General features: G+C 53.4%; 2 protein-coding genes across 4 annotated transcripts in view; one reads left to right on the forward strand and one right to left on the reverse strand.

The window, feature by feature from the left end:
• Positions 1–6,415: 6,415 nt before the first annotated feature.
• On the forward strand, positions 6,416–80,256 carry SHF (Src homology 2 domain containing F). 3 transcript variants are annotated; one of them, XM_073363257.1, is made up of 7 exons: positions 6,416–7,001; positions 35,506–35,635; positions 49,099–49,317; positions 52,763–52,900; positions 63,915–63,988; positions 65,480–65,664; positions 79,154–80,256. In XM_073363257.1, the coding sequence occupies exons 1-7, from the start codon at positions 6,579–6,581 to the stop codon at positions 79,338–79,340; spliced, it is 1,356 nt and encodes a 451-aa protein (XP_073219358.1). In that variant the 5' UTR covers positions 6,416–6,578; the 3' UTR covers positions 79,341–80,256. The 3 variants fall into 3 exon arrangements, with proteins under 3 accessions (XP_073219358.1, XP_073219359.1, XP_073219357.1); XM_073363256.1 differs by having other exon boundaries at positions 6,429–7,001; positions 63,915–64,068; positions 65,545–65,664; XM_073363258.1 differs by lacking the exon at positions 52,763–52,900 and having other exon boundaries at positions 6,425–7,001; positions 63,915–64,068; positions 65,545–65,664.
• Positions 80,257–132,993: 52,737 nt separating this feature from the next.
• Positions 132,994–141,279, reverse strand: part of COMMD4 (COMM domain containing 4) — an 8,607-nt gene continuing 321 nt past the window's right edge. The window contains exons 2-8 of the mRNA XM_073363259.1: positions 139,719–139,790; positions 138,976–139,041; positions 137,981–138,020; positions 135,940–136,059; positions 135,393–135,473; positions 134,417–134,593; positions 132,994–134,141 (exon numbers count right to left, since the gene is read on the reverse strand). Coding sequence (XP_073219360.1) covers positions 134,101–134,141; positions 134,417–134,593; positions 135,393–135,473; positions 135,940–136,059; positions 137,981–138,020; positions 138,976–139,041; positions 139,719–139,790 — 597 coding nt within the window. The 3' untranslated portion in view covers positions 132,994–134,100. The remainder of the gene's footprint in view (positions 134,142–134,416; positions 134,594–135,392; positions 135,474–135,939; positions 136,060–137,980; positions 138,021–138,975; positions 139,042–139,718; positions 139,791–141,279) is intronic.

Raw genomic sequence — 141,279 nt, forward strand, 5'->3', positions numbered from 1 at the left:
AGAGGACATCAATTCTGGCCCCCTCACTGCCTTCTCCTGGCTCATGGCCACACACCAGGTCCTGTGCTGGAGCAGGCTGTGCCCATGTGGAGCCGGCTGACTCAGGGCTTCTCTCTGCTCAGGCTGTGGAGGTGCTAGCTTCATCAATGCATAAGCACAGTCCCTGACCATAACCATGCAGGGCTGGGTGGTGCGTGGCAGGTCCCAGGGGAAAGTCTCTGCACCAAGCTGCCCTCTGCCTGGGCTGGGGCAGGTGCAAATAAGGATGCCTGGACCTGGCAGAGAATGGAAGTAGGTTCTGCAGTCAGTGCAGTCTGGTCCCTCCATCTGATTGGGGCATTAGTGCTCCTCAGTCAGGCAGGGAGCACAGGCAGCCTCCTCCTAGTCCCTGATTACCCGGCCCATACCGCTCCACCTTGCCCCACAGGCCCTTCCGGATTCCCTTCTGCTCCAAGCCTGGTGCGGAGACTGTCTCCCCCCAGCCAAGTCTGTTAGTGGGAGCTATTGCAGCCTATCCCAGATGCCTGAGAGCTGAGCCCCCTCCAGGGGAATGAACCACTGCCAGCAGCACCTCCCCCTTCTGGTGAAATTGTACTGCCCTGGCATTGGGAATCGTGCCCCTGAGTATCCAGCCAGGTGGGGAGGGCATTGGAATCCAGGCTATCAAACCCGTTATCAAACGGGGAAACCTGTTATCAACCCCGCACCAACCCCAGCTCCACCAGTCTCACTGAGCAGCGATGCCTACTGCTTGGTGCCAACGGTCACCCTCCCCAGCAAAAGGTGGCCACTGTGGGGCCCCTCGGACTCCCCACAGGGGCTCAGATATCCAGTCACCCTCTCCCCATAGGCTCAGATACCCGGCTGTCCCCGCCCCTTCTGTGGGCTCACCCAGCTGTCCCCCTGAGGGGGAGGCAGGCTCAGATACCCAGCCGTCCCCATGAGTGGGAGGGGGGCTCGGATACCCAGCTGGGAAAGAGGGAGGGAAAAGCAAAGCAGAGAGGGAATTCGGGAGTAGGATGACGTGGGGTTTGTGCCATATCAACTCTCCTGGGACCGCCTCAGCCAGAGCTGCACGCATCCCCTCCACCGCAAAGTTCCCACCAGGGGATCAGAAACTGAGTGACCCATTCCTGTATCATCGCTGATTGCTTCCTGTGTCCCACAGGCCCCAGCCAGGATGCAAGCAAGCAACACCAAAAGGCGCCTGCCAGGCCAGGCCAGGCCAGGCCAAGCCAGTACCTCAACCATCCACGCAGGAGTCACTCAGGACAAATCCAAAGCAGTGACCGGCACCAGGTCACTACTCAGAGCTGTCACCTTGCCCCAGTGATGGGCAGAACGGAGGATGGCACTCACCAGATAGAGACTCAGGGATACCCCAGAGGTGGGAGAGGGAGACACAAAGTGCAGCACAGGCCCGGGGAGCCACTGCGCAGGCAGGGCCACTGAGACCGAGACAGCATCCCAACGCAAGGCACTGCAAGATGTCTCAGTAAAGAGGGAGCAGGAAAAGCTGCATCCAGCCTTGGCATGTGGTGCTGCACTAGGGGTCACCTGCTGCCAGGTGAAGGACAGAGGCCAGTGACACCTGGGCTGGGGATCAGCCTCCAAGGGCAGCAAATGACCAAATGGGGATAGCGGAGGCTGACAGAGGGTCTCTTGCTTTGGCGGCACTTGTCTAGTTTGCTTTGCAGTCAATACAGTCCCTCTGGGCTGAGTGAAATTGGCCAAAAGGTGGCAGTGTGACAATGTCACCTGCACACGGGGTTTCCTTGCACCTCTTGGGTCTGTCTCAGGGTGGGCTAGTTACTCTTGAAATGCTTCAGTGTAGACAGTATCTTGGCTGACAGGAGGGGCTCTCCCATTGGCATAGGTAAGGCACTTCACTGAGAGACCGTAGCTAGGTGGATGGAAGAACTCTTCTGTTGACTAGCGCTGTCTACACTAGGGATTAGGTTGGTTTAATTAACTCAGGGGTGTGGATTTTTCACATTCCAGTGACATAGTTTCATTCAATTTTCTAGTGCAGACCAGGCCAGTATGGTTAGGCTTCAAGGTGGAGGTGTAATTTCCAGCTCAAGTAGATATACCCACTAGCTTTGATCAGTACCAGGTTTACCGTGGCTCCATGGCGCCAGGCCCACACTCAGAAGTGGCCCCAGTGTCCGGACTTTGGTCCCACCTCTCCAACCCGCTCTGCCTGGGTTCTGCCCAGACAAGGCCCCACCCACCACTCACTCCTCTTCATCCCTCTCTCTCCCACGTAACCCCTGGGGTGTGAGTGGTGGGCTGGGCCTGGGCCAGGCCCCTCCAGGCATGTGGGTCCTGAGGGAGCCTGGCTGGGGCAGGCCGGGCTCCCGCTCTGTCCTGGTTCGTTGAGCCGCTTCTGAGGGGCCAGAGGGATCCGTGACCGGCCCTAGCAGTGCTGCAGGCTCAAGTAGTCGCTTCCAGCAGGCCAGTGAGTGTGGCTGGGTGGCAGGAAGGGTGTGGGGGAGCGGGTCTCTGGAGGGTCTGTGGGGGAGGAAGGGGCACTGCGTAGTGGGGTACTCCTGGGGGAATGAAAACAGATCCCCTGCAGATTTCTTTGCTTCCCTTTCAAAAGTGACGGAGAAGCAAAGGGATGGGGATGGCAGCTGAGAACGCCCGTGAGCTTAGTTTGGGGGGCAGTGCCCTCGAACAGAAGCAAGGCATGGGGGCACATGGAGTCACATGCCACTGCCTCCCCCGCTTTCTGCAAGCAGCTGAAAGAAAGAGGGTGCTGCTCAGAAAATGCCACTTTCTGGGTCCTAGTGCTGGTTGAGCTCCCCTTCTGTGTGCTGGGAACCATCCTGTTTTCTGTACAACAGTGAGTGCCTATGGTGGGGAAGGGCTGGGGCTCAGGGGAAAGAGGCAGTGGGGAAGGAAGAGGGTGGGATGGGGAGGAGATGGAGGGTGGGGAACGGGCATGGGATGGGGAAGAGAAGGGGACAGGGGAAGCACGGGCAGGGGGGAAGGAAGAGGATGGGATGGGGAAGAGATGGAGCAGTGGGGAAGGGGCATAGGATGGGGAAGAGCAGGGGATAGGGGAAGCAGGGGCAGGGGGGACACTGGAGCCCAGCATGCAGCATCTCCTTGGCAGAAGCTGGGGCTCCCCTGTTAAGCAGGCCCATCGAACCCTCACCCTGACAAGCCCCACCACCCCTGCATCTGTACGATCCTGATGAGACCCCCCCAGACACCCTCCCCACTGAGCCCTAACCACCTGCACCTGGACCCCCACCCAAATGAACCCCACCTCCCCTGCCTCTTGACCCCCTCCCCCCCACTGAGCCCCAAACACCTTAACCTGGATCCCCTGCAGAGTCCCATTGCCCCTGCACCTGGAACCCCGCAATGAGCTTCTGTGCATCCAGATCTCCCACTGAGCCGCCCGCACCCAGATTGCCCCACAGAGAACTCTCTTACCCCCACCTGGATCCCCCCACATGAAGTCCCTCTGCACTTGGATCCTGCTCCCGGGCTGAGCCTGCTCACCCACACCTGGTGCGCCTGGCATAGGGGGGCAGGGCCCCAGGGTGTTTCTGGGGCAGGCCTGGCCCTTGCACTGTGTCAGGGTCGAGTGCAGCCTCACTGCCGAGTCCCTGTCCCAGGGTAGGGTTGGGGGAAGCTGCAGGGTGATCTCCCACCTCCATGCAACCAGTGGCCTGTGCTCCCCACTGCCATGGGGGAGCCTCCACATTTATTTATTGACAAATAAAATGTGCAGAATTTTAAAATATTGTGCACAGTATTTTTAATTTTTTGGTGCAGAATCCCCTCAGGAATATGGGGTATTGTGCAGCTGTGATGGCGGGACTGTGAGGAAGGTGGTGGGAAGGTCTATGGGTGGGGGGCTCTGGGCGAGCGGTGTGGTGTGCAGGGTGCTGAGCAGTTGTGGTGGGAGGCCAGCGGGGGAGGTCTCTGGGAGGGGTGGGGGCTGGGCATAGAGATCTGTGGTGGAGGTCTCTGGGCGAGGAGGCACTAGGCTAAGGGTGGGGCACTGGGCACAGGGGAGGTGTGGTGCGGGCCTGCCCTCAAGGGGAAGGGGCTTGCTGGTAGCACAGGGCTGGGCAGACCAGTGTGCCTCTGGCAGCTGCAGATTTGTAAACCGTGCCCTCCTGCTGGGCTGCGCAGAGCGGGGCTGCTCCCGCTGCGCTGTGCTTCATTGCCCCCAGCCCGCCCTTCACTCTGGAGACCGACCATCCCACCCCCCCTGCACCTTGCCCCATGAAGGCCCACAAATATGTTTGGCACCGGGCCCACAAAAAGTTAATCCGGCCCTGGCTTTGATGGAGGGGGCACACTAAAAATAGAAGCGTAGCTGCTGCGGCACAGCTGGTGGGAGGGACTAGCCACCTCCAGTATGATCCTGACTCGAGCTGCGAGCCCCTCTCCTGAGAATCAGGGGGCTCTGGCTGTGCAAACTACCCCGGAATAGCTCTACTCAGTCCAGCTCCTCCACTGGGACAGTGACCAGGGAAGGGGACTCAAAGGAGGAGTTTCCCTGGAGGGTCTGTAATAGCAGCGCCTCACTCCTGAGCCAATTCTTTTAATCTCTGCCCTGTATGCATTGCCTGCCCTCCTACTCCAGCCCTAGGCTCCCATCCATCCAGCTCTGCCAGTGCTCCTCAATCCAGATCCACACCCCCTCTATTATTCCAGCCCTGGGCTCCCCCTCAGCTCCGCCAATGCCCCTCAAACCTCCCCCACAGCCCTTGCAACCCTAAAATGCTGCTGATGCCCCATCTTCTGCAACATCTGCTGTTTCAGTTCTGGGTTTCCCTTGTGGGAAGACGCCATGTGCCACTGGTGGCAAACAATGGTATTCTTGCAGACACCAAGCAGAAGGATGCCATCAAACTGATTTTCAATTGCGTCTCGAGAAGCACTTTTAAGGCAGCTCTCCGGAGAGGCACACCCAAGGGAGTTCTGCTGCAAGCCAGTGCTTCTGCAGAGCCCCACCGCAAGACTGTGTGCCTTGGCAGGTGGCCACAGAACCCATTTCAAAGCAGTTAGCTATTGTGTCTGTGTGTGTGCATGCATGCTCCATAACTCCTGCATTCTAGAACTGAAGGAGAGACAGGGACCCTGTACTCTGTGGCCAATGTGACTTCTGTAGTGGGACCCTTGGAGTCTATATTCTGTGGTGCTCCCGAGCAGCAAATGGCATGCAGCTTTGGGCAAGTCCACAGCTGCACGTTGTGGTCGAACTAAATATGCAAGTGACTGATGCAGTCATGAGACTTCCCTGGTGTAATCTGATATGCAAGGCCAATTATTTTGATGCTGCTCCCACATTTTCAATGTGTGGCAGATTTATACATTGAGGTGCAGCATGGTACAGGGGGCGGCCCTGGGAGGCTGTTTGGGGTTGTGGGAGAAGCATGTTCTGCTGTAGTGTTCAGCAGCGAACTGCTAGTTAACTCGGTTGACATCTCCATCATTAGGTTTCAGAATAAACACCCATCAAGGTGACTGACAGCGCTTGCTAGGCTGTTGGCAGACTCAGGTAGGCATCACTGGAGCAGTTACAGAAGCCCTTCCAAGTGAAAACTGAGTGTGATTCAGAGACCTACATTCTTGGTCCCTCACTCACCAGCATGTTGGGCAAGTTAGGTGTTTTCCCAAGGATTAGGGAACAGCGTCATGTCTTGTCTGAGTCACCAGCCCTGCCAGCTCCCCAAGGCAACAGCACCTGGAGTAACAGTGACCACCTCCGGGGCAGGGGACAGAGGAGTGGCCCAGCCAGAACCAGGACCCTTAGATAGCAGCTCCGGTGCCAGCTGCCCTGCATGGGGCACACAGTGGGAGGGCTGTTGTGGCGGAGGGAGCATTTCTAACACTGTGAGTGATTGCACCCCACCCCCTAGCACTGTCCTTGACCCTGTGTGGCCCTGGGTAGCCAGTGACCCTTGTGCCAGGGCTGCACCAATCATTGTTTAGATGGGGTGCTTTGGGTTGAGGGGAGATGTGGAGGGGGCGCCAGGGTGCCCAGTGTACTTGGATTCAGGCAGGGGGCACACAGAGCAGTATTTGAGTACAGAGCATGTAGGGGGGTACAAGAAGCCGGGTGTTGGCGGGTGCAAGGATGGGGCACAGCAGGGTACACGGGGACGAGAGGGTTATAGGTCAGAGGTGGTAGTGCGAGAAATGGGTGTTGTATAGATAGGACACACCCAGAAACTTGGGGAGGGGGCAGGAGAGTGCATTGGGGTGTATGGCATGCAGGGACCAGTGTGGGGCACAGGTGAGCCTGGGGGTACAGTACGGAGGTGCAGGGAAGTACCGGGGTGTGGGAGCACAGGAGAGGGGGGGTGTTAAGGGTGCAGCAGAGGAGCGCGCGGGAGGCACTGGGGGGCGCAGGAGCCTGGGGACGCAGGAAGGGCTGTGCGGGATACGAGGGCGCAGCGCAGGTCGGTGCAGCAGGCGCCACGGCTCCGGCAGGTGGCACTGGCCGCCTCCCCTTGGCCGCCTCCCCCGCTCTTCCCCCTCCCCGGCCGGCGCCGGGCTCCGGGCTCCGCCGCCACCGCCTCGGCGCTCTCAGTCCGCCCGTCCCGATGCTGCTGAGCGGAGCCGCGGCCGGCTCGGAGCGCGCCGGGCCCGGGCCCGGACACGGACCGGGACCCGGGGGGGCCCCGCAGTGCGTGGGCAGCATGGCCCGCTGGCTCCGGGAGCACCTGGGCTTCCGCAGCGCCAAGCCCGCGCCGCCCGCGCCGCCCAAGCCCGACTACCGGGCGGGCCTGCCCCAGCCGCCGCCGCCGCCGCCGGGGGGCGCCCCCGCCGCCCCGCTCTGCCCGGCCGCGGCCCAGCCCGACATCCTGGCCGCCTACAAGCTGCAGCGGGACCGGGACTTCGAGGACCCCTACACGGGGGCTGGCCCGGGGGGCCTCGCGCCCGACGCCCGCTACGGCTCGCCCAAGCACCGGCTCATCAAGGTGGACGCGGCGGAGAAGGCGCCGGAGGAGCCCGCCCCGGAGCAGGTGAGAGCCCCGCGCCCTGCCCAGGATCGTCCCGTCCCCGGCTGGCTCGCCGCTGAGTGCGGGAGCGGGGCTCGCTGGCTCGGAGCCCCTGGCCAGGGGCCAGGCTCGTGGGGGCGCGGCGCCCGTGGCTTCCCGCAGCCAGCCTGCGGTGCCGGGGGAGTGAGCCCCTCGCGGCGCCCTGCCCAGGGACGGAGAGTCCCTGCAGCGGGATCCGGCCCGAGCGAGCGCCCTTGGGTGACCCCGCTGCGGTGCGCGGCCGGCGGGGAGCTGCGGGAAGGAGGCCGAGCGGGGGGCACGGGCTAGGCCACATGTTGCTCTGCGCGTTTGTTTACTCCGCTCCTGCTCCGGCACTGCCGGGCGGCGGGGTCCCGTCAGAGACTGCAGCAGCGGCAGGATTGCTTAACCCTTTGCTCGCCAGGCAGAGCCGCTCTGAAGCAAAGACCTAGGAGCTCCACCGACCTGCCAGGTGCTCCTAGCGTGCCCGCCCAGGGCGCTGGAGCAGTTTGTCTAGTGGGGGTGCTGAGAGCCATTGACCCAAACTGTGAACCCTGTATATGCTGGAAACCACTTCAAGCCAGGGTGTGTGGCTGCACCCCCAGTTCCAGCACCTATGTGCCCGTCCTGGAGCCAGGCTCCGCCAGGGACTCAGGTCTTCTGGCAGGGGCAGAGTGGGATAGGTGCCACACATGGGTAAGCCATTAATGGCTACTTGATACCGCAGCCTGCAGCTGATCTTGCACAGAGGGGCTTTGCCAAATAGGGGCTGAGAGTGAGTCATTGCTTGATGACATGTGGGCTTGGTGGTTGGAAGTGATGCACGGGTCTGCCCGTGGAGGTGGGTCCGAGAAGGGATTGCAACAGCCCCTCCTTATCAGCTTAACTCCATAGTTGCTGACCAGTCACACCTCTTCATTTTCTTTGAGGTCAGCCCTGTTTTCTCATGGGCACTCTGTGAAAGTAACTTTTCGAGCTGCCAGAGCCCCCTGTGCCTGCTGGATGCTGCTGAGCGCAGCCTGGAGTACAGGAAGGTGGTGGAAGGGGGCATGGCTTTGTCTCTTTCAGCTGCTGACCTGAGGGCTGTTGCCCTGGCAGAGAGCCTTCTCCTGGCCAAGTGGGGTTCCTTTTGGCAAGCTGAGAGCTGCCTTTCCACAGAGGGATACTACCTCCCATTGTTTGAGATCTCATTAAGAGCTGCACTTGTGCCGAAATAGCTCACAGATTATGTGTGAGCTAGGGCTGGAAGTGTCACGCCTTCCATCCATTGTCCTGACAGCAAGAACATGCCACTCAAATGTCAAACAGCAGCTCCCTGTATGAGGCAGAAGCGGCTCTGGCAGCCTCCACCACCTCCTCGCCTTAAACGGGTAGATTCCCCAGAAGGGTAAGTGTGCTGGATGAAATGCAAGTGCCTTGGGCCCGTGGCCCCCTTGCTTAGTGCGGTGGCAGACGAAGCCTCGATTTTTGCATGTGCTGGTCCCCTTTACCAGCCCCACTGTATTCTTGTTTGTTTCCGGCAGTGTGCTCAGTGTAAGGACAGGCACTGTCCCTGCCTGAGTGTTGGTTTCCACCCTAAGCAGGCTCAGCGCCGCATGGTTCGCTCTGTTAGCATTGTCCCATGCAGCGAGCCAAGTGGCCTGTCACACTTTGGTTTTCCTTTAATCTCTGCTCGGTAGCACAAGAGCTTCCCTGTTATGTCTGTGTCATGCCCCATCTGCCGGTGCTGTGGGGCCATGTTTGATCCTGACCGGGAGGGTGCGTTAGTGCTCTGTCCAGGCAGGGTGTCAGGGGCGCGAAGCAATGGACAGCCTCATTCGCTACATTGTCCTGTGTTGTACTTCATGGCATTTGTGCTGGTTCCTCAGGGACTGGAATTAGGCAGGACGTCACCACTATCCCACCCTCTTCACTCTGCCTCCTTCTACATACGCTCCCCAGCAGTGTGTTGCCACTGCCCAGAGGGCAGCCTCATCTATTTCTGATCTTGCAGGGACTGCCCAGGCTTCCATCATTTTCACCCTGCTCTGCACCATGGTGCTCAGCAGGAGCTTAGTGCAGAGCCATCTGATGCCACAGCAGGAGCAACAGAATAACTCTTGGGGTAACATGGGAGGGAGCAGAGAGGCTGGGTGTGGGAGAAATAATCCCAGGCTGGGGAAGAGAGAGCCTCAAACTCCTGGGAGAGCACGGGAGGAGACTTGCTGAGACTGGCCACAGTCATGCCAGTATTTAAGAAGGGTAAATGGGACAGGAGCTGGGCCAGCCTGCCACCAGTCCTGGGCTACAGAGTGGAACCGCTCACACGGGATTTCCCCCACTAAACGGAACTAAAGCCAATCAGCACAGCTTCACGGGAGATAGCTTTTGTCAAATGAACTTGATATCTCCCTTTGACAGGATGACAAGTATGGTTGATAGAGGTAACTGTGTGGATGTAATAACATGCTTGGGTTTAGCACCACATGCCATTTGGATTAAACAAGCACTCTACGAAATCCAGAGGGTGTATTTTAAATGGAATAAAACTGGCTAATTGATAGATCTCTCTAATTGGTTGTTAACGAACAATCAGCAATGAGTGCGAAGTTTCTTGTGGGTCCCTGCAGGGGTGTGTTCTTGGCCTGGGGCTGTTCAATTTCTTTATCAATTATCATTGCTGGGGAAGTTTGCAGACACACAAAGTTTGGTTGGGTGGTAAATGACAAAGGGGACCAGTCCCTGTGACAGAACCATTTGGATTGCTTAGTAAAGCAGGGTGCAGTCAAACAGCATGCATTATAATCCAGCCTAATGCAAGATCGGGCTTCTAGGACAAAGGGGTGCAGGCCATATACCAACAGGATGGGGACTGTATCCTGGAAAGCAGGGACTCTGGAAAGGACTTAGGGGTCATTGCAGATAAACAACTGAACATGAGCTCGCCATGTGAATCTGTGGGGAGAGGGGTGGATTTTTTTAACAGAATACTGAGAAGAGATCGCCTCTGTATGTGGCACTAGTGAGACCATTACTGTATTCTGGTTCTAGGAGCTACACTTCACAAAGAAAGTTGAAAAATTGGAGAGCGTTCAGCAAAGAATATCTGCCTTATAAAGCAAGACTAAAGCGCAGTCTGTCTTCTCAAAGATAAGGGTATGAGATGATTAACTCATGGTCTATAAGCACCTGTGCGAGGAGGAGACTTTCACTAGCAAAGGGCTCTTTAATCTAGCAGCCAGAGGCAGAGCAAGGCTGGGAGTTGAAGCTGGACAATGTCAGACTGAAAATACAGTGCATATTTTTAGTGGTGAGTATAATTAACCATGGGAGCAGGGTTGTGGTGGATTCTCGATCACTTGGAGTCTTTACAGCAGGTTTGGGTGTCTCTTGCTAAAAGATCTACTGTCACTCACCCACCAGCTGTTGAGCTTGATACAGGGTTCACTGGGTGAGGTTGTCTGGCCTCTCGATGCAGGAAGTCAGAGTGAATGATCAGAGATGTTTCAGACTGCCGCTGTGGCTGTGCTCGAAGGCCAGCGCGTGCAGGACTGTATCACGTGACGGCATGGCTGCAGCGTTGCCCGGAGGCCAGCGCATGTAGGACTGTATCACGTGACGGCATGGCTGCAGTGTTGCCCGGAGGCCAGCGCGTGCAGGAGTGTATCACGTGACGGCATGGCTGCAGCGTTGCCCGGAGGCCAGCGCGTGCAGGACTGTATCACGTGACGGCATGGCTGCAGCGTTGCCCGGAGGCCAGCGCGTGCAGGACTGTATCACGTGACGGCATGGCTGCAGTGTTCCCCGGAGGCCAGCGCGTGCAGGAGTGTATCACGTGACGGCATGGCTGCAGCGTTGCCCGGAGGCCAGCGCGTGCAGGACTGTATCACGTGACGGCATGGCTGCAGTGTTGCCCGGAGGCCAGCGCGTGCAGGACTGTATCACGTGACGGCATGGCTGCAGCGTTGCCCGGAGGCCAGCGCGTGCAGGACTGTATCACGTGACGGCATGGCTGCAGCGTTGCCCGGAGGCCAGCGCGTGCAGGACTGTATCACGTGACGGCATGGCTGCAGCGTTGCCCGGAGGCCAGCGCGTGCAGGAGTGTATCACGTGACGGCATGGCTGCAGCGTTGCCCGGAGGCCAGCGCGTGCAGGAGTGTATCACGTGACGGCATGGCTGCAGCGTTGCCCGGAGGCCAGCGCGTGCAGGAGTGTATCACGTGACGGCATGGCTGCAGTGTTGCCCGGAGGCCAGCGCACGCAGGACTGTATCACGTGACGGCATGGCTGCAGTGTTGCCCGGAGGCCAGCGCACGCAGGACTGTATCACATGACGGCATGGCTGCAGTGTTGCTCGGACTGCAGGTATCACAGGTTGTTCTCCTGAATCTGAGCTTTCTTTTTAATAAACTAACCCTTTTTAGTCCTGGTTGTGAAGAGAACCTTGACAAGGTACCCTGAGTGCTACGTGTTCAGTAACATCTGCCTGACTTTGTAGAGAGCCTGACACAATCGCTCTGAGACGGGGGAGCTGCTTCATGTCTCTAGATAGTTTAAGTCTCTATCCTAAAGATGACAAATTAATTGTCAACATTAACTATTTTAGTGCTGGTCATTGTAGCAGAAACATTCAGCTAAATTTCCTCCCTGGTTACCCCATGACAATTGCTGCGGTGTAGTTAGGCTGTGCAGTATGAATGTGTGTGTGTGTTTGGAGGATGGGGAGACACAGGGTAAGAAGCATTCAATTTAATATCCAAATAACATGAGAGAGTGCTCTGCTGATTGCATTATTCACCCTCCTATTTAATTAAAACCTGGCACTTTGATTTAAATGAACCTGCCACAGGCTCCCTGGCCTGGTACCCCAGAGCGCTGCAGAGTCTTGCTGCAACATGTAGGGCTCCTCTGCTTGTGGGGATGAGAGGGGAGTCCCTGATGATAGGCTAGGACGAGGTCCATTTGTCTACGTTTCCTGGGTAGATAAACCCAGAAACCAGCTGGAAGATTGGAGTGGAAAAGTCTCCTCCATGCATTAATGAAAATGAAATCCCATCCTTCCCAGGCTGGTTCGTTTATTAAGGAGGAGCAGTGGCGACATGGCAGGAAAGGAGGCAGCAACGTTTCCGCTGAAAGCCCAATTTTCTCCCCACTTCCAATCTGATGTTGCATGTCAGCTTCAGTTAGCAAGTTGGTGTGGGAGCCCGAGGGCTGGGACAGGGAGCCATGTGAATTGGGGTTGTTTGGTCAAGGGGGTCCTGAAATGCAACATAGCCCCCTTCCCTCCTCCCCGATTTGTTTTCTAAGTTACAGCTGCCTGTGCGGCTTTCTTGGGGACACGTAGGGCAGCAGAAGGCAGTGCCCACGGAAGGCGCTGCCTTTGCTGAGATCCAGTGCCAGACACCAAGAACCAGCTCCAAGACCTTTACAGTGAAAAGCTGTTGACTCTGCAGGGCCAGCTGGGTTTGTAGCCACACAGAGCTCTGTGAGTGCCAGCAAGACCAGTCTTGCTCTACCAAACACCCGGGAAGGTGCTCCAGCCTGGGAGCCCGGAGAACATCAGGTCAAGTCTCCTCTTCCCCTCTTCTGTACAATCACAAGCTTTTATTAACCAGAGCCTCCCGTCCCTCTCTGTGTGCCACTCCTGGCTTTGAAATGCACGGCTGGTGCCAGCACTACGGGACTCGCGTGGGTCATTGCATATCGTGTCAGAAGCCCCAGATGAGAATTTCTAAGTAGAAGTCCTGTTTGAGGTGTGTTCTCGTTGTGACTCCTGGGCCACAGTCCATCACAGGAACCAGCAGGGGTTAGGAATGCAGGAAGACATTACCTGGATTTCAGAGACTGGGAAGCTGCAGGGTTAATGTGATGCGCCCCACAGCATCAATGCTGCCCCATCCACTCTGACGGATCACAGCACCCCCACTGGCTCTTTCACTGCAGATGAGGGCTGGGAGTTAGGACCTGTACTTAGGGCTGAGGAGAAATGGGAGATTCCTTCATGTCTTTGGGAGGAGGGGTCCTGCCTGAATCCTACTCTCTGGAGCACAGTGTTACCAGTCACAGGAATCCCTGGAGGGTCACTCCAGATCCTCTCACTAGACTTGGTCACTTGGGTACCTGTCCAGCACAGCAGCTTCTCACCAAGGCAAGACCACGGAATATGCTTTGGTGTGGGTCGATCCCCTGCACAGCTGAGCCCACTGCCCAGGGCTCTGACCCCAGCTCTCTCCTCTACAGGGAGAAGACGCTGTAAAGCCATGTGAGACACCAGGCAGACCAGCAGGAATAAGGGAAATGGGAAGCCAGCAGGGGATGGGGCCTTGGCATGGATCCTGGGACCACGTTCCTCCTCTCAGCTTCTCCCTGGACTGATAGGGCTTTGCCCTCTGGTCAGCAGGCAGGCTCAGATCAGTGTGACTGTAATCCTGGGTGGGGGTGGAGGCAGTGGCAGGATCTGTCTTGGAATTGATGTAGTGAAGGCTCTGGGCTTTCTGTTTCTGGAAGGTATTTATCTGCCCTCATTCTCAAAGTGTCTGAGCTGTGCACAGTCTTTATGCATTTACCATTGTATAACGCTGCCCTTCCTCCCAAGGCTGGAGTTCCCATTTCACAGATGGGAACTGAGCCCCAGAGAGACTAAGTGACTTGCCCCAGGTCATGCATGATGTCTGTGGCAGAGCTGTGAACTGAACCCAGGGCTCCTGTGTCCCAGGGCAGTGCACTGGTCCATCCTCCTTGTCTGCCAATGGAAGTGTTCCTTGGTGTCCTGAACGGTCAGTGCTGTGTCTGGCTCCAGGACTTTGGCTCAGAGGCGAGGGAGCAGGAACAGGCTGAGAAGAGCTGCTCTGGCAGATGGAGTCCAATCAGCTGGCCTGCAAGCTTAGAGGTGGGATGAAGCCAGCACGGTGCTAAAGGCAATGCTTGGCATTCACTTGGGGCGAGCTGCTGCAGAGGTCGCATGGAGCTCGCTTGGGGCGTGTTTGTTAAGGATTCGACAGCGCGAGCTGCTCGGTAATGAAATTCACAGGTCTGCTGAGCAGGGAGGACGGGAAGGGACCTGAGGAGGAAGCTGGGCTGCGTGTAGGGAGTGATAATCACAAGCACAGGTGGGAGCGGGGCTGAGAGGCCTGGCTAAGCATGGCCAGTGCAGCCGCTTGCAGTGCTGGGGCTGCAGGAAGAGGCCTACGTGGTCTGGGAGCTGTGCCTTGGGCAGGTTGGTGAGAGCACTTTGGCAGCACTGGCTCGGCTGTGATTGCATAGGGCGCACTGTGCCACCCTAGGGGCCATGAGCAGGAAGTGCTGGTGGGGAGGGACAGAACAGCTCAGGAGCGCCGTGTGTCGCTAGCTAGTGAGTCACTCTGTGGGTCACTAGTGATGGCGTGTGTGTGCATCAGCAACAGCTATGCCCATCAGCCCTTGGGGTCAGGCAGTGCTTAATTTGTAATGGAAGAGGTGCCGGGGCTCAAGCAGTTTTTTTACATGGATAATATGCAGCAAGCCCAGAGGTGCTGAGGCTCAGTGCTGGCACAAATTAAGCACTCGGGTTAGGGGCTTCCCAGGAGCCACAGGGCGAAGGGAAGAGAGGGAACTGGAAAAGTTACTGTTCGGGATGTGCGTGGGGCCAGGGGGTTGTGTCTGCAGGGCAGGGCTGGCACCCCCAGTGCTGGAGGTGGCAGAGATTTGGCTGGAAGGTGTGTAGTTGGTAGTGGTTATAGAGAGGCTTCTTGGGCCTTAAGGTATCTGCTTCCCTGTGGAGGTTGATGGGGAGAGGGCACCAGCGTGGCAGCCTCTCTGTGCCCAGCATGTGCTTTTCCAGGGAATGCGGTAGCTCGCCCACTCTGCCTGGTGAGCTGGGAGCAGGGTGCAGTTTCCTGTCCCCAGGCGAGCCGCCTCGCCTCCCTGCATAATGCAGAATTACCGGTAGGACTCTGTGCTTGTGTGGGATGCAGCCTGTCCTCTGAGCTGCAGGGCGGGCTTTGCAGGCTGCTTCCTGCTCTGCAGCTCGGAGCAGGCCCTCACCCTCCCTCAGCTCTGCATGGTCTGCCAGAGACACCTTCCATGCAATGGGGAGGGGGAGCAGGGGGCCTGGCTCGGCCCAGCTCCAGTAACAGAGGGGGAAATTTTTCTCAGAAACACATGAGGCCTTTGAGATGCTGGCTTCCTTGGGTGCTTGCTGGGCTGCTGACAGCAGCTGCCCTGGTAGGCTGTGAATAGCAGCTTGGCTTCTTGGTGCTGCCCACAGGGGACGACTCTGCCTGTCTGCAGGGACAGGTTTATTCTGCTTGTCTCTAGCCCCGCCCCACTGAGGATCTCAAAGTGCATTGCAAGCGTTCCTGCAATCTCATCGTGCTATGGGGCCAACGTCATGGGCCCCTTTGTACAGATGAGGAAACTGAGGCACAAAGGAGTGAAGTGCTGCACCCAGGGTTACACAGTGAGTCACTGGAACAAGTGGGGATAGCACCCAGGAGTCCTGACTCCTTCTCCTAGCATTGGTCTATTCTGTTTCCCTTGATGGCTTGTGGTCTGGTGGCTCTGTTGGAGAAGCTAAGTCTCGATACCCCGCTGAGCACTGGGGATGCCTGCCCTTGGGGAGCGGGGCCCTCCCAGGCTTGTCTCCACTAGACCTATTTCTGTGAGGTCTTCCCTGAGGGCAGCTCCCTGGAGGTAGCAAGGGTGGGAACGCTCTTGTAGACAAGGGGCTGGCATCTCTCACACTGCGTTGTGCAGACCGGTGCTGAGCAAGCTTAGAGAGTGCTCTGGCGGCTGCTAGAGCCCTGTCTGCATTAGGACTCTGGTGCTGGGGGGATGAGCACACATTCCCCTCTGTTCTTGGCTTGGAGCAGAGCTCACTACAGTGCTGCTCCCTTTCTGCCCCTGCTGGGGAACTTGGCTGGCTGGATTTGCCTTGGTCACCTCACTGAGCTCAGCCCCTAGCAGAGGGGCCAGGACTGGTCCTGGAGCCATGCAGAGAGGGAGGGGGATAAGGGCCTCTGGCTGTCCGGCCAGTCTCTCTTGTGTTGCCCCGGGGCCCATGGGTGCCACAGGTGAACAGCTGGAGTGAGGCCCAGCTGTGCAGGGATCCTTGTGACTGGGTATGCAGGGATGACAACAGTGTGCTGTGAAGGACCTGCTTGGGGAAGACCCAGGCCCAGTCATAGGGACCTGCCAGGTCATCACTCCCATTCCACCCGTACCCACTTCTGTGGTGGCTTCATTTTAACCGATAGGCTCATGTGACTTCATCGGCTGATAGCTGAGCCCCACCTGTGACTTGTGGTAATGGTACCAGGGCAATGCTCCTCTGCACCCTTCCGCTCTAGAAGCCGTGTTGTGTGGAAAAGCCGGTGTCAGGGTTACCTCCCCACTCTGAACTCTAGGGTACAGATGTGGGGACCTGCATGAAAGACCCCCTAAGCTTATTTCTACCAGCTTAGGTTAAAAACTTCCCAAAGGCACAAATTCTTCCTTGTCTTTGGAATGGTATCGCTGCTACCACCAAGTGAATTAGACAAAGATTTAGGAAAAGGACCACTTGGAGTTCCTGTTCCCAAAAATATCCCCCCAAGTCCCTTCACCCACTTTCCTGGGGAGGCTTGAGAGTAAACAAGGTGAGCACAGACCAGAACTTTGGGGTTTTAGGACACTAAAAACCCCGGTCAGATTCTTAAAAACAGAGCTTTTATTATAAAGAAAAAAAAGTAAAAGAAACACCTCTGTAAAATCAGGATGGAAGATAATTTTACAGGGTAATAAGATTTAAAACACAGAGGATTCCCCTCTTGGCAAAACTTTAAAGTTACAAAAAAACAGGAATAAACCTTCCTCTAAGCATAGGGAAAATTCACAAGCTAAAACAAAAGATACTGTAATGCATTTCCTTGCTATTACTTACTATTTCTGTAATTTTAGATGTATCATTCAGTAGGAGCTTGATTACTTGCTTGGTCTCTCTCTTTGTCTCCGGAGAAAACAACAAACGCCCAAACAACCCCCCCCCCCATTTCAAAGTATCTTCTTTCCCCATTGGTCCTTCTGGTCAGGTGCCAACTAGGTTAATGGAACTGATTAACCCTTTACAGGTAAAGGAGGGATTTTATGCTACCCTTAGCTGTAAATTTATGACAGCTGGCCTCTGGCCTCCTTCACAGCTGAGCTTTACCTGCCCCCAAAAGTGAAAAGCTGCAGTTCCTATGGCTCCCCTGCCCTAAGCGTGTGTTCACTATGTGATCGCATAGCACACGCAGGAACACTAACTGCTCCAGGGGGACCACTGCTAGAGACATGGCCTTTGGAGCAGACAGCAGCTTGGGCTTACGTTTCCCCAGCTCTGAAAAGCTCAGCGGCTTCTCTTCCGACTTGCCCCCGTGGTTCCCCTTTGGGCTAAGGCTGACAGTGACAAATGTCAGCCCCAAAAAGGAAGTGTCGGAGACAGTTCTGAAGAGCCCAGGGCACTCTTGCCCGTTCCCCAGGGATATAAAGCTGTGGGAGTTGCTTGGTGGTTAGTGCTGTGTGCTGATCCCCTGACATTACAAATCTGACTGCCCACCCTGCTGGCCAGTGTCCTTAAAACAAAATCCTGCTTTCCATGCGAAGCGTGACTGTATCCGGGGCTGCCTGGACTGGGCGCCAGGTGGGTGACTGTCTATCAGGGAACTGGCACGGACTTTTGGAGGTATCAATAATTCCTCAGAGAGCCGGCAGTTAGAACATTTGTAGTTCAGATTCTACAAGCAACCTTACCTCTGACCTCTGCCGCTAGGACACAAAGGCCCCTACTCAAGACAGCTGCAGTCCCGTGCACCCCTGCATGATCTGCAGCCACTGCACGCTGGCGCTCTTCAGCCCACTGCTCCGTATCCCCTCTGCAGGCCAGACTTTCACACAGACCACTTGTTCACAATTAATGAGATTCTTTTATTTGAGCGTTTGCATAAGTTTGTATGTCGGGGTATGTGCACAACCCTGGTGTGTGTTGAATGTAGTGTGTGTGTGTGTGTGCACACGCACATTAGGGTGCTACAGTATACATGTACCGGTGTGTTTGGGTTGGATTGTGCCTGTAACCGCCTGGTGAACGCGTGGTCCATATCTTGCTCTGTGCCGATCCACACAGGATGTGAGTTATTAAAGCCCCAGCTCAGGAGACCAGTTCTCCAGCTCAAGCTGTAGCAGCTCTGGAGGTTCCTAGTTCAATTCCCAGGTATTGATGAAAATAGTGCCCGTCACATGCACAAACCAGCCTGCTTGTGTGTGTTAGGGTGACGGGATGTCTGCGTTGTCATGTGCACCGGCCCAGTGTGTGTGTGTGGTAGTGTGAGCCTGTGCATTTGTGTCAGGGTGCATGTGTGTGTGTGAGATACACATTTAATGTTCAGTCTCGTCTCTCTCCATCTGGTTTGGTTTGTTCTTGCACACGGTGATCATAAAGTACCCCAGCAAGACGAGGCTGCCCGTTGTGCTAACGGAGCTGAGCACACGCACGTTTATACACCATAACATAGACTGTGTGTGTTGTTTAGAAAGTGCCCGAATGACATAGGAGCCCAGCTACTTGTCCTGTGGTACCCTGCGGGCTTGTCTGCACATGGGGCTGTCCTGGAAAAGCCAGTGTGCTTTAAGCGCACCCTCGGCCTTAATCCCAATAAACGTGCCAGTAAACAATCCTGAGACCCAAGGGGGCTCTGTGGAGAGCGGGCGTCACCTTCTTGGTCCTGTCTGCATCAGGGAGGGGCAAATCCTGCGCGCCGCCCAGAACCCGGTGTTCTCCCTGCTTGGCTGGGAGCCGGATTGGGTGTGAGGGCATCATGTTGCCCTTGTGCAGCTTTGAGCAGCTCCCATGTCCCTGCCGCTCAATGACTGTCTTAGCTCTGCCTGCAGCCGTGCCGTCCTGGGGCCAGCCCTGTCCCTTAGCCCAGGAGCTCCGTGGCCGGGCCAGCTCTGGGCATGCTCCCTGAATAGTGGCAGGGCTGGGCTCAAAGAGGAGCATGGGACTGTTCTAACCATGTGTTGTGTTGGGGAAGGGCTGGGGCTTTTGTGAACTCCCACAGAGCCTCCTCAGCGTACTCCAAATCATGGGAGCTTCTTGGGCCAAGACAGCATCCCAGCACCAACAGGAGCTGAGCCTCATGCCACCATGTACCAATAACAGGAGGTAGTCGAGTGTGGTGGCCACTTGGGAGCTGAGCTATCTGGACCTCTGCCATCCTGCGCGGCTGGTCAGTGGAGTGACAGCTCCGCTCCAGTTCTTCGTGTCTGCATGATGTCTTACACGCCAGCAGTGCCGCATGCAGGAAAGAACGCCCTGCCAGGCACAAAGCCCTAGGGAAAATGCCAGTTTTGCAGTTATCCAGGCAACCTTCCTTTGACCCCCTTGTGTGTCAGAGTTGTGATATGGTCTGTAACTGGTGGGACCCCTACCTCATCCAGCACACAGGATGGGCGGCTCTCAAGGAATGGGGCTGCAGCTCAGGATTTCTTTGGATCCTTGACATGTGACATAAGACCCCTGCTTTGTGTACTGCACCCCCTGTGAACCCTGCATAGAATGGGGGATTGTCATCCATTGTCTCCTGGGCTTCTCTGGGTTGCTGCTCATCTGTGAAGGATCGGAGGAGCTCAGGTGTTAGTGGATGTAACTTCTCAACACCCGTGTGCGCGTGTGTGGGTGCGTGCACGCGCACACAAAGGGGGGGTGGGTTTGGATTCCTCCAGATGGGACACTGGCAGAGGGAGATTCAGATGCACGTTTTCACTAAATTTGGGACCCTCAGTGACTGAGTACCCAATGGGTGGCATTGAGGGCCTGGTGTCAGAGCAGTGAGCAGTTCCACGCCCTATATAGGCAGAGACTAATTAACCCTCGCATCCCCAGAGGCAGGTGAGGAAGGGCCATCTTCATTTGAGAGAGGGGGTGCGGATAGATAGGCAAAGTCGAGTGCATGAGGCCACAGAACAGGCCAGTGAGAGGTAGGATTCGAACTTGGGGCCTCCTGACTCCAAGCTCTGTGCTTGTTCCTGCAGACCTCCCAGGTGTCTTGAGCTGGATGCCCATAAATGAGGCGCACACAACCAGGGGTGCTAAAACAGGGGGAACCAGGGGGTCATGGTCCCCACACACTTTTACTGGCCATAAGAGTGAGCGATGCTGGGGAGGGGACAGAGAGGAATGAGCGGGGAGCGGGGTCTTGAGGGGAAGAGGTGGCATGGGCGCAGGGCCCCGGGAGAAGGGGTGATGCTAGGGTAGGGGCTTAGGGAAAAGGGGCAGCACGTGGGCAGGGCCTCAGGGCAGTGTAAGCACGGGACCTCAGGGGAAGGGGCAATGTGGGGGCCAGGGCCACAGTTTGGATGCCAGTGCCCCCTCCACTTTTAGGGACCTTCTGCCACACCTGCACACAACTAGTGATCACCTGTGAAAAGTTTGGTGCAAGTGACTTGCCCAGCATCGCACAGGAGCTCTGTGGCAGAGGCAGGGATGTGGTCCAGTTCTCATTAGCATTCATCTGCCACAGCCATGAGGCCATCCTTTCTCTTCTTCAATCCCGCACTTGGTTCACTACATGCCTTGCAACTTCTGCAACAGATGTGGCAGGGGTCCTACAGGACACAGCCTCCTTCACGACACAGCCCTGATTCATCCCCACAGCAGCTCCAGCCTGCGTAGTGAATGAGGCAGGGGGCCTCTGCAAAGAATAGTCTGTGATCATGTAATTACAGGGTGTCATAATGCATGCAAGCAAGGCTTTTGAATTAAAGTTCAATGGGCAACCTACATTCTGGCATTTCCTAACTGCGAATGCTTGGCTTTGCAATTTAAATAACTTAACAGATTTTGTGAGTAATTTCCTAGTTTAAAAAAAAAATCCCCCCCAAAACCAAATCAGTTTCTGTTGCAGCTGTAATTCCTGCTCCCATCAGTAAGGCTGGTCCTTCTGGACCTTCAGCATAGACTTCTTACCACTGGAGATACAGCACGGACTCCAGTAGCTGGACGCAGGAGTAGACTGTTATCCTCTGTGGATCAGCCGCTTCAGGGGAGGTGCACAACACATTGACTGGGTTACATCTGCACAAGTAGCCCTCTTTTACCTGCAACATAGCCCCGCCCTTAGATTTGCTGTCTGAGACACAGGGTGGTTAAGCCGCAGAGAGTGGGCTGCTGTATTAGACTCCTGGACTCTCTTCCCAGCTTGGTAACTGCTCAGTGGCCTATGAAGACTTTGCTCAATTATAAGGGTTATGAAGAGCTCCGGAGGTGCTCTGTGCAGCTCAGTGACCGTGTGTGTGCACAGGTGTGCGTATGTGTGCGGGGTTATAGCGTCCAGGGGTTTTGGCCGCAAGCCAAGTCCAAGTTACAGTGGGCACAGTGCAGATGAGAAATGGTTATTTTCAGCAGCTGGTAACTCAGTCCAATCTGTTTGGATTTAGGTGGGCTCAGCAAATGGCACCTCCCTGACCCCAGGGCTATCCCTCTGCTGAATTTCATAGCCATGGAGGCATCAGAGGTGTTCAAAAATACTGCCTGAGGAGTATTTACAGTGAAAGTGTTAGACGGCCACTCCTCTAGTCACACTTAACTTCAGCAGTGACTTCGTGTGCTGTCCTGTCAATGATATCGACCGACTGCCCCACCGTCTGTGCGGTGGGGAAGTAATTCTTTCTCCTGCTGCTGAGGGCGCTGCTACAGTTTTACCTTGGAGTGACAGTGTGCAGAAGATGGGGTCCGGATTGCCATTGGGGATGAAGTGGAAGGGCTGGAGTGTGCCCTCAAAGGGGGTGAGGAAGCCACAGTCTTTCTCCTTATATTTATGTCTCCCTGCTGTTGAGGTTCTGGGGCGGATGGGGAGTATCATGCCACGGTTGCTGTGTCTGAAGATTCTGGAAGTGAATCGCTGGCCGGGTGAGTGGTGCAGGGTGAAGGACTTCGGGTGTGTGGGAATTGACCCACTTTCTAGGGGAAGGAGGCTGTATAGGTTGGATGGCCTCCACCTCAGTAGAAGCGGGACCAATCTCCTAAGAGGCAGGCTATCTAGAGTAGTCAGGTGTGGATTAAACTAATAGCAAAAGGGGAGGATAAAAGAGGGAAGAAATGGGCACTCAGCACAAAATCAAGATGTTGAGAACAAAATTAAGGAACCAAAGGACACAAAGAGAAGAAATTCTTGAATTGTGTGTATGCCAATGCCAGGAGCCTGGGTAACAAACAAGAGAAATTGGAATTGCTCATTTATGAGCATAAATTCAATCGAGTTGGTATTGCTGAAACCTGGCAGGATGATTCGCACAATTGGAATGGTCAAATCAATGCTTATAACCTATTTATGAAGGATCAAGTGGACAAAAGGGGAGGGGGAGTGGCACTCTGTGTCAAAAGTGGCATCACCGTTTCCAAGTCAGTGATAACTTGAAAAAAAAACGATCTTGAATGTCTATGGATCAATGCCCTGACAGGTAAAGCACAAGATGGTGTCCTGGAAGAAAGCTGATGATGTGCCAGGGTTTTAAAAGGGTAAACAGGATGACCCAGGTAACTGTTGGCCTATCAACCTGATGCTGATCCTGGGCAAGATAATGATGCGGTAGGGTCGATTAATGGTGAGCTAAAGGAGGGTGATGTAATTAATGCAAATCAACATGGGTTTATGGAAAATAAATTCTGTCAAACTAACTCAATATCTTTTTTTTTTTTTAATGAGGTTTGGTTGATAAAGATAACAGTGTTGACGTAATAGATTTAGACTTCTGTGAGGCGTTTGACTTGGTCCCACATGACGTTCTAATTAAAAGAGCTAGAACGATATAAAATTAACACGGCACACATTAAGTGGATTAAAAACTGGCTAATGGATAGGGTTCAAAACGTAACTGGAAATGGGGAATTGTCAACGAGCCTTTGTGTTTCTGGTGGGGTCCCACAGGATTGGTTCTTGGTCCTGTGCTATTTAACGTTTTTATCAATGACCTGGAAGAAAACTGGTAAAGTTTGCAGATAACACAAAAATTGGGGGAGTGGTAAATAATGAAGAGAACAGGTCTCTGATTCAGAGCGATCTGGATTGCTTGATCAACTAGGCACAAGCAACCAATGTGCGTTTTAATACAGCTAAATGTAAATGGATACATCTAGCAACAAAGAATGTTGGTCATACTTACAGGATGGAAGCTCTGTCCTGTTTCAGTGACTATGAAACAGACTTGAGGGTCGTGGTGGAGAATCAGCTGAACATGAGCTCCCAGTGTGACCCTGCGGCCAAAAGAGCTAAGGCATCCTGGGATGTATAAACAGGGGAATCTTGAGGTGGAGTAGTGCGGTTATTTTACCTCTGTATTTTGCACTGGTGGGACTGCTGCTGGAATGCTGAGTCCAGTTTTGGTGCCCACAATTCAAGAAGGATGTTGATAAATTGGAGAGAGGTTCAGAGAAGAGCCATGACTATGATTAGTGGATTAGAAAACCTGCCTTCTCGAGAGAGACTCCAGCAGCTCAATCTATTTAGCTTAACAAAGAGAAGGTTAAGGGGTGACTGGATCAAAGTCTATAAGTACCTCCAAGGGCAACAAATATTTACTAGTGGGCCCTTCAGTCTAGTAAGGAAAGGTCTAACACCATCCAATCACTGGAAGTTGACATTAGACTAATTTGGACTGGAAATAAGGTGTAAATTTTTAACAGGGAGAGTAATTCTGGCCTTTGAATCTGTGTACCTCCAAGTCTGCTGTGGTTTGCATTTGCCAGTGACACTCGATGCTCATGATGGGTTTGAGGCTGGTGGGCCTGTTCAGAGCAGCTGTCCAGGACATCCCTGAGGGGATGGGGGTTCTGAACCTTATTGCTTTTAGGTGGGCCTGGAGCCTGCCTGCCTAGACACTGCATCCCCTCCCCCACCCTGCTCACAGCTAAGCCCCTGGCCTGCCTTCCTGGCTTTCGCAGCCCAGCTCGTGGTGACCCAGCTCGTGGTGAAAGGAAAGGCTTTGAACTTTCAAGAAAACAGATGTGGCTCCTCTCCCTGCTAGGAAGCTGCCGTATTGGCTGTAACTTTACTGCCACCATAAAGAGCTCTGAGGTGCTGCTGTGGCCTGGGTGAGCCAGACAGCCTGAGCATCTCCCACAAAGCAAATGCAATGCCTGTGCTTCAGAGCCCCCAGGGCGCTGGGAAACCCCAGCCCTGCGCTTCCTCCCGAAGGCTGATCAGGGAAGATTCACTCTCTAGGAGCACAGGCAGAGTGCGGGTTGTGTGTAAACGCTTGCTTCTGGGCGTGTCTGTGTTTGTCCCTGGCCACCTGTGTGGTGTGCACATGTCTGTATGTCTGTTCATGTCCACACGTATGCCTGCCTGTTAGAGCGTGTGCGTGAGTGTGTGCACACTGCAATCGGGGTGCATGATTACAGCACGGGTAGACATCTCGTGTGTGTGTGTAACAGAGGGAGGGGGATTGTGTCTGGGTCTCTGTGTATTTGCACATCTGATTTGAACGGGATGCACGTTTATAAGATATAACTCCCCACCCCTGAATCTCAGCCCTGTTTCTAGGGCTACAGGAATTGCCAGACTGGATCCGACCCGAGGTCCATCTAGCTCAGTGGCCTGCGCCAGCAGCTGCAGAGGGAGTGCACCAGATGTGGGGTAACCTGCCCCCATGCTTGTCTCACTGGCCCCTGATGGTGAGAGGGTGGATCAGCCCCTGCGTGTTCTTTAAGGATCTGTGCTCACGCATCCTGTGTGGCTGGCAGGTCTCCCCACCTCATGCTAGTGACTTGGGCTTTGGCCTCCAGGGGTCAAAGTCTGACCAGCACCGGGCTTTGTCCTGCTGACTGCGAAAGAACCAGCACCACCTCAGGCCACCCCTTGTCTGTGGAGCAGAGGCAGGGACACGCAGGCTCCTCTGTCTGGACACAGTTCCCTTTGCCCTGGGTTCTAGGCACTGCTGAGTACCCATGGTGCTTCCTGTGCAGTGGCTGGAAGCTGCTTGACTCTAGCAGTTTCTAGTTTGGCTGGGGAATGCGCCCTACGGCCCATTTCTGCCCTGCCCCCATAAGCTAACAGTGGGCCCTACTCCAGCTCTGACTGTGGTGAGTCTGTGGCTATGGTCCCAGGGCCCAGCAGCTGTGGTAAACCCGGTGTCTTCTTAGTGGCAAGCTGAGCCATGGGTTTCCTCCCTATGTTGCTTTGAGCTGTGTGCTGCTCAGCTCTGTGGGCTGTGCTCAGCTCTGTGCTGGTTAGCCAGCTGGGAGCCCAGCGTTTAGGAAATGGCTGTAAATAGAGCGTGGCTGGGCAGGCGCTGTGCTAGGAAGCGCCGTACGCTGCTTGTTCCTAGGATGGCTTTGAGCTGCCAGAGAACAATGATAGCAAATTTCCTGCCTCCTGATGCAAGCCAGAGGCTGGCTGTTCTTGGAGAGCTAGCTCAGCTTGCTGGCAGAGGGCCAGGCTGGATTGATTTAAATCATTGTTTCCATTTGTGCATCAGTTACTTGAATAAAGTTATTTTCTAAAGAACGGTGCATGCTCAATGGTTGCTGTAACTCTCCAAATGTGTTGACTTACAGCAAAATAGAGCCTTTACGCTAGATTTGATACAGCTTTTTACTACGTAGGGGAGTACACTATAACTATATACATTTATTTAAGCAATTATATAGCTTCATATTTTCATTCTTATTAACTTTTTTAGTTATTTTTTAGTATGTTAGGAAATGGTATATTGCTTATTTACTAGATAATGAACTTTTTGCTCATGATATCACATCTAGCTGCATTAGCATGGTAACTGGAATTTAATTAAACACACAACACAGCATATAAAATGTATTTTTAAGTAAAACAACCTTCAGTGTTTTGGATACATGGACTTCTCTTATCAAAACATGTTTCACATTTACAACTAAATGATTTATGAAACAGAGGGGTTAACTGTAGTCAGTGAATTAAACTGATTAATTGAGGTCAGCCTGGGCAAATGTTCAAATATGCCAGAGTGAAAGTGACTGGAGCTTAAATTCCTAGTCTCATCAAAGTCTCTTGAAAATGAGACAGACTGCAAAGTTATGTAGGCTGACCTATGCGCCCTGTTTATGAAGCTTGACCTCAAAAGTGAGGTGTTTCCCCCCAATTCTTTCTTTATATAGAAAAGCAGCTTTCAACTCAGTGTTTTCATAGAGGCTCATGGATTCGTTTTTGGGTTTTTTTTAATTACATGTTTTAAGGGGTTATAAGAAGTTCAGGCCAAACCATATTTTGTATTAAATTCTGATTTCATTTTAAACAGGTTTATTTTTAAAAAGAAAAAATTATTAGCATTTAAATGACAAAATAAAAAAATCTGATTTAATTTTTTTTTAAATCATTGATTTTTATTCCCCCTGCAGAGGGCCCTGTGTGCTCAGGACCAGGAGGTGCAAGCTGCTGGAGATTTCCCCTTCCCCTCTCCTCCCAGCAAAGTTGCTCTCAGCCCCAGAACTGACTGACTGGCCTTGGTAGCTGTGTCTGCTTGTCTCTGTCACTGGGGGAGTGGGTGATGGGCCAGGCACAAAGGGGGCTGGGAAGTGCTGGTGTCTGAACATGGGGTGGCTCCCTGGGCAGGTGGAGTCCCTTCCCCTCGGGCTTGTGGCTGCTTTGCTCTGAGGACTGCTGGGTAGCTCCACCTGGACAGTCCAGCTCCCTCCTTGGGGGAGAGGCTGGGTGAGGCTCCATGGTAAGTTGCACCCCTACTGCTTTGTTTCCAGTCAGGCTCTTGGAGGGCTGCAGGGCCTGGGGGTCAGTCACTTCCACTTCCTGGCACCCGGGTGGCCTGTGCCAGGCAGGGTGTTTGCCTTGAGGCAGGGGGGCAGCTTTGAGATCAGCCTCAGCTCCTCAGGCACTCAACCTGCCCCTTCCCTCCTGGCCTGGTCCTGCCTGCTCGGCCTAGCTTCAGGCTCCCCAGTAGAGCAGCTGCTATGGTGCCCCCGCCCCAGGGACCCTTGGTGCATCTGGGGTTCATAGCCTGGCTTGTGCAGGCACTGCCCAGGGCAAATGGAGCCCCGTGGGCCTAGACAGGAGGCGCCCTGCAGTGGCGGGTGTGAGGATTGCTCTGCCTTTGGCTTGCCCCTCCGCTAGTGTTGAAGGCAACAGGCAACTGCCCTGCCGAGCACCTATAACCCTCTTTACTCTCATGCTGTCTCGGCTGTTGCTCCCAAGTGCGGTGGCCCTGATGCTGACGCAAAGCATCCCTTCACTGGATGCCTGCTCACACCCCACTCCCTGGCTTTGCTTGTGTAAGGGACTGGGGCATAGGCAGTCTGGCCTAGTAGGCACAGCTGGGCTGGTGTCCACAAGTCGAAGGCCATCACGAGGTGGCAGTAAACAAGCTGGTAATTGCTAGAGCCAGAATCAATAGGCAAGAGTCAGGCCAGGGTCAGAGCTGGATATCTGAAAGTGAGGTGAGGTCTGGCATTGCTGCAGACTAGAAGTCTGCATGGATGCCCAGACAAGTCGTTTCCTCCCCCTCCCTCTCCCCCCCCCCCCCGCGTTAAATAGTGAGTATGGGCCAATCGGAATGCCACATGGTGCTATCCCTCTGGATTCTTTGGGCAGTACTTCCTGCAGCGCCTAATATCACAGCACTCCTTGGATGCGGCTCTTCATGGCTTCCTCGTGGTGATGTGGGAACATCAGCTCTGCCAGGTTCGGAAGACCCGGGTTCTAGTCTCACAGATCCTTGCTTTACTCACTCCCTTCAGGGTTGCCTTTCCTCTGGGTTGGCCCCAGGCCTGGTTTCGCCAGATGGTCTTGATAAAACCTTTTTACCAGGTCCGGTGCATGGACATGGGCAGCAGGTTCCCAAGAGCACTCTTCACTCTTCATCCCTCCCAAGGGATGAGGTAGTAGTCTCCCTCTCTGCAGTTTAGAGTCTAGCATAGTATGGACTATGTTCCTCATGCCCTTGGACATAGTATGGCAGGGGTGGCTGTTGGAACCAGCTGGGAAAGGAATCCTCCATGTAAGGCTTCAGAAGGAATACATGAAAAGCAGGATGTAGCTTAAGGAACCGAAGGAGCTGCAGTTTGAAGGTGACAGTGTTGATTTGTTGACAGATCCAGAATGGTGTGAGGAACAGGTGGTCTAGTTTGCATGATGGCCTGTTTGTAGGCCAGTGTTTGGCTGCAAACAGCCCACTGTAAGGGCCTTCCCGGTGTTAACGGTTCACCTACTGCTTGTAGTCCTTTTTCGCATCTTCGAGGTTGTCCATAAGCACCTGAATATGATGAATTCATTGGATCCAGTTGGTGGCTGCTAGGTTTGGGGAGGCTTCTGGCAAGGCCGGGCGGAAGCCATAGTGGAATCTGTAATTTGCAAAATAAAATAAAAAGAAGATGACGACTGTTCTGCTCCTTGGAGGCCTTGTCAGCATTGTTGTATGAGAACTCGGTACAAAGCAGGAGGGAGAACCAGTTATCTTGATGGCAGTTGATAAAGCACGTTAGGTATTGCTCTAGTGCTGGTTTCTCTCTGTGTCCATCTGTTTGGAGGTGGTATGCAGAGGATTTTCATGCCAAAAAGCTTGAGACAAACTGGATCTCGGTCCAAGTTGTCATGGCAGAGAAGTGAACAAAGCCGAACTACTAGGTAATGGTGATCATAATGTAATTAAATTTAACATCTTTGGGCAAGGGAAAATACCAAAGAAGCCCACCACAAATGGCTAGTTAAATGGAAATTAAAAGGAACAGTCACAAGAGCGAAATGCCTGCAAGCTGCATGGAAACATTTTAAAAACACCATAATAGAGGCTTAAATTAAATGTTTACCTCAAATAAAAGAAAAAACAGTAAGAGGACTGAAAAAATGCCACCATGGCTAAATAACAGCATGAAAGAGATGGTTAGAGGCAAAAAGCCATGCTTTACAAATTGGAATGTGACATTCCTTATGTAAATATGGTTATGATATGAATGACATAACTGAGATATACTTCATGCAAGATGGCTCATGTAAGGTATCCTTGGAAAGGTTATGATTTACTGAATGTGATTATCCAATTATCCAGCCTGTATCATTTCTGTATCTGAACTTAGGAATATTAACTACATATCAGTATTTCAAATGTGTTACTTTGGGTGTCAACCCCAACCAGCCCTTCAGGTACAACAATGGAAAGCCAGACTGGGCTAATGTGCCATTAGCAGAGACAATGGACTGTGAAAGAGCTTAGTCTTCCTGTGGACGCTGGAGACAGTCTACGAGCAATGGCTGCCACGGCCATTCAGAGACCAGGGTCCAAGTCACCTGGTACTGGATACCCCTCCTCCCCTTTTGGAATGCCAGTGGTTTTCCACTAGAAGACAAGGGGTTCCCACCTTACACAAGAGTTATATAAGGCAGGGGAGTGACATCATCGTGGTTCTTCTCTGCTTCCTCATCCAAAAAGACACTGAAAAAGACCTGGAAGCAAAAACTGAACTGAGGGGTGAAGGGTTGAACCCAAGGTGGAAGGGCATCTAGCTTGTGAATAATAATATCTGAGGTCTCAAGAGGGAGACCAGTGCAGCTGCCTTTCAGGACCTTCTGTAATCTGCCTGCAACAATATCTAGGGTGAGAAAACCTGGATTTGTGCTGGAAATGGCCCACCTGTTGATCACTTTAGATAAGCTATTACCAGCAGGACAGTGGGGTGGGAGGAGGTATTGTTTCATGATTTCTGTGTGTATATAAAGTCTGCTGCAGTTTCCACGGTAAACATCTGATGAAGTGAGCTGTAGCTCACGAAAGCTCATGCTCAAATAAATTGGTTAGTCTCTAAGGTGCCACAAGTACTCCTTTTCTTTTTGCGAATACAGACTAACACGGCTGTTCCTCTGAAACCTATTTATAACCAATTTCTTTAGTGAAACTAGCTTAGTTTGTGGGTTTGGTTTCATTTGCTTAGTAATCTGCTTTATTCTGTTTTCTACCCCTTTTACCACTTAACATCTGCCTTTTATAGTTAATAAAATTTGTTTTGTTTATAATATAACCCAGTTTCTTTAATTTCTAACTGGGGGAGGGGGAGGAGGGGAAAAATTGTGCATACCCTTCCTTCACATTGAGGGAGGAGGCAGATTTCATAATATACCTTTGGGTCTGCACTCCAAGGGAGGTGGACACTTAGTAAGTCCCTTAAGCTGAGTCTTCCCGGAGCTGATCTGCAGCTGGGTTGCGTGTGTGTTAGAGGAGGCTTTAATAGCCTGGCTCAGCAAGACAGGTTAAAGGGGGTCCATGCTGGAAGAACAGGTAGACTCAGTGCTATCTCAGCACATCAGATGGCTTCCTAAGGGGCATAACCTGTCACATGGAAGTCAAATCCTACTGAGGAAAATAGGAAGGAACATAAACTGGCAAGTATAATTAGGCAGGCCAAAAAAGAATTTGAAGAGCAACTAGCAAAAGACAAAAACTAACAGCAAAATTTTTTAAGTACGTCAGAAGCAGAAAGCCTGCCAAACCAATCATGGGGGCCAATGGACAATCGAGATGCTAAAGAAACCCAAGGCCATTGCAGGGAAGCTAAATGGATTCTTCGCATTGGTCTTCACTGCAGAGGATATGAGGGAGATTCCTACACCTGAGCCATTCTATTTAGGTGACAAATCTGAGGAACTGTCCCAGATTGAGGTGTCATTAGAGGAGGTTTTGGAACAAATTGGTAAATTAAACAGTGATAAGTCACCAGGACCAGATGTTATTCACCCAAGAGTTTTGAAGTGAAATCGCCACTTCAGTCCACCAACAAACAATGGGGGTTCTTCCTGCCAATGTTGCTTCTCTGGATAGAGACAGAGTGAGTCACGGATGCTCTAGATCCAGAGCCTGTCGCAGCTGCAGTTCCATCCGACCACTTTTGGCCATGCGGCTGAGCCACAAGCTTCCATTCTGATGTACGTGTGGCCAATTATTCAGAAGTGTTGTGCGCTGCTAAAGAGTGGCTGTGCTCCTCCCCAGGCACGGCTGCATTGCAGCAATGATAGCTGCGAGTAGAATGATTCCTTACTGTTCTCTGTAAAGGGCTTTAGGATTGTCTGGCAGGGAAAACACTAGAGAAATGTAAGATATTGTTTATAATCATAGTTAATTGTCAGTCTTCTTTTTGTTGTGTTTTGCCACATCACGGACAGAACATGTTTGCATGTAAATATTCCTGCACTGACAGAAAACTCATTTCCTGCACTAATGCGGATGTCCCCATGCGCTCTGGGGCGGGTGAATCCCATGGTGAGCTGGGGGCCCTTTGTGAGGAGGGTAGGAGCTGCATGGCTCAGAATGGACAGCATGGGAGGTATTCCCATCTGCGGGGCCCTGCTCACTTTCCTGCTGTGTTCCTAGGCTCTGGCTATTGTTGCTTGGTTCACAGGACAGGAAGGAGGGAAAGGGTTTGTTTTAAACAGATTATAATGAATGGACTGTCATGCAGTAAGTGACCGTGGGATGGCGCTGTAGCACCCAGGGGCCTCATCCACATGCATCCTCTGAATGCAGCATTGGTCCCTAGGGAGAGAACTGTCTGAAGTCGAAATGCTGGAACAAATATGACACTGCACACAAGGGGCAGGGGTGACTGCACAGTGCTGATACTGCTGGAGATCCAGTGAGCACTGCGGGTCTGGGATGACAGCACAGAGCTTATACCGCAGAAGATCCAGTGAGCGCTGTGGGGCTGGGGTGACTGTGCAGTGGTGATACTGTAGGAGATCCAGTGTGTGCTGCACCTGGAGATGAAGATGAGAAGTGGAAATGAAGCACATCATGCTCGGGGGACCAGTGGAGGTGGCAAGGCAGGTCAGATACTGCTCTGCACAGCTCGCAGGGGACAATGGAGAATCAGGGAATCTGGAAGGATGGGGGCACAGTCCCTGAGGTGGGAGGCGATGGGGTTTGATCTTCTAGAGAGGGAGGACAAGTCGTATTCATGGTGTGGGAAGATGAGGCAGGTTTGGGTCAGGGTGGGGTTTCAAACTGATGTTGGGGCTATCTGGGCTCAGGATTGTGTGGCCCTTTGGCCCTGGGACTGGTCACTTTATGTTGGGCTCTTCAGAGGCATCTGGTCATGGGACAAAAGGGGCCATGGTCCTGACAGTGCTGAGCGTGGGCTTCTGACTGAAGGAAGGCTCTGCAGGAAATGGGACTCTGAGCACAGAGCCCTGGCCTGTGCTCAGCCCTGGAACGAGCCAATGCAGCATCGTGTGTGGACAGGTGTGACCCCTGTTTCCAGCCTCTGCCTGGGACGATGGAAGATCCCAGTGTCAGGTGTCTGAGGAGGGGGGACTGCGCGCCAAGTCTGGGGGCACTGGCTGGCACTGCCAGCCCAGGGTGGATACAGGCTGAAGAACCAGAGTTGGAATAGACCCATCAGCTCCCACCCTGGGTCCTGGGCAGGCCTGGTCCTTACAGTGTGTCACTGCAGGTCTCCTGTGCTGGGGACCTGGGTGGGGGCTTCAACCCTTTCCTGGGCGGCAGGGTGGTGGTGGTGGTGGTGATTCCACAGCCCAGCCCAGTTCATTGTCAGGGCTTGGCTTCAGCCTGGCTAGGCTAGAGTTTGGCGGAGGGGTGTAGTTGAGTTGCCTAACACCATTTTCAGTGCCAGTCTGGATGCGCCACAGATATTGGATTCTGCTCTGGGCTCAGCCACACCCACTGAGGCTATAGCCCAAGAGGGTGTGGCTGCTGCTCAGGCCCCATGTGCAGGGGCTAAGCGGATGAATCCGCCTTCCCATCCAGGGCTGCTCCAACTCGCTTCTTGGCTGTGCCTGCCCCTGTGGTCCTTAGGGCCCAGGGCCTGGGCCCTGCCCTCCACCCTGTAGCCCCCCCCTCTCCCCCCCAGTTCTGTCTCTTGGCAAAGGCCTCTGTGGCGGGGGAGTTCCCAGTGGGCCTGTTGCTCCATGCAGCAGTTTGCCGACAGACCTTGGCAGGGGGGATCCTGTCTTGTGTGCGCTGGGTGGCGGGTTCTGCCAGCCTGTGAGGAGAGGGAGATGGGGGGTCTGCAGCCTGCAGTGTCTGGAGCAGAACCGCATGTCTGCAGCCCCTCATTCAGCTCGGGGTTTCCCTGCCCCAACCCAGGCTGCATGTGCCAAGGCACGGATTCCTCTGTCTGCTCTGTGCAGCGTCCCTCCCATCAGGTGCAGTGTTCAGCGGAGCTCTGCGAGAGCCTCGCCTGTAGGAGAGCGGAGGGGACAGCCAGGGCTTTCAGCCCCAGCCAGGAATAATGCTGGGGCTCAGGCTCCTGTCCCCTTCCTCACACTAACATAGCATCTCCCCTGTCTCTGCATCCAGGAGCGAGGCTTGTGGCCCCCACGCCCTCAGCTCTGCCTGGGCTTGGCAGCTATTGGTTTTGTTGTGCAAGCGACAAGCGGTGGCTGGCCGTGTTCCACAGCTGCCTGAGGGGCTAGTGCGGTGGAGCCTGCTCTGAGTAGCAGGTGATGCCTGAGCTGGCCAGAGCCCAGGGCAGAATCCGGCCTCACAGCACACTGGCTTGTCTGAGTTTAAGAATCCCAAGCCTTGGGGCTTCCATTACTTGCCTAGAGCAGTTTGTCTGCAGCCTCCTGGCACAGAGCGCCCCTTGCTAATTAGTCTAAAGGTTCCCAGCTTCAGATCCATCCCATTAGTCCCAGTTAACCCCCTTGTAATTACCCTATCTCTTGGCTGTTTTTGCCCTTCAGGTACTGCTAGCAGTGCTCTTTGGCCAGGCTCTGTCTATCTGGTTCTTTGGCTCTGTCCCTGTAATTTGGCTCCTGGGTGTCTCGCCATCTCTTCTGTTGCTGATAAAACTCTCGGACTGTCTTTGTGAATACCTCCCCTTGTGGGCTCTCTGGTCTGTGTTATCCAGAACTCAGGGTCTGGGAGCTCCCACATCTCCCACCTTCTTGCTGCCCAGGGACGCAAATAAAAACACATTCATGGGCTCTGCTGCCTTTGTCATGAGGCCTATTCATACCTACTTGTCCCAAAATGGTGCAAATGCTGGGATATTCATAGCTGATCTGGAGGGAGCCCTAGAAAATACCCAGTGAGAACATTGTTGACCTGCCACCTCTCCTAACCGGTGTTTACAGTATTCTTGTTTTGGAGCTGCCTGTCCCACAGTGTGTGCAAGAGGAGTGTGCTCTGTGTCAGTTGTGGGGCAGCAGCAAGGTGCGTTTGCATATGATAAGTTGCACATAATAACTCTGGGTAGTCCCTGGGAAGCAACTTGCCCAGCTCCTGGTGCTGCAGCCCCCCATGGTAGGTCAGTCAGTAACCCAGCCTTGTGCACCCCCAGGCAGGTAAGCGCTGTAGCGAGTGTGCTCGGGAAAGCCCAGTGCTGGTGCTGTATGATTGACAGTTATATCATTAGTGAGCATCTGATTAATAAAAGTGCCTTAATCTGTTTGGACTCCCAAGTCCGAATGCTGAGGGACAAAGACTGGATGGTTCCCATGGGTGGGGCCTCTGGCTGGCATCTGGGAATGCAGTCTGGCTACAAGGTGTCCTGATCTGCCCTGCCGCTTGGTTCATGGAGCCAGCCCGGCTCCTGGCTCAGAGCCAGAGACAGGTGGGAGCGCCCCATTTGCCCAGATCAGTGGGTGATAGGCGTATTCTGCCCACAAATGTACCTGTGTTCTCAACAGTTCCTGATCTGTGACCTGTTAGCTCCCTGATGCGCTGAGCACTTTGCTGGCCATTCTCCAGGCCATGCATCCCTGCCCAGGCCCCCTACCACCTTTCATTCACCAGCTCACTCCTTGCTGGGCAGAGGTTCAGTCTGCTCCAAGTAGGGCTTAGGGACACTCTGGGCATTTGGCCAGTGACTTCCTTGGGGCCAGGATCGTGGCTAGTGGTGTGAGCCAGGGCCTCTTTCAAGCACGGCTCCCCACATCACTGGCACAGGGGCGGCAGAGCCAGTGGGAGCGACCCAAGCCCTTGGGTAGAAGCTCGCTGGATTTGCAGGGATGGAGAGAGACATACACATTAATGTTCATGAGACAGGATGTTCCAAGGCTTTTCCTCTGTCCCCATCCCCCTGTGGGCACTGAGATACTGCAGGGAGGAGGTTCACTCTGCTGGATACTGACCATTTAGAGGCCAGCCCCTATCCCTCCCCCTTCCCAGGGGCCCTCCCCCGGCAGCTAGCTGCCTGATCCCATGTACCGTCAGCAGGGCTGGTATGAACCACTGCTGGCAGCATCTTTCATCCTACACTGCACATACTGCCCCACCCTGCTCGGTTCCCATGGCGGTCAGGAGACCCTGTGGGCTTGAGGGGGAGGGGCAGGTTGCGATCTTCAACAGGGAAATGCCAGGCAGCTGGAATGGAGCAGGAGAGGGCAGCTGCCTAGCTGCCCGGAACTGACTTGGACATTTCAGCAGCTTGCTGACCAGTGGCCTATGAGTGTATTCTGTGACCTGTGCAGGCGTAGAGAGTTTACCCAGCCTGAGGGTAAACCCCACCTGGCCTCTCCTTGGGGAGTGTCCATGCTAGGTAGAGTGGAGCAGGCTGTTGCAGAGTCCTGGTCTCTAACCCTTCTTGTCTTCTCCCTGCTGGCAGGTGATTGTCCTCGAGGACTATGCGGATCCCTTCGATGCCAAGCAAGCAGCCAGCTGCCAGCCAGGGCAGGAGAAGGTGGCAGAAAACGATGGGTACATGGAGCCCTATGAGGCCCAGAAGATGATGGCCGGTAAGGGCAGTGTTTTGTAACACTGGAGCAGTGCTGCTGAGCTTTGCTGGCTGCAGGCTGTCCCCGCTGACCTCTCTTCACGCAGCCTGGGACAAGGGCCTGTGCTGGGCTGTAGGGGAGAAGGGTCCTTGGCATTGCATAGACTTTGGCCCTCGCTGCAGGGACGTAGGCCTGGCTGTGCAGCGAGGGCTGCACTGGTCTAGCGCACGGCTTTCCTATCATGGCTATATCTAGCCTGATGGGCAGAGCCCGTGCTGCCAGGCATGCCCTGCTCAGCTACTCTGCACAGGGACTGCTGTGTCCATGCAGTGCGGTGCTGGTTTGGTAGGGGCACAGGGCACTCGGAGTGGGGGGGGGGCGCGCAGGAGGCTGTTCCAGGCTGTGCGTTCTGGGTGGTTTTCACACGTTCGGGGGTGCTTGCCGGCGCTGTCTGGGACTCTGAGACAAACTCCCATTGTTCCTCCTGCTGCATCCCATCATTCTTCTGGTTCCCAGCAGCCCAGGCCATGTTCAAACAGCTGCAAGCAGCACACAGGAGTCTCTGCTGGGCACTGGGATGCTGACTCCTGCCAATCTGTAGCTGGGTGGCATAGGGTGAGATTGTCGATCACCATGACGGTGCCACCCCAGGCAGCTACCCCCAGGGGAGACACATGCACCCAGGCAGATGCTCCTTGATGTATTCCTAGACCAGCTGCAGTTGGTGGAGCAATGTTTCTTGGCCTGGGTGACAAGTAGGGGCGGGCTTGGCAGGCTCATGGGGCAGAGCTGGGATGAGCAGCAGGGGCGGGGCGGGCTCATGGGGGCAGAGCTGGGATGAGCAGCAGGAGCGGGGCGGGCTCATGGGGGCAGAGCTGGGATGAGCAGCAGGGGCGGGGCGGGGAGGGCTCATGGGGGCAGAGCTGGGATGAGCAGCAGGGGCAGGGTGGGGGGGCTCATGGGGCAGAGCTGGGATGAGCAGCAGGGGCTGCAGAAGGCCACTGCCCTGCACGGCTGTGCTGTGCAGTGTCCCTTGCCCCGCCCCACCCCACCCCACCCCGCCTCAGAGCTGCAGCTCCAGGCATCAACACAAGGGTCCTCCTCTGTGAGGGGCTGCGCATGGCTGTTACCGTGATGAAGCCCCAGCTCCCAGTTGCTCCTGGTCAGTAGCCAATTGCTTTGATGTTGGTAAAACAGGTATCGGGGCTGCTGGCGGGGAGCATGGGCTGCTGCCCAAGCAATGCACAGGAGGGTGGCAGCTGTGAGCTCTTGGGGTTCCCAACATGTGTAGGGGAGTGACACAGACCTGCCCAGGCGGGTATATTACCCCCGGATCTAGCTGTGTTTTCAGTGTGTGACTGAAGGGGCTGGATGGGGTCTCTGCTGAAAGCTACAACAATTTTAGAGGTATGTAACGTAGAATATCTCCCCAGTCGACCTCGGGTTGAAGGACAATGGTCCGTCACTGTGTCAGAGGAGACAAAGAGCACAAGGCGGTATCCATTGAGGTGACTGTGGCAGCGAGGGCCATCTCAGGAACGGTGGCTCCCAGCCTCCTCGCCGGACAAGCGCTGTTTAGAACCGGTTGGGGTGAGAAATCCCGGAGTATACAGGAAAGGAACTTGTTAATAAGAGGAGGCGCTAGTGTGTGTCTTACATTTTTCTTTTACTTGGAACCTGATTTGTCCAGATCTTTTCCTCGCCTTTATTTTGAATCTGCACTTGGAGCTCTCTTAAGCAAATGTCACTAGAGACATGTCTGAGTCCCTCATGCTGAGGAGACGTTGAACTGAGCTGAAGTTGGTGAAGTGGGGTGCACTGCTTCTGCGGAGACAGCGGGTCGGTGTACCTTGCGGGCGTCCAGAAGAAGGGGGACTGGCCACGCGAGTGTAACAGAGCGAGAGCAGGTGTATATTGCTAGCCTGCAGACAGAAAGAGTCGGGGTTAGCAGAGCCTGGAGAGAAGTGCCTGTGTTGACCACAGCCAATGGCTGGGGAGAGTTTCCTTGTGGGGGGCACAGACGGGCTCCCTCCTGCTATGAGCAGATGGTAGCAGTTCACCTCAGATCTGAAGTAACCCTGACAAGTGTCACACGGGGCCATTGCTGGGACCCAGATGCATGTTATTTTCTCCCCCTCCAGGCTTTGGAGTTCATTTACAGAAAGGGGTGTTGCTCCATGTCCTACCAGGCGTGGCAGGTTGCCTGGGCAGGGTCATTAACATGCATTTGGCCCCTGATGCCAGGAGCTCAAAAACTCACCTGCTTCATGCCATGAGAAAGGGCAGTGGACGTTCCCGTGGACATTAATGGTGTCGTGGTTCCAGCTGTGGTCGCTTCCACCGGATAGGGCCCCTCGTGTGGCCAGGAGAAGGCGCTGTGAAGGGACCTGCAGAGCTGCAGAATTGCTGGCGAGGGAGAGGTATCTGAAAGGAAAGTGAAGGTGTCTCGTCACAGCTGGAGACCTCCAAGAGTTCTGCCCTGTGTGACTGGCACTGGGTGTGTCCCACCCGATGCTGCCCCGCTGGCAGTGGCAGCATCTCCTTTGGACTGGCGAGGGACGGGTGCTCAGCAGAGACTGAAGGACGAGGTGCAGCAGGAGGAATAATGGCAGTTTGACCCTGAGTCCCACAGTCACGGGCCACTGCTGGCTGGGGTTGGAGGTGGATGGACCCTCCTGCTCCTTCTGAACAGCCAGAAGAGGGGCCACCAGACCCCCAGGAACAAGGTTCAGGGAGGCTTATAGTTTTGAGAGCAGGGTTCAGGAGAGGCCAGTGGGTGTGAGACCCCTTATGGACAGTGCTCATCACATGCTGGGCCTGCGCACCAGAGTATATTCCAGCCCTCCTCACTGCACTGCAGTCAGGTGGCTTCCTGGCCCCCCCCAGATTGGGAACAGTTGAGCTGCTCCTGGGAGGGGAAATTGTTTTGTACTAGTGCTGGCGAGATGCAGCGGGGGTGCAAGGATGGGACCTAGAGGGGGAATTCTCTTCTTGGCAAGCGCCCCAGCATATGTTCCTCCAGGGAAGCGCCGTCTGCTCGCGTTCTCTGTTTCCAAAGCGTTGGCCCTAGCTTTTCAGGAAATGGGACCGCATGCCAACACAGGCAGTGACTAGGGCTCCTCGAGCGGTCTCGTTTGCACAGATCGCCCTTGAGGTTCAGGCAGAGCGGGCGCCTCTTGAGTGGGAACCAAGCGGACGCAGGCTGAAAGAGCAGCATCGTCGGCTATTTCACTGGGTCAGATCCAAGCTGTGCAGAGAACCAGCGCTCTCCTGGTGCTCCCGTGATGCCTCCTGCACCGTTGGCGTGACCGATGCTCTGGCAAAAAGGAAGAAGAGAATTTGCTCTCTCCTGCCCTCCCAGCCAGCTCTGTTCAGCCAATGGCTGGGAGCGTGCCACCTTCAGAGCAGCAACATGCCACAACATGGGGGTGTTTGGGTTCTAATTGTCCTTGCAGCGTTGGATGGGGGGCACTGTCTGCCCTGTGTGGTTGTGGGAGTGACCAGGGGCACCTGGTACCCACTGCGCTTTGTAGCAGCTGGCTTGTTTTGGGGGCTGGGGCCAGATCAGAGAGCCCCGTGTCCTCCAGCAAACGGGTCTGTCTGGGTCACTTCCAATGTCCTTTCTGGCACGTCCCTGTTCACCCCTGCCTGGCCCTCCACCTTGGTCCCCCGTCCATCTGTCGCTCGTGCCTGTCTGGTCCCATGAGCCCTTTCCTCTAGTCTTCTGCCCTCTTTGCCATCTTCTGGGATTGTTCACTGCTTCGCTGCCTTCCCCACTCCGGGAACTGGCCAATAGGAGTGCGGAGCCGGTGCTCAGGGCAGGGACAGCCTCGTGGCTCCCACACCTATGAGCCGGACCTGCTGGACCCTTCCAGGGTGCAGCACAGAGCCGAAGCTGGAGGTTGGGACTGGCCTGCCTTCGCACCATAGCAGCACCAAACGGACTTTTAACAGCCCAGTTGGAGGTCCTCACCAGAGCTTCCCAGGTCCCTTTTGGACCAGGTGTTCCCAATGTCACAGTCAGCAGTGACACTCAGCCAGTGTTGTAAAACAGAAGGTTTATTAGTTGATGGGAACACAGCGTAGAACAGATCTTTTTAGCACAGAAATCAGACTGACCAGTTTCCACCAGCCCAGCCTCAGTCATGCCCCGCTGCCCCGCCTTCATCCTTTGTCTCTTTCCAGGGCAGCCAGGTGTCACGGAGTGTGGGGGAGTCCAGGCCCTGCACCCCTCTTCCCGGGATCCACTGAGACTCTCAGCCAGCCAGTAAAACAGAGGGTTTATTGGACAACAGGAACACAGTCCACAACAGAGCTTGTGGGTACAACCAGGACCCCTCAATCACGTCCTTCTGGGGGAGCAGGGAGCTTAGACCCCAGCCCTGGGGTTCCCTGTGTTCCTCTCCCCAGCCCCAAACTGAAACTAAACCCACCCAGCAGGTTCCCTGCTGCAGCCTCTGTTCACATTCCTGGGCAGAGGTGTTACCTCCCCCTCCCCCTCCTGGCTCAGGTGACAGGCTCTCAGGTCTCCCATCCCCAGGGCACATTCCCAGGTCAACACTCCCCCCTCCCTGCTGAGTCACATCGTCACATCTCTCCCCCCTTCGAGACTGAACTGAGCGGGGTCACGCTGACCAGTGACCTGGGGAAGTTCGGGGCCCCCTCTCCAGGACAGCGCATCCGCTATCAGGTTGGCACTTCCCTTCACGTGGACCACGTCCATGTCGTAATCCTGCAGGAGCAGGCTCCATCTCAGGAGTTTGGCGTTGGCTCCTTTCATCTGGTGCAGCCAGGTCAGGGGAGAGTGGTCGGTGTAGACGGTGAAGTGTCGCCCGAAGAGATAGGGCTCTAGTTTCTTGAGGGCCCACACCATGGCCAGGCACTCCTTCTCGATGGCCGCGTAGTGTTGCTCCCGGGGTAGCAACTTCTTGCTCAGGTACACGATGGGGTGTCTCTCCCCCTTTTCATCCTCCTGCATTAACACCGCCCCCAGTCCCGTGTCGGAGGTGTCGGTGAACACCACAAAGGGCTTGTCAAAGTCTGGCTTTGCCAGAACTGGGCCACTGACCAGAGCCTCCTTCAGCGCCCGGAAAGCCACCTGGCACTGCTCGGTCCAGACCACCTTGTCTGGCTTCCCCTTCTTGCATAGCTCAGTGATGGGGGTGGCTATGGCGCTAAAGTGGGGCACAAATCTTCGGTAGTATCCTGCCATCCCAATAAAGGCTTGGACCTGCTTTTTGGTGTGGGGAGCGGGCCAGTCTCTGATCACCTCCACCTTGGCTGGTTCCGGCTTTAGGCGGCCGCTCCCCACCCGATGGCCCAGGTAAGATACTTCCGCCATCCCCACCTTGCACTTCTCCGCTTTTACAGTCAGCCCAGCCCCCTGGAGTCGGTCCAGCACTTGTCTAACCTGAGACACGTGGTCCTCCCAGGTCTGGCTAAAGACACAGATGTCATCAATATACGCCACGGCAAAACTCTCCATCCCCCTCAGTAGCTGGTCCACCAGGCGCTGGAAGGTGGCCGGCGCTCCCTTGAGGCCAAAAGGCAGGGTCAGGAACTCATAGAGCCCCAGAGGGGTGATAAAGGCCGATTTCAGTCGGGCATCTGCATCCAGCGGCACTTGCCAGTAGCCCTTTGTAAGGTCCATGGTGGTAAGGTACCGAGCTCCTCCCAGCTTGTCTAGGAGCTCGTCCGGCCTGGGCATGGGGTAGGCATCAGATACAGTGATGGCATTGAGCTTCCGATAGTCCACACAGAACCGGACCGACCCGTCCTTTTTGGGGACCAGCACCACCGGCGAGGCCCAAGGGCTGGCAGATGGCTGGATCACCCCCAAAGCCAGCATGTCCCGGACCTCTCTTTCCAGGTCCTGAGCAGTTTTCCCTGTGACTCGGAAGGGGGAGCATCTTATCGGCGGGTGCGACCCTGTCTGCACCCGGTGGACAGTCAGATTAGTGCGTCCAGGCTGGTTGGAAAACAGCTGTCGGTACGGATGCAGCACCTCCCTGACCTCAGCTTGCTGGGCAGGGGTTAGCTGATCCGAGAGGGGAATTGTTTCCAGCGGGGAACCAGCTCTGGTCCCAGGGAATAGATCTACTAAAGGGTCATCTCCCTGCTCTTCCCACTGTCCACACACGGCCAACACCACATTCCCCCTGGCATAATATGGCTTCATCATATTCACATGGTACACCCGGCGGTGGTGCGCCCGGTTCAACAGCTCCACCACATAGTTTACCTCATTGAGCTGCTTGACGACCTTGAAAGGGCCCTCCCAGGCGGCCTGTAGTTTGTTCTTTCTCACTGGGATGAGAACCATCACCGGATCCCCGGTGGCGTAGGCACGGGCCCGCGCCGTGCGGTCATACCAGACCTTCTGCTTCCTCTGGGCTCTGGCCAGATTCTCCCTGGCCAGGCCCATGAGTTCAGCCAGTCTCTCTCGGAAGATCAGGACATACTCCACCACTGACTCTCCATCGGGAGTGGCCTTCCCCTCCCACTCGTCTCTTATCAGGTCCAGGGGGCCCCTCACCCTCCTTCCATACAACAGTTCGAAAGGCGAAAATCCGGTAGACTCCTGGGGCACCTCCCTGTACGCGAACAGCAGGTGAGGTAAGTACTTGTCCCAATCCTGCGGGTGCTGGTCCATAAAGGTTTTCAGCATCATCTTTAGCGTCCCGTTAAACCTCTCCACCAGCCCGTTGGACTGTGGGTGATAAGCTGATGCCCAGTTGTGCCGGACCCCACATTTCTCCCACAAGCACCGGAGCAGGGCCGACATGAAGTTGGAGCCTTGGTCTGTCAAGACTTCCTTGGGGAACCCCACTCGGCTGAAAATGGTCAGGAGTGCATCGGCCACGGTGTCTGCTTCAATGGAAGCTAAGGGCACTGCCTCGGGGTAGCGGGTGGCAAAATCTACCACGACCAGAATGTATTTCTTCCCCGACCGGGTCGTCCTGCTGAGAGGCCCCACGATGTCCATGGCCACCTTCTGGAAAGGCTCCTCTATGATGGGCAAAGGTCTCAAAGCCGCTTTCCCCTTGTCCCGGGCCTTCCCCACCCTCTGACAGGGGTCACAGGATCGGCAATACTGCCGGACCGTGGTAAAGACCCCGGGCCAGTAAAAGTTCTGTAGCAACCTCTGCCGGGTGCGCCGGATTCCCTGGTGCCCTGCGAGGGGGATGTCATGGGCCAGGTACAGGAGCTTGCGGCGATACTTCTGGGGGACCACCAGCTGCCTCCTGATCCCACAGGACTCTACTTCCCTTGTGGGAGCCCATTCTCGGTACAGGAACCCCTTCTCCCACAGGAACCTCTCCTGACAGCCTCTCCTCATGGTCCGTACCACACTGAGGTCAGCCAGATCCCTGAGCTTCCGCAAGGAGGGATCTTTCCTCAACTCGGCCTGGAACTCAGCGGCTGGGGAAGGGATGGGGACCGTTTCCCCCTCAGTGGCCAGGTCTGAGGCCTCAGCCTCTCTGAGCCGTGCCCCTCGGCGCTCCCTCCCCACCAGGGTAGGATCCTGCGCCTCCGGTGTGGTACCCTCCCCGAGGTCAGGGAGCAGTGCCCCTCGCCGGCTCTGGCTACGCGTCACAACCAGGGCGGTCTGGGGCTTGCTTGGCCAGTCCTCTAGGTCTCCCCCCATCAAAACCTCAGTGGGCAAATGGTGGTATACCCCCACATCCTTGGGGCCCTCCTTGGCCCCCCATTTCAGGTGTACCCTTGCCACGGGCACCTTAAATGGGGTCCCACCCACCCCTGTCAGGGTCAGGTAGGTGTTGGGCACCACCCGATCTGGGGCCACCACCTCAGGCCGGGCCAGCGTCACCTCCGCGCCCGTATCCCAGTATCCATTGACCTTCCTCCCATCCACCTCCAGGGGAACAAGGCACTCTCTCCGGAGGGACAGTCCCGCGCCCACCCTGTAAACCGAGCACCCTGAGTCCAGAGCCTCCAGCCCTCTGGCGGAGTTGGCCTGGGGTACTCTTCCCTCCTGAGCAGGTGGTAAACTGGCAGCCCCCCTTTTCTGGGTCATCTGCCCCTCGTCCAGCTGGGTCCCTACCCAGTTAACCCTGGGTAGGTTGGGTCTGCTCAGTCTGTCCCTGAGCCTGGGGCACTGGGACCGTACGTGGCCTCTCTGGCCACAGTGATAGCAGCTCAGGTCACGTTGGTCCCCTCGAGCAGGTCGGAGGGGCCCGACGCCAGGCGTTCCCCGTGGGAGGGGGTTCTCCCTATTTCCCCGCTGGGAGGCCCCCTGGTGACTCTCTCTCTGCATCGGGGGGGGCCTGTTCTTTTGGGGCTCCTCCCGGCTACCCCCTGACCGACTGTTCACAAACTCGTCGGCCAGCTGCCCTGCATGCTGGGGGTTCTCTAGCTTTTTGTCCACCAACCACAGCCTCAGGTCGGAAGGGCACTGTTCATACAGTTGCTCCAGTACGATTAGGTCAAGCAGGTCCTCTTTAGCTCGGGCCCCAGCTGTCCACTTGCGGGCATACCCCTGCATCCGGTTGACCAGTTGTAGGTAGGTGACCTCAGGCGTTTTACGCTGACTCCGGAACCTTCTCCGGTACATCTCGGGGGTCAGCCCAAACTCACGGAGCAGGGCCTGTTTGAACAGTTCATAGTCCCCTGCCTCCGGCCCTGTCATCCGGCTGTACACCTCCACGGCTTTGGGGTCCAGTAAGGGGGTGAGGAACTGGAGCCTGTCTGCAGGGTCAACCCTGTGCAGCTCACAGGCATTCTCAAAGGCCGTCAGGAAGCTATCTATGTCCTCCCCCTCCTTCCGCTGGGCCAGGAAGCACTTATCAAAGCTCCTTGCAGTCTTGGGTCCCCCCGCACTCACCACAGCCGGGGCCCCACTGCTCCTCAGCCTGGCCAGCTCCAGTTCATGCTGTCTCTGTTTCTCCTTCTCCTGACGCTCCCTCTCCTTCTCCTGACGCTCCCTCTCCTTCTCCTCCTGCTCATGTTGACGTTGTTTCTCCTTCTCCTCCTGCTCATGTTGACGTTGTTTCTCCTCATGTTGACGCTGTTTTTCATGATCCTCCAGCTCCCTCATTTTCATCTCCCTCTCCCATTCCAGCTGCATCCGCTCCAGGGATGGGGAGCTCCGCCGGAAGGATCCCCTGCTGGGTGCCGGGGTCAGGGTGCCCTCGGTATTCACTGGGCTTCCCCCAACCCCTTCCCCAGGCATAGGTAGGAAGGGTCTCGGGATGTCCTCGGCAGCAGTCTGACCCCTCCCAGCCCGGTCAGGCCCCAGGGCCCATGCTGCGTCTGCCGGGCGGCTTCCCTCAGGGACAGGGATCGGGTCATCCAAGCGATCCCTCTCCTCCAACTGGGCAATCAGCTGTTCCTTGGTGGACCTCCCGATGCGCAGCCCCCGCTGCCTGCACAGCTCCACCAGGTCGCTCTTAAGGCGTTTAGCATACATCTCCCTGCTGGCCACTCGCAGGCCGGGCAGCTTCCCACGGTTTCCAGGAAAAGCCCTTAGTGTGCCAGTCCTTCTTGAGGTCGCCACCTCTTTGCCAGGGTCAAGCTGCAGACTCCTCCGCCCCTGGGACCGCTCGCTGCAATCCCCCGGGGGACCCTGTTACTGCAAAAGTCCTTCTCTCTGGTCACACATTCCCAGGGGTTAACCGCCCCCCGAAACCGTCTCTCTCTGAATCTTCAGCACGCCTGGTCCCTGTCAATTCCCCTTCGTTTTACTGTTCCCCAGTCACTTACTGCAGGAAGCGCCGTTCACGGGGTGCAGTACATCCCACCGCTGCCACCAGTTGTCACGGAGTGTGGGGGAGTCCAGGCCCTGCACCCCTCTTCCCGGGATCCACTGAGACTCTCAGCCAGCCAGTAAAACAGAGGGTTTATTGGACAACAGGAACACAGTCCACAACAGAGCTTGTGGGTACAACCAGGACCCCTCAATCACGTCCTTCTGGGGGAGCAGGGAGCTTAGACCCCAGCCCTGGGGTTCCCTGTGTTCCTCTCCCCAGCCCCAAACTGAAACTAAACCCACCCAGCAGGTTCCCTGCTGCAGCCTCTGTTCACATTCCTGGGCAGAGGTGTTACCTCCCCCTCCCCCTCCCGGCTCAGGTGACAGGCTCTCAGGTCTCCCATCCCCAGGGCACATTCCCAGGTCAACACTCCCCCCTCCCTGCTGAGTCACATCGTCACACCAGGTCACCTGGTCTTTTTGTTCTCCAACACCTTCCGCTGGCTCCTTGCAGAGGAGGGGGCGGGCCATTAGTTGCCGGGATACACAGTGTTGGCCATTCTCTGTGCCCAGGCAGCCAGTCAGCATCACACCTGCTCTCTTGGGGTCTCTGCAAGGATCACACCCCCTTATCCCACCACAGATACTTGAGTAATACATAGGGGAAACTGAGGCACACGCAGGATTCAGAGAAAACGTTAAGAACATTCCCACTTCGTCACAGGGCCCCATGGACCGATACGCTGCATTGCGATGTACCAGGATGGTGCGGCAATGAGGGAACCCCATTCCATGGGTAGCCCTGGTTGTTATGCTTACAGGAAGCACACCAAATCTTTTTAAAAAGGGAATAAGGCAATACACCGGGACTGGCATCTTATTTTCTCACTCCCTTCTTTTTGCGATTAGGCCCATCTGCTCAGCTGGCCTCTCTTATTTACTCACACCCTTGCATACCTCACTCATACAAAGAACAATGATACATCCGTCTACTAAGCAATTAGAGGAAACAGCACAGAGACTGTTGAATACTTGTCTAACAAGCAGCCCTGTAACAGCGCATTATGATTTTGAAACAAACCCATCTCATTTACTCCTTTAATTCATAAGACAAATTACCACTAACTTAATAAATCAGGGCAACTTCATCAGCAATTTTTATTGGGGACATGGTCAGTCAGCGCTGCCTGGTGACATGTGGGGCAAACTCGACTGTTGCCTTCGCCCGCAGTGCTCGGGTAGGGAACCAGGGGAGGGAGCTGCATTTGGGGAACTGCCTGGCTGGCGATGGAAACTGCTGCTCCGTGTTCATTGGGTCCCTCTCACTTGTACACACAGGCCTTTTCTCACCTGCTGCCCTTACTCAGCCTGTCTCCTGCAGCCCAGACGCACTCCTGGTTCCACTGGGGTGAAGTTGCTCCGGCAACTGCAAGCGCGCTGGGGACATAGGCCCCTCTCCTCCTCCCTGGCAGAGCTCTGCCCCTTTGCCCCTTTGCGCTGTGCTGAGCAGCCTGGGCTGGGGGCCTGCTTGGCACTGTTTGCTCCTGGGTCACTGTGCCCCAGATGCCCTGGAGATGGGGGCAGCCTCTACACGGGGACTTTTGCTCTGCAGTCTGAGGCCTTGCTGTGTTGCTGGCAGGTCCAGAGTTTCCTCCCTGTTTGAACCTGCAGCCGCTCCTGGGTCTAGCGCGGGGTAGGGAAAGGCAGAGGTGCACTTTGCTCAGCACGGCTATGCCTGCCCACCCCGCGGCTGCCCACACTCCATAGTGGGTGCATGTGCCATCTCTGGCCTCAGGGAGAGAACTAGGGCCAAGGGCCACAAGTGTATTTCAAACCCCGGTAGCTAGCATTTGCCCTGTGTCGCAGGCAGATGCTGGAGCTCGAGCTGTGCCCCTGGCCCTGTTCCCAGCGCCACAGACAGGTGGCACGCTCTGACACGAGTGTGTCATTCTGCATGGAGTGACGCCAGGGCTGTCCCATGCTTCCGCCTGGAGAGCCAGGTTCCGATTCACTGACACTGGCGAGGGCTGGGGATTGCTCACCGGGTAATATAACATGGGTTTATGGGAAATAGATCCCTGTCATACTAGCTTGATATCTTTTTTTTTTATAAGATCATAAATTTGGTTGATGAAGGTGCCAGTGTTGACGTTAACGTGCTTAGACTTCCATAAGGTGTTTGACTTGACATCACACGACCTTTGGATTAGAAAGCTATAAAATAATATGGCACACATTGAATGAATTAAAAGCTGGCCAACTGATAGGTCTGAAAAAGTAACTGTAAACGGGGAATCGTCATCAGTTGGGTGTGTTTCTAATAGGGTCCCTCAGGGATTGGTTCGTGGCCCTTGGCCCTACACTATTTATCATCGTTATCAATAACCTGGAAGAAAACATAAAATCATCATGGATCAAGTTTGCAGATGACACGCACGTTGGGGGAGTGGTAAATAAGAGAGGACAGGTCACTGATACAGAGGAATCTGGGTTGCTTGGTAAATTGGATGCTAGCAAACAATATGCATTTAATAGGGCTAAATGTAAATAGATACATCTGGGAGCAAAGAATGTGGGTCATATTTATGTGATGGGGCCTCTATCCTGGGAAACAGTGACTGAAAAAGATCTGGAGGGTGTGGTGGATAATCCGCTGAACATGAGCTCCCAGCATGATGCTGTGGCCAAAAGGACTAATGTCCTTCTTGGATGCAGAAATGGAAATCTCAGGTAGGAGCAGAGGGGTTATTTTGCCTCTGTGTTTGGCACTGGTGTGACTGCTGCTGGGATCCTGGGTCCAGTTCTGGTGCCCGCAATTCAAGGAGGATGTTGATAAATTGGAGAGGGGTTAGAGAAGAGCCGGGAGAATGATTACAGAATTAGAAACCTGCCTTCTAGTGATAGATGGAAGGAGCTCAAACTGATTAGCTTAGCCAAGGGATGACTTGATCACAGTCTATAAGTATCTACATGGGGAACAAATATTTAATAGTGGGCTCTTCTATCTAGCAGAGAAAGGTCTAACACCATCCAATGGATGGAAGTTGAAGCTAGACAAATTCAGATTGAAAATAAGGTGTAAATTTTTATCAGTGAGAGTCATTACCCATTGGAACAATTTACCAAGGGTCGTGGTAGATTCTCCATCATTGTCAATTTTTCAGTCAAGACTGGATGTTCTTCTACAAGATGTGCCCTAGGAACTATGATGGGGCAGGTCTCTGGCCTGTGCTATACAGGAGATCAGACTAGATGATCACAGTGGTCCCTTCTGGCCTTAGAATCTATGGGGAAAAAACCCTGTATCTTCTTCCAGGGCCAGTCGTTCCTCTCTACGGTTCCTGGCTTCTCTGGAAGGTGTGTACAGGGTTCTTTACCTTGCAGGCTGGGGATTATGGGAAGCAGAGTTGGAGCATGGGAACCCTGGGATCAGGGGCTGGGATGCAGGGCACAGGGATATTCTGGGCATCCCACTAGGTGGGGCCCAAGCCCGACACATCACAGGTAACTCTCTTATGTTCTGGCACTCAGTCTTGTTTAGCGAAACGTCTCCAATGCTCCAGAGAGCCTCTCACGCCGCCTGGGTCTCTGTATCCAGCCCCAGCCCTGGCACTGCAGGTGGCAGCCCTGGCCCAGCGTGGAGGGAGCTTGGCAAGCTGTGACTGCAGCTGGTGACGGAGCCCTGAGCCATGCGGGGCAGGGGGCTCAGCCGCTCAGTGACATGGTCAGGATTTGGAAAAGAGCTCATGGTGTTCTCCCTTCTCCCTCCTGCCAGAGATCCGCCTGAAGGGCTCCCTCGAGGCCCCTGCCCAGCCGCTGCCCCTGTACGACACACCTTATGAGCCGGTGCCCAATGGGCTACCCCCAGACAGCGAGCGCCCATCCTGTGCCCGGCTCAGGGAGTCGCGGCTGCCCCAGGACGATGAGCGCCCACCCGAGGAGTATGACCAGCCCTGGGAGTGGAAGAAGGAGCGCATCTCCAAGGCCTTTGCAGGTGAGGGTGGCAGGGGCAGGGTCCTGGCATAGCGTTCAGCTGCTTTGGCCTGGCAGGGGCAGCCTTGCTGGGTCAGCCTGGAAAGGCCTCACATTGCCAGTACCCCCCTGGGTCTCATGCTCCAGGAACCCCATTCTTAGGGGCTCCCTGTGGCCCCCCCTTCCGTGTGGCATGGGGCAATTCCAGCCTTCCCTGCCCTGCCCCGCCCCTGGGCTCACATGCGCACTCATTGCCTTCTGCTGCCTGACTCAGTGTCCAGGCTTCCTGGTGTGGCTCTGAGCCCTCCAGCGGTGGGGCATGGGCACCCATGCCGCTCACATGGGAATTCTGGACTTGGGCCCTGGCAAGGAAACTTTTTGTCAGTCTCTGCGGTGAAGCTGCCCGTCTGCTCTGCGCCTCCCTGGGAACCAACTCCTGTCTGTTCTGCCTGGCTGATCGTGGACCCCAGAGTTTCAGCCCCTGGTGTTGGGGGTCGGGGGGGATGGCAGATCCCTAGGGCCCTGCTGACTGCCATGTTATTGTTCCCTTCTTCCCTGCATAGTGCTCCTGCCCCAGGGACAGGACCTCCACTGCTCCACCTCCTGGGCTTCCCTGCCCTGGAGCCGCTGCCCTTGGCTGTCTCTGGGCCTTCGGCTTGGGAGTCCCAGCCCCCTTCCCCCCAACCATTTATCTCCCTGCTGGGGATTGATCACGTTTGGGCTGGCTAATGGGGAAATCCATGCAGCACATTAGCGCCTGGCTCCCCCAGCAGCGCTCGCTAATTGCCCAACTCTTATCTTAGCTGCAGTTTAATTGCAATAGCTCAGCTGTGCCAGGGCATGTGAGTGAGTGATGGGGACCGAGGCTGCCTGGGTCTGGGCACCCGTCTCTGCTGCAGGGTGCCAGTGGCATCGGGCATGAGCCAGGGTTGGGGCTCAGCACCAGCCTCACTGATTCCTGATTCCTCGGCTTCGCTGGAGGCTCCCCAGCTTCCTTGGGTTTGCCTGAGAACCCCATCCCCTTCCCTCTGGGTCCACACAGCCCATCTCCCTGGTGGATACCCATTCTTTGTCCAGACCTTGGGGCAACGCCCTCCCATTAGCACTGGGCTTGCACCCTTCCCACTCCCCATAGCATGGGGCAGAACAGGTGCCTCGCTGCATGCCCTACCCTGGAGCTCCTGGCTCCTGCTTGGGGTGGGGATCTGCTCTGCTGGTGCCCAGCAATCACAGCCCTCTGCTGTCACAGCTCTGGGCTCCCGCTCTACCTCCCAGCTCTGCCTGGGTGGTCTCAAAGCCCTGTCTCGCCATCTTTCCATCAGGCAGCATGCGTCCGTGGGGCAGGGCCCAACCTCACCAAGCTGGTACCAGTGCTTAATAAATCAATCCTGGCAGCATGTGACCAGCAGTGAAGCATCCCACAGGCAGTGTCTGAGTGGCCATTGTTAAGCACCACAGTTAACATGCGGTCAAGGCCGGGATCTCACTCCTCAGGCAGGTGCTTTCTTATAGGTATTGTTAAGAGGGGCATCAGGGGTTGAGTCCCACAAGTAGGGGGAGGGGGAAGGCTGGCCTGCTACTGAGGATATAACCTAGTGCCTGTCCTGCCCAATCCCACACCCCAAGTCAGGCACTTCCTGCAAGCACCTCTTCCTGTGCACTGCGTCGGGGTGGGGGACATGGGGCCTCTCCCTCCCGACCAGCCAGCCATGGCAGTGGAGCTGGGTGTGGCCTCCATGTCCCTTGCTCATCATGTCAGCTGCAGCCAGGGGGCTGGGCGAGTGCACGCCACCGCTCCCCGCAGTCCTGTCAGCCCAGGACTGTACACCCAAGCCCCAGTGTCCTGGAGCAGTACCCCCCCCAGGAAAGCCCCCTGCAGAGATGTCAGTAGAAGAGGTGGGCGGTTTCCCCTGTGCACAGGCTGTGCAGGGGCTGGCCTCCTGGGCATGGGCTGGCTTGCTGCTGTCCCTGATTATCTGGAGGAGTGATGTGGGGCTGGCATGGCACATTGTAACAGCACCCTGGGGTGGCAGGAGGGGATTGGTCCCGTGCTATGCAGAGTCCCCCGGGGCTCTGCTCACTCAGCTGAGTTCGGTGTGTGTGATAACGGTTGCTCCGTGCTCACTCCCTTAGCACCAGGCTCTGCACCCCCATGGAGCTGAGGGCTTGGCACTAACCCCGAGCCATCCCACGGGCATGGCCCCATTTCCTGGGCCACTGCGCTGTCTCTGGAGGCGGGGCACCATTCGGGCCTGGGGTGCAGCGAATTCTGCTGCCCACTCTGCTGGCCCGCAGCAGCCATGCACCAGCCATGAGCACCACAGCACAATCCCCCTTGGCCATCTGGGAGTGCTGGGGTAGGAAGAGCCTGGGAAAAAGGGAGACCAGCCAGGAGATTGAGGAGAGGGGGACATGGCCATGCTCTGAGGTAGGATTCAAGAGGTGCTGAGATGGAATTGAGCGGGACAGGCCAAGGAGAGGGAGCCCAGGGAGTCAGGTGCCCCCCCCTTTCCTCTCAGCTAGGAGCCAGGGACCAGCCTGGGCTGCAGGCAGGAGGGGCAGACAGGGGTGCTTCAGGGGCTGGCAGAATTGGGAGCTACTGAGCTGTGGAGGGGGCAGGACCCCAGGAGGGGGAGCATGGTAGGAATGTGGATGGGTGCCAGCCAGGTGGGAGGAGAGTGGGCTTGTGGGAGTCTGTGCAGAGCTCCGGGAGAGGTCACAAGGCTGTCATGGGGAGCTGGAGAGCACCTGCCAACGAGGACGGGGTGATTGGGAGGGGTGGGTGCAGCACTGGGGCTATCCAGAATGGGCTTTAGGTCTGGGTGTCCCCTGCTCTCTGGCAAGAGCCCGGGTGGATGCGGGGGCACAGCTGGGAGCACTGAGTCTGGGTGGCCAGACGCTCCCGCCCAGGGGCCACAGTGCTGCGAGAGCCAGACGTATGGTGTGCTGGGATGCTGACGATCTGTCCCTGTCTCTTCCCTGGCCCAGGCAGCCCCCTGCGCTGGTCTGTAGTGGGGCAGCTGCTGCCAGGCTGTGGGTGCAGCAGGGCTGTTTGCTGAGGGCTGTGCCCCCAGCAGAGCTCCTCTCGTGTGTAGCGCTGCCCTAACAACTGCCTGGGCCCTGGCCCCACGGTGCAGCAGGAAGATCCAGGTATTTCCCGTGACTCACCTTGTGCCTCTCACCCTGCCCCATCTAGGCACTGCCCTGCACACTGGCATCTAGGGCAGGTGCTGGTTTGCAGCCTTGACCAGCCTGGGAGTGCCAGCCTGCAGAGAGGAGCTGGAAACCAAGTGTGGGGCTGGGCACGTGGGGACTCAGCATCTCCCCCCATCCTCCGCTCTCCCCACACCACTTCCTGCCTACCTCCTCTGGACCCTGGGTGCTGGGACAGCTTCAGCCAGCTCACGTGCGCGTGCTCTCTCTCTCTCTCTCCCCCCCACCTCCCCGCCTCTGCTGCTTCTGTCCAGTTGAGATCAAAGTGATCAAAGACTTGCCGTGGCCTCCCCCTGTGGGACAGCTCGACAGCGGTACAAGCCCCCCCGATGGCGAGGCCCATGCCCCTGCGCACCCCAGCCAGCCCCAACACAACCACGAAGACATGAACGGTGAGTCGCCCTCAACTGTGCCCAGGGCCACACGCTCCCACAACCTGGGGGGCTGCTGGGAAGCTCCAGCCAGTGCAGCGCATGGCTCCCTGCCCCACATGGGCAGCTGCGTGGGTTCCCCTAACACATACCCATTCTCAGGGGCTGAGCGGCAGCAGCTGCCTGGCATAGGGGCTCGCTGGACGTCCTTAATGGTGCCAGCAAGAGCAGGGCCGGATTAATCTTTTGTGGGCCCGGTGCCAAGCATATTTGTAGGCCCCCATGGAGGCAGTGGAGCATGGCACGGGGAGGTCCCCAGAGCAAGGGGCCAGCCAGAGGCAATGGGACATGCATGGCAGGGGCGGCCCTGCTCTGCCCAATGCAAGGGCACTATTTATAAACTGGCAGTTGCCAGACGCACAGTGGCCTGCCCAGCCCTGTGCTGCCAGCATGCCACTTCCCCTCTGGGGCAGGCCCTGCCACACCACACAGCCCCCCTCTCCCCTGCCCAACACCCCCCGACTCCCTATGGCCAGAGACCCCCTGGATCCACTATGCCGAGCACCCCACAGCTCCACCCACAAATGCACAGCACTCTGCACAACACCACCCCTGCCCACAGCCCCACCACAGCTGCCCAGCACCCCACAGAACCCCCATTCCCTAGTGCCCCAATGCACACAGATCCTCCCTGCCCCTTCACAGCCCAGCACCCCCCCCCAGATTTCCCACAAACCCACTCCCCCAAGCCCTGCCTCCTGGCCACACTCACTGGCCCTGCTGGGAGGCGACCTTGTCTTCCGGGCTGAGCCGGCAGCACAGCCAGGGCTGGTCCCTTGGGAATGGCGCGATCAGCCAGGCCAGGACCTGCCTCGTCCAGGCTTCCTCAAAATGCACTGTCCGAATCCCCCAGAATGCACTGTTCTGGTAGCTGTGCTGGGAACTATGGGGTCGGTACCCAGAGGGCATGGCAGCGGAGATGGATTAGGGCAGCTTGAGCGTGGCTGCAGGGCCCTGCCATGAATGAGGCGGGCTGGTGCAGAGTGAACCCCGGTCGCGCTAGGCAGTGTGGACAGGGGCAGTGTTTGTCCAATGCCCCAGCAGAAAGGCAGGAAGCGGGGGTTAGTTCCTGCAGGGGGGTGTGGGGAACCTGCCGTGCTGTGCTGGAGGATGGCAGTGATGGAGCAGGCTTCCCAAACCCCGCTCCAAGTGGTGGTGGAGGAGGCTAATCCTGTGAGCAGTCCCACTTCCTGTTGCTCTGCACCACTGGTGCGGCTGCCAGGACCAGTGTGTCAGGACAGCACAAAGGGGAATCTTGCCATGGCTGGGTGATCAGCAGGGCACTTGTGCAGCAGGGCTGTGCTGCTAAGTAACGATAATGAACCCTCAGGAGGAGAGGGAAGCAAGAATCATCCTGTGAGGAAATAATATCCACCAGCAGGCCGATCTCTGAGGTGGCTCTAAGCTCATTCCTGCCTCTCTGATGCCCAGTGGGGCTGTCAGAAAAGTAGGCAAAAAGCTGGCTTTGGGCTGCAAGGGGCAGTGGGTGCAGAACAGCTGCTGTACCCACCTCCCCCACTCCCCCCCCACACACAGAAGTCATGGAATCATAGAATATCGGGGTTGGAAGGGACCCCAGAAGGTCATCTAGTCCAACCCCCTGCTCAAAGCAGGACCAATTCCCAGTTAAATCATCCCAGCCAGGGCTTTGTCAAGCCTGACCTTAAAAACCTCTAAGGAAGGAGATTCTACCACCTCCCTAGGTAACGCATTCCAGTGTTTCACCACCCTCTTAGTGAAAAAGTTTTTCCTAATATCCAATCTAAACCTCCCCCACTGCAACTTGAGACCATTACTCCTCGTTCTGTCATCTGCTACCATTGAGAACAGTCTAGAGCCATCCTCTTTGGAACCCCCTTTCAGGTAGTTGAAAGGAGCTATCAAATCCCCCCTCATTCTTCTCTTCTGCAGGCTAAACAATCCCAGCTCCCTCAGCCTCTCCTCATAACTCATGTGTTCCAGTCCCCTAATCATTTTTGTTGCCCTTCGCTGGACTCTCTCCAATTTATCCACATCCTTCTTGAAGTGTGGGGCCCAAAACTGGACACAGTACTCCAGATGAGGCCTCACCAATGTCGAATAGAGGGGAACGATCACGTCCCTCGATCTGCTCGCTATGCCCCTACTTATACATCCCAAAATGCCATTGGCCTTCTTGGCAACAAGGGCACACTGCTGACTCATATCCAGCTTCTCGTCCACTGTCACCCCTAGGTCCTTTTCCACAGAACTGCTGCCTAGCCATTCGGTCCCTAGTCTGTAGCAGTGCATTGGATTCTTCCATCCTAAGTGCAGGACCCTGCACTTATCCTTATTGAACCTCATCAGATTCCTTTTGGCCCAATCTTCCAATTGGTCTAGGTCCTTCTGTATCCTATCCCTCCCCTCCAGCGTATCTACCACTCCTCCCAGTTTAGTATCATCCGCAAATTTGCTGAGAGTGCAATCCACACCATCCTCCAGATCATTTATGAAGATATTGAATAAAACCGGCCCCAGGACCGACCCTTGGGGCACTCCACTTGTTACCGGCTGCCAACTAGACATGGAGCCATTGATCACTACCCGTTGAGCCCGACAATTTAGCCAGCTTTCTACCCACCTTATAGTGCATTCATCCAGCCCATACTTCCTTAACTTGCTGACAAGAATACTATGGGAGACCGTGTCAAAAGCTTTGCTAAAGTCAAGAAACAATACATCCACTGCTTTCCCTTCATCCACAGAACCAGTAATCTCATCATAAAAGGCGATTAGATTAGTCAGGCATGACCTTCCCTTGGTGAATCCATGCTGGCTGTTCCTGATCACTTTCCTCTAATGCAAGTGCTTCAGGATTGATTCTTTGAGGACCTGCTCCATGATTTTTCCAGGGACTGAGGTGAGGCTGACTGGCCTGTAGTTCCCAGGATCTTCCTTCTTCCCTTTTTTAAAGATTGGCACTACATTAGCCTTTTTCCAGTCATCCGGGACTTCCCCGGTTCGCCATGAGTTTTCAAAGATAATGGCCAGTGGCTCTGCAATCACAGCCGCCAATTCCTTCAGCACTCTCGGATGCAACTCATCCGGCCCCATGGACTTGTGCACGTCCAGCTTTTCTAAATAGTCCCTAACCGCCTCTATCTCCACAGAGGGCTGGCCATCTCTTCCGCATTTTGTGATGCCCAGCGCAGCAGTCTGGGAGCTGACCTTGTTAGTGAAAACAGAGGCAAAAAAAGCATTGAGTACATTAGCTTTTTCCACATCCTCTGTCACTAGGTTGCCTCCCTCATTCAGTAAGGGGCCCACACATTCCTTGGCTTTCTTCTTGTTGCCAACATACCTGAAGAAACCCCTCTTGTTACTCTTGACATCTCTGGCTAGCTGCAGCTCCAGGTGCGATTTGGCCCTCCTGATAACATTCCTACATGCCCGAGCAATATTTTTATACTCTTCCCTGGTCATATGTCCAACCTTCCACTTCTTGTAAGCTTCTTTTTTATGTTTAAGATCCGCTAGGATTTCACCATTAAGCCAAGCTGGTCGCCTGCCATATTTACTATTCTTTCGACTCATCGGGATGGTTTGTCCCTGTAACCTCAACAGGGATTCCTTGAAATACAGCCAGCTCTCCTGGACTCCTTTCCCCTTCAAGTTAGTCCCCCAGGGGATCCTGGCCATCCGTTCCCTGAAGGAGTCGAAGTCTGCTTTCCTGAAGTCCAGGGTCCGTATCCTGCTGCTTACCTTTCTTCCCTGCGTCAGGATCCTGAACTCAACCAACTCATGGTCACTGCCTCCCAGATTCCCATCCACTTTTGCTTCCCCCACTAATTCTACCCGGTTTGTGAGCAGCAGGTCAAGAAAAGCGCCCCCCCTAGTTGGCTCCTCTAGCACTTGCGCCAGGAAATTGTCCCCTACGCTTTCCAAAAACTTCCTGGATTGTCTATGCACCGCTGTATTGCTCTCCCAGCAGATATCAGGAAAATTAAAGTCACCCATGAGAATCAGGGCATGCGATCTAGTAGCTTCCGTGAGCTGCCGGAAGAAAGCCTCATCCACCTCATCCCCCTGGTCCGGTGGTCTATAGCAGACTCCCACCACTACATCACTCTTGTAGTGGCAATGTGCTGGCAGGGAAAAGTTATCGTTCTGATTTGTGTTGCCCTAGTGCCAGTCACGGGCCAAGACCTCGTTGTGCTACTTTCTGTAACCCGGTCTCACGCTTCAGGGCTTCAGCCAGTCGCTGCCAGGGGTGAGGAAGGAATATTTTCCCCACATGCACAATTGGCTCCATGTATTCTGGATTTTATTTCACTTTCTTCTGAAGCACCAGAGATTGGCCACAGCTGGAGATGGGGCACAGGATGGGGTGGACCAGCATTCTGAGGTGTCACAGAGAATCTTCTTTCTTAGAAGATAGCGGGTCTTGCTCACATGCTCAGGGTGATCAGATTAGGGTCAGGAAGGAATTTCCCCCCAGGTCAGATTGCAAGAGACTTTGGAGGGGTTTTGCTCTCCTCTGCTGCATGGGGTGTAGTATCATCTGAGCATATCCCGCCTAACCAATTTCATGCCATTGCAGGGGTCTTAGGCACTGTTTCACCTCAGCACTCCTGTTCTCTGCCTGTGGCTCACAACCGTTGAGTCTCCTGAGGGCTGAAATGTTTCGATCTAACTATAGTTCTTGGGCTCAGTACAGGGGTAACTTTCTGTGTGTTATACAGCAGGTCAGACTCGACAGTCTAATGGTCCCTGAGATGCTGTGAAAGTAGGAAAAGATGGTCCCTATCCTGCACAGTTACAGACTAAGACAGGAGGTGACGGATTTGTGGATTCATAGCATTTAAGGCCAGAAGGGACCATCCAATAGCTAGACTGACCTGCTGTGTAACACCAGCCATTACATTTCCCCCTGTATTGAACCCCATAACTTGTGTTGGGCTAAAGCATCTCCCAGAGGCCCCAGTCCGGATCTAGAGACCTCAAGAGATAGAGACACCAACATTCCTGTGCTGGTTTGTTCCAGTGGCTAATCACTCTCCCTGTTAGCAATTTGTGTCTGATTTCTGATTTGAATTGGTCTGGTAGCTTCCAGCTATTGGTTCTTTTTCTGCCTTTGTCTGCTAGATTCTAGGGCCAGAATATCCAGTCTTTTCTCCCCAGGAAGGTACTTATACACCATAATCAAGTCACCTCTCAATCTTCTTTTTGATAAGAAGATTGGGATCTTTAAGTCTCTCCTCGAAGAGCATTTTCTCCATCCCTTTTGTGGCTCTTTTCTCCCATTTTTCAGATGTGGGCTCTAGAACTGGATGCTGTATTCCAGTGTCTGTCTGACTAATGCTGCATATGGAGGTAAAAATCACTGCCCTACTCATGCTTACTACTCCCCTGTTTATACATCCCAGGATCTCATTCACTCTTTTTGCCACAGAATCACACTGGGAGCTCACATTCAGTTATTGTCCACTACGATCTCTAAATCCTTTCCAGAATCACTGCTTTCTAGGATATAGTCCCCCATTCTGTAGGCATGGCCTGCACTCATTGTTCTTTGATATATAACTTTCATTCAGCAATATTAATCATCCCATAGTTACCTGGCTCATCCTGCTTGCCATTTTTGAATATTGGAACATTAGCACTCTTCTAGTTTTCTGGAATTTCCTCAGTATTCCAAAATTTATTAAAAATTATCAGCTGGCCAGAGATCCCCTCAGCCAGATCTTTTGGAACTCTGGGGTTCAAGTGATCCAGACCTGCTAGTGTAATAATGTTTATCCCTAGTAGAATCGTAGCACTGGAAGGGACCTCAAGAGGTCTTCTAGTCCAGTCCCCGGCACTCAAGGCAGGACTATGTAGATATTCTCTAACATCCTCCTAGATTACTAATGGACTAGAAAGTATTTGGTGATTCTGCTTCTTTCCAAAGAGAGAGAGCAGCAATATTTGTGGAAAGCTTCTGCCTTTTCTGCATCATTATAAAGAATGTTCCCATCTCCAGCTAACAATGGGCCCATACCAATGCTAGGATTTCATTGTTGCTAGTATAGTTTAAAAACTTATTGTCCTTACCCCTGCCAGCCATGAATTTTTCCCTAATGCCCTTAGCTTCAATTACTAATTTTCTGCCATTGCTGATTTCTAATTGATATGGATTGCTGTCCATTTCCCCCCACTTACTTTGGATACTAACAGACCAATGAGGGAGCACAAAGAAACAGTGAGATTGTATTGGTCAGCACAATGGGCAGTGAGCTCAGCACACCATGGCCTGGCTGTTGTTTAGTTTTCTGTAGGCATACGGCAAAGGAGAGTTTTCAGGAGGGATTTGAAGGTGGATAATGAGGGAGCTTTGGGGGATGTTTATGGGGAGCTACTCTGTGACAGCCAGACTAGTGGGAGGCTGTGTCACCCCTGCCCTGCAACCTGGGGTGCCTTGCTGAAGTGGCTTCCACCTGGGCCACTCAAACAGCCTTTCAGCGTGCAAGCCACACCCTGAGTGCCTGTGTGTAACTGCAGCACAACACACCCCACCCCCAGTCCCAGATTTCCCCCCAGAAATATATGTCCTGTATTGCCCAGCCCTCTGCTAGACAGTATACATATTTCAAGTCTGTTATTCGTTTAAGGGAATAATATATCAGTTTATTATTTTAAATAGTGTTACCCACATACTTCAGTTTAAACACACTGGATTAGATAAAACAGTAACACAAGTTTGTTAACTACAAAGAGAGATTTTAAGTGAGAACAAGTCATGAGGCACAACAATCAGAAGTTGTACAAGAAAAATAAAGATAAAATGCTTCCTAGGCCCTAATTTAACAAACTATATTAAATTCAAGCAAAATTTCTCACCACATGCTTCCATCAAGGTTACCGACCAAACTCTTTAAGTCAGAAACCACCCGCCTCCAAGTCGAATGGCTGTTTCCTTTTGTCTTCTCAGGTGCAGAGAATGCAATGGGCAGGGAGTGGGAGGGGTCTCTTCGGATGTTTGCCCCATCTTTTAATAGATTCAGTCCCTCTCTTGAAAAAACATTTCCAGCTGGGCACTAGAAGACGGAGTCGGAAGGATGTTCCCTGTTGTTTCTTTTTCACCTGTTTTGAGCTTGCCTTGCTTTGCTTTCCCTTCCTGCTTGGTGACTCTGTTTAAATGCAAATTAAGGCAAACACACACTCCTCTGGCCAAGACAGGCCTGCGTGACCAGTTTGGTGCTGCGTGAGTTTTGAACATCACACTGGGGAATCTTAGAACATCACATACAATGTTGCCACACACATTTTATTGGAGTGATAGTTACCAGGAAATGAGTTTTCAAATGCTACCATGTGCAAAGATCATTGTATTGTTGTGAACACGGGGGTGCAATTCCATCACAAACTCCAAAGAAAGAGGGGCACCAAGAGGCTTGTGTGAAAATGTAACAAGTGGTGCGATGAAGCCTGGCATCATGGAAGCAGGAGCTGACATCTTGCTAGAGAATGAGACCTTTAGGTGGTGCAGGGCCTTGAAAGTGAAGACCAGTAGCTTATTTTTCATGCGATAGAGAAGGGGCAGCCCGTGGAGGGATGCAAAGATGGGTCAAACGACAGGCTGGGAAATGATCTTTGCGGGGGCATTTGGAATGGCTATGGGAAGGGCAAAGTTGCATGTGGGGGGGGAGTGAGTGAGGCCGCGGGGAGTGGGGGCTGAGCTGTGGCATTGAGTGTGGCTGGAGGGAGCTGTGGGGGGTGAGCACGGCTCGAGGGGCCTGTGTGGGGTGAGTGTGGCTGGAGGGGGCTGTGGAGAGGATGAGCCGTGGGGAGTGAGCACAGTTGGAGGGAGCTACGGGGGGTGTGTACGCAGCTGGAGGGGGCTGTGGGGGGGTAAGCATGGCTCATGGAGGCAGTGAGCTGTGGCATTGAGCGTGGCTGGAGGGGACTGTGGGGGGTGAGCACGGCTCAAGGGGGCTGTGTGGGCGAATATGGCTGGAGGGGGCTGTGGGGAGGATGAGCCATGGGGGCTGAGCACGGCTGGAGGGGGCTGTGGAATTGAACTGTTCTGGGGAAGCTGTCAAGACCAATACCCCACTCTGGCACTCCGAGTGCAGGAGGTGGGGGCCTGCAAGAATTCTAAAAATTAATACTGGCCACTCCAGGCTTGTATTAAACTCCCAAGGTTACAGCTTCTCTCTGACCTTGGATGGGTAGATGCTGCCACCACCCAAGTGCAAAGAAACCCTTTTAGAACCCAGGAAGGCGCACTTGGGAATTCCTTCCTGTGGGGTACCCTCAAGCCCTTTCACCCCCCTCCGGGGAAGAGCTGAGAAAGAAAACAAAGGAAATCAGCTGTTGCCATCAGCTAATTAAACAACATATGCATAAACCTGTTACGTAAATTTTATTTAAAACAAAAAGGAAAGAAAATACATTTGGAACTTAGACTTTTTGCTCGGTTTTAAAAAAACAATTACAAGGATTAAGCATCACGATAGCTCTCTTGAGGTCCAGCTTAAAGGTTACAAGCAAAACAGAAGCACCTGGGGTTAGCACAGAGGAGTCCACAAGCCATAAAGAAATAAAAGAGATATACCTATTTGCGTCTTCCTAGACATTTCCTGATCTACTTACATACCTGGGGTTTCAAATGAGTAGTTTCTAGGTATGATCTGGTGATTTCATACCTGGCCCACAGCTTTTTACAGCATCGCTCCAGCCCTGTCTCTGCTCTGTCCCCTCTCTCTGGAGAAAAACAGACAAAGGGGAAGTTTTTTCCCAATTTTTAAAAGTTCTAGCCTTCCCATTGGCTCTTTTGGTCAGGTGCCCACTCCCTTCCTTTTACCTATGGCCTTTTTTAACCCTTTACAGGTAAAGCAAGTAGAGAACAGCCACTAACAGGGATTTTATGGCTGGCTGGGTGTCCATAAAATGGAGCTACCCTCCCCCCCTCCATTTAGGGGGGTGATGGGGGGCTCAGTGTGTCCCAGTGTGTCCCAGGCAGGGAGCTAGTGAACATTTCAGGGGAGGGGGGCTGATGGCTCTGGCAGCTGCAGATCCCTACAGTGTTGTGCTATCGCCATGCCCTGCTCTGTGCTGTGGGGGCTGCGCCAGCCCTGGCCACAGGTCTGTTCTGCACACTGGCTTCGTCAGAGCCCGGCATGGGACACTCAGGGGTGTGAGGGCAAATTAGCTTCTGGTGCGGTGACCGCGCCTCAACCCTGTGTGGATGCTACAGCAAATTATGGCTGCCGACTGCTGGCAGAGAGCACCCCCCAGGGTTACTGTGCCCTGACTGCACATCACCAGGCAATGCCGCTCAACTTGCCTGAGTGTCCCATATAGACAAGCCCCATGGCAGACCTCTCTGTGGGGCCTGGTGGGCATTGCCATGGGGCTGCGTGGAGCTCAGCTGGGCGGGTGTCGCCGGGGCGCTGCGTGGAGCTCAGCTGGCCGTGGGGCTAGGCGGGTGTTGCTGTGGGGCTGCGTGGAGCTCAGCTGGCCGTGGAGCTAGGCGGGTGTTGCTGTGGGGCTGAGTGGAGCTCAGCTGGCTGTGGGCTAGGCGGGTGTTGCTGTGGGGCTGCGTGGAGCTCAGCTGGCCGTGGGCTAGGCGGGTGTTGCTGTGGGGCTGCGTGGAGCTCAGCTGGCGTGGGGCTGTGTGGAGCTCAGCTGGCCGTGGGGATGGGTGGGCGTCCCGGTGAGGCTGCATGGAGCTCAGCCAGGATGCACTGTTCTGGGTGTGACCGTGTTAAGAGGCTGGGAGGGCAGAGCGCTGCTCATGCGTAGCCCCTGGGGTTGTGGGCAGCACTGGGCAGGGAGATTCCGACGTTGGGACGCTGGTCCAGATCCTGGTTCTTGCTGTCTGTGCCCAGGGCCAGGGAGCCTGTGCTCTGAGGGGGGTGAGTTGCAGACTGCCCAGGTTGCCCTGTTGCCACTTGGGTGGGCCTTGCAATGGGCAGGAAACCTCCCTGAAGAGCACTGGAGAGTTTTAATGATTGTATTGGGACTATTTCCTGTGTTCCGCAGCCAGGCGCCCCAGTGAGGCCTCGTGGGACCCTGGGAAATATTGCCTCTGTGCCCCAATCCATCTGCCACACTCCCTCCCATGCCCCCTCTCCTGAGCCAGCCACACTCTTTCCGCCTTCTGAGCCCTGGTTTGAGCTCACCACCCAGCCCAGGCAGCGCGAGCACTGATCTCCCTGCTCAACAGCCTGCGTTCCCCTGCACCCCACGCTGCGCCTGCCCTCTGCCTGCTGGAGCCGGGCTGCGTGGAGCCGATGCCCCTCAGACTGCAGCCTCTCAGCAGCGATATTCCTTGGCACGCCGCACTGTGCCATGCTGCCCACGTGCTGACACGGCACCGCTCAGGCTGCGGGAGCTCACTCCCTCGCTCCAGTGCAAACTGCGATGTGGGCGCAGTGTGAAACCAGAGCAAGGGCACGCCTGGCCTGGCACGGGGGGCAGCTGCACTGCACCCCCTCAGTGGTGCGCTGTGCAGGGTCTGTGTCTCCCCTGTGCCTGCAGGGAGGCTGATAATGGCAGCAGGTCCCTCCACCCCAGACAAGGGGAGCAGATGTCCCGATTTTATAGGGACAGTCCCGATATTTGGGGCTTTGTCTTATATAGGTGCCTATTACCCCCCCACCCCCTGTCCCGATTTTTCACATTTGCTGTCTGGTCACCCTACCTCCACAGCACATCTCCATGGGAACTGGCATGCATGCGCCCCAAGGCCTGTGTGGGGTTCGTGCCCCCAGGCCCAGTGCAGCACTTGGTGTGTAGGGGACGCCCAGCAACGCTGTCCCCACTGGGGCCTGTGAGCCAGAACTGGCAGGCTGGCTCAGTGCCCCAGCTGTGGGGAAGCCGGGCAGGGTGGCGGGACGCAATGGGGGGGAAGCTGGGCAGGGCAGCGGGACGCAATGGGGGGGAAGCTGGGCAGGGCAGCAGGACGCGGGAGGGGAGCAGTACCCAGTGCCTGCCAGCTGCCCCTTGACACTGTGTCTGTCTCTCCCAGGCCATTGTGAGGGGCCAGGGCACGGCCACTCGTCGCCCAGCAGGGAGGAGAAGGCCCGAACTGCGAACAGACACGTGAGTGGGAACCCCAAGACAGAGCCCAGCCCGGCCCTCGGGGAGAGGATCAACCCCACCCTGCCTCTGGAGAGCCAGTGGTGAGTCCTGTACCGGTCAGGGACGCCACCAGCCCCCCAACCAGCCCTGCTCATCCTGCGGGCCTGGCCTGTGGGTACTGGCCAGGCCATTAATCCATCACACTGCCCCTAGCGCCCCAGGCCATGGGACCATGACTGAGCACAAGGGAACCATAACAGTGCCCTTCCACCATGCTCCATAACCTCCCCTGCCCCCTGTGTCCAGCCGCCCTGCCCTCCTTCCTTCCTGCCCCGCTTCCCCCGCCACCCTGCCATGCTCCCCACCACATCCTGCCGCCCTGCCTTGCTTCCCCCGCAGCATCCCAGCACCCTGCCCTGTTTTCCCCCCCTGCAGCCCACAACCCTGCTTTGCTCCCCCGCTGCATCCTGCCACCCTGCCCTGCTCCCCTGCTGCATCCCACACTCTGCCCTGCTTCCCCCCCTGCGTCCAGCTTACCTGCCCTGTTCCTCCCACCGCCCTGCCCTGCTCCCCCCCCCGTGTCCCGCTGCACTGCCCCACTCCACCCCACCACTCTGCCCTGCTCCTGCCCTGCCATGCTCCCCCCCACCGTCCTGCCCTGCTTCCTGCCCCATTCCCCCGGCCCTGCCCTATTCCCCCCCACTGCCCGACCGTGCTGGCACTCCTGCCGCCCTGCCCCACTCACCCCCTGCATCCTGCCGCCCTGCCCTGCTCCCCCGCCACGTCCAGCCACCCTGCCCTGCTTCTGTCCTGCTGCCCTGCCCTGCTCCCCCCACTCATCCCGCTGTCCTGCCCTGCTCCCCCCACCTTCCGCTGCCTTATCCCGCTTCCCACTGCCCTGCCCTGCTTCCCCTCTACGTCCCACTGCCCTGCCCTGCTCCCCCGGCTCATCCCACCGTCCTGCCCTGGTCCCCCCCACCTCCCGCTGCCTTACCCCACTTCCCACCGCCCTGCCCTGCTTCCCCCCTATGTCCCACTGCCCTGCTCTGCTTCCCCTCCAATGTCTTTCCATAGTCCCTTCACTTCCTTTCACGCCCAGCCCCACTCCATGTTCTTCTCTATTTCTGGGAACCCCAGCAGTCTCCTTCACCCCTCTTCACAGCCTGTCCCCTTCCATGCGTCCCTCCCTTCTGCCTCCCTCAGCCTGTTGTGAGTCTAGAGAATCCCGCTGCCAGCCACCCATCCATCCTTCCTGGAGCTCTGCAGCACTCTCCCTAGCCTTTCCCAGTCCGCTGCCCCCCCAGCTCTCCTCTCCTTTGCGCAGCTCACTACACGGGGCCTGGGCATCAGCATGCTTGAGAACCCACCAGGACACTCACTGACATGGCTGCTGCAAGTTCCACGCAGAGAACCACAGTGTTCTGCAGCAAATTGTTCCTGCTACTTGCTGTGGCTTTGGCTCGCCTGCCATCACTGCTGGCTGATGCCTCCTGCTCGCTCCTTTCTGGATAGACGTTGCCGCTTGATGCTCCATGCCCGGGCAGTGCCCCTGAGCCAGCCTCTGTCTCCCCTGACAGCTGGTACCATGGGGCAATCAGCCGGACGGACGCTGAGACCCTGCTGAGGCTGTGCAAGGAGGCCAGCTACCTGGTGCGCAACAGCGAGACCAGCAAGAACGACTTCTCTCTCTCCCTCAAGTGAGTGTGCTTGGCCAGGCCATCGGGCAGGGCCTTCCCCCACTGGAAGTGCTGGGGCAGGGCACGGGCGGGGGTGGGAGGCTGCAGGACCAGTGGCTGGCCAGGCTGCTGCTGTGTGTACCAGGCTGCATCCGTCCCCTGTGCGGGGAGGCAGCAGGCTGAGGGCTGCGGGAGGGGAGGGGAAGCGAGGCTGTTGTTTCCCTTTCCCGTGATGATGTCCTTGCCCTTTGCTGGCAGCTGTCCCCAGGGTGGCGCTGTCTCCCAAGTGGCTGGGTGTGTGGAGACACGTGAGAGCAGTGCTGTCAGCACGTGGCTCAGTGAGCTCCCAGGACAGTTGCTGCTTCATGCCTGCAGGATGGGCCTTTCTGCACAAATACCGCCAGCGGCACCTAGCGCCTCTGGCAAGCCAGCAGTCACACCTGCCTCTGCAATGATCACACACTCTCATCCCACCACCTAAACACTTGAGTAACACATAGGGGAAACTGAGGCACGCACACAGTATTCAAAGAAGACATTAAGAACATTCCCACTTTGTTACACACATGCACACCCCCCGGGATACTGCTTCCTAGGTTGGGAACGCTGCTGCTCTGGGGAGTGAAGGAAGCCCCAGAACAGATGGAGGTATGGGTGTAAAGAGTAGGGAGGGATCAGAGAATGACACACTCAGTAAAGCAGGAGGCACGAATGAATGAGCGTGTATTGTTGTTATTGACACGTAGTTCCACATGGAGACACGCACGGATACGCATGCACACACGCATAGACACATGGATGTGCACACACAGACAGCTTTTTTAACCATCCCTGGCATCCCTCCCCCGCCTTCCTCGGGCCTTTCAGTTATAATGGCCCCCTCCACCCACCCCGGCTTTAGCCATCCTGAGGGGCAGTGAGCTCAGCCCTGTGCTGGGTGGAGAGGGGGCCATGCCAGGTGGCTTTTAGAAAAACATCCAGTCGTGATTGAAAAGTTGTCAGTGATGGAGAATCCACCACACCCCTTGGTAAGTTGTTCCGATGATTAATTATTCTCACTGTTAAAAATGTACCCCTTATTTCCACTCTAATGACGTTGGGATCCGGGCAGGGCCTCCGACAAGACAGCCAGGGCTAAAACAGCTCTCTGGATCTGCCTGCTTAGGGGGCTTGCTGAGTTCCCTTGTGACTGGACCAATCACACGCAACACGCACTCCATGAATGGGGTGGAGAAAGTGCATGAGGAAGTGTTATTTACCCCTTCACATGACACACAAACCAGGGGTCACCCAGTAAAATTAATAGGCAGCAGGGTTAAAACAAAAAAAGGAAGTACTTCTTCACTCAGCGCACAGTCACCCTGTGGAACTCCTTGCTAGAGGATGTTGTGAAAGCCAAAACTATTACTGGTTTCAGAGTAGCAGCCGTGTTAGTCTGCATTTGCAAAAAGGAGGACTTGTGGCACCTTAGAGACTAATGCTCAAATAAATTTGTTAGTCTCTAAGGTGCCACAAGTCCTCCTTTTCTTTTTGCGAAAACTATTACTGAATTCAAAAAAGAACTCAGTAAGTTCACAGAGGCTAGGTCCATCAATGGCTATTAGCCTAGATGGTCAGGGATGCAAAACCATGTGCTGGGTGACTGCCGGATGCTGGGAATGGGCAACAGGGGATGGATCACTTGATAATTACCTGTTCTGTTCATTTCCTCTGGGGGACCTGGCATGGGGCACTGTCAGAAGACAGGGCACTGGGCTGGATGGACCATTGGTCTGACCCACTCTTATGACAGCTGGCTGTGGTATTTTAACAGCACGTCTCTGAAGTGCTCAGTTCCCTCCCTTGCATGCAGCCCAGGGCAGAGTGGCCAGCACATGGTCTGTTGCACCCCTTGGCCTCACGGGGGACTGAAGGGGGTGCTTCCAGAAGTAACTCACTGCCGTCAGTGTTTGGGCTTCCTATTTCCACGCCAGCATCCCTGCCTGTGGGCTGGCTTTGCTGCTTGGATCAGGGTCTCTGGTGCCACCAGTCATGATGGAGTCTGGGCAGGGTAATCTGAAGCACAGTACTGGCTCCCTTGGGGAGGGCTCCCTGCCCAGCCTCGCTCCCCATCTCTACAGCAGGTGCTTTCGCAACAGTGTTTTCCCCAGGAATTGAGATTAGGGGGGTGTTCAAATTTACAGCGGGGCGTGGGGGTCAGGGCCGATGAGGGGTGAGACTGTGAGGGTGAAGGTGGGCTGTATGGGACCATAGTAAAAACTGAAAAATGTTTCATGACCATTTTATTTGATTTTAAAATCATCACACGAATTAAAGTTGGCTACTCAAGCCTTCTATGAAGCACTACATCTACATCCTTCTTGGTTTCTTGTTATAATTTTGCACAACTCTGTTAATGAACTTCTTGAATGCAATGCATTCATCTTTGGTGGCTTCTTGTATGTCCAGTACTTCCATTCCTTCAATTGATATGCTCATTAGTTCATTCACATGATCAGGCAGAAGGTGACTTCTTTCAAAATGCAAAATTCTATTCAATGATGAAAAAGAATGCTCAGCTGTAGCTGTTGTGACTGGGAGTAGCAAGAGATGAATTCCTACTTCTTTCAGCCCAGGAAACATAAACACAAAGATCCATTCAAGCCACTAGTGATGATAAAAAAGAAGTTGAAGTCAAATCTTCATTCATTCATTTGTTGTAGGATATTCCACTCTGTGTTCAAATTCTCTATTCTGTCCTGATCCCATGGCAGCCTCATTGCTGGTAGTGCCTCACTCCACTCAACTGTTGCTGTTTTATAGGACAGGGATCTGTAAAAGCTACATAGAGATTGAGTAGAATCTAGAAGTCGCTGTTGTAGGTTTTTAAGACTCAAGTGTGTACTTTTTCAGTTGTCTTAACTAACACTTCTTGTCCACTTCACGTAAGGATTCAGTATAAATGCCTTCATTAGTCAACTTCTGGACTCAAATCTTTGCGTCTTCCAGTACTTTTTCAATGGATAGCTCTCTGATTGATCCAAATGTAGCTTCTATTTCTGGACAAAGATCTACTACTGTTGTAGCAGATACCTGGATGGCATTGTTTAATGACCCAAGTGGTTTCAACAGTAGACTTACAAGAGAGAGAATGGCAATAGTCTTCTCTGAACATAGTAGCAAAAGTAATCCACCAGCCTCACTACTTAGATCCATCCCATCTTGGTAGATACTTTCCAAAGCCAGTAATAACGGCTGGAGTAATTTTAAGACAACAGCCAAGGATCACTCATGAGAAAGCTAGAGGGTTTTCCCAGGTTGGACTAATTTGAACTTCAGTCCCAGTGTATCTTCTATATTTTCCAAGATATTCAGTCTTTTTGGACTCTTGCTGAAAAAAGAATATAATGAAGACATTAAATGTATAGCTTTTTAATGTCTTTTGAAGAGTCTGCAGCTCGTACTAGCGCTAGTTGGAGTAGATGGCCTCTGCAGTGTGTATAGGAGAGATTAGGGTTACGCTTTTCGCTGAGTAAAGACTGCTCCACCATGTCTTCCAGAGAAGTTTGCAGCTCCATCAAATGCACAAGCAGCCCTCTGTTTGGGGTCCCATTGACATGCATTTAACTCTTCTAAGATGTGGGTTGTCACAGATGCAGCCAATCTGTCTTCTATAACTTGACCATCTAGAAATGCATCCACTGGCCTACCACTGACATCAAGATAACGTACACAATGACTTAATACTTGATGCCCATTTGCATTGGTGCATTCATCAGCGATGTATGCACATTTTTTGAATGTGGTGGGAGAGTTCTTCACTTTTTCAACTGTCGAGACTTTCACTGTTGCACTACATGTGTCTAGCCAGTCAGTTGAGTTTCTTGCAGAAAGCTAGTGAGCATTTGCTGGTCTTGTTCGGAACCAGTGTTCAACTTCAGGATGAACAAGTGACAATGGACTTAACATTGGCCTCCAGTTTGTAGTGTGTGGTATCTCTTGCTTAAACAGAAAGTACGATGCCACGGCCATGTTTGTTCACATGAACTGTGTTGTGTCTCCAACATTCTCAACAGCCTCATTAACACTCACCGGTGTTGTCCTTGGTCAGTGGAGACTCAGAGGTCAGAGGTGCTTTCGCATGAGTTCATCTCCCAGGTGGGGGGCAAGAAAGCACCTTGCTCGTTCCTCCAGCTGTTCACTGTTCGCTCTGGCCACTGTTGTTCGTTGTGCTGCCGTTCACTCCATTGATCTGTTGCCAATGGCCCTGCAACGTCACCTTCTGCTGCCACCTGCCACTGTGACCTCTGCGAGTTGGTCTCTTGAGGTTCCAGCAGCTCTCAGTGATTTCAGCTGAGCTCTCAGTGGGGGAACCTCGCTGCTTGTGCAGACTGGGCCATCTCTGCCACAGAAACACTGTCCCACAGCAGGTCATGATCAGTGATTTCAGCTGTAGTGGTCACTTAACAGAACAAAGACTATCTATGGATCCTAATCAGCTCTGTCTTTAAACAGTGGAGAGGGGCAGGTTTAATAGTACTTGTGACTCAGGCAGACCATCAAGCAAAACACCTGTCCCCACCCTCTCTCTCTCTCTCGATGCCCTCCATCAGCACAGGCTAAGTACAGTTCTGCTGTCCTTTACTCGTACAATAAGAATAACAACATTTCGTTACCCTCCCCCCACCCCCACCCCGCATTCAAGTGATTTGTAACCCAACCCCAGCCAAAATCTATCACTTGGGCAACACAGCTCTGTTTGCTGGATACCTAGGTAGATTAGGTGTGAATGTAAATACAATCTGGTCCTGAAGCCTTTTCCCCCCCAACCCCCAGCTCATCACTAACTGTCAGGGAGAGCTCATTTAGACTTTGCTTACAAATCATAATTTGAAATTATTAGGTTGGCCAACATCACCGAAATGAATGCACTGACATTGTCATAAACTGCTGTACAAGGAAGCTAATCGATGTTCATACTTTTCAAATCTATTACACTTTTTCAGATACATGTATTTTATCATACACTGTATATGCTTTTAAAGTGTGTATTAATGTTTCAATTTCAATTCAGATTTCCAAACAATCACTAAATTGGCAACACTGCATGTAACTAGTTCACAAAACTGAGGGGGGGGAATTCAGGAGGGGTAAACACCCCCATAGGGGGGTGTAGGGAAATTCCTGTTTCGCAACCTCGTGGCACCGTGCAAAGTAGCTCTGGCTCCACGACCTGCCTCCCCGACCCATGGCTGCTGTGCCTCATGTCAGGGAAAGCAGTGGGACTGAGAGTTCTGCCGGGTGGACAGCAGAGAGAGCAGAGCAGCACTGGACCGGTCTACCAAAGAGCAAACAAACAGGAGACATTGGAATTGCTCATTTATGAGCATAACTTTGAGTTTAGTTGGTATTACTGAGACCGGGTGGGATGAGTCACACAATTGGAATGTTAAAAATCAACAGTTATAACCTATACAAGACGAATCAAGTGGGCAAAAGGGGAGGGGAAGGGACACTCTGTCAAAAATGGTATTATCTGTTTCCGAGTCACTGATGACTTGGAAGAAAATTATCTTAAATGCGTATGGATCAATGTCCTAACAGATAAAGCACAAGATGCGATGTTAGTTGGTGTCTGCTACAGACCACCAAATCACACTAGAGAACAAGAGGACCAGCTCCTTATGTACTTATCTACAATGTGTAGGAATAGCACTTGCTGATCATGGGGGACTTCAGTTTGAGTGACAAATACTGGAGGTTTCATGGTCCCAGTACTAAAACATCCTTGGAATGTCTAAACATTATAGATGATAATTTCTTAACTCAGAAATTATTAAAGCCAACAGGGGGGAATTCTGTATTAAACCTCATCTTGACAATTCAAGACAAACTGATCACAGAACTGAGACTTAATGGTAGCTTAGGTGTAAATGACCGTGACTTGATCACGTTTATAATGATAAGCCAAATAAAGTCCAGACAAGTGATATATATATTTGGTGCTTTAATAGGGTCAGTTTCACAGAGCTGAAAACAATTATGAGCTGAATCAGCTGGGAGGAAGAATTTAGTCAGAAAAATATGACTGATAATTGAGAATCATTTAAAAACACCTGACTAGATGCTCCAAAAGCCACAATCTCACAACTGAGGACAGAAGGCTGAACTGGTTTAAAAAATAACCCAGTTTAGAGGGAAAGTGAAGGCAGCTGTAAAAAATTAAAAATATTTTACAACTGCCTATATAAAAAAAAACAAATGGAAGAAAGGAGTAGTTGATAGTAATGAATATAAATCAGAAGTTAGGAATTATAGAAAATTGATAAGGGAAGCCAAGAGACGCAAGGAAAAATCTATGGCCAGAAGAGTTAAGGACAATAAGAAAGAGGTTGTTTTAAAACAATATTCGGAACAAAAAGAATCCTGACAATTTTCAGAGTAACAGCCGTGTTAGTCTGTATTCGCAAAAAGAAAAGGAGTACTTGTGGAACCTTAGAGACTAACCAATTTATTTGAGCATGAGCTTTCGTGAGGTACAGCTCACTTCATCACATGCATACTGTGGAAACTGCAGAAGACATTATATACACAGAGACCATGAAACAATACCTCCTCCCACCCCACTCTCCTGCTTGTAATAGCCTGACAATGATATTAGTCCATGACTAGGTGGAAATGGTAGAATTATCAATAATAATGCAGAAAAGGCTGAGGTGTTCAATAAATATTTCTGTTCTGTATCTGGGGAAAAAACATGATATAGTCTCATAATGTGGTGGTGAGAACACTCTTTCCATTCCACTAGTATCTCTGGAGAATGTTAAACAGCAGCTACTAAAGTAAGACATTTTTAAATCAGCAGGTCCAGATACTGTGTATCCAAGAGTTTGAAAAGAGCTGATTCAGGAGGTTGCTGGATGTTTAATGTTGATTTGCAATAAATCTTGGAGCATAGGGCAGTAAGCTGATGTTGTGCCAATTATTAAAAAGGGTAAACAGGATGACCCAGGTAATTACAGGTCTGAGAGTCTGAATTGATCCTGGAGAAGATAATGATGTGACTGATACGGGACTTGATTAATAATGAACTAAAGAAGGGTAATGTAATTAATGCAAATCAATATGGGTTTATGGAAAATAGATCCTGTCAAATTAACTTGATGTCTCTTTTTGATGAGATTACAAGTTTGGTTGATAAAGATATTAAAGTTGACATAATATATTTAGATTTCTGTGGGACGTATGACTTGTGGCTGCATAACATTTTGATTTAAAATCTAGAATGATATAAAATTAACAGGACACATTAAATGGATTAAAAACTGGCTAACTGATAGATCTCAAAATGTAACTGTAAACGGGAAATTATCGAGCAGATGTGTTTCCAGTGGGGTCCTACAGGGATCAGTTCTTGGCCCTATGCTGTTTAACATAGTTATCAATGACCTGGAAGAACACACAAAATCCTCACTGATAAAGTTTGCAGATGGGACAAAAATTGGGGGAGTGGTAAATAATGAAGAGGACAGGTCACTGATACAGAGCGATCTACATTGCTTGTTAAACCAGGTATCAACAAATGATGTGTTTTAATACAGCTAAATGTAAAAGGATTCATCTAGGAACAAAGAATGCAGGCCATCCTTACAGGGTGGAGGATTCTATTCTGGGAAGCAGTGACTCTGAAAAAGATCTGGGGGTGTGGTGGATAATCAGCAGGACATGAGCTCCCAGTGCGGCGCTGTGGCCAAAAGATCCGATGCAATCCTGGGATGTGCAAAACTGGGAATCTTGAGTAAGAGTTGAGAAGCTATTTTACCTCTGTATTTGGCACTGGTGTGACCACTGATGGCATCCTGCGTGCATTCTGATGCCCACAATTCAAGAAGGATGTTGATAAATTGAAGAAGGGTTCAGAGAAGAAACATGAGAATAATTAAAGGATTAGAAAACCTGCCTTCTGTAGATACAAGGATCTTAATCTCTTTAGTTTAACAAAGAGAAGATTAAGGGGTGGCTTGATTACAGTCTATAACTACTTACATGGAAAACAAATATTTAATAATGGTAGTCCGATCTAGCAGAGAAAGATCTAACACCATCCAATGGCTGGAAGTTGGCTAGACAAATTCAGACTGGAAATAAGGCGTAAATTTTTAACAGTGAGAGTCATTAACCACTGGAACAACTTACTGAGGGTTGTGGTGGATTCTCCATCATGGGCAATTTTTCAAACAAGACTGGCTGTTCTCAAAGCTCTGCTCTAGGAATTATTTTGGGACTGGTCTCTGGCCTGTGTTGTACAGGTCAGACTAGATGATCACAATGGTTCCTTTTAGCCTTAGATCTATGACTGTACTCGTAGGGCAGGTGGGGCCAGTGTGGTGATGGGAGCATGACAGAGCTAGGGGGCCTCGTGTGAGGCGAGGGACTCCGCATGCAGTGTCTATTGGGCCCCATGCACTGTGCCATTGGCAATACGCTGCAGGGCTAGTGCTGCCAGCTCCTGCAAGATTGCCTGCTTCTCATACTGCCTCAGTGCCCCAAGTCAGGGGAAACTCCCAGCTCCTGCTGAATGAGGGATACGGGCTGGGCCATCCCTAGACATTTTAGTGCCCTACGCAGCACCAGGGAGGGGGCTGGCCCCAGGCCTCCGCAGGGGAGAAGGGGGCTGCACCCTAGGTCTGTGAGGGGCAGGAGCAGGCTTGGGGGGCAGGGGGGAAACCACCCCCCAGCACGAGCCGGCAGAGCAGAGCGGGATGGTGCCGGGTCACTCCACTTCCTGCTGCCCGGTGATTGCAGGGCGGGCCCGACCCCACGCTCATGAGGCGGTGGGAAGTGGAGTGACCCGGCCGCAGCCCACTCTGCTCCCCTGGCTCCCAGCCTTGGGACTTGGGAGGCAGGGGGGAACCACCCCCTCCCCCCCCCGACTCACCGGCTGCGACTGGGAGCCAGCGGAGCGGAGCATGCTGGAGCTGGGTTGCACTCCACTTCAGTGAGTGCAGGACGTGCCCAACCCCTGCTGCAGGCCCCCGGGATGTAGCTTAGGGGAAGGGGTGGAGCGGGGCAGGGCTGGGGCAGAGCAGGGATGGGAAGAGGCGGGGCGGGGGCAGAGCAGGGGCAGGGGCAGCTTTCCTGGCCTGCTCAGCCAGCTGGGTGATGGCGCTGGCTGCTGGAGCAGTACACAGCTGCATAGGGCACCAGGAAATTTGGGGCCATTTGGTGCCCTATGCAGCTGCGTAGTTTGTGGATGGGTAAGGAAGGCCCTAGATACGGGGTCTGAGTGTGAGCAAATGGCACCGAGCACAGGCAGCCCCGAAAGACCCGCCAATTGTGGCCTCCTGAGCCTGAAGCCAATCAAAGGGTGCGGGGGCTACCTCCGATATTTGCATGGGGCAGCGCAGCTCCCCAGGCACTCACCCCGCTGCTCCTCCAGGCCCGGCGTGGTCCTGCGAGCGGGGAGTGAATTGGGGTGGGAGCGGAGCTGGTTAGCGTCAGGAAGGCTGCAGGCCTGCCCAGCCCCATCCAATGCTGGGGGATGGTGACATAATGCAGGCTGGGGAGCAGAATAAAGCCACCCTGCCAAGCTGCATCGTTCTGTTCTGGCTGTTGCGGGGCAGGCAGGGGAAGGAGCTCCCCAGAGGGGTTGAACTCCAGGTCACTCCCTCCCTGCTCGGCTGCTTGGAGCATCAGAGCTGGCCACAGTGTGCCCACATACCAGGAGGACTCTGGTGTCGTTCTGATCTGCTTGCTTTGGTGAGTCAGCATGATTGGCAGCAGCAGGGCTGTGGCATGCCCTAGAGAAGGGCCCAGATCTGCTCCAAGAATGGATTTGGGGCAGGCCCTGTGGCCTGTATTGGGCAGGGCTCGGATAAGGTGGTCACAATGGTGCTTGCTGGCCTTGGAATTGCTGAGTCTGAGCCACCTGGGGCCCCCTCTAGTTCCTCCCAGCAGGCCTCGTTCGGGATCTCTGCCTGAATGCCCATGTCATCCGGTCAACACAGGCCCGTCGCTGCAGGGCTGGGTGCCTCTTCCTCTAGCTCGGTGCCCTGAGTATCAGAAGCAGTCTCCAGTGTGTGCCCTGGATGTGTTACCCTTCAACATCTGGCTGTGGCTCCCTGCCTGCCCAGTGAAATCCCTTTCCTCCTGCCTGGAGTGCCTATGGCTGTATAGAGACCCCGGTGCTCAGCGCTGTCCAGGATCAAGGCCATGGACTCTGGCCACCTGCTTTCCAGGTGCACCACTCCTCTCCTCTGGCCTGACTCTTGCCTGGAGCCCCGGGGCATTCGGTGCTTGGATTTCCTTCTCCCCTCTGGCTCTGGGGTCAGTGGCAGGCTAGCTGAGCGGGCCCCTACCTGGGCAGTGAGTCTCTGCAGAGCCTGGCTAGGGACAGCGGGGCTGGTGAGGGTCTTCTGGCAGTGGGAGAGATGGGAAGTTGCTCTTGTGACCAATTAAATGGTCTCTAGTCCTGACCCCGGGGCATTCCTCCATGTGCCCCCATGCAAGGGATCACCAGGAATGCTCCCCCTGCTCAGCAGCCAGTGCCTGAGCCCTGCTCTTTGCTCCCTTTGTCAGTCCCCACGGAGGTATCTGGTAGTCATTGCGTGGGATGGCTGCCTGCAGGGCTAATCCATTGCCTTCCATTCCCCTCTCTCCTCCATCAGGAATTAAGCAAGCAGTTTGTATGAGCCATTTGGAATAAACCTTGTGGTTAGCAGGAGCCCATATTCTATCTCTCTCTCTCTCTCTCTCTCTCTCTCTCACACACACACACTCTCTCTCTCTCTCTCTCTCTCTCTCTCCCACCCCCACCCCGTGCCAGAGGTAGGCATTGGTGCTGCCTGCCCATGTCCTGGGGACCCTCTGTGCCACGTTTGCCAGCAGGGATCCAGGCATGAGCGGACGGTGGTTGGGGTAATGTCTTTGCTGAGCCAGGCATTCTGGGCTGGATGCAGGGCTCGCTGGGGACAGTCTCTGGTTGGTCACAATGGTCGCTTCTGGCCTTAACATCTAGGAATCGGTTCCAGCTGCCGTAGGTGTTAGTAGGAGTGTCTCCCACACACCCGGGCTGGAGTTGGGCTGCTGTAATGGGAACCATTTCACCTCTACAAGTGGGTTTTATTGTCTGCCTCTGGGAGCCTCCCAAGGAAGAGGAAGGTCCATTCTGGAGGGAGGGTGGGCGGCCAAGAGCCTGCCCTTTGCCACCATGTGACCTGGCACAAGTCACTATTCTGCTCCGGGGTCAGTTTCCTGGTCAGGGTGGATCCTGGCTGCGAGGAGCTATTAGGGCAGGGATTGCTGCTGCCGGCTCCTGGAGGGAGCACCAGCGATTCTGCAGTTATGGCTGTGCTTTGGGCTCTGTCGTGGGTAAAATTCCCATACTCGCCTTTCAGGCTGATGTTGTCCAGGCTCGGCTCCGAGCAGCATTGGTTGGAAGCTGCAGCTGTTCTGACCTGCAGGAGAGTGGCAAAATACCCCTTTGCAAACCGAGCATCCCCTGCTGGCGGGCAGGGGCTGGGACTTAGCACCTTCCACCACACTGCTGGGCTGCTGCTGGGCATGCTCAGTGTGTTCACACGAGGCTCTTGCTGCTACACTCCCACTACCCTGCCCTGCCGCAGCACCAGTGGTTTGCAGGAGAGTGGCTTGCCAGGTGCATGGGGTTGAGTTTCCCAGTGATGCCCAGACACCTCCCATGGTGCTTTGCATGGTCTAAGAGCCTGGCTAGGAAGAGTGGCTCTGCTCTGCCCTGCAGCATGGGTGAGTCCCCAGGTGGCAGGCTCTGCTTCCCCACCTCCCTCCTCACAACCCCTGCCCACAAAGGACTGCGGCAGTCCCCAGCTGGCACGCAGTCCCTCGGGGCCATGCCTAGCTGGCACAGCTCAGAGCAGCCCCCAGGCTGACTGGGGCTGGGCAGAGAGCAGCTAGCATCAGCTGAAGGCACTGCGAATGTGGACAGGCAATCAGTGCCTGGAGCACTGTAATGATCCACAAGCGGGCAGAGTAGAGGCTGGGCATTAGTGTTTCCTGCAGGACTGGTGCAGCCCCAGCTGGCCCAGCACATGGTACAGAGCTGGGCTTCACCTCAGGCCCTTCCTGCCTCCCCTCGCTGGGAGCTGCCTGCCTCAGCTCAGTCTCTGCAGCAGCACAGCCCCCACCCCAGAATGGCTCAGCTCCTGAGCTCGCAAATGGATTTGAAACCCATTCCACTAATGCAGCCATCAATCCATCGCGGGCACGGCCTCCGCTTGAGTCGCAGCTGCTGCACGGCAGCGGCAGGGGGGAGGGGACTGGCCGCAGCGCAGAGCTGGAGATGGCTCAGCCTAGCTGCCGAGGCTGCTCGTAAGCTATCAATATTTTGTGGTAATGTGCATTCCAGATGCTGCAGACAGGCTGTGGCGCTCCTCGGAGACACAAATTAATAGCAACAGGGCCATTAGCCCGTCACTTGGAATCAGCGGCTGTGGCATTATCTTCCCATGCGGCTCAGCCGGCGCTGGGCCTCGCTGCTCCTGAGGGAGGCTGATGGGATTTTGCACAGGCCTAGGCAGGAAGCGGAGTCGGGACGGGACCTGCTTTCTGGGTCAGGCTGAGGCCCAAAGAGAAGAAGCTGCTGCCCTGGAATGGGCAAGGTGTTCCTGGCATGCGGGTCTGAGGCTGGCAGTGACAGACTGCGCGCTCCCCACTCCTACCGGGCGGGTCGTGGGCAGCAGGTGAACGAGCTCGCAGAGAGCTCCCTGAATGCTAAGAGAGCGTGTGCCCGTCAGCGAGCTGTCCCACAGCAAGTCAGGACCCAGTGGTTCTGCCGCTGGGCCATACAACTGCCCGTGGGTCTGCGGAGCCCTTCTCACAACAGGGAGTGGTGTCTGGCCAGTGCCCAGGGCCTGGTCCTCAGTGGGGCCTCTGAGAGCTACTGTAATCCAATCACCAACGGGGGGGGGGGGGGAGCAGAGGGTTGTGGGAAGGTGCCAGGAGATCTTAGATTTCCTCCCCCCCCCCCCGCCCCGGGGATCCAGACAAGGGGATTTGCCGCTTTCCAAAGAGCTGCTAGCCCTGTGTTCCTGGCAAAGCCCTGCTCCCCAGCACCTGCTGGGGCTGCCTGGCCGCCAGGCTGTGCAGATTGTGCCTGAACCCAAAAGTCCTGTTTAGTGCCTTTGGCGCACTAAGGCACCCTTCGCTCAGACAGCTGCTCAGCAGGCCTGGCACGAATGAGGAGTGGCCCTTACTTGAACCCAGGACCCTGCTGCAGGGGGCCAGCAGGCAGGAGCTCCCGATAACTGGGATGTTTGTTTTCTGCATTAGTTTAGTGCTGCGTGGGGGCTGCAGGTGTAGCAGCCGGCCAGGGCTGAAGCAGCCTGGTGTGTGGAGCTCGGCACCCCCTTGCACTACGGTCCCATGCTGGAGGGCAGGGCCAGCTGGCTGGTGGCACTAGTGAGCTGTGTGGAGGGCATGCTGCGCCGGCGCTGGGCAGAGCAGGGGGGTGGCACTGCACCCCTCTAATCCTGGCTTTGTCTCTTTCTCCTGACAGGAGCAGCCAGGGTTTCATGCACATGAAACTCTCCCGCACCCAAGAGAACAAATACGTGCTGGGCCAGAACAGCCCCCTGTTTGACAGCGTGCCCAAGATCATCCACCACTACACCAGCCACAAGTTGCCCATCAAGGGGGCTGAGCACATGTCCCTGCTCTACCCAGTGGCTATCCGAACCCTATAGCCTGCTGCGCAGCAGGGAGGTGTCCATGGAGCACCCAGCCTGGGCCTGGCATGTGCGCAGCTCTCCCAGGGAGGCCCACCATCAGTCCTGGCTGGGGCAGAGCCAGGGAAGGGCTCCGGACAGCTGGCCAAAGTACAGACTCACTGGTACAGCTGGCTCTGGGCCCGGCGCTGGGAGTGGCCGGACCACTAGCTGCACTCTGGCTTCTTGCCAACACAGTAGGACGCTTCCCAAACCCTAGGGGATGCGCCCCTTCTCTGGGACCAGCTTGTGTACATACCCCCATGGAAAGACCCAGGTCCGACTACCACTGTGTCCACCGCCTCCTCGCTGGTCTCCTGCCTGCAGGCCTGGCCCAGCTGGCTCCCATGGTTCCCGTTGCCAGGGCTGGGAAAAGAACAGGGGCCTGGTGGAGTCCCAGGGACCAAGGGGGGAATTGGGAGATAATTTATTGCTAAGGCAGGTAAGTGGCCCCTTTCCAGAAGTGCCGAGACCCCTGGCAGTGCTGGCCTGCCCATAGGCAGTGTGAAGAAACTGAGGGGATGTGCCCATTGTGTATGCCTACACACACCCACACCCCGATATCACAGAAAATTCCTAACACATTTTTCCACAGCAGGAATAAGACCAGGGGCGGGGGGTGCTAGGCCTGCTCCTGACCTGACCCCGGCCCCCATTGCATTAGAGGGGGCAGTGAAAACCGGATTGAGCCTGCTGGGCTGCTGCTGTGAGACTGTTTCACCATGGAAGAGGTTGTTGGAAGAGGACCACGCCGCGGGACAGGCCAGGTGGCTAATTGGCACAGCTCACTGCAGAGCTGGGTCCATGGGCCCAGGACAATCCGCTACCCTCCTTGGCCAAATGTACACACTGAGTGTGCCGTACCAGCACCCAATAAAGTCATGCAAAGCTGTCAGCCACCCTCCCTGTGAGACGCGGTGCTCGCATGCACCTATGCAGCTACAGCTCATGGGGTCTCAAATGATGGGGCTTCCCGGGGAGCTGGGCTGGGAGGGGACACCTGTGAGAAGGTTGCTACCCCTCCCCCTGACATTGCGTGGCCGTCTGTTCCCCCAGTTTGGGGCTGGGGGGGATTTATTCCTGCAGCATCACCTGGCCAAGAGGGAGGCTGCCAGCCCTTCCCTTTGGAGGGTGGAAAGGCCTGGGTCACCGTCAGTGCACACTCGGCCCCGTAGTGTTGAGGGTCCTCCTCCCCAGGACCGATGGCCAAGCTCCTCCAGCTGTTCCCGTTGTGAGGATGGAGAGGAGCCAACAGGCTGTTGGCTAGGAGACCCAACTCTGGACAGGAGGCAGCCTGGACACCTTGCAGCCTGTCAGTGGGATTGAGCAGGAGCTAACTCCAACCTTGGGCCGAGCCAGACTCCAGCCAGGTCCATGCTGAGGAGCAACCCCCAAGCATGGGGCAGAACTGCAGGTATGTGCATCTGGTGCAGGATTTGCCCTGGGTGTGTGCCCAGCCTGGCCTGGGGAGACAGGGCCCAAGCTGCTGGCTGCTGTGGAAGCACCTGACCACATCAGCCTGACCTCTACAGACAGCCCCCAGTGAGTTCTCAGGGCTGGAGGTTGGGGGGCTGAGCCCAAGCTTTGCAACAACTGAGACCTCCTTGCATCTGCTGGCTCAAGGGTCCCACTCCCCATCCCTTGCAGCACTGCACCTCCAGACACCCCTCAAGATGGGCTTCCCACCCCATGTCCAGCCAGGGTCAAGATGGCACAAATGGGGGTGCACTGGGAGGCTAGGGACAGTTGGGGGTGAACTCAGAAGGGAACCCACTCAGTCTCTGGGTCTGGGAGATGCAAGGGGGTTTCTGGCCTGTCTCCTGGGCCGGGCATTCCTGGGCTGGCAGATCCCAGGGCTGGATACATCAGGGGTCTCCTGGCTGTTGCACTGCTGCCAGTCTCCTCGCCACTGCAAGCTTGACTCTGCATGCAAAGTCACGGGCAGTGCAGGGGTCCAGGAGGGGCTGTCTGGTACTGACCCCTGCCCTGCCAGAGCCCTGTGCTGGGTCAGGGGGTTCTCTGCCCACCCCACCCCCATCCTGCAGCCACCCCCCACAGGGCAACGAGTTAGCCCTCACAGTGCTCTCCAGGCTCTTCCTCACCGCCCCGCTCAGCTAGTGCTCCCTGCGTAGGAAGCTGATGAACGGCAATGAAACTGTCTGGCTGATGGACCATGCTCCGATAGCTACACAGTCAAGATGGGCAGCTTGCTCATCACTGGTACAGCAAGCAGTAAAGCCGATGATTGTTTCTGAACACAAGCATTCATCTAACTGCTGTGCAAGGACCGGACAGAGACCGTGTGGCCAGGGGCACACCCACATCCACTACTATGAGCCCACCGGGACAGCTGGTCCATCATCACCAGGCCTGCCACAGGGCCTGCATCCTTCTTCACTTACTGTCCAGGAGCAACTAAAGTTTGTGGGACGGAGCATGCACGACTGCCTGCTGAAGCAGCTGACTCCAAACATTGTAGCCCATGTTACCTGGAATAAAAGCCAGCTGAGAGATCCCCAAACGTGGCCAATGGGGAATCGTCAGCCGGGATGTTTCTGGTGGTGCCTCCCAGGGATGTGTTCTCAGCCCAGTGCTATTCAATATCTTCATCGATGGTCTGGAAGGAAACACCAACTCATTGCTGGCAAAGGGCGCAGCTGATGCCGAGGTGATAAATAACAGCAACAGCTGGCCAGTTCTACTGAGCCCAGCAAGCGGGACGCAAATGTGTCTCAATAGGGCCAAATGCCAGGTCATCCATCTAGGAACACCAGCCATCCCTGCAGAATGGGGGCCTGTAGCCCAGTCACGAGGGACAATGGAAAAGAGCCATTGTTGCAAACAGCTGAACATGAGCTCCCACTGCCGGGAAAGCTGGCTGCACTAACAAGGGAATGCTGAACACCAGCAGGGAGCTGGTGTGGCCTCCAACCAAGGGGTTAGGGAGACCAGTATTGGGGCGGGCTGCTTGGAAAATAAGACCGCTGCTTCACAAAACACATTGAGGTTTTGTTCTGCATCAGAATGAAGCAGCCCTTTCAGAATTTGTCACAGCAAACAAAAAAAAAACAAAACAAAAACCACAGCATGGCCACTAGCCCCGTGAACACCCCTGAATCAGGCAGAGGAGCGATTTAAACCTGCATCTTCCATATCCCAGGTGAGTGCATGCACCCCCAGGCTATAGAGCCAAATCTTTCTTGTTGAAGCTGTTTCCTGTGTAAATCACTCTATAGTCATTGGCCACAAGCAAAAGGCAGCAAGCAAATGATTCTGCAGCCCAGTACTTGCCTGGGACATGGGAGCCCCAGGTTGAAGGCCTTACTCCAAGTCAGGCAGAGCTGTTGGCTCATCTGCGGTGCATCTCTCTGGTTTTGCCCACAAATTCCACCCTGGCCCTGAGAAAGTTTGGTTGAAACAGAAAGTTGGTTTTGACGAATCACCATTTCCCAACGAGAGAACATTTTGATGCCAACCTCCATGCAGCTCCATGTGGCACTTCAAAGAGCACTGGGACAAATTGCTGAGGGAGCCGTGGGACTGAGAGGTGGTGGGAAACCAGATTGGATAGGAGGGACTAATGAAGCGCCAGTGGGTTAGCTCAGCAGAGGCATGTACCCACATAGGGAAGCTTTCTAGCAGCTGAGGGCTCTTTAATCTCATGGCCAGAGACAGAGTGAGGGCCAGCGGCTGGGAGGTGAAGCTGGATGGACTTGAACAGGAAACAAGGCCCAAATGTTGAACAGGGAGGAGAATTAAACACTGGAGCAGCTCCTCTAGGGACACTGGGAGTCTCCATCATGTGGGGGTGCTCAGTGAAGACTGGGCTTCTTTTTAGCACTTGGGGGGATGTAGGAATCTCTGGGGAGAGTCTCTGGCTTGTGCTGGGCACAGCCTAGATGATCACACTGGGCTTTCTGGCCTTGGTATCTAGGAAAGAAAATGGCAGAGAATCCCAGGCAATGTTCATGAGCCCCCTCCCGCGACCATGCGTTGTGGAGCTGTGCGGGCATTAGTGAATACTCATGGCAGCATAGCAACAGCTACGTGAGGAAGCAGCCAACCTCATCTGTGCTCAGAAATCCGTTAGGGACACGGGGCGGGGCAGCTGCTGGTGTTCTGCCTGCGAACGGGCTGTAGTGTGTGAGCAGGGCAAGTGTCCATGGCAGGCGCACTGCATGGTGGAGTTCTGCTCCATGTCCCGTGCACAGAGTCCTGCTCTGGTGAGGGTGTCACGGGGGAAGACAAGCAGAAATACAAGCGGCAGTCACAGCCCCCGCTGACCCCCCCTGCTGGGTGCCCAGCACATGGGGTGGGGGGCAGGACACCGGGACAGAAATGCAAACTCCCAGGCCAGTCAGTCCCTGACCCCCCACCCTCAACCTAGGCCAGTTAGTCCCTGATTTCCCTCCCTCCCCACCCCCATGTGGGCCAGTTAGTCCCTGATTCTCTCCTCCCCCCCGCCAACCTAGGCTAGTCAGTCCCTGATTCTCCCCCCAGCCAGGGCCACCCAGTTACTGACACTCCCTCCACCAAGTCACTGACTTGCTGACCCACTCCCACTCCCGCCACACACGCTCACAGCTGGGCCAGGCAGCTGCAGAACCCCACAAGCAAATCTTGCTGATCTGCCTGGCATTAGACACCCATGGCTGGCCCAGGCTAAGAAGCTGTTTAATTGCTGTATAAATGTTCCCACTTGGGCTGCAGGCCGAGCTCTGGGACTCTCCCACCTCGCAGGATCCTAGCGCCCGGGACTGAACTCGGCAATGAACCAGCCCCCTTAGCCTGAACCACCCAAGTCAGCTGGCACGGGCCAGCCATGAGTTTTGAACTGCAGTGTAGACATACCTTGGGTGTGCAGGGCCATGGGCCAGGCTAACAGAATGCCCCAGCTGTGGAGACTGATGGTTCCCTTTGCTCTCTGGTGGGAGTCTGGGGGTGTCGCTGCGGGAGAGCCCAACAGATGGCAATGTTGGGACACAAGCTATCGCCTGAACCAATATGCAAATACCGTTCCTGACACCAGTACCTGGATTTACTAGCTGATACTGAGTGGGCTGTGCTACTGCCCTGGCCTTCCCTGGGGGGCCAGCCAGTGCCAGGTGTCCCAGCAGCATAAGGGTCACCAGCCAGGCCATTCCAGAGAGGCTGAGCCATCACCAGCCCCAGAGCGCAGTGTTTTGGCCAAGCCAGTCCCTGGAGCTGCATGACAGATGCTGGTCTCAGGTGCTGTCTAGAGGCTGGGCACTGCTCACAAAACACCCAGCTGGAGATGCTGCCAGCTCAAAGGGCAAGCCTGCCCATTCTCCCGCATTGTCCTTCATTAACGTAGCATTTGCCCTCAGCACACACTTCTAGTCTTCTTGTAAAATGAAATCAGGGCGAAACCTCAGTGCTCATCAGCAACCCTACAATAACAAACCTGCGTGCACAACCTAGGGCTCCTCAGCATCCCTACAATAACAAACCTGTATGTGCAGCTTAGAGATCATCAGCAACCTTACAATAACAAACCATGTGTGGGATAAAGAGTGAACAGTTGGCTCTTAAAGGGCAGTGGACTCCAGCTGCCAGGGTGCACTGTCCCTGCCATGGCTGTGGCATTGGAGGGGCATGGGTTGGTGAATGCACCCAACCTGCAGGGAGAGGCTCAGGGAGCATGCCAGCAGGGGCAACACTTTTTCAGAAAAATAATTAGTCACTGAAAAATGCATCTGTGGCTCTCTCAAACTGTTGGCAAATTTGCTGCATAGTTTGGGCCTTGAGAACATGTTTTGCCAGGTAGTGGCCTCCTTGGGAGCCTTTAGCCCCATACTTAGAGCACTTACCTCACATGTGAAGCCACAGGTGTAATTCCGTCCTCTGCCTGCTGTAGACTAGCAGATTTGAACCTGGGTTTCCTACCGACCACCCGAACACACTGACCCCTGAGTGTGAGAATAACTTGGTGGCTTGTGGCCAAAGCTCGTGCTGCTGATCCAGGGGGCAAGGTCTTGAATTTGGGTAGACAGGGAGGCACAAGGAGGAATGGGCCATGAGCCATCCATGAATCGCTGGGTGTCCCCTATGGGTTCAGACCTGAGTGTTGGATTGGGTACTGGTGCACGCATGGGATGGGGTCTGGCTTTGGGAGTAACATAAGGGGGCCACTCTGTGATCGCCACAATCAAGGCAGCAGCTAGCGGGTGGATTTGCTGCAATTGCAGGGAAGAGAGGCTGACCTCACTGGGATGAGTCAACCTCCCCGCCCCAGGACCCACACCCTCCCAGGAACGGAAGCTGATCTGATGGCAAAGAGCCAAGGAGCCAACACAAAACCAGCATGTGGATGAATCACACTGCGCACCCCAGCTGCCATGCATGGACGTGAAGGGGGCCACGGGCTTGGCGCGGTGTGTGTGTGTGTGAGGGCTCTGGGTGCTGGGTAGAGACTGGGGGTCAGAGCTGCAGACACTGAGCAAGGGGCGGGGAAGAAGGAATCCCAGGGGGTTCTATGAGTAACTGTAAACTCATTCATCAGGACAGCAGGATCTTGGGGGTGGTGATGGGTCCTTGCAATGCAAAGTGGTCAGCCTAGGGCTCCACCCTGGGTGCCTGCAGAATGCTGTAACAACCCCCACTTCCTTCAGGGAGCATGGACAGACAGATGCTTTGGGGCCAAAATCCCTTGGGGGCCCAGGGAAATGGCTTTTGCCCACCCAGCCAGGTGCAGTCTGAGCCACAGGAGCTGCCATAGCATTTTGGAGGCTGCACAGGGAGAGGTCAGGTGTAGCAGGGTTTGTGCTAGGGCCTGCCATGGGGCCAGGGGACCAGCAGGCACCCCAGTATGTAACAACTCTCAGAGCAGCCCTCTGGTGGCACCAGGGCCCTTCTGCCTTCCTGGGGCAGATCCCAGCCTCAGCCACACACAGAGGTGGATTATGGTTTCCTGTGGCCCTGGGCCAGAGCCCCTGGCCCCTCCCCACCCCTTCAGCCTATGGTCAGGCCCCCATTCCACCCTTTCTGCCTGTGGCCCCACCCATGGCCCCACCCCTTTCTGCCCCTTTCTGGGGCCTGCCCCTATTCCACCCAGTGTCCCCCCCATTCTGCCCCCCCTCACTGTGGCCCCAAGACCGTAGAAGTTCTGTCCCCACCCCCCACCCCCGCCACGGCCCCAGGCTGCAGCACGGATTGAGATCTCCCCCAGCCCTGAAGCTGCTGCAGGTAGAGAAAGATCCTCCAGTCCTGGGGCCACAGCGGGGGTGTGGGTGCTGGGGCTTCCCCTGCCATCCCCAGTGCTTCTGTTGGAGAGCGGGGTCGGGTGTGGGGGCTTCCCCTGCAGCCCTGCAGCTTCTGCTGGGGACAGGGTTGGGGGCACGGGGGTCCACACTGGTTAGTGCGTCAATCTGAAAAGAAAAGGCCCTGCACCTGCCAGGGCCCTTCAGATGAGTAGCAAACCCTCCCTGACAGCTGACGAGCCCCAGCCTGCCTGCTTCTTCCCTGATGGCTGCCAATGGGACAAAGTGCTTCATCAGGGGGATTCTTCGCAGGAGTGGGGAGCCCTCTGAGTCAAGGCTCTCTGAGCTCCTCCATGGCCAGCCCTGCCAAGGACACTCTTGGCCTCTCCGCGTCTTCCCCCAGAATCGCGCTGCAGTTGCGCATGGCCACCAGTGTGAGGCGAGCTGCTTTCATCCCACCTGAAGGACCGAACAGGACCTCTTAGCCTTGAGGTCAAAGGGAGCTGAACTGGAGCCCAGCCAAACTCCCACGGGCCGGGCTGGCCCGTCAACTTCACTGCGCAGCTTCACGGATAGGTGGCGCTGTGGCCATGAAGCTACCCAGCCCCGGGTGCAGGGTGTGGGCACACAGGGATGCGCCGCTTGGACTGGACAGAATCACATAATCCTGGAATCTCAGGGTTGGAAGGGACCTCAGGCGGTCATCTAGTCCAACCCCCTGCTCAAAGCAGGGCCGACCCCCAATTTTTGCCCCAGATCCCTAAATGACCCCCTCAGGGATTGAACTCGCAACCCTGGGTTTAGCAGGCCAATGCTCCAACCACTGAGCTCCCCCCCGCCACAGCTGGGGTTGGCAGCGGTCTTTTCCCTGCTCCCAGGGCTGAGTTGGGGCCCCAGGGCCGATTCAAAGCATTCTCGGTCCCCGGTGAAGTGCAGTGAATGGGGGGGGGGGCTGCAGCTGGCCTGGCCCGTTTCTCCCCCGCAGTCCGAGCGCGCCCCTGGGTTGCTCCTGGGCGCGGGGACGGTCCGGCCCATCCCGCTGAGGAAGCGTGTCGGCTGCTTTCGCGACGAAGCGACACGCACGCCCGGCGCCCCCGGCCCGGCGCCCGCGCTCCCGGGACAGCGGCTGCCGCGGCTCTGCCGGCCTGGAGCGTTGAGCCCCCTTCAGCAAACAGGGTCGGCGCTTGGGAGCCGGTGACGGAGCCCCGTGCTGGGTAAGGAGCCCCCGCCCGAGCGGGGCCGCGCAAGGGGCACGGGTCATATTGCTATGGCAAGGTGGCCGGTATAAGAGGAGAGGGGCGGCGAAGCCTCCCCTGTGGCCCCGCCGCCGCCCCGCTGCTTTTGAGCTCATGGGCGCCTGGGCTGCGGTGGCCCTGCCCGCGCTTCACCCCCAGCCCCCCGCCCCCCCCCCCAATGCCCAGCCCTGCTCCCCACCTCCGCTGAGGCCCCCGCCGCTTGCCGAGTCGCTCCTCTCCTCCACTGGGGGCTCGGGGGGGGGGAGGGGAGGAGGGATGCGGTTAGCAGCAGGTGCCGGGGGGGTCTCGGGGGTGCAGGGGTTGGAGCAATTCAGCGGGCGGGGGGGGCGGGGGGAGGAGGGGAGGGATGTGGCGAGCGGGCAGTTGCGGCCTTGCGGGGCGGGGGGGGGGAGCGATTCGGCATGCGAGGGGGCCTTTGCGGGAGGGGTTGGAGGGGAGGAGGGATGTGGCGAGGGGGGGCCGCGTGTAGATGCGGCCTGGGGCGAAGCGGGGGTGGAGTGGGGGCAGGGCCCCGGGGGGAGCAGAGGGCGGGGCCGCAGTGCGGGCGCGGGGGGAGCTTCGAGCCCTCGGGCCAGCCTCCCCAAATGCCGGAGCCACGCGCCACCCGCGCATGGCAAGCTCCATTCTGAACTCCCTGGACTCTGGCAATTGAATCCCTCTCTCCTACAGAACGGCTCTGGCTCCGGCTCCCTGGAGAGGGACGGGGAAATGAAGAGGAAGGAACTCAGCGGGCCTTCTCTTGGCAGGTGATGGGGGAGTGGCCCGTGGGGCTGCTGTGGGGACAAGGGCATTCCTCAGTTTCCACCGAGTATCTTTAAGCTCCTCACCAGTAACAACAGCTCCTGCTTGCATGAGCTACTCCTTCACTGTGTGCCTAGCCGGAGTCCCAGCTGGCCACGCTTTGGCCCAGAGTCCCAGCCCCACCTCTAAGCCTATGCTTGCATGTCTGAGCATGCAGAGTTTTGTGTATGCACAATCCTTGCATTTTCACATGCAAAGAACACTGCAGACTGGGAGCCAGCCGTCCAGCACCCTGGATCCAACGAGCTCCTACCTGTGCAAGCAAGGCCAGGACAGAGCGTGCAGGGTCACAAAGTGCTGTGCAGGCCAATGCAAAACTGGGCCAATCAGCTGTGGGCTCTCATCCAAAAAGTGTGTCTCTGTGTTCTTCCCCCCACTATTACCACGTTACAGACAGGGTGTCAGAGGGAAGGGTATGGGGAGATTTCTGTGGTGCACTGGGTTGGGCTCAGCAGGAGAGACAAATACGCTGGAAATTGCTTCTCCATCTCTCCTTGAATTCCTTAGCCACTCCATTGCTGTGGCTTGAGTTGTATGGAAGTGGAGTTGTATGGAAGTTGAGTTGTATGGAAGTGGAGACTGGGACATACACTCCTTGGACACAACATATCTGCCTCATGCCAGCTCAGGGCCATTATAGAACAGCTGACGCTTCTTATCTGCTCCTGTTGCGGATGTGCGGGTTATGAACAGGACAGGGTGCCAGGTCTGGCTCTTTGCGCACCAGGGTGGCATTTCCCATCAGTTAAATATCCCAGGGTGGCAGGGAGCGGTGCTCAGCAGGGGTCGCACAGCCACGCCCCAGGGATATCATCCCCCAAGAAGGGTGTCCCGGAGTTGGAAGACAAAGGGGAGAACAAAGAGAGCGAACCAGACCTGGAGTCCATCACAGCTTGGATGGCCCATCATGGCACTGGTTTGACCAGGCTGGACTGTGGCTTAACTTCTGCCTCTTTCTGCTAACCCAAGGGCCATCAGATTCTCTGGCTAGGTGACTGATAAATGGTTCCCATATTTTGCAAAAGCTTCCTGTGTTGCTGTAAATACTCCCTGAGAATATATCACCCCCTGAAGGGGGACCGTACATGTCTCCCGCAGGGGTCTGGCTTGGCTGGATTCGCTGCAGGGAATGCTGGTGCTGAAGGCCCAGTCTTGGAGGCCACCAGCCTGCCCTGGTGGAACCATAGGGCTAGAGGGGTCACTATCAGGAGACTGGTGACAGACTGGGGCATAGACCAGACCCTGTGACTCTGTGACAACAGATATGGCGGGCAGAACCCAGATCGTGTTGCTGGGATCCTTCTGCACTGTCCCTCTTAGACAGGTGTCAGGGTAGGGGGCCAAGGTAGATGGGGCTGCAGGAACGGTCATGGTCGAGCAAAGGAGGAAATGTGACTGGGGCGAGGCAGGAAGGGCTGTGTAGGCTGGAAGAGGATCTGGCCAAGCAGCTGGCCATCCAGATCTCAGGTAATTTCTAGGTAAATAAACTAAATCAAATCTGAGCTAGTTCCAGGGGACACTGGTCCCAGAGACCAGCTCTCTCATAAAATCCCCGTCCCCACCAATGGACTGGAAAGACCATGGTACTCATACACCACAGTGACTGAATGCACTCCTGTATTCACACTCTACACACTATTGCAATAATCATTGTACCAAATATGCTTCGTACATCATCATCTGAAAACTATCAACCCACTGGTCAATAATATCATGGTGAAAGTGCATAGCAACATTGTGTGTAAAGTTATGAAATCCCCCCTGTATAATGTTAAAGGGACATGTTCAAACTCATGTAGCCCTGATTAGGCACAACTGGTCAAGCAGGTCTCAAACAAAGGGATATGTGGTTCTCTCAACTGCCATACAAATTGTAAACAGAGTCCTGAGACAGCGAGAGAGAAAAGAAAGGAGACAAAGAAAATCCATACCGCGGCACACACCGGTGAAAGAAAACGGCAGGAAGCATCTCTCCTCACTAGACACCATGGCTCCTGCTCAGCAGGATAGAACTGTATGATGGGGCTGAACTATAAAAGTGAGCGGCAAACATGCCAAGGGATCACTCTCCCTGTCCACCTCCCTCTTTGCACCGACCACAAAAGAAACAGCTATTGGACTTTGGGGGAGGGGCCCTGGCCGAAAAAGTGTGGCCCATACTTTCAGTCAAGTATAGTTTGCTAAGTTATGCACTGGGAAGTGTTCTGTCTTTATTTTTCTTGTAACCATTTCTGACTTTTAGGCCTCATTCCTTGTACTCACTTAAAATCCTTTATTTTATGAATAAACTTCTTTTATTGTTTAATCCAATCCAGTGTTAAGTTAAATTGTCTGGGTCACCCCATTTCAGGTGGCAAGGTGTGTATCGTTCGCTTAGAGCAGTGGTGCTCAAACGTATTGGCAACCCCTTTCCCATGGCAAGCCTCTGAGTGCGAACCCAGTTATAAATCAAAACTACATTTTTTATATTTAGCACTATTTTAAATACTAAATGTATAACCCAATTGTTTAAAATGACATGACCATTTCTCACCAATTTTAAATTAAGACAAACACATTTTTATCAAATGATTGTTATAAGCAAAACAGTTACTGTTTAAACCAGTCAGTGCTTAATACTGGGACCCCATGAAGAAACTTTGTCAGTATCACTTTTCACAGGAGACTGAGCGCCCCATTGCCACCCTTCTTTCTGTGCTGCTGCTGGCTGCCGTGAACGCTGCACTAGCAAGTCTGCTTTGAAAAATGATACTTGTATGTTTGTTAATATAACTTTTCCCAGCCTCCCAACTCTGATGGGTTGGACAGGCAGGGTGAGGGTTTAGGGGGAAGAGGGTGAAGACATGGGATGGACATGGGCACGGGGGTCTGGAGGGACAGAGGGGTATGGGATGGGTTGGATGTGGGGACAGGGGTCTGAAAGCAGAGGGGTAAGAGATGAGTTGCATGTAGGGGCGGGGTCTCAGGGCAGAGGGGTGAAGGATGAGTCGGATGTGGGGGCGAGGTCTGGGGGCAGAGGGTGAGGGATGGGTGGGACATGGGGACGGGGGTCTGAGGTGCAAAGGGGTAAGAGATAGGTTGAAGGTGTGGGCGGGGCCTGGGGCAGAGGGTTAAGGGATGGGTTGAATGTGGGGTCAGGGCCTGGGGGGGCAGAGAGTAAGGGACAGGTTGGACATGGGGGCAGGGGTCTGGGGTGCAGAGGGTGGGGAGGTGGATTGGATGTGGGGGGTGGTCTGGAGAGGCTGAGGGGTAAGGCATGGGTTGGTTGTGGGGGTGTGGGGCAGAGGGGTGAGGGATGGGTTGGACGTGGGATGAGGGTCTGGGGGGCAGAGGGGTAAGGGATGGGTTGGACGTGGGATGAGGGTCTGGGGGGCAGAGGGGTAAGGGATGAGTTGGAAGTGGGATGGGGGGTCTATGGGGCAGAGGGGTAAGGGATGGGTTGGACATGGGATGAGGATCTGGGGGCAGAGAGGTAAGGGATGGGTTGGACGTGGGGCGAGGGTCTGGGGGCAGGTGGTTAAGGGGTGGGTTGGAGATGGTGGAAGGGGGTTTCTGGAGGGGTAACTGATCGGTAGGTAACAGGGGTGGAGCGCACATCGATCCCACAGAAATCTGATTGCCAATACACTGGCTCCTCAGACTCTGCCGCTTGCACTGCCCGGAGCAGCCTGCAGTGCGGCAGGCCAGTAATAAATCCTGTCCCTGCCTCAGGATCCCTGGTGTCAGGGGCCTTTTGACGCAGCTTCCTGCACTTCACGTGTCTTGGAAGAAGTTTTATTGACCAGGGACGCATCTTGAGCTGCATCCTCAGCCCCAGGCTCCAGGCAGTGGGGTCCGAACCCTCCACATCAGAGCAGATTCAGGCTAATGATTATTAATGCTCATGTGTCATTAGAATGGATGTTATTTGCTCTGTGCTTATCCCCTAAACCCTGGCCAAGGGGCGCCCCCTAGTGTCATATCAATGCAAAGGACTGGCACTGTGATAGCTGTTCACATTCTTTGTTCTTGTGGATTTTCATTGGCCTCAGGTCAGGCTGGCAGCATGCCTGGAGGGACGGTTGCCCACTGCATCCCATATAAGACCCTGGTTTCAGTTGCTTGTAACTTTGCCAAACTCTTAATGTTTGGGCTGATGTTTTCCATGCCTGGCATCCATCGGGTTGAGTGTGTATTTGGGGAAAGAGAAGGGCGGCAGGGGTGGGGGTGGGGTGTTGTGCCCTCTTCTGCTCTTTGTTCCTGGGGGAATTCTGCACTAGAAAAATTAAAAATTCTATGCTCAGTATTTTAAAATTCTGCCGCTTTTATTTGTCAAAATAACACAGTATAATCATGCCAGTTTCAATTATTTTGGTCATTTATTTCAAAATACCCGTCAGCAAGTATGTCTGTAACAATACAGATGACAAAACAGATTTAGGAAATATTTTTTGACAAATAGATTCTGTACGAGGCATATTAATACAGAGCTTTGAGTAATAATTAATTTAAACTACAATACAGAACAGGATTTCCCACACTCCTCAGAAGCAGAGCAAAGGCTTGGGGGAGTCAGGGGTAATGGAGGAACTGAGGGAGAGGGAATTAATTGCTGGGAAGGATCCTGGGCATGAACCTGGAGGGTTGCTGAGTGTGGGTGGGAGAAATATGGAACAGCGTTTTTGTTTGTTTTTTTGGGGGGGGGATTGTTAGGGAGTTGGGGAGCTTCCCCCATACAGACCCTGGCTGACTCCTAGCCTCTCCCATTCAGTCAGGCACATCTGCCCCTGTCCCCATGTGTCATAGAATCACAGAATCGTAGAATATCAGGGTTGGAAGGGACCTCAGAAGGTCATCTACTCCAACCCCCTGCTCAAAGCAGGACCAATCCCCAACGAAATCATCCCAGCCAGGGCTTTGTCAAGCCTGACCTTAGAAATATCTAAGGAAGGAGATTCCACCACCTCCCTAGGTAAGGTGTCCCTGCACCCCCCGCGATGTGTCCTTGCACCCCACTCAGCCACCCCTCCTCCCCCATGCCCATGTGTCCCTATGCCCCCTCAGACACCTCTCCCCCCCAGCCTCATGTGTCCCAGAACCCCCCTCCATCCATCCCAATGGGCCCTGCACCCCCACTCCCATTTTGCCCTGGCTCAATGCTGTCACCCCCACTAGTTCCTGTGACCCCTGCCCCAGTCTGTCTTCCCACATTCACCCTTCTGAACCCCGTCTATGTGATCCCCCAGCAGCACCATGTGTCCCGCTCTGTCCATCCGCCCCATATCCCATTCCTCCTCACCTGGCCCCATGGGCAGGGCACTATGAGGAATGCAGCCTCTCCTCCTCCTCCCTCCCCTCTCTGTGGCTGGCTGCTCTGGCCCCGGCTGCCCTCTGTTCTGGTGCCACAGCAGCCCCCAGTGGGTGAAAGGTGTAACTGCAGCACCTCTATGTCCGAATGCATTTTCTACTGAGAAAAAAAAAAGTCTGCCGGGGGCATTAATCCTGCACATGCAAAGTGGCACAGAATTCCCCCTGGAGTAGCTCTTGCAGTGAAGAAGCCAGTCAAAGACATTCTGTTGGCTCGCTGCTTTTAGCTAATAAGCACACTGGTTCAGTGTGGGACACAGTGTGGTCAGAGGCTGGACTGGCCAGTCACTCACTGGCAGGGTGATCATCCTTAGAAACCCAGGAGCATCAGTCTTCCCTGTTGACCCCCAAAGATGAAGTTCTTAACCTTTATCTTTAGTTTTTCCAGGGCACGGCTCTTCCCCATTCCCCTTTGAAGAAACTCCTGGCCAAGTCCTCTGGCAAATCCAGTGCAGGGCCCTGGTGATTCACGCAGCCCATCCAGCATGAATTAAACTATCTCTATGGAAAGCTTAACATAGCGGTTGCTGGCTTTGTCCTCGCTCAGCAGTTCCTGAGACACAGCAGATCTGTGGCACGGAGGTGTGGATTGGGTCACATTCTCCAGGCTGCTTGTCCAGTAGCCCCATCCAATGCTCAACCCAGAAAAACATTCTCTGAGCAGCTGGTACAAGCTTCTTTGGGTTCTAAGTCCAAAGGACACATTTTGAACTAAATCCAAATCAGAACCAGAAGCCCAATTTCACGATTCCTCTCCTGTGCCTAAACCACTAGCGCATGCGTCCACTCTGCATCACAAGGTGTGCTGTGCTGCCAGTCATGCTGGCATAGCCCTTTGTGTTGCCAGCTTTCCCACTGGCCTGGCTTGGCTTTTGCATCATGCCTGCCTAGCAGATCATGTCCAAGTTGTGTAGGGGGGCCGCAGCTGACACTCAAGAGCTGGTGAATGGAGCATCAATGCATTAGTCCAACAGCATTTAAGAATGTCCAGCTCAGTTTTCAGGGGCAAATGCATGCTCCCAGTCCTGGAAGGGGGTGGGGGGAGTTACACAGGGCACGGTGTCACTTTCAGTGTGATCTCTCCAGGAGATTTGAGTTTACTCCTGAGTTAATGGCAGCTGAGCATAGTGGCACCCTAATTCGTTCTCCTCAGATTCGCCTGAAGCAGCAAATATCTTTGTATCTTATCAACACAGCAGAGAAAAATTAGGCCATGTTTGCAAATAACTGTCATGGTGTTCGACCCACAGCAGGAGTCTCCCTGCCAGATAGGGGAGCAGGCAGATACTGGGCACAGTGTTGGTATATAATCCACAAATACTCTTTATTGCTTACAAAATAAACCATTCACTCCACATTCATAACCCAAGCATGCTACACCAGCGTCTGATGATCAGAACTGAAGTCCTGATGGCCAGTCGACGTTAGTCCGCTCACAAGACACGGGGATCCAGCATTACCACATCTTAATCCAAACAGGACCCTGGATCCATGAAGGACTCCAAATTGCGAGTGTATCAAACATCTCTTATAATCCACTCCCTCCCCTCATCAGTTGTCTGGGCAATTTCAAAGAGTACTGGGCAAATTGTCAAAACCCAAGATGTTTAGAAACAGTCCCAGGCCCAAGATGTTCCTCTTTCCCCAGTTCTTGTTTATAACTGCAGCACATAAATTGCAACAGGTACATTGTCATGGCAATGTCCCCAGTGTTATTGCCTTATCTGGTGTTTCTCCATCTTTCTCAGAACAAAGTTGTTTTTCACAAACCGCTCTTGATCGCTTAAAACCGCAAATGCTTGCTTCAGTTGTCAACACGCAACTCAAGTCAAGCACATTTCATCCTCACTAGGCCTCTAACATATTACATGGATGTATGGATTATGTATGGAGATAGCTAGATCTATGTATCCCAGCAATGGGTTACATAGAAAGGCAAATAACAGCTGGCCTGAAATAAACCACATGGATGAGGCCAATTAAAGAAAAGGTGCAGAGCGGAGGCTGTCACAGAGAACTAAATTCCTTGCAAGAACTGTTGGCTCTAGCAGCAGGAGTGCAGATGGATGGGAAGATGCTGTCCAGGATAAGTGCCGACTCTGTGGGTGCTTTGTGGCTCAAGCACCCATGGAAAAAAAAATAGGGCGTGCTCAGCACCCACTGGCCACAGCTGTATGGCGGGGCTGCCAATCAGCTGTTCAGCGGGGCTGATCAGCTGTTCAGCGGCTGGTGGGAGGCACTGGAGGGAGGGCAGCGAGTAGCAAGTGTGGGTGGGTGGGGCGTCTCAGGGGAGGGGGCTGAGCAGGGGCGGGAAGAGGTGGAGCGAGGGTGGGGCCACAAGGGAGGGGGAGGAGTGGGGTGGGGGCTACCGGGGAGCAGGGATGGAGCACCCACCAGGAAAAATAAAAGTCAGTGTCTGTGCTGTACCGGCAGCTTAGCAGCAGTCCCATGGGGAGTGCAGCCGGATACTGATGAGGCAGAGTGCTGCGCACGTCACTCCTGCTTTGTGCATGGCAGTGATGGGCCAGCATTAAGGCTCTGATTCAGCAAAGCACTTGTGCAGGCACTGAGCATTAGCCATGTGCTTACAACTGGCCCTGCTTAGCAAAGTGTCAGTATGTGCTTAAAACGAAGCACCCGCTCCAGTCCATTGCTGAGTTGGGGCTTGCAAGTACTGAGTTCCCTGAATGCAGTGCTCACCCAGAGACTGGTCCTGTCTGATAACGAAAGGCAGCAGCTCTGGGTAATATCTTGGGACAGCACTGCCTAGCCCGACAGCAGCCATTCACACAGCTCCTGTTAGAACAATAACCAGTCCATGTGTCTTTTGCCATGTTACATGGGACAGAGACAAAAGGTTTGTTATTTGGGAGAAGGGGTGGGATCTCGTCTACACTCATAGCAGTTATACGAAGCATGGGTAGGGTGACCAGATGTCCCGGTTTTATAGGGACAGTCCCGATTTTGGGGGCTTTTTCTTATATAGGCACCTATTACCCCCCCCATTCCCTATCTCGATTTTTTACACTTGCTAGCTGGTCACCTTAAGCATGCCCCCCCCCCTCCCCAAATGGTCCATTGTCCAGCATTTATTCTGAGAGCAAGTGCATGCAGGCCAGCGGACTGTAATGCCATAGAAGAAGGGACAGTCCTATGCATACTTTTTGTTACAGGAAGTTTATCCAGTTATGTTTGACTAGGCCTACTAGCACTTGCCATGCACACCCCAAACTCTGATTCATCTGAATGCAAAAGGCTAAAGTTTTCCCCCTCTGATTTGTTTACTCTTTCTGGAGTTTTTCCAGCTGTTTCATCTACTACATGCCATGGAGAATGAGGGGCTGAGACTACAGGATTCAGCGGCGTCTCAAGCCAAATGGAATGTAGGAATTAATTTGCATTTCCCTCTGGCATGAGCGTCATTTCATCTCAGCGCTCCTCCAAGATTTCTCAGAACACTGAAGGACTATTTTAGGCAACAGCTTCTGAGGTAGACTTGTTCAGTGCTTGTTTCAGGGGGAGGGTTTACATTTGCCATTATGTATTCACTGCTTTAAAATTAGGTGCCGATCGAGCTGCGCTGATTTATGCTGCTGAGAAGCTGGCCCATAGATTAAGGAAAACTAAACATGCTATTTTACACAAAGCCCCTTGTGACACATGGCTAGAAAGGGTTAAACATCCTGCAAAACAAATAACCCTTAAAAGATATGTAGGGAGATAATGTTTGTGTTTTTGTGTGTTTACATACTTATGAATAGGATCCACAACGTAATCAACAGTCCCTGTCTATGCTGTATTCTGATATCATTTAAATGAATTGTAAACGCGGGCTATCTCGGTATGCATCTCTCTTTGAAATGTAATGTGAATGGTGGAGGGAAAAGCAAATGGCCTTATGTTAATTCATATAGCTAAGTACCAGTGATGGACTTCCTTTAAAGTCATCCTAATTACCTTTTGTTCCACGAGGAAAGCCCAACTTGTCAAAGAGGACATGAAATTTTATAAAAGATCCTTGGGTTCTGATTCTATCATCTCAGATCTGCTTAGACTTCATCAGGGGAAGTTTGAGTCGCAAGACTGAGGTCCCGGTTATGCTGGTATGCCCTGAATATGAGATTTGGACATTGAACTATGACCTGTGAACTGAATTCTAAAGGAACTCTTTGCAACTACAAAGCTCATCATCTCTTCTGTGAATCTGAATCTCAATGAATTGAACTCATGTCTGTATGTATATTGATCTTTTAACCATACTCTCTTGCTTTTGTTTTTTAATAAATTTTAGTTTAGTTAGTAAGAATTGGCTGTAGCATGTATTTGGGTAAGATCTGAAACATTCATTAACCTGGGAGGTAATGTGTTCGATCCTTTGGGATTGGTAGAATCTGTTCTTTTATATGATGAAATAAGATTTACAGAAATTTTCATTATATTTGATATGGGTACCTGGATGGGGGTCTGAGGCTGGATCACTTTAAGGGAACTGTGTTGTTTGGACTCCTGAGTAACCAGTGAGGTAATAAAGAAATTGTTTGTGCTGGTTTGGTGAATCTAAGTACTGGAATATCCACCTGCTTTATGGGGATTGTGTGCCCCATTCTTTGCAGTTCACCCTAATTGAGTGACCACAGCTGGCTCCCCACTAGGACCCCAGTCACAGCCCTGAACTCTGAACAAAGCAGGGCAGGGCGGGAACACAGCACTTTCCCAAGAGCACTTTGGTGCGTGCTTCACAGCTGGGACAACACGCTCAGACTCAGTCCTGCCCTGCTTCTAGTGCTGGCCCCTCCCCACTTTTGATTTGCTATATTCCCTCCACCAGGTGGAGGGGTTATTGTCACAGGCTGCTGGCAAACAGCAGGAGACCTCATGTCCTGCAGTCGGCGGGCTGAACTGTTAGTCCCCTGTCCCCCTCCCCCAGCAGTGTTCCTCCAAATTTCAGTAACAGCTGACCCTTCCTAGGGGACAGGAAAATGGAGGATGAGAGTGGGGTTTGCTCTCTGTCAATGGCTTCCCCCAGTCTCTGACGCTCACTGCCACGGTGTGGTTTTTTGCACTGTAGATGTCCCGTGCAAGGCTAGTTCTTATCCTAGCTCCTGTCATCTGTTGCGCCATTTCCTGCTGCCGAGCTCTGCCGAGTTCATGTGTCCCCATTTCAGGAGCTTCCCATTGGCAGTTGTTCAGTCACTGGGCCCCCCCGGCAATTGTCTTTCCAAATGCTCCATTGATACGGGTTGATTTTAGCCAGCCCTGAATGCCCCATTGCGATCACCCCAGACAGGCGTGTGACACAAACACGTCTCCTGCTCAAGCAGCCTTTATCACCCTTTTGCACTCACTGGATGTGCGCCTGGGAAGAGCCCCTTTATGCCAGTTGAAGAGCGCACTGCTAGGTACCAGTAAATCTCAGCATGGCTGACAAACTCACTACGCCCAACACACTGTCAGACTATTTAGCCAGACTGGGTCTGGTAAGGTAACATGAAAACCGGTGACACACTGGCCATGAACAGCATTGTGTGCACTATATACAGATGTTGCATAAAGCGGTAGGTACCTGTGCTGGAAATAGGTTCCTAAAATAGCTCCTGGGGGTGGCTGATAAACAAGGCTGCCTTAGCCAAAGGAATGTGGACTTGCCTGTCTGCCTGGACCACGCTAACAGAGGGATGAGCAGTGACAGATTTAGAGTTAGTGGGGCCCTGTGCACAGCTTCATTTTTGGGGCCCCCGCCTCGGGACCCAGCCAAGAAAAAGAACATTCTCCTCTCACGTTTTAAACATTAGAAAGCAGGTTTTCTTTTTGTTTCACTTGGAACCTATTCTCTCGGCTCAGTGTCACTTCAGTCTCTGCTCTTGGTTAATACACTTCATTGTAGTCTTACCCTAAAGTCGGCACAGTGCTGTGATATTAAAGTGAGACGGGAGCCTTGTGTGACCCCACTAGCAACCCCCCACTAAAGGATGATCCCATGTTAACAGCTGCACGTAGAGATCTAGACGTTAGCCACATTCAGTTCATTGCTATGGGCCATACTGCTATGATAGAGTGATGCTCCGTGGCAAAGACCTTGTCTCAGGGACGGGGTACGTCTCCTGGGCACAGGCCTGCAGAACAGACTGCAGGGACGCGTTGTGCAGAAGCAGTGAGAAATGATTCCAGCGGGTGATGTGCGTGTGTGCACGAAGGCCCAGTTGCAGGCACCTGTGGCATGACGCAGCTGCCGCTGTGCCCCTGTGGAGTCACACGCAAAGGAGGGTAGAAAAAAATCAGCCCCTCTCTCTATTTCCTCTCCCCCTGCTCTGCAGAATCCCGCCATCACATAAGCGCATGGGAAGTTCCCTGCTACCCTTTCAAGGACGACGACTCTAATTCGGTGCAACCTGCACAAGCTGCTGAGCCTCGCTCAGCTCCATTTCTCTTCTGCTCCTGAAACGTATGGTTCTCCTGACTGAAGACAGAGGGACTGGGGCATTAATTAGAGACAGATGCTCCCTGGATGTCAGTGCAGTGGGGCTCACTGGAAACAAGCACAGAGAATGGGGCTTTTCTTAGGGTGGGGTTTTTTTTGTTTTTTTTTGCTTCAGGGGTTTAGTCTTTAATGTGCTGGGCCAGCCCCCCCGTCCCTGCTGCAACGCTCCATTTGTGGTTCAGACAGCAGCTGTCTGCTTTAACAAAACCCACTGCCGTCAGTAACAGCTTGGGGCCTGGCGTGGCTTGGTTATGCTGCCCACTTCACATTCTTTTCCTAGGCTTGAGGTCTCATCTCCCTCCTTCCTTCCCAAGCCAACCAGACACAGCTTGTCCCTTCTCTGAGCCTCAGCTCCTGCTCTTCAAACCAGTTTCTTGGATGGATGTTAACTGGGATGAGATGCACAGGGCCGGCCCTCTCTCCTAGGGGCTGCCTGGCTGCTCTATTCAAATTTTCACAGGCCACGCACAGGCACAAACACGACCAGAATGCATCGCTCCTCATCTGGCCTGGTTAGCTCTGAAACTGACAGAGATCACCCAAGGGACAAGGTGGGTGAGGTAAAAATCTTTTGTTGGACTAACTTCTGTTGGCGAGAGAGGAAAACAAGCTTTTGTGCTTACCCAGAGCTCTTCTTCAGCTCAGGTCTTCTTCAGGTCTGATCAATCAGCCCAGCCGAGACCATCACAACCAATAGATTTCTATAACGGAGGGAATGAACTTGGGGGGCGGGGGCGGAGTAATCAGAACTCATGAGCATGGGTTCTAAAGGGTTCAACATCTGGGTTGGGATTTGTGCAGTGGCGGATTTAGAGTTAGTGGGGCCCTGTGCGCAGCTTCATTTTCGGGGGGCCCCCCTTGGGACTCAGCCAAGGAAAAGAGCATTCTCTAAAATCCCCCCTATTTTTCATTCTTTTTTTCTTCATCCTCCTCCTATATTATAAATAATAGGAAGTAAATGAAAATAAAGTGAGGTACCTTGACTGGGGCCGTGGGCTGGAGTGCAGGAGGTTGTGCGGGGGTCAGGCTCTCGGAGGAAGTTTGGGTGCAGGGTGCAGGCTCTGGGCTGGAGCAGGGGTATGGGGTGGAGGAGGGGCCGGCAGGCAGCGCTTACCTTGGGCGACGTGGCTCCCAAAGCGACCAGCACACCCCTCTGGTGGCACCTCCTAGGCGGGGTGGGCCAGGGGGTCTCTGCATGCTGCTGCCTGCAGGTGCCGCCCCTGCAGCTCGCATTGGCCGCAGTTCCCAGGCAATGGGAGCTGCGGAGTTGGCACTTGGGGCGGGGGCAATGCATGGACACACACGCACCTGCCCCGGGGCCGCAGGGACTTGCCGGCCGCTTCCGGGAGTGGCACAGAGCAGAGGGAGGCAGGCAGCACGGGTAGGGAGCCGCGTTAGCCCTGTTGCGGGCACATCTTTGCGTGACCCTTGGGGAGAGGGAGACAGCGGGACTCCGTTTGCTGCCTGGGGTGGGGGCAGCATGCAGAGCCACCTCCGCCCCGCCAGGGGCACGCAGAGATGTGCCAGCAGCCAGCTGCTTCTGAGAGCAGCGTGAGGCCACCAGCCACGGAATGCAAGCAGCTGGGCCGCCAGCCAGGACTCTGGGGCAGGTTGTCAGATGAGATTTGTCCTGCATTTTGGGCCCCCCCCCGTCATTGGGGGCCCCATGCCACAGCAGTGTTTGTTTCATGGTAAACCCGCCTCTGGGTTTGTGCGTCTTACTTTAACGTGATTCTCTCTCTGTTCTCATTTGGCCCTCCTCAATGTAGCTGTAGGAGCACCTACAGAGAGTGGAACGTGGTTCAGTCGTTATATACCCTCTATTCCCCAGTCAGCGAAAGAAGCCTGTTGCAAGCCTGAATAACGAAGGCAGGAAGTTTGTTCCGTAATTGGATTCGTTCTGCTGGGAAGTACTGCGTCTTGTATCTTTGTCCGTCCTGGGAGGGCAGCTGGCCCCCAAAGCCGTGTGCAGCATTATCTGGAAGCCACCCTCCAGCAGGCCAGCCTGCTGTTGTCGAGCAGCTGTGCTTCCCCCAGTGCCCTCCGAGTTTCAGCAGAGCCAGCAGCCTTACTAACTCCTCCATTGTTCCCTTGCTTTGGTTGTGAAATCCCCACTTCTGGTACCGGGACACACTCACCTCTCGTGCACGGCCCCTGGCCGAGTGCGTGTGCTTGCACTCTCTCCGATTGCCCCTGCTCTGGGATACAGCTCAAAGGCTCCCTCCCGGAGGTAGTCTTCACCCTCTTGCGCTTCCTGGCTACATTACTCTGGGTCCCAGCCCAGGGACCTGTAGGTAGCAGCCATCTGCTGCATCCTTTCAACGATGTTGCAGGGCTTCTCTAATTCCCTGGGCCACTTCCCCGTGGCGTCTTCACCTTTACCTCAGGGCCTTGTCCTAATGGAGTCCCAGCAACAAGCTCAAAGTTCCTTCTTGCTCTCTCTTCTGGCTGCACTGCCCTTTCCGGAGTTCTGTAGCTCCGTCAGCCAGCCACACCCCATCCACACTCCTACAGCTCCAGCAAGGAATGAACTCCCGCTGGCCCTGCCACTCTTCTTATACTAGGCTGCTGGTCCCTGATTGGCTGTGTGGGGGACAGCCACACTAGGCAGCTTGGAGAACCCACTCCGCTGCCCTTTTTTGGGCGGGGTGTGGCAGGGCCATGAGGCCTCCAGTAGGGGGCCTCAGAGGGTCCGCTATACCCAGTCACACTCCTCTTTTCCAAACTAAACATACCCAGTTCCTTCAGCCTTTTCTCACGTGGCTTGCGTTCCATCCCTTTGATCATCTTTGTCGCTCACCTCTGGATCCTTTCCAGTTTCTCTATATCCTTTCTCTACATTTGTGACCAAAACTGAACACAGTACTCCAGCACTGACCAAGCACTGAGTAGAGCGGTACTATCTCCCACTGTGACATGCATGCTAAGCCTCTATTAATGCAACCTAATAGGAAGGGGCCGTGGACACGAACGTCCAGGCTCGCAGGAGAGACAACTGGATCGCAACCAGTGTGCCTTGTGTCGACAAGAGGTACACTGGAAAAATGAGTGCCCAAAGAGGAAAGAAAAGGGGGGTGCCTCTGTGATGGATATGGCGGAGCAGGAATAGGGGTGTCAGGGGAGATGGACCACCCTACCCCTGGAACCCCGAGTAAAGATGCGGGTGGGAAGCTCAGAAATAGATTTTTTAGTTGACTCTGGAGCAGCACGAACTGCTGTAAATTGACCCCTTCAGTTGCCAGTAGCAGATTCCCTTACTGTGGTGGGAGCCACAGGCAGGGACACCAAGTGCCCAGTGTATGCCCCAGCGGAATGTGCTTTGGGAAACAGGACTATATCCCACAAGCTGGTATACCTCCCTGAATGTCCAACACCTCTGCTGGGACGGGATCTGCTTTGTCGCCTCGGTGCCACCCTGCATTTTACTGAGGATGAAATAACCCTTACCTTACCCCCTGAGAATGCATGGATCATGACCCTTGCAGTTGAGCCCTCAGCCATGCAAGCCCCAGAATGGAGCCCGTGGGAAGACCAGGTGTACCCCCTCGTGTAGGCATCAGGGATTCCAGGAAAGGCCACCCACCAGACCCCCATTACTATTCAGCTCATACCAGAGAAAGGCCCAGTGCAAGTAAAACAGGATCCAATCAAGAGGGAAGCCAGAGAAGGTTTACAGGAAACTATAGATCGATTCCTAATGTATGGTATTCTCCGGGAATGTCAGTAAGCCTGGAACACTCCCATTCTACCCGTACAGAAGCCTAATGGCACATATTGGCTGGTACAGGACCTAAGAGCAGTCAATGAACGGGTTAAGACTCTGCACCCTCTTGTCCCTAACCCGTATACCTTATTGGCTTCTATAGGGGGACAGTATACCCATTTTTCAGTCCTCGATCTGAAAGATGCTTTCTTTACCATCCTAGTTGCCACCCCGTCACAGGAGATCTTCTCCTTCAAGTTGGAGGACCGAAAAAGGGTTAAAAAGCAACTTTGCTGGACAGTGTTGGCCCAGGGATTTAAAAACTCCCCCACCCTCCCCCGCCCCCACCAGGGACCTAGAGGAGTGGGATAATGAGGAGGCCCTCCTTCTACAGTATGTAGATGATTTGTTAATTGCTGCTGTGGGCCAAACCCCCTGTCTTAAAGCTACCGTGAGCCTCCTGAATTTTATTGGACTCCGGGGATATCGGGAAGCACGGAGTAAGGCTCAAATCGCCCTCCCAGAGGTACGGTACCTCAAGTTTCACATACAGCAAGGGGAGCATCAGCTTTCAAGCGAAAGAAAGGAAGCTATCTGTCAAGTTCCTACCCCAAGTAATTGTAAGCGGCTCAGGGCATTTCTGGGTATGGCAGGCTTTTGCAGGATATGGATCCCAGAGTTTGGACTGTGGGCTAAACCCCTGTACGACTGTGTAAAAGGAGCTGATCATGACCCCTTCGATTGGACCCCAGAGGCTGACAGGGCATTTAAAATCCTAAAAAGAAAATTGATGGAAGCCCCAGCTCTGGGCCTGCCGGATCTCTATAAGCCGTTTCAGTTGTATGTACATGAACGAAAGGGGGTGGCCCTAGGAGTGCTTACACAGCTGTTAGGAGCATGGAGACCTCCCGTGGCTTATTTTTCTAAGCAACTGGATCAGGTTGCAAAGGGTTGGCCGGCATGTTTACGGGCAGTCGCAGCTACTGCCCTAGTGCTTGAGGAAGCCGAGAAGCTAACATTGGGAGGGGTTATGCAAATCTATACTCCCCATATGGTCCGAGCCTTATTGAATGCAAAGGGAGGGCTTTGGCTCACCCAGGCTCGGATTGCTCGGTACCAGGCTAAGCTGTCAGAGAACTCTGAAGTCACCTTACAGCCTTGCCCCTCCCTTAACCCAGCCACTCTCTTGTCAGAAACAGAGGAACAAAAACATGACTGTTTAGAGATCATAGATGTCCAGTACTCCAGCCGTCCAGATTTAAAGGATGTACCCCTCCCAAATGCAGATTATGAGTGGTACACTGATGGTAGCAGTACTGTAATAGATGGGCAAAGGAGGGTGGGTTATGCTGTTGTGACCCTCCATGACACTGTGGAAGCTGAAGGTTTGCCTGCTGGGACCTCTGCCCAGCTTGCCGAACTAATAGCCCTGACCCGTGCACTTGAACTGTCAAAAGGAAAGCGGGTCAACTTTTTTACTGATTCAAAGTATGCTTTTGGTGTGCTGCATGCTCATGCTGGACTGTGGAAGCAGAGGGGAATGCTGACAGCCCAAGGCTCCCCTGTCAAGTACGGGCCCCAAATCCTCCGGCTCCTAGAAGCCGTACAACTTCCCTCGGAAGTGGCGGTGGTACACTGTAAAGCCCATCAAAGGGAAGATCAAGATGTGGCCAGAGGTAACGCCCGGGCAGATAGAGAGGCTGCCACTCTGCCATCCCCTCAGACTGAGAACGCCCATATGCATACCCTTATCCCATCAGTAGGGGAGCTTCCAACCCCTCAGTACTCTGGGGAGGAGAGACAGCTAACTGACAAACTCGGTCTCCGGGAAAAGGAGGGATGGCTCCATTCCCCAGAAGGGAAGGTCCTCTTACCAAAGGGCCTGATCCGGCCGGTACTGCAGAAACTACATCAAACCACTCATGCTGGCAGGGAAGCACTTATCCAGCTAATGGGAAAATACTTTATCACTTCCGGACTCCGACCCCTGGCTGCCCAGGTACAAGCGGACTGCTTAGTCTGCCAAAAGAATAACCCCCGACCGGGACATCCTGTGCCACCAGCTGCCCTAGAACCCACACCGGGCCCCAGCCAAGTGTGGCAAATAGACTTCACTGAGTTTCCCCGGACCCAAGGGTTCAAATATCTCCTTGTTATAGTGGATCGGTTCAGCGGATGGCCAGAAGCCTTCCCATGCCGTAATTGCACTGCCAGAACAGTGGCCCTCAAGTTTGTTAAAGAGATCATTCCTCGCTTTGGACTCCCCCTGTGGATAGAATCTGACAACAGGACACATTTCATGTCAAAAATCATCCGAAGCATCTCGAATGCCTTACAGATCCCCTAGAAACTCCATACGCCCTGGAGACCGCAAGCCAGTGGTGTAGTGGAGCGGACCAATCAGACCCTTAAACGGCATCTCTCAAAAGTGTGCCAAGAAGCCTCACTGCAATGGCCTGATGCTTTGCCCCTCGTCCTACTCCATATCCACGTTCTCCCTAAGCGTAGATTATGGCTTAGTCCCTTTGAAATTATGTTTGGAAGGGTGTCACGGTTCCTTCCCCACTCTGAACTCTAGGGTACAGATGTGGGGACCTGCATGAAAAACCTCCTAAGCTTATCTTTACCAGCTTAGGTCAAAACTTCCCCAAGGTACAAAATATTCCCCCCGTTGTCCTTGGACTGGCCGCTACCACCACCAAACTAATACTGGTTACTGGGGAAGAGCTGTTTGGACGCGTCCTTCCCCCCAAAATACTTCCCAAAACCTTGCACCCCACTTCCTGGACAAGGTTTGGTAAAAAGCCTCACCAATTTGCCTAGGTGACTACAGACCCAGACCCTTGGATCTTAAGAACAATGAACAATCCTCCCAACACTTGCACCCCCCCTTTCCTGGGAAATGTTGGATAAAAAGCCTCACCAATTTGCATAGGTGACCACAGACCCAAACCCTTGGATCTGAGAACAATGAAAAAGCATTCAGTGTTTTACAAGAAGACTTTTAATAAAAAATAGAAGTAAATAGAAATAAAGAAATCCCCCCTGTAAAATCAGGATGGTAGATATCTTACAGGGTAATTAGATTCAAAAACATAGAGAACCCCTCTAGGCAAAACCTTAAGTTACAAAAAAGATACACAGACAGAAATAGTTATTCTATTCAGCACAATTCTTTTCTCAGCCATTTAAAGAAATCATAATCTAACACATACCTAGCTAGATTACTTACTAAAAGTTCTAAGACTCCATTCCTGTTCTGTCCCTGGCCAAGACGACTACAGACAGACACAGACCCTTTGTTTCTCTCCCTCCTCCCAGCTTTTGAAAGTATCTTGTCTCCTCATTGGTCATTTTGGTCAGGTGCCAGCGAGGTTACCTTTAGCTTCTTAACCCTTTACAGGTGAGAGGAGCTTTCCCCTGGCCAGGAGGGATTTCAAAGGGGTTTACCCTTCCCTTTATATTTATGACACGCCCCCCAAATCTCAGCTAGGGTGAAACACTGGCTGGGATTTCTTCCTGGAGCTCTAGGAAAACAGAGTTAATAAGACACATGCATCTCTAAATATACTACCAAGTACATAAAGACTAACAATATTTTCCACATCTCAAGGACGATTTTAACCAGTTGATTCTGGGAAACTTTCACAGGAGAGTGCATCAGCCACTTTGTTAGAAGCTCCTGAGATGTGTTGGATGTCGAAATCAAAATCTTGGAGAGCTAAACTCCACCGAAGACGTTTTTTGTTAGTTTCTTTGACGGTGTGAAGCCACTTTAGTGCAGCATGGTCGGTTTGCAGGTGGAAACGCCGTCCCCAAACATATGGGCGTAGCTTTTCCAGAGCGTAGACAATGGCATAACATTCTTTTTCAGTGACTGACCAGTTGCTTTCCCTCTCAGACAGTTTTTTGCTGAGAAACACTACAGGGTGGAATTCTTGATCAGGTCCTTTCTGCATTAAAACTGCTCCCACACCACGCTCGGATGCATCTGTGGTTACTAGGAACGGTTTGTCAAAGTCTGGGGCCCTTAGTACAGGGTCAGACATGAGTGTCGCTTTAAGCTTGTTAAAGGCCTTCTGACACTTTCCGGTCCACTGAACAGCATTTGGCTGTTTCTTTTTGGTTAGGTCTGTCAGTGGGGCAGCGATTTGGCTGTAGTGCGGTACAAATCGTCTGTAATAACCGGCCAAGCCTAAGAAGGATTGAACCTGTTTCTTTGACTTTGGGACAGGCCACTTTTGGATAGCATCCACTTTGGCCTGTAGGGGGCTGATAGTTCCTTGACCCACCTGGTGTCCAAGGTAAGTCACTCTGTTTAGGCCTATTTGACACTTCTTAGCCTTAACAGTTAGTCCTGCCTCCCTTATGCGCTCAAGGACTTTTTGTAGATGTTCCAGGTGGTCTGCCCAGGAATCCGAAAATATGGCCACATCGTCAAGGTAGGCGACTGCATATTCTCCTAATCCCGCTAGGAGACCATCTACAAGTCTTTGGAAAGTGGCGGGTGCATTTCGCAGCCCGAAAGGGAGTACATTAAATTCATACAGCCCGAGATGTGTGATGAAGGCTGACCTTTCCTTGGCAGATTCATCTAGCGGTACCTGCCAGTACCCCTTGGTTAAGTCCAAGGTAGAGATGAACTGGGCCCGTCCCAGTTTCTCTAATAGTTCATCTGTGCGTGGCATGGGATAGTTGTCTGGGCGAGTTACAGCATTTAGCTTATGGTAGTCCACGCAAAAACGTATTTCCCCATCTGATTTGGGAACTAGAACCACTGGAGATGCCCATGCACTTTCAGAGGGGCGGATTACACCCATCTGTAACATATCCTGGATCTCCCGTTCTATAGCAGTTTTAGCTTGAGGAGACACCCGGTAAGGTTGGACCCTAATTGGGTGAGCATTACCTGTGTCAATGGAGTGGTATGCTCGTTCAGTCAGTCCTGGGGTGGCTGAGAACGTTGGCGCGTAGCTAGTGCACAGCTCCTGGATCTGCTGTCGCTGCATACGCCCAAGGGTCATGGAGAGGTTCACCTCTTCCACACCACCAGCACATTTCCCTTCGTAATAGACACCTTCAGGCCACTCAGCGTCGTCTCCTCCCTGGGCTGTAAACTGACAAACCTTTAATTCTCTGGAATAAAAGGGCTTTAGAGAATTAATATGGTACACCTTAGGCTTTCGGTTGGAGGTGGGGAATGCTATGAGATAATTAACAGCTCCCAGGCGCTCCTGGACCGTGAATGGCCCTTCCCACGATGCTTCCATTTTATGGGCCTGGAGCGCCTTTAAGACCATGACCTGGTCTCCTACTTTGAAGGAACACTCTCTGGCATGTTTATCATACCAGGCTTTTTGCTCTTTTTGAGCATCCTGTAAGTTTTCTCTAGCAAGGGCTAAAGAGGTTCGGAGGGTGTTTTGTAGGTTGGTTACAAAGTCCAGAATGTTAGTTCCTGAAGAAGGTGTAAATCCCTCCCATTGCTGCTTCACCAATTGCAATGGCCCCTTAACCTCACGGCCATATACAAGTTCAAATGGGGAAAACCCTAAACTGGGATGTGGTACAGCTCTGTAGGCAAAGAGCAACTGCTGCAATACTAGGTCCCAATCATTGGAGTGCTCATTTACGAATTTACGTATCATGGCCCCCAAAGTTCCATTAAACTTCTCCACCATGCCATTTGTTTGATGATGGTAAGGAGTGGCAACCAAGTGATTTACCCCATGAGCTTCCCAAAGGTTTTTCATAGTTCCTGCCAGGAAATTAGTCCCTGCATCTGTGAGGATGTCGGAGGGCCAACCTACCCTGGCAAAAATGTCTGCTAGTGCCTGGCACACACTTTTAGCCCTGGTGTTGCTTAGAGCTACTGCTTCCGGCCATCGGGTGGCAAAATCCATGAAAGTCAGTATGTACTGCTTTCCTCTGGGTGTCTTTTTCGGAAAAGGACCCAGAATATCCACAGCTACTCGCTGAAATGGAACTTCAATGATGGGGAGTGGCTGGAGAGGAGCTTTGACCTGGTCTTGGGGTTTTCCCACTCTTTGGCACACCTCACAAGACTGGACATAGGTAGAAACATCCTTGCCCATTCCCTCCCAGTGGAATGACCCCCCCCAAACGGTCTTTGGTCCTGTTCACCCCAGCATGGCCACTAGGGTGATCATGGGCTAAGCTCAAGAGCTTGGCCCGGTATTTAGTTGGAACTACCAACTGTCTCTGAGGATGCCAGTCTTCCTGGTGTCCCCCAGAAAGAGTTTCCTTGTATAAAAGTCCTCTTTCTACAACAAACCTGGATCGATTAGAAGAGCTGAGAGGCGGTGGGTTGCTCCGTGCCGCCGTCCACGCTCTCTGGAGGCTTTCATCTGCTTCCTGTTCGGTCTGGAACTGTTCCCTTGATGCTGGAGACATCAGTTCCTCATTGGATTGGGGACATAGGCTTGGTCCCTCTGGAAGCGATATAGGGGATGGAGCTGTTTCTGTTGACTGTGAACCGCTCTCCGCTGGTGCACTATGTTGGGATTCAGGCTCCGGCTGAGCCTCTTGTGTAGGGTTATCGGCTGCTGCCAGTTCAGGTTCGGTGGGGCCCTCTGGTGTTGAGGTTGCAAGTACTGGATTCAGTGCTGGCACGGGGTCTGGTGTTGGTTGTTTGGCTGGTTCCGGTTCTGGGACTGGTTCCGTCTGGGTCTCTGGGACTGGATCCACTACTGCTGTTGCAGACATTGGCCTGGGGTCCGGGTCCATCACCTCTGACCGGGCCCTGATAGAAGTTTCCGGAACAGAGCTAGGCCCCACGGCTTGTTTAGCCTGGCTGCGGGTGACCGTTCCCACCCTCTTGGCCTGCTTCATGTGATTGGCCAAGTCTTCCCCCAACAGCATGGGGATGGGATAATCATCATAGACTGCAAAAGTCCACATTCCTGACCAGCCCTTGTACTGGACAGGCAACTTGGCTGTAGGCAAATTGAAAGAGTTGGACTTGAAGGGTTGAATCGTCACTTGGATCTCTGGGTTGATTAAATTGGGGTCCACTAAGGAAGCATGGATAGCTGACACTTGTGCTCCGGTGTCCCTCCACGCGGTGACCTTCTTCCCGCCCACACTCACAGTTTCCCTCCGCTCCAAGGGTATCTGGGAGGTATCTGGGCCTGTGGACCTCTGGTGTGATTCCGGTGCAATGAACTGTAATCTGTTGGGGTTCTTGGGGCAGTTGGCCTTTACATGCCCCAGCTCGTTACATTTAAAACATCGTCCAGCTGACGGGTCACCGGGGCGAGGTGGGTTGTTGGAGAACGGGGTGGTGGGACGATAAGGGGTCTGGAGGGTTCTTTGGGAGGTAGGTGGGGCTTTGGGCGGCCCCCGGTAATAGGGTGTGGTCTGGGGTGGTCCCTTCTGGTCTCCGCTCCAACTGCGACCAGTTTTCTTCTTCTCTGCCACCTCCACCCATCTGGCTCCAATCTCTCCTGCCTCGATTACAGTTTTGGGTTTCCCATCTAGGATGTATCTTTCTATTTCCTCAGGAACACCCTCTAAGAATTGTTCCATTTGCATTAGGAAGGGCAAATTTACTGGAGATTCAACACTTGCTCCTGATGTCCAGGCATCCCAATGTTTCACAATGTGGTAGGCATGTCGGGTAAATTACATGTCTGGTTTCCACTTTAGGGCTCGGAACCTCCGACGAGACTGCTCGGGTGTTATCCCCATTCTGACTCTCGCCTTGGATTTAAACAGTTCATACTTGTTCATATGTTCTTTAGGCATTTCAGCTGCCACCTCAGCTAAGGGTCCACTGAGCTGCGGCCTCAGCTCTACCATGTATTGGTCAGTAGAGATGTTGTACCCAAGGCAGGCCCTTTCGAAGTTTTCTAAGAAGGCCTCAGTATCATCACCTGCCTTGTAGGTGGGGAACTTTCTGGGATGGGAAGTGGTACCTGGAGAAGGATTGCTAGGGTTTGTTGGTATATTCTGCTGGGCCTTTATCCTCTCCATCTCCTCCACATGCTTCCTTGCCTCCATTTCCCTCTTGTGGGCAGCCTCCTGTACCTCCTTCTCCAGCCGCATGAGTTCTATCTGTCTTTCATGTTCCCTTTGTTTTTCCTCAGCCTGAAATTTGGCTAATTCCAGCTGTAGTCGAGCCGAGGATTTGGCCATTCTAACCTCTCTGTTTTTAACTAACTTTACACCCGAGGTTTAGAAATAAACAAACAAAACTTGGCTGTAAAATTTTGCTGTGCTGGAATAGAATACCTATTCTCTGATAGTGATTGTCAGCCTACAGAAAAAGACAATTCCCTTGTCTCTGCTCTGGGCCCAAATTAAAGCAAAAAACCTCCAACTACTTGGAAACCTGCTTACCCAGCCCAAAGAAAAAAAAATTCCTTTTCAAACCTGTGCTCCTTGTAAAACAAAAAAAAATCAAAATCCTAAAAAAAACCCTGCCACTTTTGTCTCCAGGCAAATGGGTAGAGCACACACCCCCTATTTACTTTTAGGAAGAAAAGAAAAAAAAAAACCTCTGGGTTGGAAGACTGTGAATTTCCCTGCAGGAGTTAAGTACCCTGCCTCCAGGCAAAGAAAACCTGCAATTCACAAGATAATCCCCTTTTGTCTCTGCTTGGCCACAAAGCAGAGAGAAACCAAGCTACTTTCAGTTTCAAACCTGCTTTCTGGACTTCCTTTCCACAGGAAAAAAAAATTCCTTTTTAAAATCTGTATTTCTAGTTCAAAAAATCTCAACTGGATCTCAAGATGATTTCAGGTTAATCCCACCACTGTGCCACCATGTCACGGTTCCTCCCCCACTCTGAACTCTAGGGTACAGATGTGGGGACCTGCATGAAAAACCTCCTAAGCTTATCTTTACCAGCTTAGGTCAAAACTTCCCCAAGGTACAAAATATTACATCCGTTATCCTTGGACTGGCCGCTACCACCACCAAACTAATACTGGTTACTGGGGAAGAGCTGTTTGGACGCGTCCTTCCCCCCAAAATACTTCCCAAAACCTTGCACCCCACTTCCTGGACAAGGTTTGGTAAAAAGCCTCACCAATTTGCCTAGGTGACTACAGACCCAGACCCTTGGATCTTAAGAACAATGAACAATCCTCCCAACACTTGCACCCCCCCTTTCCTGGGAAATGTTGGATAAAAAGCCTCACCAATTTGCATAGGTGACCACAGACCCAAACCCTTGGATCTGAGAACAATGAAAAAGCATTCAGTGTTTTACAAGAAGACTTTTAATAAAAAATAGAAGTAAATAGAAATAAAGAAATCCCCCCTGTAAAATCAGGATGGTAGATATCTTACAGGGTAATTAGATTCAAAAACATAGAGAACCCCTCTAGGCAAAACCTTAAGTTACAAAAAAGATACACAGACAGAAATAGTTATTCTATTCAGCACAATTCTTTTCTCAGCCATTTAAAGAAATCATAATCTAACACATACCTAGCTAGATTACTTACTAAAAGTTCTAAGACTCCATTCCTGTTCTGTCCCTGGCCAAGACGACTACAGACAGACACAGACCCTTTGTTTCTCTCCCTCCTCCCAGCTTTTGAAAGTATCTTGTCTCCTCATTGGTCATTTTGGTCAGGTGCCAGCGAGGTTACCTTTAGCTTCTTAACCCTTTACAGGTGAGAGGAGCTTTCCCCTGGCCAGGAGGGATTTCAAAGGGGTTTACCCTTCCCTTTATATTTATGACAAAGGGCATGGCCTATGAATGGCACCCCGGTTCTGTCAGGGGAATGGGAGTTGGCTAATGTTTTTTTGCCACAGTATATGTGTTCCCTGTCTGCTGTTCTCTTGTCTCTTCACAGGTATATCAAGGATTCCCAGCCTCTCCCCTTGGACTCTCTCGTCCACTCCTTATAGCTCGGTGACTCTGTGCTTGTTCGTACCTGGAAAGACGAGCCTCTCCAGGAAAAGTGGAAAGGACGCTATACTGTCCTGCTGATCTCCCATACAGCAGCAAAGATCGAGGGACACAAGAACTGGATCCATCACTCTCGTCTGAAGGCAGTACCCGCCCCCTAGTCAGCAGAACAGTAGACCACCCAACCTGCTGACTCCTCATCTAGTGACGATCTCGGACTAAAGCTACTGTTTAAAAGACACAAATAGTGGGCACCTTAACGCTAAAATGGGCCCACCCAGGTACTGGAGACCCTGGGTTGGGAAGACTCTGGTAATAACTAATTGGGTAACATTGTTATTCTCTGTATTGTTATTTCCAAACTGTGCATATCGGGAGCATAACTCCTTTGTTTCGCTTGCGCACCATGTTGCTACTTTAACAAACCAGACTGATTGCTGGGTATGTGCTCCAACCCCACTGTCCCCCAGAACGGGAATGCCCCTTGACATGCTGCCCTTGACCCTAGCAGAATTAGCCGCCACCAAAGAGCAGGAAAGAACAGACTCGCCGTTCTGGAATAAGACCTCTTTACAGCAGGCCACCTATCAGGACCAGGAGTATTCAGTTGCAGTACTCACTGAGGGTGTATTTTCTTTTACCCGAAACCAATCTGATCACTATGGGCGTCCTGTGGGAAAGAGCTCCTGTGTTATTACACAGTGGGCTGATGGGTATTGAGTAAAGACCAAAAGGGGAGGCCAGCAGTGTGGGTGTAATGGTTCCTCCACTTTTAGGAAAACTCTTACAAATACTCTTACCACAAAAGAAGGGTTTGGAAATATAACTTGCCATCCAGTTAATATCTCCAATGTAGCAAGCCAATGGTGGGTTTGAGGTGGTCCCTATGGCGAGTGTAATTTGAATACCACAATTAGAAACACCCCCACTTGTACCCAATCAGGAGGATGGGATGCCCCCTTAGGGGCATATGAACTGTTTGGAAAAGCAGCCAAAGCAGCCTTAAAGATCCCAGGAATCCCCTTAAGAAACAGTCCTTACTGGGCCTTACAGGGTCACTATTTTGTATGTGGCCGAAAGGCTTACAAGGTGCTGCCAGCCAACTGGACAGGTAGCTGTTATATAGCTCATGGAGTTCCTCATCTGTCAATAACTGCCACACTGCCCAAAGGAAAGATTAGAAATGTCTGAGACACCACTGTTGAGTCACAAGAAAAGACCCTGCGGCGACTGACTACAGCATTGGAGGGCAATATGAAGAATTCCCTCACAACCGAGAAGCTTGTAGGGTGCTCTGTACTGGGAATAGCGCCACTGTTTACCGGGCCAGCCATGGCATGCATAGGCCGCTATACTGTAAGGCTGCAAATGGTACTTGAGAAAGTTGCTTTAGAGTTAGAGGACTCGGTTAGTGATTTAGGATCAGCAGTAAAAACATTAAATAAAGAGGTACAGCAGCTCAGGACGTTTTCTCTCCAAAACAGGCTGGCTTTGGACTATCTCTTGGCACCCCAAGGAAGGGTTTGTGCCCTCGTCGGGCCCCGATGTTGTGTATATGTAAATGATAGCAGTTATGAAATCTATGAAAAGGTGGTACAGGCTGAGGCCCATGCCCGAGCCAGAGCACAGGTTTCCTATACTGCCCCAGAGAGCGATTGGTTGCAAACCTTGTTTTCAGGCTGGGGTTTGTCGTCTTGGCTTGGTGGTTTATTTAGCCTGCTATTGAAACTTCTCTTTCCTGTATTGCTTGTATTACTGGTATTATGCCGTGCAGTATCATGTGTTAGGGCCCTTTTGCAAAAGTTAATAAGTCATTCTTTTCAGGGCTATCACAAAGTGCTTATGCAAAGTCCTATTGTAAAGAAATAAGTAGCTCAAGTGAGAAAACTCAGAGCCAAGGTTGTTGAATGTTCTCAAAGGAGGGAGTTGTTGGGGACACTGGGGCATGGCCACTAGGTAACTCGAGGGGATGGAAGACCACGAGTGTCGATGAAGCCCCCTCGCACTAGGCCCAAGTGTCCTTGGCCCCCCCGCCTGGAGGCACTCGCAGCAGTTATGCTGAGGATCTACAACAATATGTTGCAGAGTCAGACTGCCTGAAACTAAGCAAGGCCAAACAGGGCAGATATGGAAGAACAATGCTGAATAAAGCAGCTTTATGTATGGTTTAAGAAATGATACAGAGCACAAGGGCACTAGCTGGGAACTGGATTGGCTGGCTATATAGATACTTTGGGCAGCTTGCTATTGGATAAGTATGCTGGGAAAAAGGATGTATAAAAGCCTGTGTAACTTCCTGCTCTGTGTGCAGGATTTGAGATTTTATTCTCCCTGTACCTTTTTGCTGCTGCAAATAAACTTTTCTGCTTCTCCATCCCGTTGTGATTATTGGGTGTAGCACACTGGGTAGCAAACCAACTCCATATGTTGTTTAGCCTCTCGGCACTGGGTGCAGGCAACGCAGGGTTGCTAGTTTTTGCCATTTCATAGATTCCAAGGCCACAAGGGACCATTGTAATCATCTGGTCCAGTGGTGTGCAAACATTTCCAATCATGCCCCCCCAGTAACAGAATCTGTCTGTGCTCCTCCTCCAATACTGCACAGCCAAGCAGGGCCATCCCTAGCCATTTTGGTACCCTATGCAGCCCCCCCTACGGGGGGGGGGGCTTTGTGGGGCCCTAGGCCTCCGTGAGGGGGAGGGGGAGGCTGGCCCCAGGCCTCTGCCGCAGGGTTGGACTGACCAGTTCCTGTGGGAAGTGGAGTGACCCGGCCTCAGCCTGCTCTGCTCCCCTGGCTCCCAGCTGCGCCACCGGCAAGTGCTGGGGGGTGGTTTCCCCCTCCCCCCAAGCCTGGGGCCGGGTGGCTCTACTTACCAATGCCAGTGAGTGCAAGGAACCCAACCCCTGCTGCAGTACTCAGGGGAAGGGCTGGCTGGAGTGGGGGCAGGGCTGGGGCAGAGCAGGGGTGGAGACCATGTGGAAGAGGCAGAGCAAGGGCTGGAGCAGCAAGCAGCTGCGTATTTTGCATATGGGTAGGGACGGCCCTGCAGCCAAGGCTTCCTCAGCGGCGGAGCTGGGAGCGGCACTGGGGATGGGGGAGGAGCTGGGGCTAGAGGCAGAGCTGGACCGAGAGCAGAGAGGGAATGAGGGCAGAGCTGGGCTGGGGTTGGAGCAGGGGGTAGGGTGGAGCTGGAGGCAGATCTGGCCTGAAGGCAGAGCAGGACTGGGGGCTGAACGGGGTTGATGGGTGAGGGGTGGAGCTGGTCTGGGCGAGGAGCATGGTTGGAAGTGTGGTGCTCCCTCCCCACCCTCCGCGGGGGCTGGCCTGGGCCCCAGTGTGCACCCCCCCAAACATTCCTCTATGACATCCTAGTGGGGCGCGCACACAGTTTGGGGACCACTAATCTAGCCTGAGCTCCTGTATAACACAAGCCAGAGAACTTCCTCAAAATAATTCCTAGAGCGGAGCTTTTAGGAAAAGCCCAGTCTTGATTTAAAAATTGCCAGTGATGGAGAATGCACAATGACCCTTGGCAAGTTGATCCAGTGGTTAATTACCCTCACTGTTAAAAATATACAAAAAACAGTCTGAATTGGTCTATCTTCAACTTCAAGTCATTGGATGGTTTTAGATGTTTCATTTCTATACTGAAGAGCCCATCAGTAAATATTTGTTCCCCATGTAGGTACTTATAGCCTGTAATCTAGTCACCCCTTAACCTTCTCTTTGTTAAATTAAATAGATTGGGCTCTTTTAGTCTATTACTATAGAGCAGGCTTTCTAATCCGTTAAGCATTCTTGTGGCTCTTCTGTGAACCCTCTTCATTTAATCAACATCCTTCTTGAACTGTGGGCACCAGAACTGGACACAGGATTCCAGCAGTGGTCCCACCAGTGCCAAACAGAGAGGCACAATAACCTCTCTCCTCCTACTCGAGATTCCCCTGTTTATGCATCCCAGAAGCACATTAGCTCTTTTGGCCACAGCGTCACACGAGGAGCTCATGTTCAGCTGATTATCCACCACAAGCCCAGATCTTTTTCAGAGTCCCTGCTTTCCAGGATAGAGTCCCCCATCCTGTAAGTGTTGCCTGTATTCTTTGTTCCTAGATGTATACACTTACATGTAACTGTATTAATAGACGTATTATTTGCTTGTGCCCAATTTACCAAGTGATCCAGATTGCTCTGTATCGTTGACCTGTCCTCTTCATTATTTACCACTCCCCCAATTTGTGATAACTTTGTTTTCTTCCAAGTCATTGATAAAAATGTTACATAGCGTAGGGCCAGGAACTGATCCCTGCAGGATCTCACTGGAAACACATATGCTCAATGAGGATTCCCCATTTAAATTACATGTTGAGGCTACCAGTTAGCCAGTTTTTTATCCATTTTATGTGTGTCATGTTAATTTTATATTGTCCTAATTTTTTAATCAAAATACCATGCAGTCAAATGCCTGGCAGAAGTCTATTACATCCACACTATTATCCTTAGCTACCAAACTTGTAATCTCATGAAAAAAAGATATCACGTTAGTTTGACAGGCCCTATCTTCCATAAACCCATGTTGATTTGCATTAACTACATTACCCTCCTTTACGTCATTATTAACTGAGTCCCATAACAGCCACTCCATTATCTTGCTGGGGATCAACGTCCAGCTGACATGGCAGGGAGATAGAGTGTGTACTAGTCATTCTGCTCCCTGCTTTCCCTCCCCTCCTGTGAGCCATGGGTCTGTCTGCTTCGTGCTGTCCCCCGCTCCTCTTCCTGGCTGCAGCACCCAGGATGGGGAAGGAGCTGCCCCTGTGGTCTGCCAGGGAGAGAAAAGAGGATCCTGCTACAAGTTCCCCCTCCCTGGATCTTGTGGTGGGGGATGAAGATCACTGGGAGATTCAGGGGGGCAAAATGGATGGCTGTGTGGGGAGGGGGCAGGTGTGGGGCTGGGCAAGGTGGGTCAGGGATGGGGTGGCAATGGATGGCTGTGGGACATGGAGGGGTGGGACAGGTGTAGGGTGATTGTATGGCTGGGTGGGAAGGGGTTGGGATGGGGTGGCAATGGATGGGTGAGTAGGGAGGGACAGAGCTGAGACTGACAATGGATGGCAGGGGGCGGGGCTGGGTTCCACACAGTATGAGTTGTTTCCAAGGCTGGGCTTGGGAAGCTGGAGGCTCAGCCAGGGCCCATGCAGCGGGGTCAGATCCCTCTATCTGTATGTTAGGCCTGTTGGTGCACTGCAGCTGCCCCCCATGCACTAGGTTGGGGGGGGGGCATAGGGGGAGGTCAGTAATCTAAAGCAGACCAAGCCATGTTATAACCTGGTAGAAAAATCTCACTGTTTGGGGGCTAGTTCTAGGATTGTTGGACCTGACTGATGACAACTGAGCTTTTGGGGTCAGCTGCACTGTGTGAGTGCTGTGGGGGTGGGGGGAAGGCACCTGCCCCCAGCCCATTGTGTGGGCCCTGGTCACCATTGAGCCCCTGGCTAACAATGCCAATGTCAGAGCCCTAGGAAGATGACTCAATTTCCAGGGGGCGGAGCTATTCAAATTTAATCTAATGTGGGACAACAAATTCTGTTCTGCACCAGTCATAACGGAATTGTTACAGCTTGGAGTCACTACGGGGCAGAATTATGGATGTCTGGGAGCCTTAGCTGTGTGTTTCCACACTGTCACATGCTTGGGTTTCTTCTAAGTGTAACCTTGGCTCTGAATTTCTGGGGTTTGCAATGCTTGTTTTGGGGATTAGCCCGGCACTTATTTTTATTCTCAACCAGTTGAATATCATTTTTATCGGGGGGTAGGGCCCAGGAAATGAGTTCAGGAAAGGGCTGAACGTACTTTATAAACAGTGACTGTCTGTTTGCCTCCTGGTCCCCTGTGAGGAAGTTCTGGGGCAGGCAGAAATGTGGGGCTTTCCCCCACTCCAGTTGGAAACAAGAAGACTGCTCAGGGCTCCCCCCTTGTCAGGGGTAGAGAGGGGAGGAAGAGAGCTCTTAGGCAAAGAAGAGAAAAAGAGCAAATGAGCCAGCCTTGCAACTCTGAGCTCACTGGCAGCTCTTCCGTTAACTTTATTGGTGGAGGAACAAACTCAGTGCTTCTCTCAACAGGAGAGAAATTCAGGACGACTCCTCTCTCAGGCCTAGAATAACAAAGCTGCTCCTGGCATCTCCTAGAGCCTGATACAGAACCAGGAAAGAGATCCCAGCTTCCCCTCTGTAACACACTGGGGTTCAACCCAGACCAGTGTGAGCTTGTGTCACCCCCTCCCCTGTAACCCTGAGTGCCGTAAATGCTCTCCCACTGTGGCTCACAGCCCGGACACCAACAGCCAGCAGACAAGCATGTAGTTCCCTGACTGTCCATGTGCTGTGCCTCCATTGTTCAGTGCTCTGACCCAGCAGCCTGCCTAGAACACAACAGCCTCTCCCTGGTCTCCTTTAACTGGAGTGAACAATCATTTCAATTCAAACACAGCACGGAGTTGGATTACAGTCAAAATACCTCCCCCCCCCAGATGTTCTGGTTTAACTTGGATTTTAACTTGAAGAGTGGTCAGTTTGGATGAGCTATTACCAGCAGGAGAGTGAGTTTGTGTGTGTATGGGGGTGGGGGGATGTGAGAACCTGGATTTATGCAGGAAATAGCCCAGCTTGATTGTCATGCACATTGTGTAAAGAGTTGTCACTTTGGATGGGCTATCACCAGCAGGAGAGTGAATTTGTGTGGGGGGGTGGAGGGTGAGAAAACCTGGATTTGTGCTGGAAATCACTTTAGATAAGCTATTACCAGCAGGACAGTGGGGTGGGAATAGGTATTGTTTCATATTCTCTGTGTATATATAAAGCCTGCTGCAGTTTCCACGATATGCATCTGAGGAAGTGAGCTGTAGCTCACGAAAGCTTATGCTCTAATAAATTGGTTAGTCTCTAAGGTGCCACAAGTCCTCCTTTTCTTTTTGCGAATACAGACTAACACGGCTGCTACTCTGAAACCAGTCAAAATAGAGCATGTTTATTAACAAAAGGACATAGGTTAAATGATACCATGCAGGAGGGACTGAAGGTAGAACGGGTTACAATCAAAGACAAGTAAAAATACACTTTCTGATGACTAAGACCTAACTTAACAAGTGACAGATTTTGCTAGGTAATTTTCTCACCATCGGTCTTTGTCTAGCATGGCTGATCAGACCCTCTGGCCAGGACCCCATACATGGAGCACAAAGTGCCTGGTTCCTTTGTCTCCTCAGGTGGAGGCTAAAGATAGATCTCTCTCTGTCCCTTATATCCCCAAAGGAATTGTCTTTGTTCTAAAAGGCAGGAAGGTCTCCTCGGGATTCAGTCTCCTGTGTCTCTCTGGGGTGCAGGAGCCATATTAATTCTCTGTCTCTTGATTTCAGACTCAGAATATCCCCACTGGTTTAGCTTGATGTCTTTGTTTACTGCTAAAATATACATTAGGGTAAACCCACATTCTTTTGTCTAGGATATACCTGTTTATTCCCTTTATCTAGGCTAGGCTATCTGGCTTTAGATATGTTCCAGTTATATCACACTGAGAGAATTTATAACTTCACATATAGAACCATAGGGTTAGAAGGGACTACAAGGGTCATGTAGTCTAATCCCCTCCAAGATGCAAGATTTGTTGTGTCTAAATGTTGTTACATATATTTTACAATGATATTATTCACCAGTACATTAATAGTTTTCAAATGATAGCTCAAAAGGTGTATTTTATACAGTTATCATTACACTAGTGTGTAGGGTGTGAATAAAGGGGTGCGTAGGGTCACACTTTCCCAGCTCAGGAACCAGATGGATAAATATAAATGGACACACCTAGGGACAAAGAATACAGGCCATACGTACAGGATGGGGACTTTATCCTGGGAAGCAGAGACCCTGAAAAAGATTAGGGGTCATGGTGGATAATCAGCTGAACATGAGCTCCTAGTGTGATGATATTGTCAAAAGAGCCAATAGGATCTTAGGGTGCATAAACAGGGGAATGTCAAGTAGTAGATTATTTTGCCTCTGTCTTTGGTACTGGTGCTACTTGTGCTGGGATCCGGTGTCCAGGTCTGGTGCCCACAATTCCAGGAGGAGGTGGATAAAATGGAGAGGGGTTCAGAGATGAGCCACAAGAATGATTAAATGATTGGAAAACCTGCCTTCTAGTGATAAGCTAAATAGATTGACCTCTTTGAGTCTAACAAAGAGAAGGTTAAGGGGTGAATTGATCAAAGTCCATAAGTACCTACATGGGGAACAAATATTTAATAATCAGCTCAAACATGAGCCAATGGCTGGAAGCTGAAGCTAGACAAATTCAGACGGAAATACAGTGTACATTTTAACAGTGAGAGTCATTAACCATTGGAACAACTTACCAACGGTCATGGTGGATTCTCCATCACTGACAATTTTTAACTCAAGATGGGATGTTTTTCAAAAAGATTGATCTAGGAATTATTTCAGGAAGTTCTCTGGCCCGTGCTATACAGGAGGTCAGACTAGATGATCAAAATGGTCCCTTCTGGCCTTAAATCTATGAGCTCTGGGCTTCTCTCCCTTGGGTCCAAAACAAGGAAGCAGCTCAGGGTTTCCCCACTCTTGGGAAGCAAACGGCTATTGCCTCCCAGCTCGGGAACCAGATGGTGCTCATGGCATCATTCCTTCACAAGATGCACTGTTGCGGGCCATCCAGCTAATTCCTGAGTTTGTGTTGTAGCGGGAGCATATCTAGATATGGAGGATGTCAGAATTTCACTCGGTGACCTGGAGAAGGGCTTGGAGAACACAGCTTTTGACTCCATGGTAAATCTTCCCTTCTCTTCTGGACCTGCTCTGAGAACACTGACTAACAGGAAGTTTTACAGGAAGAAGAGGGACTCCCTGAGGGAGCACAGAATCTGCCTCCTCAGAACAACAGAGAGGAGAGAGCTGAACGCCCCACCTTCTGGAGGTATAGTAACCCCAGGAAGTGTCACTGCTCCCCATACAGCTCCCATTAACCAAAACACATACACTGCAAACACAACAGTAAACCATAGATTAGCGCACACCCACTTTGGGTATGTCTACACTGCAAGGTAAGCCCAGGCTCAGACTTAGGCTCAAACCCTAACTCCTCTTCCCTCTACTCACAAATCTCTCAGCCTCAGGGCCATGGTGCTATGACCGCATGAAGATGGAAGATCTGAGCCGGAGTCAAGGTGGGGCCCAGAGTTCAAGGCCTGTCGTTTTGCACTGTAGATGCAACACCCCTTGGACATGGGATCTTGGAGTCCGCCGAAAGTATCCCACAATGCTATGGGCCGACTTCCTTTGTCCTCTCTCTCCCAAGAATCATTAATCGACTCTAGGGAAACGGAAGCACCTCCCCTTGTTATAGTACAACAGCTTTGTGGTTAACCCTTTTGTTTTATTCTGACTGCCAAGCTGCAAATATACCTTAGGAGGGCACAGAGCAGTCTGTGTTTGCAACGGATACCAAACAGAAAGTGTACTGCATCATGGTTGCAGAAGACAGCCAGAGCAAGATCTTGGTTAATCTCTGGTGCTAGGCCTGCAAAACAACTGATTTTCGTAAGAGTACTGGAATGCCCCCCTATACCAGCAAATAGCAAAGAAGCTGGTAGAGTTGGAAATTTACCGACCAGCGACCAGTGTGGGGAACAGATGAAGGGGCTCAAGAATGAGTTCTGGAAAACCAAGACTACAGCTGCACCTCTGGCAACTTGCCGACATCATGCCCGTCTTATGATGAGAAATTCATTATTCCAAATTGAGCTTTATACGGCAACCCATATATAAACTTTAATCTCTGCCTAAAGCTCTTACAAAAAAATACTGTTTTGCAAAGTAGTGGCTGGTGAGAGTATATGGCACAGAACGGAAGAACATATGAAAGAGAAGCATATAAAAAAAGGCAATTTTCAAGGATACACTTCACAGAAAGAGTCAGGAGTGCTACTGAAGTAGAAACAGTAGGGGGGACATTTTGTTTTTAAGTACCCTAAATATTTAAGTAGATTTCTTATTTTAGAAAATGTCCAGTTTCAAATTTATTGTATGTGTAATTATCTAAGGTCTTTGTTTAAAAGGGCAATTATAGTGTGCATATCATTTCTCAGTAGCGTGCTCTATGAATTTCCAGTTTCTCCTGTATACAAGTTTACTGGAATCTGATCATCATTGACTGACTGCTGCTTACCTTGGCCCCTCCCTCCAGTGCATGCCTTGTGTCAGGAGCAGCGGAATCTCTCTAAACTGTGGGGGGGGGGCCACTAGTGCCTGAATCATGGCCCCACCTTCCTGCACCTCCTTTTCTCCCCAAGCCCCAGTCATCCCCCTGTGGCCCCGTCCTCACACCGCTCCTTCTCCCCAAGCCTCTGCTCCTGCACACAGTCCATTCCCCCTGAGGCCCCACCCCGCCTCTTCCCCTGAGGCCCTGGCCCCCACTCGCTGCTCTCCGCCTCCTCTCCTCCGTCACTTCTCCTTATGGCCATTAAAAAGTGATGGGGCCATGGCCCTCTGGCTCCCCCTGTTCCGGCACCCCTGTCTTGTGTATTCAATTACACATTTGCATGCCTGACATTCCACAAAATGGCTTCCTCCATATGGTGTGTGTGGGGGGTCATGCTGTTCACAGGACATCATTTTAAAATGGCGTCCTCCATGCTCATTCAAGGGCTGGATGGAATCTGCCCTCGGGCCCCCAGGTTTTTCTGCAGCATGGGTTGCACGTGTAAGTGGAGGAATAGTCCCACTATTGTGGGGAACTTTCCTGGCATCAGCACTACCCCAGTGAAGTAGGCTAGCAGAAGGATCTGAGTCCTCACTCCCACTTCCTTTACCCAGTGGCCTCCCTGCCCTTGAGGACTCCCCTTCCACACTCCTGTCTGGCAGAGTCCTCGTAACCCCAACAAGGCTGGGCCCAGGATTCCTGGGGGGCTCGACCCCCCCAACCCTGCTGTGGTCACCTAGGACAGGGGCTAGGGTGTCCCCACTCCGAAGTACTCTCTCTGCACTGGGCACTTCTCAGATCCACTGACCATTACATACACGTTAAAGAAAATGCAAGTTATTTAATCAACAATTAATTTTAAAAAGAATAAGGAAAAATGGGAAAGGTTAAAGGAAACACATCAACCCGCTCTGTGGCAGGGAACTTCACAAATAGTGTCTCTGGAATGTCAGGGCAGTTCACAGTCTGTTCCTTGTAAGTCCCAGGCCTTCTTCTCAGGCCCTGGCTTTGCTGCAGGGATGCTGTGGGTTGGACACTTGCTCTTGTGGTGACCACATGCTCTCAGGCTCTAAGTGGTAGGACCCTTCTGCCCAGTGTCACCCCTGCCCTGTCGGGGTTACGATCCAAACCTGGCCTGCAGAGCCTCTTGGCTGAGGCGTCTCCCTGTGCTGGGCCTGCTGCCCAGGGTCCCCCTCGGTCTCCCCAGCTGCTCACCGCACCCAGCTCCGGACTGCTCCAGCCCCAGCTGCACCACTTTGTCTCTGCACTGCTGCTGCTCTGCCTCCAGCTCCCTGGGCAGCTTCTTTGGCTCCTCTGGCGCTGGTTGCTGCAGCTCTGCTCCCAGGACAGGTCTGCTCTGCAGGCTGCTTCTGTGACTGCTCCCAGCACTGACCTGCTTCCTGGGCTGCTTTTCTGGCCCCTCTGGCTCTGGTTGCTGCAGCTCTGCTCCCAGGGCAAGTCTGCTCTCTCTGGGCTGTGCCTCTGGCTTTGGGGCTGCAGCTCTGCTCCCAGGACAGGGTCTTCTCTCTCTGGGCTGCTTTTCTGGTCCCTCTGGATCTGGCACAGCTCTGTTCCCCAGCTTACTTTGGGCTCCTGCTTTCTCCTTAGCTCAGCCCCACTCTGTCTGACCCAGGCAAATCCAGCTCACGGGGAGGATGGGACCTCCCTGGCCTCCTGACTCCCTGATTAGCCTGCCCGCCCTGTCATTCAGGCTGACCAGGAGCATTAGCCTCTCCCCATTGTTCCTGGGGACTATCAGTCTCAGAGTCCTGGTTTCCCATAGACCCTTCCCCTTTTAGTACTGGGAGCTAGCCAACCAAAACACCCCCACTGAATGTTAGTAAGGGGGCAACAGTCCCCTTACACATGCACAGATGGCATGCCCCTCTCTGGGAATATGTTCCTAAAATATGCGTTGGAGGCAGAACTGATTAACAAGTTTGCCCTAGACAAAGGAATGTGGACTTACCTCTCTGCCTTGGAAACTGTTGTGCATCAAACATTGTTAAACCAGCACAAAGGATGCTTCATTTGCATTTTAGATCAACAGAAGAACAAGGTATCAGGAGGATGAACAAACAACATGGCATCAGCTTCCTGAAGCACAAAAAGCAGGGGAGAAAAACCTTATTTGGGGATGCACTTCAAAATAAATATATTACTGGACTATAAGAAACAGAGGCGAGGATCTCTTAGTTACCTATCACTTAAGGGACAAAGGAGCCAGGGCTCCTGGAATCTGTGAAAGGGGGATCCCTCAGCCATGTGGGTTAGAGACACTGAGAACTGACTGCAGAGGGTGCTCCGGAGCTGGAAAATGAGCTAATTCCCAGACAGCCAACAGGAGGTGCCGCAGGGATGAGTCACACATTGTTACAAGTAGTTTGAGGGTGTCTTTTCCCTGTACACTGAGATGCCCACGGACCTGAAGATGCTGAGGATAATTAGATACAGCTCAGCTCCATAAAGATTTTTTTTGGAGAATTATTACTATGTGAATGAATTTAACATACAAAAAGGAAAAGGGGACTAAGAGGGTTAATATTTACTAACAATGGTGTTTCACAGGGCAAGGTGGAAGGGACAGGGCTACCCACTAGGATTCTTGGCTCTGAGCTTTATCTTCCTGTGTTTACTTTAGCCAAAGTCATCAGGAGTTTAGTTGGAGGAGCGTGCAGTGAGGCGTAGACATGTATGGTACCCGATAACCTGGGAAGACGAAGTCCAATTCCTTGGACTCTTCTGTTAATTGATAACCTTCTTCCTTGTCAGCCTGTGGCACAAAGAAATGGGAAGGAGATTTCTGTGAGCCAGGGAATCTGTATCGCCACTTCTACAAGGAGCTGGAATGCCATCCTCAGTGTTGACCTCACCTCCACTGCCTAGAACCCCGTGGATACTTCGGTGGGGCTGGAGGCAGTGCACAGTGGACCCAACCCCGAGGATGAAGTTGTGGACAAGGAGGTCGAGCTGAAGGATGATGTGGAGCACACAACAAGGTTGTCCAGTGGCTTGGCAAATCAGAACCTCTTCTCCACTCCGGAGGGGTCTAGCCAGTCCCAGCAGTCTGTCTCTGGTGTGCAAGATGCGGGAGAGGAGAGCTCTGGTAAGTGATCTTTTTGAGTTGATGCTGCTCTGTTATGAGGTAGAGCTGTCCTTACTCTGTATATTCTACAAGTGGGTGAAGGGATAGAAATGTACAAGACTAGCTGTGTTTGTGCGTGCTCTACATTCCCCTGTGCAGCTAAGCAGTGCAGTGCAACAGTGTGTCAATGCACACAGAGATTTCTAGCAAACTTTCCTGTAGGTACTTGCCAATCCTCTGCTAAACATTCCTTGGCAGAGCTCCTTTGTTCCTTCTCCCATTGTAGGAAACTTTCCCACGCTAATTGTCAATCACTTGTGCAGGGGCCAAAGCAGCAAACAAGCAAGCAAAAAAGTGACCCAGTCTGAAGCCGCACGTGTGCAGGAGATGCATCCTTGCTTATCCTCAGGAGTGAGATATTGGCTCTCTTTGTTGTCCAATTCTCCAATTTATCAAGATCCCTCTGAATTTTAGCTCCTGTAGATTAAAGGAGGGTAATTGGGACAGAATATACCCTGTGTTCACAGCCTACACACTACTGTAATAATGTCTGTAGAAGGTACGCCTTGCGAGGCATCATTGGAAAAAAACTCATAATTTACTGATCAATAATATAACAAAATGCGCATAGCAGCGTTACAGGTGAAGTTATAAACATAAGCTGAAATCATGACTAAGGCTATGTTTATACTGGCACTTTTGTCGGTAAAACTTTTGTCAGCCAGGGGTGTGGAAAAAAACCCACATCCCTAACCGACAAAAGCACCGGTGTGGACAGCACTATGTCAGTGGGAGATGCTACCACTGCTCGTTAGGGGTGGTTTAATTATGCTGGCAGGAGAGCTCTGGCACCTGATGATGCCTGTTTGCAGACAGCCACGAGTGGCTGGGGGAAAGTGAGAGCAAGCGAATCTGGGGAGGGAGACGTGAGTGTGTCTGCTGAGGGGAACCTGGCCGGCAGCCACAGCTCGCTCTGCGCTGCCTTCGGAGCTGGGTGGCTAGAGAGTGGCGGCTGCTGGCTGGGTGCTCCGCTCCGAAGGCAGTGCCACCGCCAGCAACTGAGAGAGGTGACTATGGGGGAGGGGAGCCTAAGGCAAATGTTGGGGTGACTATAGCCCCACAAGCTCCCCCCCCCCACAGTGCAGCCCCGGTCTATTGAGAAAGTTAATGTAATTTAACCCCACTACTAAATATGTTTCTGGGGGGAAAATCTGGTGGTATCAGGCACTCTGCCATAGAGCCCAATCACACTCAGCTGCACATGAGCTTAAAGATGATGTAAAGATGTATATGGATACTGTAGATCAGTGGCTCTCAACCTCTCCAGACTACTGTTCCCCTTTCAGGAGTCTGATTTGTCTTGTGCACCCCAAGTTTCACCTCACAACTACTTGGTTACAAAAATCAGACATAAAAATACAAAAAAGCGTCACAGCACACTACTGCTGACAAATGGCTTCCTTTCTCATTTTTACCATATAATTCTAAAATCAATCAATTGGAATATAAATAGTGTCCTTACATTTCAGTGTACAGTATATAGAGCAGTATAAACAAGTCATTGTCTGGATGAAATTTTAGTTTGTACTCACTTCGCTGGTGCTTTTTCAGTAGCCTGTTGTAAAACTAGGCAATTATCTAGATGAGTTGATGGACCCCCAGAAGATCTCTGCGCACCCTTAGGGGTATGCGTTCCCCTGGCTGAGAACCACTGATGTAAATGCATACTGACCAGTGTCAGAAAAGAGACAACACTAGCTACAACAGGCAACCCTGACAGACATGCAACTTCAAGAAGTTCTAAGTTACATAAGGGCCAGCTGGCCCAAATATCTAAAGAACACTACGGAAGTGAGAAGAGACTGCTTTGCAGTACATGGACAATTAAGCGAGTCAAATGGACACATGACTCAAGGCGATTGTGTTGTAATTCCAAATGAAATGAGAGGAGAAATCCTAAACCTCACCCATGAAGGACATACCATGTTGCAGTGTAATCGAGAAACTGAAATGCACTTTTGCTCACTTCCAGAACAATTAATGACAGACAACAGACCACAATTCCCTGCAGCAGAATTTAAGTCAGTCCAAATGAAATATGATTTTGACCGTATTAGTAGCAACTCACATTACCCACAAGCGAATGGAGAGGCTGAGAGAGCTGTACAGACAGCTGAGAAAATCCTACAGCAGGAAGATCCATTCCTTGCTCTTCTGAGCTCCTGATCAACACCTAATGGGTCTAGTCCAGTACAATTTCTGTTGGGAAGACAACTCAGAACTAATGAGCTGACTTACATTATTTTCTAGTCTCCAAAGTGGCCAGACATGGAGAAAGTAACCAAAACAGATAAAAAGGCTAAAAGAACTTGGACTTTTACAACAGACATAATCATTTAGAGAACTGCCGGATATAGAACCTGGTGACCGTGTTTGTGTCGGAATAGGATGGACAACTCCAGCTATTGTAAAGAAAAAATCCCACTTTCTCACACTCATTGCAACAACTGGCTGTGGTTGGTTTGGAAGCCTTGAGTCATCTTTGTGTTCTACATCGTAGAGTTTGTTTTGAAAACAATCAATCAACACAGCAAACTGTACAGCTGGCAGATGCAGAACACAAAGATGACTCAAGGCTTCCAAGCCAACCACAGCCAGTCATTGCAACTAATACACAACCAGATGATCAAACTTTCTCATGTTTGGATCATGTAATGAATATGACAAACTGGGAACAAGAGACTGAGGGGGAGTGGACATGTGGGGCGTGGGCTGCTGGACACGTTTTCAGGACTGGGTCAGGGTAAGTCAGAGGGGAGAGGGCCTCTGGAGTCCGGATTCACCCAGACTTGGCTGTAATTTCCTGTACTAACAAAGAACTTTTCTACGCTGTGGTCCAGACACCTAATAAATCCTTCTGTTTTACAACACTGGCTGAGACTCACTGCTGACTGAGGAAGTCGGGGGTACCTGGCTCGCCTTCGGGGTGTGTGTAAGGCTTCCCCAGGTGTCGTATTCAGGTGGATTCGCTGTGGGGAGCTCATGGTGTGAAACAGGGGTGCTGAAGGTTCCGAGGTCCATCCCAGGAGGTGGTGAAGCCAAGGAGGTGTACCATAGTGAGAGTCCCCCATACAGCCAAAACAGAAGAGACCTTGCCACACCCATGCCCTCCCTCTTTTACGTGGTGTAAAATAATGCGGATGTTGGATGTTCAGAAGCTGGGCTGGTTTTAAACTATCCCTCATCACTGAGTTTGTCTGACAGCAACCCTTCTCCTTTGCTAAAACAGGGACCCGGCCTGCTGTTCGACACACTGAGCTAATCCTACTGAGACTAACTTGGAGGCCGAGATGGGTTAGTTTATATTCCATTTCTGTAGCATCTTTCAGCCAAACAGCTCAAAGCACTTTTCCAAGGGGAGTAAGCATTAGTCTCTGTAGTGGGATTGCAGTCATCCCTCCCCTTCTGGGTCGGAGGCAGGCCACCCCCCTTACTATGTCACTGAGATCACTGCCTAGTCTCAGGGGAATTAGGAGCGCAGGCGTTAGTGTCCCAACCACCTTAATGGGCAAAACCCCAGCCAGTCTATAGGCACCGACCCTCAGGCCTGGGCAGAGCAAACAGGGAGTCTATGAGCTCCGGCCCGGGAATAGCAACAAAGGTTTAGGGGTCCAGGCCTCAAACAGGGCACGGCACCAAACGGTCCAAAACTCCAGCCCTAAGGCAGGGCAGTGAATAGTCAAGTGTCCTAGCTTTGGCGGAGGGTAGGCTAAGAATGGCCACCTGGCCACCAGTGGGGAGGTTGACACCCCAGAGGTGGGGTGGCAGTGGATAGGGGGACCTGGGCCCATCTGACTCCACTGGGTCCCAGCCCAGGGCCCTAACAGTGGCGGAGTGTTCAGTCCCTGGGGCAGCGGGGAATCCCACTGCAACACACTGATCGCGTTTCGGGCAGCACTACAGCCAGACTGGAGTTGGCTGCCCCTAGGCCACTTCCTACCCTCCCTTCGGGGTGTACCTGGATCAGTGGCTGTCCTCCATCTCCCCTGGGGCAGGTGGCCAGCATCGTCCCGACAGCTCCTTTGCTGACACAGGTTCCTCCAGGAACAGGGTGTTTCTTGGCTTGGCAGCGAAGCCAGCAGACTGGAGAGAGCAGTATGCATCTGTCTCCCTCGCTGTCTCAGCCCTGAGTTGGATGCTTCACCTTATACACTTCCTGTCCTGCCTATCCACTTCCGATGAGAGGGATGAGATGGGTCTGGCTCTGGACACAGAGGGTGGTTCCTCCCCTTCTGGGTCGGAGGGAGGCCACACCACCTCACATTCAGTGTTGCCAGCTCTCATGATACATTCTTAAAGCCCCAGCTCCTGGAATCATGCGATTCACAGCTTTCATTTAAATAAAACAAAACAAAAAACCTGACAAAGTACCCTCATGGTTGCTGAGACAATAAGCAAAAACAGGAACCCTAAAGGCTCAAAAAGCAGAAAAAAATAAAACCACAAGATTTATTATTTTTGAGCCAATCTCATGGTTTTGGGGGACTGATTCATTATATGTGAACACTTGGGGTTGGCAGTGCTGGTTTCCCACAATTGCAGATGGGGAAACTGATGCACAGACAGGCAGAGCTATTTGCCTGAGAATACAGAATCAGTGTCAGAGCCAGGAATAGAATCCAAAACTCCTGCCACTCTGGTTTACCTCCCCAGACCATGCTGCCTGTGATGGACAAACCAACCACCAAGAGACGATGGAAGAGGCAGAAGTGTAAGTCAAGACAAGAAAATGGGGATTAAAAATAACAAAATGGCTTTCTCCCCTCCCTCCAAGAAGAAAATGTTATAAAGGGATACCACATTTGGCCTTAGAAACTAAACAATTTCGTGTACCATTTTAACTGTATTGCCTTTCAATTAATGGAACACGGCCTTATTCTTAACAATACAGGGCTGCCCTGGTCCGTTGCTGTTCAGCAGCAATTTACCAAATGTAGTTCAAAGGCTGCAGTTAAAATGGTTACCCACTTCACTGCCTCAGGGCTACGCGGGCTTTGCACTAAAGAAGCAACTGCATGATCCCCAAGCTGTGACGTTCCTGTAAATCAGAGCCCTGAGCTGTAGCCAGGAAAGGGGGTTAGCACAATAGGGCACCAGTGGCAGGGGCCAATGTAAACGGAGCACAATTTAAATGAAGTTACCAAAACCCAACTGGTCCCCCGATGGCTGTGTTACCAGAGCTGTGCTTGGGGCAACGGCTGGACTAGCCAGGGTTGTTACAAGACAAGGCTGGGGCGAGCGAATAGTTTATGGACTTTGCCTACCCTGGCTCTGGTTTCTACAAAGGTCAGGACTGAAGGAACAGGGAGGGTGTATGTGGGATGGAGAGACATTGACAGAGCTGCAGGGGGTCGGCAGCTGCCGGTGTGATTAATTTTGCCTGTGGCATCAGTCCCTCCCGTTCAAATACGAAAGATTTACTCCAGTTATTTAAAGAAACGTCTCTGTTCCCCATCTCATGAGGGTTTCAGAAATGAGGGCACAGGGGTAACAAGGGAGGCAGCAGTGCAAATTAAAAACGCTCCTGCGGGGCACTGCCTTTGTTAACCACGTGGCTTTATTGGATCCCGTTGGCAAAACAGGAAACATTACAAATAACTGGCTTCATGTGCCAAGGCCAACCGTAAACACATGGAGAGATTCGCAGATGCACGTTCCTGCTGATCCTTTATTCCATGCACTGAGCTGCCCTGGAAAAGGTGGTAGGTGCGGGGGGTGGAAGGAAAGATAGAAAAGCTGCATTTATTCCCCCACAGGCAAGAGGCTCCTTTAGAGGAAGTGGAAAGAACAGTGGCAAAGTGCTTTTTAGGGGAGGGATGCGGGGGAGCAAGAAGGGACTAGAGAACGCTCCATCTGCTTCAGCTGCCTGAAACTTCCCAACCTCTTATGTACGACTGGGAGAGTTGCCCCAGCCACAGGCATCCCAGATTGCTGCAGGAGTTCAGTCAACAGGTGATGTGGAGCTGGCCTAGCCGCAGCGTTTGGTGGGCTGCAGCACGCTACGTCTCCAGAGGAGACATGGGAACCCGCGCGCCTGCCCTGGAGTAGCCACAGGAGACAATTCAGGCAGAAGCAAAAGGGCAGATCAGCTCCCTGCAGCTGTTCAGGAACAGAGCCACCAACAAAGGGCTGGGCAGGGGATTTCAGGGTCTTTCAGTGTTAAACTAGCCTCCAGCCGGCAGGCCTGGGTATTCTCCGGAGGTGTGTGTGTAACACGGTGGCATGGCCCAAGGGTTTGGACACCTTTGTTATGGGAACTCCGAGCTGAAGCTGGTCTCGAGGTGGAGATCTCATTAGCAGATGCAGAAGCCACCAACCCCCCCATCCACCATTGCTCTGGGGGTGGGTCCTGGGGTGGGGGTCCTGGAAGCACAAGGGCTTGTAGGCAGGTTGGAGGAGGGGCAGGCAGGAGACAGCAAGAGAGGTGGGCAGGGGAGACAGCAGCCAGCAAGAGTGGGAAGAGCAGTCATCAGTTTCAGCTGCAGGGATCTGAGAAGGGAGGAGAGAGCCCAGTCCAACCTCTGCCCAGGCAGTGTCTGCGGTTGTGTGCAGCGAGGGGCTTCCCCAGCGGAGGAACCACACCCACCAGACTCTCCGATGGGCCTCTGCACAATCAGCTGGCTCCTTCCACGCTCGCTGCCCTCCTCAGCTGAGAGTTTTCATCATGGCGTGGGCCTGTCTCAGCTCTGAAAGTGGAAGAGGAGATGCAAACAGCCAATGGGGGCAGAGTGACCTGGATCTCAACAGGGGACGCTGCAGCCAGTTCCCAATTCACTGGTCACAGCAGGGCAGAGAATAACCTCTCCGCTGTGAGCAGGAACAGAGAAATGACACGACAGGAGACAGCCGATCTCTGCCCCAGCCAGTAGGAGGAGCAGAGGGGACACAGGAAAGGAAGCACAAGCTGGCAGGGCAGGGACGAGGCGAGCGATTCCAAGCTGCCCATCTGCTGTCTACTCACCTGCCAGTAAGACCCGGAACTTCTCTGCTGACATGGTCATGGCAAAGGGCTCCGTCCCGCCTCGGTCCCCGGCTCGCACGGTGAACTTCAGGTGCACGAGGGGCTCGTTGACCTGCTGGAGCTCGCTGGAGCTGAGTGTGTGATCCACCCTCCAGGACACAGAGTCCAGACGGTTCACTGAGGACAGAGGCAGAGCCAGTCTCAGGTTTGCACTGTCAGTGTAAAACACTCTCTCTATGCACAAGCCGGCGATATAGATTTGGGAAGCATTTTTCAAGAGCATTAAGCGGCTTCTCCCACCCCTGAAATGCAGCCACCTCTGGTGTGTGCGCAACACAGCAACTGTCTTACCAGCCCACATCGACAATGTAAGACATTACAGGAAGGAAATGTCTCCAGTTGAAATAACAAGGGAGTTTCGGTCAGTGGAGTGGAGCGCTCCGAGATAGCTGTGTTATCCCAGCCACAACCCTCATTGCAAAGATTCCCATGAGTCCAAGTGGTTAGCACCGCCTCAGCTCTGTCTCTCTGTGTGGCAGTGAAAGACAACGTAGAGGGCAGAGCACTGCCTAGTGCATCACCTGCACCATTCCCTGCTGCACTTGGATTATCCCGGAGGTGAACTAACCTGGACAGCTCCTAACCTACCGGGCTGACAAGGTCCCAGCTCAACGTGGTCGGACAACAGGGTTCTGCTCCCAGCTCCTGGTCACCCCCTCGGTTGTTGCTGAAAACCCAGGCACCCTCAGCAAACTGACCCGGTCCCACAGCCCTCAGGAGCAAGTTCTCCCCAGGAAGTCCCAGAGGAGAATGGCTGGGGAAAGTCCTATTGAACTTCCATCCATGGACACAGGAGAACAGCTGGAGGAGTTGGGGCAGAGGGTACCAGCAGGGCCTGTACCCCTGCTGAAGGACCATCTCCCATCTGCGGCCTGGAGCAGTGTCAGGTTTGCACGGCCAGAGGGGGAACACTTACATCTCAGGCTGCGTGCCCTCAGGCTGTCCTGTAGGGGGCTCTGTTTCTCCTCATAGGACCGGCATAATCCTGTGGCATGTTCTACAAAACACGGAGACCAAGAAATCACCCACCAAAGAGCATCAGATCGGTCCCTGCACAACACGACTCCAGTTCCAATGGGCTCAGAAGGGACCCTGGCTGCGAACAGCTGAGTTGGCCTGTTTAGCAGGGGGACTCTAACAGGATGCTGATGCTGGGGCGTACCAGGGATACCGGGGGGACAGTGGTACCCTAGGGCATTTCAATCAGAAGATGGCCCAGGTACTGCTCCAAAGTCTTTCCTGCTGGTTGACACAGCGAGTTCTAACTTCTCGCTGATGGGAGAGTGCTGGAGCAAGGGTGGAAGGACACAATTATCCAGAGTTACAGCCTGGTGCGTGGGGTGCATAGACCGGGCTCCTCCTCTGGCTGACGTCACACCAGACAGGCTGCTGCTACTGACCCCAGGGCTCCCCAGTGCACTGCAGCCCACTCCGAGGGACCCATCCCCTGGCACTTCCCCTACCTTTGGGCAGCCCCAGCTGTTGCAGCTCGCTGGACAGAGAGTCGCTGTCTACGCTGTGTTTGGCCGCACTGGAGAGGATGAAGCTGAGCACGGCAATAGTGGCCTTCACGTCCCCAGACTCTGGAGAGAGAAGGAGAAATCTTTGGGCCTCTGCATGGCAGCAGGGCTCTTCCCTGCAGGGAGGCAGCTTTGATAAACCCTTGCAAGGGTCCGTCTCCATTGTCGTAGGATCCGACAGCCCTTGACGTGGCCTGCCCTTTGCAGTTCATCGTCTGCAAGAGACTAGAGAGGGTGCACGGACAGACGCCACCTCGCACTGGGCCACAAGGGGCAGCAGGGAAACAGGCATAAAGAACTGGACTCATTGTCACCAACCTGGGTGAGAAGCAGCAATGGGCTGATATGTGTGGTGGGGGGGAGAAGAGTCAAGTGCAACTGGCAATGGTCAAAACAGGTTAGGATTTAAACAAGCCTGGGACAGGCAGAGGTTAAGTCTAACTATAATCAACTGATGCTAGGGATCCAAATACTAATAATGGCCAAGGGCCAGAGGAGTAAGGGCCTGTCTAAGCGAACACTTAGCTCGTGGCAAGCAGGGGTGTAAAGCTGCCCTGCCCTAGCCAGCTGCGTACTGTCCGTGGACCCTGCTGCTGCAGACTAACAGCTCCCTAGGGCACTTTCACCTACTCCTGTTTCCAAGCAGGGCGGATCCCAGGCGCACTGCGGAACTCGGGGTGTGGAGCAGGGTCCACCCAGTCACCTAGCACGTGGCCGATTTACACCCTGGTTTGCTGAAACTAACCATTCGTACAGCCAAAGCCTAAGGTTAACACTGCACCATAATCGGGCCAGTGGCAGTAAGGGCCAAGCCACAGCACGGCAACTCAGCTGGGGTCAGCTCATTCATAAAAACCAAACCAGACATTTCACAGCTTACATCACAGTCCCATCTGGCCTCGATCGTCCAGTCTGATCTGTGTAACACAGCCCACTGGGCGTCCCTGAATTAATGCCTGTTTGAACCAGAGCAGATCTGGATTTAGAAATCGCCAGTGATGGAGAGCACTTGGGCAGTTGTTCCAGTGGTTAAGGACCCTGTTAAAAACACCTTATTTCCAGTCTCAATTGGTCTAGCTTCAACTTCCAGCCATTGGCTCATGTTAGACGTTTGTCTGCTGGACTGAAGAGCCAATTATCAGCTGTTTGTTCCCCATGTAGGTACTTACAGGTTCCCATCACATCACCCCTTAACCTTCTCTTTGTTGCGCCGACCAGGCTGAGTTCCTGGGACCCATCCCCTCCCGTCTGCATTGCCACACTAAAACAGCAAGTTCTGCAGGGCAGGGACGGGGGCTGTTCGGGCAGCGCCTGGGAAGTTTTGATTGCTACTGTGATCACCACAACCATCAGGCGCAGGGCTCTTCCACACGCTCAGGAAAATGGTGTTATCCCCCAACGCAAGGGCCCAGAACCACCCAAAAATATAAAGCCAGGGCAGCGTTTGGAGTGAGAAGGGGAAACTCGTCAGGCTGCCGATTAGCAGCGTCTCCCCCAGACAGAACAGGGGCAAGGACCCTGGGAGATTAGCAGGGCTCCTGTGCTTGCTCACAAGCAGAGGGTGCCGTTGGTTTCCAGTGGCTGAGCATTAACTCTTCAGGCCTTCACTGCTTCAGGACGTGCCTCTCCACTCGAGACCCCAGCCAGCGACGCTTTTCAGACAATGTGGCTAACAAAGCCGAGCCCGGCGCCCATAAACACTGCAGGTAAAATGTCCTCAGCCAGGGCACTGGGGTGTGGAATGGGCCGGGGGGGAGGTAAGAGTCAGCCAAAGCCTGGCCTAGCATCTCAAAGCCACCGGTTTTCCGCAGCCTTCCTGCCGTAAGCACAGACAGAGGAATGTCAATTCTAGTAATGAAGCCAGCAAAGCTCCCTGGAAGGCGGGTGAGGCAAAGAGCCAAATCCACCGTGACGGCCTCATGGACAGCACTAGAGGAGCCCAGGCTACGGGCACCCAACTGCTCTGAAAGGGAACGACACTCACCAAACTTGGCATCCGACGTTAGCTTCAGGATCTTTTCATACTGCAAGAGAAGAGCAACACCCAGGTCCATCAGCCCCAGGGGACCCTGCTCCCGGCGCACACAGCACGGTGCAGAATGATCACTGAGCCCTCACTGAGCAGATCCTCCATGGGGCAAGCAGAGCCAGGCTAAGGTCAACACAAGGGGCCTCTGGTTTTGGGTGCACTTGGAGTCAATAGGAGCAGTGGGGGCTCAGCACTTCTGAGTAATGGGGCCAAGGTGTCTCAAGGGGGGACCCAAATTACTAGAAGCTGTTGGATTTAGCCTAAGTAACTTGCCCAAGGCCACATGGCACATGACTGATCTGGGACTAGGACTCCTGGGTTCCTGGCTCCCACTAGACCAAGCTGCCTTCACAATGAGAGGGTACAGGATGGGCCATTTCCACTGGCTGCTAGTGCTCCAGGCATGTCCTACAGGGAACCTCCACAATCCAAACAGCGGGTCAGCTGCTGTCTGTGATGGGCGTTACAAATGGCTCAGGCCCATGTCCCCAAGCGGCCAAACCCCCTTGCTGGGAGACTGCAAGGGAATCCATTTTGTCAACCACCGGCCATTCTCCTAGCAATGGCAGGGCTAATGGGTGGATGAGGTGAAACAGACCACACAGGACCCTTAGAGCAACTATTATTTACTAGTAAGTATTTAGCAGCTGTACGACCCTTTCCACCAGCAGATCTCCCCGATGAGGGACCATCACTGGCCTTCTTTTACAGATAGGGACACAGGCTTTAGGCACCCTGCCCAAGATCAGTGGCAGAGCTTGGAATAGAACCCAGGTGTCCTGACTCCCACTCTGATACCCCACCCACTCCACCGCACTGCCTGCCCTGAGGCTGGCCAGCTCGACATGGCCCATGCCACCTAGCCAGTGGGAGGGGAGACTTGAGTCTCTGCAATCGCAAGATCCCAGCTCAGCTGGGCTGAACGTGGGAGAAGAACGCCCTTCACTTACATCAATCCCCTCACCCTGCAGGTCCTTGAGCACCTGGCCACAGATGAGCTTCAGCTTCACCGAGGACTGGAAAGGAGAGAGCAAGAAAATAAAACCCCACCACAATGCTGGGCCTGGCGGGCACTGTCTGGCAGGAGTCTGAGCTCCCCTCAAAATACACGCTCTCCGCTACTTCAGCGGGACCCATTTCAGCCTTGCCCTGCCCCAGCCAAACAGCCACTGGTTTGGGTTGTTTTTAAACCACTCGCTTCTTGCCACTTTGGGGCACACCATGGTTTGGATTCCCTGAGAGTTGGATGCAATGGTCAAGCTAAAGCCCCAGCCAGCTCTTGTGCTGCACTGAGTGTATTGCTCGAGCCCTCAATCAAAGCCTGATCTACGTACTTCCCAAGCCTCTCCCCGCTCTCTTAAGAGATGCCCTCCCTGCTCTCTTAGAGACGCCCTCTCAACCAGGGACAGGTGCAGAGTTCACGCCGGTTGCTCAGGGACCTGAGCTCTCCCCCTTCATCAGACACCCCAAGTCCCAGAGCTCAGATCGGGATGCATCACTCAGATATTCCCATTGCTCCCCCAGGCCGTAGATACCCCTCTCGACGGTCAAGGCTCCATGCTGACTGTCTGGTTTCACAGCACCCGATACTGTCTCTGTGGGGGTTTAAGAGCAAAAAGTGCTCAGATCCCAGGCTGCTGGGCACTGGGTAAGATCCAGAAGAAAACAGAGAAAGAGAAAGCTTCCACTTAACTATTTTGGCCAAGGTGCTGATTTCGGCCAGGACCCAGTCGGGACAGTCCAAGTCTCCGCAAAACCGGAACCTCTGGAAGGAGAAGATCGGGGGCAGTTAGGACCCAGGCGGCCTTTGGGCCAGGGGACGTCAGCGGCAGAGAGTCCTTTGCAGGGCAGCCCTGCTGTTCTTGCCAGAGCAGGGGAATCCTCATTTCCCACCGTTATTGCTGCCCTGTCTCCATTGCACCAGAAGAGCCGCCCCCCCCCGAGAATTCTCTCTTCTCTGGGTACTTGGCTGCCCTAATCTCCAGTCTCTGCTCTGGCTGAGCCTACTGCAGAGTTGGACAACAGCTGGGTCGATCCGGAGATGTACAAATAACTCTCCTCCTCAGGCCCTGGGTCCCCACTGTATAAGGCCCCGTGAACTCAGGCGCAACGGCTCCGTGCATGGAGGCCATCAGCCTTTGGAGCAAGCTCCTGGGGAGAACAACCAAACTCAGCTGGCCAAGCTCAGCCCTGGCACGAGGGGATGCAACTACCCTGAATTCAATGGGCTTCCCCCAGGGCTGAACTGGGCCCAGAGTCTGAAGGAGACAGACTCATCCCCGGAGAAGGAAAGAGTTGGAGGGGGCTGGGGTATGCCCAGAGGGATCAGTTTGATGAAGGGGTGGGGTGAAGGTAGGACAGGGCAGATGGCCCCTTCCTGTTCCTAAACCTCTTCCGTTCCTAATAGCTGCCAGTTAGGCCGCAGCTTCAGCAGTTTAACCCAGCAAATGCTGGTACAGACCATGAGCCTGCATCCTGGAGCAGCTGCTTTATACCCGCTGCAGTTAGGCAGTGAGTGCAAGGGAACAAGTCTCTGGGAGCTCACGTATACAGGTCCACAGGCTACAGAACCTGGCATAAGCTGCTCAGAGCAGGGGGCAGACATCTGGGTCGAGGGGAGCAGGATGGCTGATCCCCCCAGTGTTTAACATTAACGTGGCTCTGAAATGATCCTTTCCCCTCCCACTCATTCCCCTGCACATCCAGTGCTGAAGCCTTTAGTACTCCCTGCTTTAGAAACACAGGTGCTGCTACAGCAACAGCCCATCAGACCCGGCATCCTGCCCCCAGCCCTGGCCAGTGCTGGCTGCTTCAGAGGAAAGATGCATTACAAGGAGTTGTCACTTGCCCCATCCTGCAGGGCAGTACTCTGGGTGGTGGGAGTGAGGCAGGGAAGGCAGCGTTTCCTTCCTGACCCCTGCAAGCTACTGGCCTGCACCCTGAAGCAGGAGATTCATTTATCCCGAGCACATTTAACTAGGAGAGGTATTAGAACTCAAAGGGGCGTCATTCCATTCCCCAGCTGCCACTGTGGGTTCCCCAGGCCAATTACCCACTGTGCAAAGGGGCAGCGCTTTCCATTTGCTCCAACTCCTTCCTGGGACCCCACTGATCTCAGGTCACCGGAGGGAGGAAGCAGTTTTTAAGCCAGACCCTTCACAATGTTTAACCCCAACTCCCCTCTCCCCCCAGCTCTCCCCCTTCCCTGACGCACATGTTAGGAAGCTCGTGACACTGGCCTGGCGAACCCCAAG

The sequence above is a fragment of the Lepidochelys kempii genome, chromosome 10 (genome assembly GCF_965140265.1).
Source record: "Lepidochelys kempii isolate rLepKem1 chromosome 10, rLepKem1.hap2, whole genome shotgun sequence".
In the NCBI taxonomy this organism is placed as follows: domain Eukaryota; kingdom Metazoa; phylum Chordata; order Testudines; family Cheloniidae; genus Lepidochelys; species Lepidochelys kempii.

What these genes read in the sequence shown, in the direction of transcription:
- SHF (XM_073363256.1), top strand. Translation starts at nt 6,579, where the DNA reads ATGCTGCTGAGCGGAGCCGCGGCCGGCTCGGAGCGCGCCGGGCCCGGG. An exon ending in AGGAGCCCGCCCCGGAGCAG is followed by an intron (nt 7,002 to 35,505) that starts GTGAGAGCCCCG and finishes CCCTGCTGGCAG; the next exon opens with GTGATTGTCCTCGAGGACTA. An exon ending in CTGCCTCTGGAGAGCCAGTG is followed by an intron (nt 64,069 to 65,544) that starts GTGAGTCCTGTA and finishes CTCCCCTGACAG; the next exon opens with CTGGTACCATGGGGCAATCA.